This window comes from Eulemur rufifrons, chromosome 30, assembly GCF_041146395.1.
Source record: "Eulemur rufifrons isolate Redbay chromosome 30, OSU_ERuf_1, whole genome shotgun sequence".
NCBI classification, from domain to species: domain Eukaryota; kingdom Metazoa; phylum Chordata; class Mammalia; order Primates; family Lemuridae; genus Eulemur; species Eulemur rufifrons.
Window position 1 is genome coordinate 129876812 of NC_091012.1, and position 144179 is coordinate 130020990.

Here is a 144179-nt window from a genome sequence, read left to right on the forward strand (position 1 = left end):
CAGCCTGTGAGTTTTCCAAATCTGTCTGCTCTGCTTCCCTTTTAGTTATAAATTCTGTCTTCAAGTCACTTGCTCTTGCATCTCAGTGTATGCCATTAAAACTAGCCACACAGCAGCCTGAATGCTTTGCTGCTTAGATATCCTAGTTCATCACTCTTAAGTTCTGCATTCCATAAAGTCCTAGGACACGGACATGCTTCAGTAAAGGTCTTTGCAACCGTATAACAAGGATGGCCTTTACTCCAGTTTCCAGTACCTAGTTCCTCATTTCTGTCTGAGACCTCATCAGAATGGCCTTTACTATCCATATTCTACCAGGATCATGACCGCTTAAGTAATCCCTAAGAAGTTCCAGACTTTCCCTACAGTTCTTGTCTTCTGAGTCCTCACCAGAATCACCCTTAATGCTCCATTCACAGCAACACAGGCTTTTTCTAGCCTGCACTTATAAATTCTTCCAGCCTTTATCCATTACCCAGTTCCAAATCTGCTTCCACATTTTCAGGTATTTGTTATAGCAACAACCCGACTCCTAGTACCAATTTTCTGTCTTAATCCATTTTCTGTTGTTAGAATACCACAGACTGGATAATTTATAAAGGACAGAAGTTTATTTGGCTCACTGTTCTGGAAGCTGGGAAGTCGAAGAGCATGGTGCTGGCATCTGGCAAGGGTCATCCCCATGGTGGAAGGCATCACATGGCAAGGAAGCACATGTATGAGACAGAAAAAGGAGGCAGAACTCCTGTGATAACTTACCCACTCCCACGATAATGCCATTCATCCATTCATGAGGGCAGAGCCCTCATGACCTAATCACCTCTTAATACTTAATACTTCTTAATACTAAGAGCTCTCACCTCTTAATACTATTATAATGGCAATTAAATTTTCACCATGAGTTTTAGAAGGGGTATTCAAACCACAGCACTCATACTCAAGGAACTAATCATTTTATTCAGAAAGCCAAGAAACAAAAAATAAATATAACAAAACAAAACAAAACCATACAGAATTATGTATGATTATATAACATGGAAACTGGCAAAATACTCAGTCAAAACCTTATATTGATACTTCTTGTTTTAGCTCGTGGAGTATAGAATAAAGAGATCTTTACCTGTGTTTCTAAGCTGCATAGACTGTTAGATTTACTTTTTTTTTTGAGACAGAGTCTCTCTCTTTTGCCCTGGCTAGAGTGCCGTGGCGTCAGCCTAGCTCACAGCAACCTCAAACTCCTGGGCTCAAACAATCCTACTGCCTCAGCCTCCCGAGTAGCTGGGACTACAGGCGTGTGCCACCACGCCTGGCTAATTTTTTTCTATATATATTTTTAGGTGTCCAGATAATTTCTTTCTATTTTTAGTAGAGACGGGGTCTCGCTCTTGCTCAGGCTGGTCTTGAACTCCTGACCTTGAGTGATCCTCCCACCTTGGCCTCCCAGAGTGCTAGGATTACAGGCATGAGCCACTGCACTCGGCCTAGATTTACTTTTAATGCCATTTTAGTTTATGTCTGTTTAAAAATCTAATACTCAATTTTAATACTAGAGGCAGTTCTGAGATCAATATCATTTATAGCAGCGGTCTTTAACCTTGGCTACCCATCAGAATCCTGAGAGTTTTTTTTTTTTTTTTTTTTTTTTTTTTTGTTGAGACAGAGTCTCACTTTGTTGCCCAGGCTAGAGTGAGTGCCGTGGCGTCAGCTTAGCTCACAGCAACCTCAGACTCCTCGGCTTAAGCGATCCTACTGCCTCAGCCTCCCGAGTAGCTGGGACTACAGGCATGCACCACTATGCCCGGCTAATTTTTTCTATATAGATTTTTAGTTGTCCATATAATGTCTTTCTATTTTTAGTAGAGACGGGGTCTCGCTCAGGCTGGTCTCGAACTCCTGACCTTGAGCAATCCACCCGCCTCGGCCTCCCAGAGTGCTAGGATTACAGGCGTGAGCCACCGCGCCCGGCCAGAATCCTGAGAGTTTTAAAAAAATCAATGCCCAATTCCAGAGCAACAAGAATCACCTGGGGTGTTTGTTAAGCATAGATTCCCAAGCACCTGCTCTGAAGAGTCAAATTTAGTAGATTCAGAGCAAGACAGTGGACTCTGAATGACTGAGTGTGTTAAGTGATTCTTATGATTAAGCCAGTCTAGGAAACACTGACTTTGACCAGTGCTTCTCAAACTTTAATGTGCACACAAATAGGTATTCACTTGTTAAGCAAATGGAATTATACATTGAAATGAAGATTCTGATTCTGTAAGTTTGGTGGAGGGCCTGAGATTCTGCCTTTCTAACAAGCTCTCAGATGATGCCAAAGCTGTTGATCCACCCTTTGAGTAGCAAGGATTTAGAACAACTCTGTTCAATAGAACGTTCTTTGAGACTGAAATGTTCTGCACTGTCCAGGATGGCAGCCACTGGCCACATGTAGGTAGCTATATAGCACTTGAAATGAGGCAAGTATGACTGAGGGACTAAATTTTTAATTTTATTTCATTTCAATTAATCTAAATTCAAATAGCCACATGTGGCTAGTGGCTTCCATATTGGAAGCCAGATTTAGAACATCCTTTAGGATAACTTGCTGAAGAAAGTACTCTAGAATCATTTCAGGTTAGTAAGTTATGCTGGTTTCTCAAACCTTTGATTTAGAAATTAGCATTATCATATAGTAAAGACTGTGGTTATACATTATTCCTGGAAGCCTCAATAGAGTCATGTTGTTTTTATAATATGCTTTCTAGGAAATTTTTATTTATCTCAATCAACTTCTGCAATTTGGCTTCTAAAGTTTTTTTCTCATTTACAAAGTTTTCCAAAGTCATCAATATTTAAGAAAGGGAAATAGGATAACTCATTTATTGAAATATTTATTATTGAAAAATTATCCGAAAATAATCCTGAATGTTCAATTCAGAAATAGTAAAACAAATTTGGGACTGTTGGCAACTCTATTTACCAAAGATTTAAAATACTTAAGGTTGTTCACACCAAAAAACATTTGCAGTCATTTCCTTAGAGAGACCGCCAGAAAGTTGGCCCATCCTGCACTGTCAAAACATTTTATGAAAATTTAGAGCTTGCCTGTTATTTGTGGAAACTGTGCTAGCAAATGGGTAGACAACAAGGACCTGATTGTTCATGACACTAAACCTTTAATGTGTTGTTTCGTGCTTTGGAAGTTTGCAGACTTAGGCTTGGTATATTTTTCTTTCCTTCTCCTAGCCAACACTATATAATAAAAAAGGTTTGCACACTGTGAGTTTACACAAAACATCCCACAAAGCCACAGATTTCCACCTTCTTTTCTCAGGCACTGGGTTGATGGTCCCTACCACTGGAGGGGAGAAGAGAAGCCATTGAGAGTACTGTGCTATTCAAGGCCTGCTGGACCCAGGTCTTTAGACCATGTGGTTGACTGATTCCTTCTAGATGCCTAGAAGCAAGGTTTGAAAAGGCAACTTGCTGGGGATGTGTGAAGGAGAGTTTGTTAAAAAATTTCCAAAAACCAGAAGCTAAACAACTTCTTTAAGAAAAGGAGGAAAATGTTTTCTGAGTGAATTTCATGTTAGCTTGTCTAATTTCACTGTGTTCTATATTCAAAGTCTACAGTATTTTGCATGAAGGACTATTTTTATTCATTTACATAAACACATATGAGTACATTTGCTTAACAAATGAATATCTATTTGTGCCTGTAAGCAACACATGAACATCATTGATCACTTTTATCATTAAAATCGCTTATTTATTTGTTCGCTGACTATGCATTTATCACAGAACCCGGCGTGTGGTAGGCTCAGTAAATACTTCCTGCCTGAATGAGGAATGAATGTGCACAGCACATCATGCAGATGAGTTACAATGCTAGATGCTGGCTTTGGCCCAGTGGTCTGGAACAGCCCTGAGAGGGGCTTATGTCTGGTGAGGTTGTTTACCATTCACTTTAGAGTCCAGTGAACTTTGAATCAATCACAATCCCCAAAAGGGGATTAGAACCTACTTTAACCCAGGTCACCCAACTCCTTATTCTTTCTCTATTGGTCTCATGAGAGACGCTAAGTGTTCACAAACCCTTTACATTGGAAATAGAGGTACAGTACTGCTATAAAGCCCATATAGAATTTCTGAATTTCAGTTATGTCTTTCTGAATTCAAGCCTGTGAATGACAAAATGCCCAAAACATTGACTTTTATTCTTTTCATCTACTTACTCATTAAATCAACATTGCTGTTGTTCTCCATTAAAAAATCTTTCTTAAATCTTGATGAGAGATTTTATATTTTAAAGCATCCTTAACTTAAACTGTCATTTCAAAGAAATAATCTGGAATATTTTAAAATGGTAAGCCTTTGGTTCTGAGTTTCTCTGATGTGTGTTTGTCACTGCAATGGTGTGGATTCCATATTTACACCTTTTCAATTCCTCATTTAAAAAAATGTGTTTGCTTCTCTACTTGCCTGTTTTGAGCATGGCCTTAATTTATTTTGGAGGTTTTTCTTACATTATTTTGCCTAAATCCTTATGTAATGTCAGTCTTAAATATCACCACTTGGCAGCCCTTGATGAACAGCTGGGCTTCTCAAACTTTAAACTGCATCAGAATCCCCTGGGGGACTTGTTAAAATACAGATTGCTGGACCCTACCTCAGGGTTTCTTATCCAGTGGGTTTGGGGTGAGGCCCAAGAATTTTCGTTTCTGACAAGTTCCCAGGTGAGGCAGATGTAGTCTGAGGACTCCAGCTTGAGAACTGCTGACCTAACAGATTGAGGCATTAACTATCAACAGCTGCTGACATCATAAAATGAGAGACAACCAGGCATTATGTGCCTTCTGATAGAAAAACATCTAGGAAGTATTCTTGCCAAAAAAAAAAAAAAATCTTGAATCTTACCAAAGCTCTAAATTACAAATTTATAGGAAATACAGGGGATAGAGTAACATATGGGGATGCAATTAACAAAGTTCAGAACATGGGAAACCAGGGTTTTTCAAATAAATTGCAAGAAGAAAAGAGAGATGGAGGAGGAAGCTATAGATTAAAAGAGACATCAAAGGCATATCAATCAATTGCAATTATGGACCTTATTTTTTCTAAAGCTGTAAAAATGTGTATTTATGGGACAATTGGAACTTGGAATAGTGAATGGATATTTGATGATATTAAGAAATTATTTTAAATTATTTAGGTGATTTATGGTTATGTTATGTGGTAGACAGGATAAGAGCCCTACCACAAGATGTCCACATCCTAATCCCCAGACGTGTGATTATATTCCCTTGCATAGCAAAAGGCACTTTCCAGGTATGATTAAGTTAAGGGTCTTGTATGGGGAGATTATCCTTGATTATCCAGGTGTGCCCAATGTAATCATAGGGTCCTTATGAGGGAAAGAGGTGGGTAGGAGAGTTGGAGTGAGAGAAGGAGATATGATGATGGAAGCAGAGGTCAGAGAGAAAAAGAAAGAGGGATTTGAAGATGCTATACTGCTAGATTTGAAGATGGAGGAAGGGGCCACAAGCCAAAGAATGCAGGTGGTCTCTAGAAGTCGGAAAAGACAAGGAAGTGGATTCTCCCCTACAGCCCCCAAGAAATGCAGCCCTGTTGACCCATTCTGGGCTTCTGACCTCCAGAACTATAAGATAAACTTTTGTTGTTTTAAACCACTAAGTTTGTGGTAATTTGTGACAGCAGCAATAGAAAGCTAATACAGTTATGTGATAAAAGAGTTATCTTTTAGAGACACATAATGAAATATTTACAAAATACATCATATGGTATCTAGGATTTGTTTCAAAATAATATGGGAATAGGGAGATTGGAGAGAGGTATGCATAGGCAGGATTGGCTATAATTATTGGGGCTAAGTGATGTCATAGGGGTTTATTCATTATTTTACTTTTGTGTATTTTAAAAATTAAACACATACACACACAGAAAAAAATAGTTAAGTCTAAGTGTTATAACCTAGAAGACTTCCAAAGACCTAGGTTGGGGCTCATCTAGGAGTGGTTAACACAGCCAGAGTGAAAGTATTATCAGGACTGAAGTGAGAAGGACCATTCTTCAAGCTGGCACTGGGACAGGAAAAGACCTAAGGGGCATAGCCCAGGAAAGACAGGAGCTGTAAGGGAAACAAATGATGTGAGGCCCTAGGAAAGTGGAAGGGTTAAATCAGCAAAGACATCAATATGCACAAAGAAGAGAAAGACACAGGACTGGACCAGTCAAGGAGCAAAAAATATGCCATGCTTTATAAAAAGTGCCCTTTGTCATCTGTTAGGCTCTCTGTCACTTTGGTGTCTAGACAGGTGTCTAGATATTGGCCTAGGCAAAGAATTTATGAAGAAGACCCCAATGGCAATCATGGCAACAACAAAAATAAATAAATGGGACTTGATTAAATTAAAAAAGCTTCTGCACAGCCAAGGAAATAATCAACAGAGCACATAGATAACCTACAGAATGGGAGAAAATATTCACAAGCTATACATCTGATAAAGGGTCAATAACCAGAATCTACAAAGAATTCAAATCAGCAAGAAAAAATCAACCCCATTAAAAAGTGGGCAAAAGACAAGAACAGAACCCTCTAAAAACAAGATAGACAAATGGCCAATAAACATATGAAAAAATGCTCAATGTCACTAAACATCAGGGAAATGCAAATCAAAACCATAATGAGATATCACCTTACCCCAGTTAGAATGGTTTTTCTTAAAAAGTCCAAAAACAATAGATGCTGGCATGGATGCAGAGAGAAAGGAACGCTTATACACTATTGGTTGGGCTTCAAATTAGTACAACCTCTATGGAAAACAGTATGGAGATTCCTCAACAAACTAAAAGTAGGCTGGGTGCGGTGGCTCACACCTGTAATCCTAGCACTCTGGGAGGCCAAGGCAGGCAGATCATTTGAGCTCAGGAGTTCAAGACCAGCCTGAGCAAGAGTGAGACCCCATCTCTACTAAAAATAGAAAGAAATTAGCTGGACAGCTAAAAATATATATAGAAAAAATTAACCGGGCATGGTGGCGCATGCCTGTAGTCCCAGCTACTCAGGAGGCTGAGGCAGAAGGATTGTTTGAGCCCAGGAGTTTGAGGTTGCTGTGAGCTAGGCTGATGCCACGGCACTCACTCTAGCCCAGGCAACAGAGCGAGACTCTGTCTCAAAAAAAAAAAAAAAAAAAAGAACTAAAAGTAGACCAACCATTTGATTCATCAATCCCACTAATGGGTATTTACCCAAAGAAAAAGAAGTAATTTTATTCAAAAGGACACCTGTACTCGAATGTTTATTGCAGCACAATTCACAATTGCAAAGATGTGGAACCAACCCAGTGTCCATCAATTCATGAATGGATTAACAAATGTATGTGTATACCATGGAATACTACTCAGCCACGAGGAAGGATGACCTAATGCCTTTTGCAACAATTTGGGTGGAACTGGAGACTATTATCTTAAGTGAAGTATCTAAAGAATGGAAAGAAACCCACCACATGTACTCACTATTAAATTAGGACTAACTGATGAGTACGCATGTGCATAGAGGAAAGTAAAACTCAATGGAAATCAAGCAGGATGGAGTGGGGAGGAGGGGATGGGTGAAAACCTACCTAACAAGTACAATGAACACTATCTGGGTGATAGGCACACTTTTAACCCTGATTCAAGCATTACAAAAATGATCCATGTAACCAAAAATATTTGTACCCTGCAATACTTTGAAATAAAAATAAAGGAGTAGACAGGTGACCACTTCTATCTACCATTTTGCTTCCTTTTGCCCTCTTTCCTAGTTCTCCTGAACCCACGCTCCCCTAATCACACCCTTCCTATAGTCAGAGGTTGCCTCCTATTTCCATTGTTGCTGTTTGTTTGACTTTTTGCCTTTCCAATCAATTTCTCTTGGTTGTTTGCTTTATTTTTTGCAAGACAGAGACAAACAACCAACAAAACAAAAACACTCAAATTGGTGGAGTAAGTGGAATGCAAAGGGCCTCTATATGTGTTTGCCTTCCCAACCACCATGTTGGTTTACAAATCTGTATTTAGACACAGGACTCTAAGAGGAAGAAGAGTCAATAGTTTTACCTACACAGTACCCCACACAGGCGTGAAGTGAAACCTTCTCTTACTATGAATAAAGCAAAGCTTTCATTATTAAGATAACCAAGGTTTAATATAACTGGAGGACTTAATTAAAGAAAAATCATTGTAAGAAGGAGAAAATAATTGAAAGACAAAGTACAATAACTTTAATCAAAAAGAAAAGCTCATAGGAAGGAGGGAGCACAGCAAAGCTGTCTGTAACACTTGCTAAGAATGAGGGTGATGCTTTACCAACAGGGAAGAGTCTCAGGGACATAATGTAAAGTGAAGAAGCCAGACACAAAAGGGGACATACTGTATAAGTCTACTGATAAGATATCCAAAAACAGGCAAAACTAATCTATAGAAATCATTGATAGAAATCGGAATCATGGTGACTTGAAGTGGGGGGAGTTCTGACTGGGAAGCATCATGAGGGGATTTTCTGGGGCACTAGAAATCTTTATACCTTGATATCAGTATGAGTACATGGGTATGTACACATGTAAAAATTAATTGAGCTGTACATTTATAATTTGTGCACTTTATTGTGTGTAGGTTCAACCTCAATTGAAAGGAAAACAAACAAACAAAAGCATGAGACCACATTTGAAGTGGCCTTGTGGAATTGTTGATCTAGCTGGCCCACTGTCTTCTCTGGTCCTTGTCACTCTCCCTGTAAACATTAAACCCTAACTTCTCTGACTGCTCCCAGCCTCTGCCCACTCCAGCTGGCACTCTCCAGGGCTGCTGCTGGAGAACCAGTGGCCTCCTGTCAGCTCTTGTCCCATCTCAGGCTGCTCTCAGAGGTCACACTTCCATTAGGAAAGGTGATCAGAGCCCTTGGAGCTGTAGCAGCAGCTAGAGGAGTTGTGGGATCTACAAATCTTTCTACAGCTTTTCTGCTTAATAACCTTCAATGGCTCCCCACTGTCCACAGAATGAAATTCAGACACCTTAGCACAGCACTCCAAGACCTGACTAAATTGACCCCTTCTTATTTTGTTTGGCACAAGGAAGCTTTCACTGGTCAAAGACCCTGCAGTGAGTGACTTTTCATTACTTTGTGCACATGCTGTTCCCAATGAGCTTCTGTGTCTGTTTGGCAAACTGTATTCTTTCCCTCTCAACTCAAATGTCACTTCTTTTACCCTCTTAAGAAATAGGCACATGAGGAACTAGTAATTGTGGTATGGAGTGTTTATTATCAATCAGATAGCATTTAGGTGCTTTTCATACATTATCTTCTTTAACCTTCACTCTAAGACACTTTCTCCAGGTTAATTTTATCTACTCTTAGCTCACAATATTCCAGTGACTTACATATGACAGGCTATGAAACCCTTGGGTGCTATAGACACAGTGCCTCAGGTCTAGAAGTTCTCAAAGACCTTACAAAAACATTTGAGGCCTTTATCCCCACAGTTGGTTGGCTTGAAATATGAAAAGAAAACTGTTTCAATAATAGTCCCAGCAGGACAGAAGGTAGTCATAGTGATTTTGAAGAGAATTTAGTGAATTATTTATAGAGGTGTGGGTAGGTTTAAGGGAACCAATAAGGGATGCTGAAGGAGCTAGGGACTGGGAGATGCTTCTCCAGATGTACCTGCTTCTCCCCTCCTCCCCAACCATACTCACTCACCTTCCTGAAGATCCAGTGAGAACCAAAGCTGTGGAGGAGCCCCTGCCAGGAACCGTCATTGTAGAGCCACTGCCACTGCTACTGCCAGAACTGAGGTCCTAGAAGAAAGGGGTGCAGGGTGACTCAAATGGAGAATAACCAGCACAAAAGTATAAAATCAAAATTAATAAGTGTTTTAACTAAATGCCCAAAGGGCCAGTTGTCAGCTGGTCAACTGCAATTCCATTTATCCAGTTATACAATATTATATGTGACATGGGTACATCTAAAAGTGTTTGATGTGATGAAGGGTGTGATAATAGATCCTAGTTCTCCTGAAGATCTTAAAACATATATCTGTCTGTCTGTCTGTCTCTCCTCTTTGGACTGGTTGTAAACTCCTGGAGTATTCAAATTGTCTTAGTCATCTTGGTATCCTCACTTCTAGCAGAGCGGCACACAACAAGCATTCACTAAATCACTGAATGAAAGGTGAAGTGCAGTGTGGTAGAGTGCTCATTGAGGTTATGCCAGTTTTCACAGCATATAAAATACTTGACTTGGCCAAACTCAGCTTAGATGTCATACACTTTGTTGGCAAAAGACTAATGTAATGTTTTGTTTTTTTTTTGTAAAGTGTGGGGATCTGTTAAGTAAAGACCATGTGGTTTTCTGATGCATTTAAATAGTACTTTCCCATCTGTGAAATAAGTGTAGCAGATTTTATTACCCTCATTTTAAAAATGAAAACAATTCTAAAGAAATATAGTTAGTTGATGATAGACTCGAGATTCCAGACCAGAGCTCAGGTCTACTGTCGTAGCCACATCCTTTCACTACAACACACTGGCTGCCTTCCCGTTAGACCAGCTTCTCTGTTCTCCTATCACAGACTTCACTTTCAGATATTTTTCCAGGGAAGTTACTATTTTGAAGTTAGGAAAAGAAGCTTACTGTAACCAAAAATAACAATACTAAAACCAACTTATATCTTACTGATATGTGCTCTTGGTTTAATGGGGAAAAAAGGGCAATTTGTTAGAAACAAGGATTTAAAGATGTTTGTAAACTCAGAAACTATTTTAATTAGTTATTTAATACCCACTATATGGATTTTTTCACTGAGGTGAAAATATGAATAGTGAGTTTACTATAAATAGTTACACCTTGGATCTCTAGTTTCTGCCAGACTAAGTTAGGCTTCTGTGTTTTATGGAGAAAGAAGTGAAAAAATTAGGAGTCTTCCCTAATCATCCTAAGATATTAACTTCATGTACACACATAATATTGTTTCAATACAAGGGTGTGTATTGATGAAAATCTAGATTAAACTTGCTTATCTAGGAAAGAAGATTATCTTTTCATTCTGTTTGTCTACTATTAAACTCTGAAGAAAGGTACAAAAGGAAGTAATCAAACACACTTGAGATACAGGAATATTGAGCACTGGACTTGCACTGTGTGGGGTGATGTATCTCCTCTAAGGTTGTCACAGATTTTGGGCGAGGTCAGAACTGTAGGAGCAAATCCACAGGAGCAAATTTGAGGCTTGAAAAATAAATCATTAAAACTTGGATTTCACCAGCCTTAGCTCTTACTCTTTCAGTTTAAAAGTCTCCCATTTTCACATTTTCTAGGCAAAATTAATTGAACATCATAATAGTAGGTATCCATTCATCCATTCACTCATTCAACAAATATTTACTAAATTCCTGCTATGTGAAAGACACTTCTACATAATGTCAAAAAAAAAAAAAAAAAAAAACAAAACCCAATGATGTTCCAACCTATGTTAACATGATTAAAAAAGCAGTCAAATTTATTTTGGCAAATGGGGAAAACGCAGTAAATAAATAAGTAAATAAAATAATTATTATTGAAGGTTTATAAACATAGTATATGATAAAAGCATGATTGATGACAAGAGTGGAAGGAATAGTTAGAAAATATTTGAATATATGTTCAGAAGCTAATTGCCGCTTATTTGCTCTGTAATATCCATTTTCCTCATCTGTAAAATGGGAATAAGAGCTCCAAAATATTAGAGAGTACACCTACCTCATAGGAAAGTTGCGAGGGAACACTGCAAATATTGGAAATTTGTCTCTAACCAGACTAGCATGATTCTCAGCACATAGTAGGTGCTCAATAAATGGTAGCCATTTTATTATCAATAACATTTAATATAACAAAGAGTCACACTTCTATAAATCCACTGATAAACATAGTAGTTGAGAATATGTTCTAATATAGATAGTGTAAATTACATTATTAGAGTAAGGGCTTCAGTAATTTGTTAAAAACAGAAATATGGGAAGTTGCATCAGTGAGGCATCAGTGAGACAGGCAATTTAGCAATCAGATTGGTATTCCTATAATTTAATAAAGGGTCCATAGATATAAAACAGGTATAAATGATAAGTCAAATCTTTCATATATAGAATGTAGAGATGAATTTCAAATATTTCCATTGCATCAGGATTAGAAAGACAGTGGCCACTAATTAAGAATTTAAGTCCCCCACCTCTGCTGTTGCCCATATTAAGGGTGTGTTTAGATTAAACCTCTAATTTCTTTCCATTGAAGATATCTAACTTTTAAAAACATTTTTGAACCTTCATCTTAGACCATTTCAACATTCTCTATGTGATATATATTATATACAATTGATATGACCAAGTCTCTCTTGAATATTTGTATACCATTGGCCTCGTCTATTTGCCTTAAAGTTTACTTGAATTTTGCATTAACATTTATTTTTTCCATTTTTGAAGGATTCAAGAACAACCAGAGCAATTTGGTTTTGTGCCATTCACCAGTGTTTAGATACAATAAAAACACTTTAATTTGGCTTTTGTTTGATGCTGCAAAAGTTGTGAATGAAAATAATTTTATTCTACATTATTCTGTAGAAAATGGATATATTCCACAGATTTTTTTTGTTTGGTCGTTTTTGTTTTTAGTTTCAGGCTCTGATTTCCAAATTATGATTTTAAAAGTGCCCTATACACTAAGTTAAGGCGATCATGGATGCAAAACCTACACCCAGCTTTGGAAAAGAGTTGTAGAGAGAGAAGGCCTACCAATGGTTTACTTTTAGCTAACATAGCACATTGTATTATTTTTATTTTTATTTATTTTTATTTTTAAACCAAAAGTTTGAAATTAGTTTATACCTAACCTTACGAGGAACGGATGTTTTTCTCTGGCTTTCTGCTTGCTGCATTTTGTGTTGAGATTGGAGGGCTGTTTTAAGGCAATTTTTACACCCCCTTGGGTGCAACCTCCACCTGCGCTATGGGCTCCTCCCGGGGACGAGGGGGAGCCGGCAGATGGGACCTCAAAATGCACTGGCGGGGATGCTCCCGAGTCAGTCAGCAGATGATTTCCTCTGCAGGTTAATCTAGGTCCCGTTAGCTCAAGCCTGGGTTTAGAGAAACTGCTAAATCCAGAAAGTAGAGTTGGGAGGGAAGGGAATGCGTGGCAAAAACTCATGGAAAAAAAAAAAAAAACCGGTTGCAAGGAATATGCTGCAACCCGCGAAGGAGTGGCTTTGCTCAAGCTGCTGCAACGAGCTGCTTTTTCCCCGCTCCTCGAACTTGCTTGAGTTCCTAGGGAAGCGCCTGCTTTTTGGGTGCATGGCCAGGGTGGGTGGTGGCTAGTAGTCGAAGGCGATGGCGAAAGCGAGCAAGTTCCCGGAATGGAACTTGACGCGGACCTGTCAAGGGTCCTACTTAGGAGCTCTCCACGGCCTTGGGTGCATGGGCTACGACTGGCTTGTTTTTGGCATGGAATTGGGGGGACGAGGGAAAACTGTCAAAGACTTTCCCGGGCTCGCAGTGTCTCACCGTCGGCCACTGCGGGCGCTCGCGCTCGTGCAGGCAGTCTGCCAAGCCCCCGGCTCGGGCCCCGCACGCGGCGGCGGTCATAGGGCGTGCACGCGGCAACCGCAGGGCACGCGGACCGGGGGGGCGGGGCGGCGGTGGCGGTTGCGGGGCATGCGCGGCTCCGCGCGCGGCTTCTCAAACATGGCGGCGGCGGTGTGAAGCTCGGTGCCGGCTCGCGGGACCAGCGTGACAGAATTTCGTTGCTTTCGCCTACAAGACCCGAGGTGCGTGGTGACTGCGGGACCCGTAAGGAGCGGGGAGACGGAGCTGTGGCATCCGGGCCCTGACCGTTGTCCGTGGGCGGGCAGGCGGGGAGGAAACCCTTGGCGGCGCGTCCCTCGCGAGGAACGCCCCCTCACCGCCCAGCCGGGTCCCGCCTCAGGTCGGCCCCGCACCCTCGTCGCCCATCTCCGGCGACCTCACCCTTGAGGCCACGGATTTTTCCCCGCAAGTAGCGCCCTCCGCGGACTCCCCTCAGTCCCTCTCGCGCCTCCCCTCACGCTCCCCCGGGGCCCCTTCGTCGGCCGCGGGCCCATGCCGCCCGCGGCGTTCCGGCGCCGGCCGCGGTCCTCTAACCGTTACCTCACGGGCAGTGCGGACAGCGCCCTGTCCTCCCGGGGAGTTCCCCGCGTGGGTAGGGCTAGCCTGGGGCCCGGGGGCGTTGCGGGTGGGCGGCGGGACTGAGGAACAGGGATGACTTTGCGTGGTCTGGGTTGAGACGGGCCCGGGCGTCTTCCGGGGACTTGTGAGGTAACTTTTGGAGTTTGGGAGGGAAACGGCAGCCCGGAAGGATGCGCCTGTGGCGGGACGGCGGGCGCGGGTCCCGGTACCAGGTGCGCTCCGCGGGCCTCCTAGCGGGGGCTGAGGGCGCCGGTGGCTAGCCCTCGGGGCGAACCGGGACCGGAGGGCGCGGCGAGGGGGGGGGCAGGGGGCTCCAAGTCTCCAGAGGGGCCAGGAGGCAGCTGCAGTCGCTGCGCCCTCGAGGCCTGAGTCTCCGGACCATTGCTGCCTTCATTTAGAAACAGCCCCGAAATGGTTCCTTATCTTTCTGGCTTTTTTCACCTGGATAGTGCTTGCGCTCTATCCAAGTGTGAAGAGCCAGAGGGAGAACGCGTGTAGGCGAATTCCATTGATTTTGCGCCTTGAGGTTACACATAGCTTCGGGCGGAACTGTAATTCGCCTTCTTCCCGCCGGCCCCCGCCCCCGCCCCCGCCCCCAGTGTTTGAGCAGCTCAGGTATTTGCTTACCAGGTTGCCATTTAAGACTAGTGATTTCTTGAAAAACGTTGTTAAACATTTGTTATCACAAAGTGTAATTACAGCTAAAATTTGCCTCTTATTTAAAGAATGTGAAGGTTAACGTTTATGACTTGACTGTGGGGTGACTTTAGAACATCTCTAGAGAACGTGAATGGATTGGTTAGTAGGGGGAAACTGAGGCAGGGAACGTCAGTAACTTGCTTATGATCATATGATTTACAAATTTATTAGAGATTTTTTTTTTCCTGAAGCAAGTGCAGATGTTGCTGCATTTTTAATGCCCTCCAGAGCTATTATACTTCTGTTTTGAGGGAAGAGTATTTTAAGATGTACATTTATGGAGTATAACTTCCTATGATAAGCAATTGTATTATAACAGTAGTTCATAAATGCATATTCTTTTCAATAACAGTACTTGGGAATGTTTTTCGATAATGACTATTTTGTCTTCCTTGCCATTTTTTTCTTAATTACTCATTAAATAATGTATTTCCAATGGTGAATATTCTTTCAGGCTGTTTGTGGTTTTGTATATTTAATGGGAGGAATGTAAAAGTATGCTTTTGGAAATGAGTCCAATTGGGATTTTGAGAAAGGAGTTTATAAATACTCACCTAATGCCTTGTGTTTGTTCTGCTATAGCTTTATCCATAACTTTTAAAACAGTTTGATAGGATTTAAAAAAAATTTGGTCAAACACCATTTAAAATGTCTTTGAAGTTTTTTGAATACACTTTATATCATGCAACCTTATGAGCTTTTTCGGGGTGTATACCTGTTTCCCAGAGAACCTGATTTGTTTTGGAATTGATAGTTTGGAAAAAAAAGATTAATATAACTACTGCATTATGCATGAGGATGCTTTGAAGTTGATTGTATCATGATATGTACAAAGAACATTGGAGTCAATCTTAAAGAGGTGTTATTAGTTTTTCTCTTGAGACTGTTGGTCCTTTGGATTTATGGTTCAATTAACACATCTTTATTAAGCACCTGTGCTATCTTTAGTATGGAGTTCAGTGTACGTTTATTCAGAGCCTACTATGTGTGCTAGTTTCTGGATGTTTAAGACTTCCCACCAGTAGTTTATTCCTGGAAATTTCAAGGTTATAGCTAAGATAATCAATGTGAATGTAGAACAAGTATTCCTTTTATTTAAAGGGCAAATTCAAGGAATATTTTTGTCATAATTCTCTAAACAAAATTCTGGGTTGTAACTGCAAATTATTTCTGACTTATGGGATATTAACTTTGTGTCTTTTTTGTTATGATTATGTAAAACTCTACATTATTATGAGATTATTTTCTGGGTCAATAGATAACATACTGGTTAGTCTTGAGGGGAAAAAATGAGTTGCTGGTATAAACTGAAATCAGTATGTGCTCTGGAGATTGGGTATTTTTTAATGCTAAGCAACTTCTATGACCAAGTAGTTTAGACTGTAATTAGATTTAAACTGACATTTTAAAGCACTTTCTTTTTTCAAAATATTTCAGAAATTTCTCTGAGCTCAAAAATAACAAGGGTTATGATGGTCAGCTATAAGCCAGATGTGACTCTCATTTTCTTTTGGGCTTGTTCCTTTTTAGCTGCCTGCCTGTTCCTCCCAGATGCTTCCTATCACCCCTCTTCCTGCCCCTGTTCCCTTTGCTGTTGGTGTCTGTTTCCGCATCAGTAAAATGGTCAGGGTAATCTTCACTGTCTCACTGAGAAATAATTGATGATGGTAAAGTGCTTTGAAAAGGCTGAGTAACTACTGAGTCTTCTGAATGAAAATGATGTAGCCTCTTGTTCCATTTAAAGAAGATCCAAATCCCAATTTTAGTTTGAGTTCTTGGGGGTGGGAGAGGAAATTTTCACTTGAATATTTTACTACCCCTCTCTTTGGGTTAATAGAAATGAGTGTTTTAACTATAGTAACTGGAACACTGGGAGATGCAAAGGATCCTCTGCTATTTTAGTTATTAGTCACCTCTAGTCCTTTTTTTTTTTTGCCAGGTTACTTTGCCGTCTTTTTCCCCTTTATGCCAGCTTTGTTCTCATTCCAGTTGTGAATGGAAATCTGAGGTCATCTTCTCTATTAGCTTTCCTCCCTGGGGGTATCTCACTGTCTTCTAATAGTCATATTCCTGGTTTTTAGGATATACAAGATAAGAAAAAAGTGAGCTTTAGAGCTGTGAGGTGAAGATTGGTCTGCATTGCCAGAATGTGTTTTGTGATTTGGAGTGGGCAAATCAAGCACCCCTAAGAATTTTAGAACTATTATTAATATCTGAGAATTACTATGTAATTATTTTAAAATTTGAAGTGATCGCTGATTCCAGGAATAAAAAACTTGGAAATTTTGAAAGTGACAAATATTGGTGATTTTGAAAGAAAGAGTTTTTACCCTTCGTTGGTTTTGGGGCTTAATATTCATGATCCCTTTGTCTTGGGGAAATAGAGGAAAGAAACCACTGCTGCTTATCTTAGGTTAAAATGGTATAATTAATTTATACCATTATATAAATACTGGTATAATTTAGTGGTAAGTATGTTTTCCAGGCTTTAACTGGCTTAGGCTTTGGTTACTCTAAGCACAGAAATGGCTTTACTGTCTATAGTGGTAACATCTCATTCATTAAAAGATAGCAGAAGTGGTGGTTCTTAAAGTGGGATAACTTGAGAAAATTTCAGAAACCATCTAAGCTTTGAAATGTGCATATGTTCTTTGGTTTTTGTGAGTAAGGCATTTTTGCTTATTTTGTCTTTATGTTGTCTAATAAAAGTACACCTTGGCAACCTTAGAAATAATAATACTGCTGGTTTTTATGCTAAGTGACTTCTACTAAACATAAGTTCCTAAACCTTTCTCTTAATTTCACTTTTTGTGCATGTGATGGAAAGTTTTTAACTTAAGAAATGGGGGATATCTTATTGCGTGAAAAGTAAAATATTGAAGCTCCTATGGTAGTTTATATGATAGTAGTGTTCTTAAATTTCATGATAATCTGACCTAGACTAGATGAATTGCTTATTTAAAGAGTTAAAAAAAATAGAATAGGCTTATTGGGTCTTTGTGTGAGTAAAGACCTGGGAAACATTTGGAGATAGCATTTGACTACCTACTACTTGTGACCTGCGTTTATGGCTGTGGCTCTGCCCCTTCCTAAGTTTATAGGAGCAAATTGTTGTAAGAGCCGGAAAGAGAGTGCCCACCTTTTGTGGTAATGTGCCATTGTAAACTTCAGAAGAGACAGATATATTGCAATTCTAGGGCATACCTTGATGATGCTTTCTTTCCTCCGGGAAAAGTTGGTGAGGCTCTCTTTGCTTGTCTTTGGAATACATACTCAATTTTTCTCAACCTGTTTCTCGTAAGGATTAACCAGTGCTGAATTCCAGACATAAACAGCTCCATTTGTTTGGTATGTACCATGTAGCCTTGACAGTTTTTTTAAGTTACATATTGACAAAGTCCTTTTTTTTTGGTTAACATTTGGTCACTTTTCCTACCTTTCATCAGTTTTAGCTGGTTTACGATTTGCTTATATATATTTCAAACTAAACACTGATTCAGATGTGTTTCTTCTCTTCATTTCTACATGTGCCCCTTTGCTGTGAAACTGGTGTCTATTTTTTTTTGAAAGATTTGAAAAAGTATTATTTGGAACATTTTTGATAAGCTTTAATGTTATTTTAAAAGTAATATAATCAGTATTAATTTTTAACTAACTTGGAAGAGTTTTGTAAATCTGTTCAAATGAAATGCAGCATCTTAGGTCATTAAAAGAATTAAGATATAATACTCAGTAATGATAAGTACATTTACTATGTTGCTTGGTTTTAGATTACTTTAGAAACTGATTTGAGGTTTTTTTGTGTTGAAATTCTGAGAAGTTGTAGAAATATTTAAATGGCTAATTTGCTGACACCTGCTTCACGTTTGAAGTATTCTCAGGGATGTTTAGTTTTCTGGTCACTTCAGACTGTGGTTTATTACATGCTTTTCTGCAGTCTGTTGTCTAGTGGGGATTGTTGTCATCATTTCCATTATTTCTTGTAGGGCCAGTGTTAGAAACCATAAATCTAGACTGTGGTGATAATAGGAACAGGCTGTAACCTGATCCAGTTCTTTTGTCAAAATGTCGCACCATGAGCTGCCTCTAGTAAATTGACATGCCCTGCCATTAACTCTAGTCCTCCACAAATGTCAGTGGGCAGCAGGTCTTTGGGCAATTAGCCTGTGGCTATTCTTTAAAACCTTAGGACTTTACAACTATAAACTGGGATTTTTGGCAACCCTTGATTTGTCTTTCATTTATCTGTTTTCTGACTAACATACTTTTTAACTAAATACATAGGTTTTGCATAATTAAAATAGCAAGTGATTATTTTAACTTGTAGGTTATGACTTTTTAGCTAACTTAAAAATTCTTGAAAATACTTAAGTCTTCTTGGGTTTGCTTTGACACAGAAAAAGATTAATTTCTAATTTGTTGGAGTAGGTTTTACTAAAGCATAATGAAAATCGCTCTTCTGGAAACCTTAATTTCCTCCAGAAGACTTCATTTGATGAATCCTTGCTACCAGAAATGTTCTTTTTTTTTAATAGATCCCAGAAATGTGAAATATTCTTTCTTAATATTGATTAGTCATAATTCAGAGATGGAATTTTAAATGTAATTACAACATTAGCATGTAGTTTTTTTCTGATTACTTTTATAAATATGTCAGAAAATGGGATGTTTTATTATTTACTTGAGCAGATTGAGTAGATACTTGTGAAATCTTAAAGTGATGTATCAGGTCCAGTTCAACAAGTTGTATATGATACAGTGGATATGTACTTTTTCTATCCTGTATTAGGGTAATCACCATTACCAGAAGCAAAATCTTAGTTAAAAGAGGGAGTTTTTTTCTCTCTGTCAAAGAAAAACAATAACTACAGTCTATTTTAATTAAATCAATATGTTTTTGCATTTAGGCATAAATGTGAAGTATTTCTTGAAACCAGAAAAAATTATTTTTAAGTCAAAATGAAAAATTTAAAGATGTTGTGTTACGCAGTTAGCTCAGACCTTCCCTGTTACATATTGACTGGACAGTAAAGAAGGGCTTTTTTGTTTGTTGTTCAAGTCTTAAAACAGTGTCTTTATAACAAGATAGATCAAAAAAGGAAAGAAAAACCCTTTCTACCTGTGCTATTTCATTAATCTCTGGTTAATTGTATGTATAACTTCCATCACTTATTTCAACATTTTCTTTAAAATACCAGCAAACATATTTGTGAACCTCTCTTAGCCTTGAAACTTCTTATGCTCTTGATATATTTAAAGGGATGTGATGAAACATTTTTGTAATAGATTATTTTGTGAGTACTGACTGTATCTTTCCCCCCTTTTTTTTTTGTGAATATTGGTCTAAAACATGCGTTTTAGTTCTACCTGTTATGTAATTGGAATTTATAAACTGAATTCTGGTACAGCATATAAATCCTAGTAGTTCCTCTCCCTGAAAAAAAATACCTATAATAGTACCCCATTTATACTGGGGCCTGTCTTTTTGAGACCTCAAACATCCTGGAAAGAGATCAAATTCAGAGTAAAAAAATAAATGTCAATCAGCTGTTGGGAAGGAGGGAGATAGTGGGGGTGGGGGATTGTCTCAGATCTCACAGAATTTTCTCCTTGGCGCATTGACTTAGACTTGTGTGTAAATTAAGATAGCACATTTCATATTGCAAGAAGGATCAGACTCATCAAAATTTTTTTAAAAACCACAATGTTCTGGTACTATATGCTTTAAATATAAGTAGCCTATAGCACAACAGATTTTGTTTACCATTCAGCAAACATTTCGGGGACCCTAGTATGTGATAGACCCTATAGTTATTCTGGGGGATACAAAGATGAACCGGACGAGATACTGCCCCCAGGAGCTTATTGTGTAGCAGGGGAGAAAAGGCATGCACACAGGTAAAACACAACAGAGGCAATTTTAGCATAATGGATAAGCATTAACAGACCTAGGTTCAAATCTAGCTAGGTGATCTTGGGCAGGTCTTTGAGCCTCAATATCCTTAACTTTCAAATGGGCATTAATAATAGTATCTACCCTACAGGCTTGTAATAGGCTTTAGATAAGAAAATAGGTATATAAAGGCCTTAGTAGGGTACCAGACTTTTAGCAAGAACTCAGTGAGTGAGAGCTCTTAGTATTAATATTGCCACTGGCAACACCACCATCCTTAGATCTCTAGGACCATAACTTTTATTTTCCACTGCCCTCATGGATCCATCCTGTCTAGGGTGCCTGGTGTATTACAATATCTCCTTATTTCTCCCTTTCAAAGAATGCACAGTGTATTGGAGCCTTGTCTTTCGGTGTCTGACAAGCCTTGGCTTAAATCATTTTTCTTTCACTACCAGATTTCTGATACTGAGGAATCAACAGAACTTGGTAACTGATAAGATGTTGGACAGCCAGGTACGGTGGCACATACCTTTAGTCCCAGCTACTTGGGAGGCTGAGGCTGATGTGGGAGGATCACTTAAGCCCAGGAGTTCTAGGTTAGCCTGGGCAACACAGTGAGACCCCATCTTTTTTTTTTTTAAAAAAAAGGTTTTTGGATAAAGGAAGAGGGGAGTCAAAGATGACTTCTGACTGAGAAAGATGGGAGTTTGAAATGCCTATTAAAATAGGAAACAGAGAAACAGGAGCCCATTTTAGATGGTAAAAGTTTGGCTTTCAAAATATACAGTATTTGAGGTGGTTGTGAAGCATTCAGACTGATGTTCAGTTGGCTAGACTAGAAATTTTGGAGAGAGGTTGGCTCTAGGGATGCTAATGTAGCAGTCATCTGCATAGGGGCATTGCATCAACCATGGACTAGAATGAGATTCTAGAATCTAGAGAAAGAGACTGAGTAAGGGATGATCATGGCTAGGACAGAAGGACAACCAGGAAATAACACATACCTTAGGTTGAGAGAGGAGAGGTATCTGGAATGAGGGGTGACCTTTCACAAAGGGCTCCTGAAGTGTCAAGGAAAGTGACGATTGAAACACTGAAATAGGGTTTAATGTCTGGAAGGTAATTGGGACCTTGGAAAGCAGTTACAGGAGAAGAGGAAAGATAGCAGTAAGTGCGGTATGCCAGCAACTCTTTTCTCCATATTATGGATGTTATCATTGATATTACTATAACCTTGGTCATCAGGAAAAGTTTAGTCAGTCTGGCAAACATATAATATAGGTGAGAATCTTTAATATACTGACAAAAATTTGGATGTTGTCACTATTTAAGGTCAAATTCCTTTATAAGCACAATACTCTTCTAAAAAATGTGGATTTTAATAGCTCCCAAATGGGAAGTTCAGTGAACAAATCTAATGATACTATAAATGCTCAAGTTTGGACATTACTCCCTCCTTAGGAGTTGTGTCTGCGAAATATGGCAGCAAACCTTGTTGTTGGTATGGGAACAGATTTATTTTTTTTCAGCATAACATCTTTATTTTATTGATTCTTATGCTCTCTGAAGTTGAAATTCTATGATTGCGTTCATTTTATAACATCTGACCAATGGCTTAAAGTTGAAAAGGGCCCGGGGAGATTTCTTGCTGTCAGACTTGTTTAGTTCCTATTCTTTTTTTTTTTTTTTGAGACAGAGTCTCACTCTGTTGCCCAGGCTAGAGTGAGTGCCGTGGCGTCAGCCTAGCTCACAGCAACCTCAAACTCCTGAGCTCAAGCGATCCTCCTGTCTCAGCCTCCCGAGTAGCTGGGACTACAGGCATGCGCCACCATGCCCGGCTAATTTTTTCTATATATATTTTTAGCTGTCCATATAATTTCTTTCTATTTTTAGTAGAGGTGGGGTCTCGCTCTTGCTCAGGCTGGTCTCGAACTCCTGAGCTCAAACGATCCGCCCACCTCGGCCTCCCAGAGTGCTAGGATTACAGGCGTGAGCCACCACGCCCGGCCTAGTTCCTATTCTTGTCAAAATGTTTACCTTTATTGACTCTTCAGGTAGTGGTCCCTAATTAGAAACTCAAGTTGTAACTTACCGTATCTTAAAAACAAAACAAAGCAAAGCAAAAAGAGGAAGGGAAAAAGAAAAAGAAGGAAAAGGAAAAAAACCTCCAGCTAAACAAATAAAAAACCCAGAAAACAAATGAATAATGGAAGGGCCCTATAATCTTATAATTGTAGACCCATTAATTTGCTAAATATTCCTTTAAAACTATTTTCTCAGCAAATTGTAGAATTTTCCTCAGAATTAGATAAGAACAATGGGAGTTTTAGGCTTAATAATTCTATTAATCACTGTTTACATTATTTAATCATTGAGAAAATGGTTTAAAGCAAGTAAGACTTTTCAAAGCCTTTATTGCTCTATCAGCTCTTAATTCTGCAACAAAATACAATCTGCAAAACAAATCTTTTGTAAAAGATTTCAGATTGTCCATGCTTGTTTAATGCTTTTAGATAAAAGTGCTAGGTTTAGTGTAACTGTAGTATTTTGGTAAAGGAAATCTCAATGTCAAACACTATAAGATAGTACTAACCTTTTTCTTTTTTGGCTGACTTATATTTGAATATGTTTTTTCATGCAGTGGAGTTGCTCCTAATATGCATTTAGTGAAGCAACTTCTTTATGCTGGCCAAAAAACAAAAAAAAGTTTTTAATTTTTTTTTTACACCAAAATTTTCTCTCCCATGTAACACACCAAAAAGGAAACCCCATTAGCCTGTGCCCATTAGCAGTCACTCCTTATTCCCTCCTCCCCCAGCCCCAGGTAACTACTAATCTTATTTTTATTCATGGCAAGGTTATTGAAATGATCTGATCCTATAACTGATTTCTAAAGACTACTATCTTTCAGAAATGTATTATGCTAAAAGGAGATATTAATTGATTTTTCTCCTTGTAGGAAAGAACATCAGAAAGGGATACCATGGGACGAACAGTGAATGAAGGTAAGATTTACTTGCCTAAAGGTGATAATGTTTTTAGTTATTTGTCTGGAATGAACATCTTCTGGTACAGTGAACTTATAAAGCCTTTTGAAAAATAAAGTTATAGGAAATTCTATGTGCTTAGAATTGGAATTTTAGAACTGAATAACTACTAAAGGTAGTCTTATTGTTCCTTCCTAGTTTTATAAATGAGAAAACAAACTCAGGGAGATTAAATGAACAGGTCATACAACAATCTGTGACAAAGCCAAGATTAGAATCCAAATCTAACTCTAATATAAGTGATTAAAAAAATGCTTCATCCTGTCTTGCTCTAGAAGTCTGCTCACTGTCCCACGACTATGCCACACTCACTTGCACTTGGCTTCATATTGTATTTTCCTCCCCATAATACATTCTTCACACATTTACCTTCCTAAATCCTGCTCCTCCTTCAACTCCTGTATTTTTCATGACTTCTCCTCTGGCTGAATGCTGTCTTCTGTTCTCTAATTTTGTTAAGTATATTAGTTTAGTATAGTCTCTATAACTAGACTCTTAGCTTCTCTAGAATCTAAGTAAGCGTGCCTTTACAGTTTCACTTTATTTCCTATTAGAAGATCTTACTGTAGAACTATTTAGTAAATATAAATGTATACTTTCTTTATACCACCTGCATCATTTAAATAGAAAGCAGCTCATATATCCCTCTCAAGTGTTCACATATCTTGAAGAGTTATTCAGTCATAAATAGTAGGTAGATCTGTTACTTTGAATGGCATTATTCTTAGATCCTTCTTTAAGAAGCTTGTCACCTGACAATTAAAGCTTCAATAAGGACAAAACAGCAATGGATGGAAACATACCAAGTATGTTTAAATCCATGAGTTCTTAATGATACTAAAAACCAAAACAAAACTTATTTGTCATATGTGGAGAAGGCTAGAGATCCAACTCATCATCTTGAAAACCAGAAAATAAAGGAAAAGAATAAAGCATTGATTGTGACATTCCTGTGTGATCTGTACCTTGGGCTAACTGAATGGTCAAAGAGGGGAGATTTCTCTCTATAGAAGTTTTCTAGTTAATAAAGATTGATGGAATTAGAATACCTCCATCTTGCAATCACTAATAAACTAATGGATCTAGGAAATAGCCATCATGACTGTTCACATCACAAAAAGAGAGATAAATATTAGGAGCTTCCTGTGAGAAATACACAAAACCGCTTATGAAGTCATCTTATCCTCTCCCCTCCCCCCAAAAGCCAAACTTGAATCTGATTAAACTCTTCTGGATTTAAATACTAATGCCAATTTAGAGAAAATATAAGAGCCAGAGGAACCCAGTACTATGGGAAGAGTCACCAAAATCCAGACTAGAAAATTCTAAAAGGACTAACTAACTGATATTATCAGCAAAAATATTGTAAGGGGAAGGAAAAAAAAAATAGGAGGAGGGCGAGGAGCCTATAGATTAAAAGAGACATAAGAGACTGGGTGCAGTGGCTCACGCCTGTCCAGCACTTTGGGAGGCTGAGGTGCGAGGATCGCCTGAGGCCAAGAGTTCAAGACCAACCTGAGCAACATAGGGAGACCCCATATCTACAAAAAATAGTAAAGTTAGCCAGGTGTGCTAGCACGCTTCTTTAGTCCCAGCTACTTGGGAGGCTGAGGCAGGAGGATCGCTTGAGCCCAAGAGTTTGAGGTTGTAGTGAGCTATGATGATGCTACTGCATACTAGCCTAGGCAACAGAGCGAGACCCTGTCTCGAAAAAAAAGAGACATAAGGGACATATCAACCATTGCTATGTGTAGAATTTATTTGGGTCCTGATTCAGACAGACACATTTAAAATAATTAAGACAAATGGGAAACTATGAACATTGGTTATTTGATGATACTAAGGAATTATAGTTAATTTTTAGATGTAATAAAAGTATTATGCTTAATTTTCAAAAAAACAAGTCCATTTAGGCCGGGCGCAGTGGCTTACGCCTGTAATCCTAGCACTCTGGGAGGCCGAGGCGGGTGGATCGCTCGAGGTCAGGAGTTCAAGACCAGCCTGAGCAAGAGTGAGACCCCGTCTCTACTAAAAATAGAAAGAAATTATATGGACAACTAAAATATATATATACAAAAAATTAGCCGGGCATGGTGGCGCATGCCTGTAGTCCCAGCTACTCGGGAGGCTGAGGCAGTAGGATCGCTTAAGCCCAGGAGTTTGAGGTTGCTGTGAGCTAGACTGACGCCACGGCACTCACTCTAGCCCGGGCAACAGAGTGAGACTCTGTCTCAAAAAAAAAAAAAAAAAAAAAAAAACAAGTCCATTTAGAGATACATACAGTGATATATGTGGATTTAGATTTGGTGAGGTCACAAGGTCCTCTGTTATTTAAACTCTTTAGCACCAAGAAAAAACTCTGCCTGGCCCATTGAATTACATTGTATTCTAGCTTCCTTGTTATGTTTGGAACTCTAAAAAGCATCTATTTTATTTCTAGGACATATCAATTTAAACATCATAAATATCAGCTCATTTTGGTTTATTGATGTATTCATTTAACAAATGCTTGAGGGTGTTCTGCATGCCAGGTGCTATACTAAGCACTTGAGAATACAGCAGTAAGCAAGACAGACTAAATAAATAAATCCCTACCCTTTTGGAGATTTCTTTTAACTAGAATGAGATATATGATAAATAAAATAAATGAGCAAATTATGAAGTCCATAGTATATTAGAAACTGAGTCCTAGATAGAAAATAAGGATATTATAAAATTAAAACTGGCTCCTGTTAAAAATAGCTTTAGTTTATAGTTTTTCAAAGTACTCTTTCATGCTATTGCTGTGGCATCCCAATATTGCTATTTTCTTTTTTATTAGGTTCAATGAATGTCAAGAAGGAGAATCAAGCGAAAACTCCTCATTCAAGCACATCTTCTGTGAAAAAGGGTAGGTTTTAAAGTAGTTTGATACAACATAGTTTTCTTTCTCACTCAGTGTTAAAATGAACTCTTTTCTTACTGTCTTTGATACAGTCTATGTACAGTAAACTGTACGTATAAAATCTAAATAATAAGAAAGGTCAAAAAATTGTGTTTTATTTTGAAAAATTTACTTTGGTTTTACTTAGAGATAAATTGGTATGGATTAAGTAAAAAGATAACTTTGTGGATTTCAGTGCAAATTTTGCCAAATTATAGGTCTCTAGTTATTAGTTACCATGTATTACCAATTTAAAATAATTTAATTATTATTAAAAACCCTTTTAACATTAGAGTCAATGTGAAAGTCCTTTTTTTCATGGTCAAAAGACAGTTCAGTGGTAACAAGCTTAGGCATTGGGGGTTCTGATAGATCTGTTCTAGAATTCTGGCCTCACTTCTTACTGGCTGTGTGACCTTGGGCAAATTACTCAATGTCTCTCAGACTCTTTTTTTTCTTCTCTGTAGCACAGGGATAATAATAGTACTTACCTCGTGGTACTATTGGAATTAAATAAAGAAAATGAATGTGAATCACCTTATATAATGCCTAGGCATATAGCAAATGTTCAGTAAATGTTAACTTTATTAACCCTGAATTATTATTCATGTTTAAGTTCCTTATTGTGAACAGCATGTATAGAACATTGCATTAGAGACACTTCGGAGATAGAGTCTGACACATTGGCCTGCTTTTAAGGAAAATGAGAAAAGTCATATGTACACAAAAGGCATGAAAAAAATACCACAGCAAACTTTTGTTTTACCAGCAATTTCCAGCGATTTCTTGTCCCTTGTCTTTCTCTTGTACCAGCCCTGCCAGCCCCAATCCTGGAGCAGTTCACCCCGTGAATTTATGTTCCTATAGAGGTAATCCCCATGAAATTGTTGCTTCTCACTGTAGCTGGGTCCATAGTGCTCCCTTAGTTAGCTCCCTTTCCCACTGGCCTTATTTGTTCTTCACCTCTTCCCTCCAATCCCCCAAACCCTCTGAAGAATTAGAAGCTATTAAGTTAGAATGTTCTTTCTCATCCTCACAAATTCTTCTCCATCTGTTTTTTTTAAATATAAAAGGTTTACTGAGATGTAATTCACTTATCATACAATTCACCCAATTAAAGTGTACAATTCGGTGGTTTTCAGTATGTTCAGAGAGTTGGGCAACCATCACCCCAATCAATTTTAGGACATTTTCATCCCCCTAAAAAGAAACCCTGTACCTATTAGCAGTCACTCCTCATTTCCCCCCCAAAACCTCCCCTCCCCCAGCTTTAGGTGACCACTGATCTACTTTCTGTCTGTCTCTATAGATTTGCCTATTCTGGATATTTCATATAAATAAGTTAAAGTATATACTTAAAGGTAAAAACTAGTAACTTTTCAAAATTCTCAAAACCTTTGATTAAAAAAATGAGATTACTTAATCAAATTGACAGCTATCCGCAGATGTTTCTCAGGGCCTGGAACCTAACATCTCATCTTAGAAATCAGTGAGTAACTACTAGAAGAGAAGCTCCAAGACAGCCAGGATTTTTTAATCTATTTTATTAACTGATACAGTACCTAGGAGAGTGCCTGGCACATACTGACGACCTACTATAGGAATCCAGTCATGAACATGACAAACATGATTCCTGCCCTCTTTAAGCTTAGGTGGCAAGATAGACATTAAAGTAATGCCTAATTATAGTTGTGTTAAATACTGTGAAGTAGGCCGGGTGGGGTGGCTTGCGCCTGTAGTCCTAGCACTCTGTGAGGCCGAGGTGAGGATCACTTAAGCTCAGGAGTTCGAGACCAGCCCGAGCAAGAGCGAGACCCCATCTCTATTAAAAATAGAAAAAATTAGCCAGCTGTGGTGGTACGTGCCCGTAGTCCCAGCTACTAGGGAGGCTGAGGCAGGAGAATCACTTGAGCCCATGAGTTTGAGGTTTGTAGTGAGTTACGATGACACCACTGCACTCTAGCCGGGGCAACAGAACAAGACTGTCTCCAAAATATATATATACACACACACTTCGAAGTAGTGGCTATTGATCATTCAGCTGAGAAGCTTCAGATATTTTGCCCATCTTCACATAGCTTATGAACCCAAGCCTAGCACTGGTGGAAGACGATTCTGATTTACTCTGGAGAAGTCCAGGGAGGCTCATATAGATTATATCTAGTGCTAAAAGGTGTTGGAGCTAATGTGTAGAATAGAGTACAACTCAAACAAGAAGAGGGACCATGGGCATGTGCGAACAACAGTGAGATCACAAGGTTATGTATTTACACCTGGGCCTCTTTTCTGAGCGAGAGAATACCCTCTCCCCGAATCTGTCAGTGAGGATATGATGCAGAGGCAGACTGGGACCTCAGGCTTAGCTAAAACTTTCCGACTACTTTGGCTTTGGTTGGACGTTCCACCCGTGGTATTGATATAGATGTTTCAAATCTAAATTAGTAAAGCCTGGAGCTATGTGTGTTTCCCCTATGTTATTGATAGGGTCTCAGCACATGGGCAGCTAAGATCAGTTTTATCGAGGCAAACTAAAAATTTTGCCTTATGAAAAAACAAAAAAATTAAAGCTCCAAATGGCAAATGTTACATATGGCCATTAGCAATTTGATAGAAAATGATCATACTACAGAGCACTAGTAATAAGGATTTGTTAACTCAAATTATAGCTCATTCAGATAGAAATGGTGATATAATATTTTAAAAAATTTGTGTTAGGGAGATGGATTAAGTATTTTCAATATCATTGAAAAGTTTTACAGATGTCACTGGTTTAAGGAAGAGTGTTGTTCTTTGGGGTATAAATGTGAAATGGTTTTAGTTTCCCATGGTTTTCAGCTTACAGTCCTTTCCTCTGGGGTGTCAGCTCCTTAATGACAATCCTAGTCAGATTTTTTTTTCCCCATTCGTGTTTTGTTCTGTTCTTTTGTAATGCTCTCTAAGATCATATGGTGGTAGAGCTTCATTCAGTTAGAACCTTGGGTCTCCTGATTGTCAGGTTGGTGCTGAGAGGGGTGGTCACTGAAACATCTGTTCAGTTTAATTTTGGAGCCATGGATCTCAGTTTTTCACTTTTGACAAAGCTATCCAGTATTCATAGATTTAGGTAAAACTATAACGTTTAGTTTTATAATACATCATTTATTGAGTGACTTACATATATTCTATTTTAGTTAATTCTCAGAATACTTAGTGCCATATATATTACTTTTCCCATTTTATAGATGAAGGAACTGAGGCTGAAAAAGTGAAATGACTTGCTCAGGGTCACAGAGCTAATAAGAAGTAGGGCCACACTAGAAATGAGACAAGCAGGTCTGACTCCAAAGCCCATATTCTTGGCATTCTGATGCATGACTTTCAACACTGTGGGTAGTGCTTGCTTCAGATCATCTAGAAGCAGAATCAAATCTAGTATTTTTTTAACGAAACAATCTCTTGTATTTATTGTTAAGTTAAAAAAAAACCAAGATGCAGAATATTATGTAAGACATGTTTAATACCGTATATAACATGTATACATAAACATATAAATACTTACATACTTAATGGTGGTACACTGAAGCTGGTTCAGATCAGCTTAGGACAGCCAATTGTGCCTATTTCTTCCTAACTTCGTGGTTGATGGCTTCACCTTGCAGTCAGCTGTGGTGGTAGTATTTACACCACAGAAATCTGTAAACACTATCACTCAGGTTTTTTGTTGTATTTTCCAGAAAGCTAGTTGTTAAATATTTATCAGCACTCTAGTTTTTTTGAGTGGAGGGAGTTTATTTGTAAATGTAAGAGTAATATCCTTTGAAGGATATAAGAAGCTGGTAATGTAGATTAACCCCAAGATGAGAACTGTCAACCCCAATATTTTTATAGGGAGAAAACTTAACAAATATGTAGAAAAACCTCATGGTTGATGAGAATAAATTTCATATGAATTAATGGTACCTTCAGTACTACTGTCAAGTCTTTTTCTCAGTGTCTTGACAAGGCTGGCTGGCAGAGTGAATTGAAGTGTTCAGACCAAGCAATGTACTCCACTTTCTGATCTTCTCCTTTAGCATTATAATATATCATGAAGACTAAGTGAGAAAGGACAATAAGAGTTTGTAGAAAATGTAGATCACTAAAATAATTTGTATCAGTGACTGTACTGACAACTGGTTAATGGCTTTGTTCCACCACCGTCTTCTTGACACTCTGAATGTAGATCTCATAGCCCATTGAGAAACTACTCTGGTTCTCAGATTTTTTATTTCCGTAGAGCAGCGCAGGAGTGAAGTGCTATTTAGACCATAACACCTAAATACCTTTAGCTCCCCATGAAAAACAAAGAAGCACTTTCACATAAATGGGATGAAATGGTGAAAACACATTTCTTGAGTAAATTTATATTAGAGACAGATAAACAGACTCTGCTATTACTTTATAAAAATTCTTTTAGTTATTTCTAGCATCCACATTTTTAGAATCAATAAGCTGTAGTCCTCATTACACTGAGAGGCTCTGGATTGTAATTTATATCAGAGCCATTATTATCAGGAAGTTGTCTTATTTTGTATTTTCATGCTGATAATCAAATGTAGATTGGGAAGTTTGAATCTGCTCTTTAGTAAGTATTTTTTTTAAGAGATATGGAACTAAGACCCATTTTATTGTTGAAAGGTAGTATTTGTATATACTAAAAAAACCCGCCTATTTTGTACATGTGCTTTTTCCAGATGATTTCCACTGGGACAGGTATTTGAAAGACACTGGATCTTTAAGTGCTCCTTCAGAGTACTTCAGACAGGTATGCCAAAATTCTGTACATGTACATATTAATGTAAACTGTTAACTTGTTGGAGAGTGTGTGATTGTTAGGTTCTGGCAGTGTGAGGAGATAGTGAGATTGCGGTAGTGCCACTTAGGAGCCAGATGGTCTCTTTGTGTTCATTCATTAAGAACTTACTCTGTGTCAGGTGTTCTAAGCCTTTATGATTGCCCATCTAAGGGAAAGACAGACATGTAAAGAAATAAATATAGAAGCATGATAACTCTATACTGGGAGGGCTCGTAGAAGAGGTACTATATGAGATAGTTGGAATGAGGGGAAGGATATTCCAGGCAGAGAGAACATCCAAAGCCAAGGCACATGGATGTGAAAGAATCTTGAGTGTTGAGGGATGGCACAAGGGGGCTAGAGCACAAAGTGGATAGAGGCAATGATGTGGGAATGAGGTTAAAGGTGAGGGGGCATTTCAACTGTGCAGAGGAGTTGGACTGTCTCATAGGTAGTGGTGAGCTGCTGGTTGACTTATTTCAAAGGGAATGGCCTAATCAGATTCTTATTTAGAAAGCCACTCAGGATGCATTTTAAAGGCTGTATTTGGGTTGCCTGGAAGTGGACAGATGAATGAGACCAGCAGTGGACAGTGTTTTTATGCCACATGTCAAGCCAAGGAGAGAGTTTGAAGAAGATGTTTTCCTTGATCCTTATGGCTCTGACCTCGCTCATCATCTGCTGTGACTGTTACTTAAAATGTTCCTCAGGTATTCTGTTAACATAACTGACCATGTGTTTTTTCCTATAGTTGATACATTTTAACAAAATTTTATTTATATATATATATATATAGTCTAAGATTCCACCAGCTAATGACTTCAAAGTTGGTATGAAATTGGAAGCCCATGACCCTCGCAATATGACTTCAATATGTATTGCTACGGTTATTGGAATTACTGGGGCCAGATTACGTTTACGGCTGGATGGTAGTGACAACAGAAATGATTTTTGGAGGCTTGTTGATTCCCCGGATATACAGCCTGTTGGGACATGCGAAAAGGAAGGAGACTTACTTCAACCTCCACTGGGTAAGAATAAACAGTTTTTTAAATAATGTACAATAGAAACAGTTTTAGGTGGCCTTTAAAAATCTCTTAGGCATTCTTGCAAATAGTAGATGGTCAGGTAGTTACTGTGGAGAATGTATGATGAGTGAGGAACTCAGTACCATCTGTTGTGGAGTTGTGCTTAAGTACATGTTTGGCATATGTGTGCTGAAGGTTCCCCACTGCAGGGCAAGACTCACGCTAAGTCTTCAAACTTAAAGTGTCAGAAACAGCTCTATTAGATCACACATACAGATTCAGAAATCCTGCTGGGGAAGAAGTTTGTAGCATTTGGTATGAGTCACATCCTCTCTTGGTATTGTCCACTGAGCTGTTCAGCATTTTTGGTATGAGGGTGAACATTAGGGGAAGGGTGTGATTCCACATTCAGGTTCCACTTTCAAACTTGGGAATTTCATCCTACCTGCAGTGGGAAGGAACTAGAGTGAGTAGATAGGAGTCAGTACTTTAGGTCTTTGAAGAGGAGAAGAAAATGGAAAGAAAATATGTAGCACTCAATTTTGGCCAAGTTTTTAAAAGGTAAAAAGGGTGTGACTCTAATTTTGGGCAAAATTTTTCTTTTTAAAATTTAAGTGTACCATGATACTTTGTAGAAAATAAGTTATTTAGTTTACTTGATCACTATTGTACATTTTGAGTGAATGGTGGATATTGGTTTTTATTTGGTTCTTTTTTATGATGCTGAAAATGAAAATTCCTTATTGTAAAGTGCAATGAAAGAGTGGATTTTTTTGTCTCCTATTAGTGAAAAATTCCCTGAGAACCAAAAATCTCAGGTATTAGCAATAACTGTTCTTTTAGCAATATCTTTATATACTGTCCTTGTTCTAATTGTTAATTAATGTGTTTTAAAATACTTTTTAAAACAAGTTGGAGATATGTTATTCGAAGAAGATGGTTTAGGGCATGTTTGTTTTTTTCTTTTTGCCACCTTTTCTTTCTACATATCATTTACAGTTTTTGTTCTGTTTGTTATTTATAATATTAAATTATGCAGAATTCTGTATGAGATATAAGTGAAAACCTGAGGCTTAGTACATCCCTGTTTGGAGTTTATTTCTCTGTTTGCAATATGATAATATGTTTTTGCATTTTGTTTTAAGAAAATGTGGCTATGTAATTGCCAGCATTTCAAGCATATCACTACATTTATGGTCATTCTTTCTTTTTGAATTACTTTTTAGAGTTTGTTTTAGTTAAAAAATATGAAATGGATAGCAGCACATGCTGATTAGTATCTTTTCTGGCAGAATATATAAAAATACAGAATTCATGCCAATTTGCTTTTTAGGTGCTTTTATAAATAGTTTAATTTTCACTTTAACATAATATAACTTATTTAGTTTTCCTTTTTAAAAGATTTATTTATTTAAACCTTAAAGGTTATTTAAAACATTTTTAAAAGTTTTAACATACAAACTGAAAAGTGTACAAATCATAAGTGTATGGCTTATAAATGAACACACCTGTATAACTGCCACCCAAATCCAGAAATAGAACATTATCAGCATCCCAGAAGGCCCACTTCTGCTGATCCCCATCCATAACCTCTCCCTTCCCAAAGGCAATGCCATCTAAACTTCCTAACACTAGAGATTAGTTTTATCCGTTTTTGCACTTTTTATATGTACCTTAATCTATTTTTAGTCTTTTAATCTATGTTTAACTTTAGGTAATTATGGGATTAAGAAAAATGTTACATTCAGAAAAATCTTGGTGCATAATGGAACAGGATAAGTTGGAGGTTAATAGAAAGGCATAAGGACCAGAGAATGGTTCTTATGCAATATTCTCCAGGGAATGCTGGAGATATCTAATAAGTAGTAGAAAACTAGATATCAATAATAATGTTGATTTATTATAAGGGAATATATAACAAATCACCCCCACCCCTGTTTTTTTCTAGCAACAATTGTTTAGTCATATTAAGGGAGTTTTGGTACAAGATTATTAGAGGTTGACTTTTTATCTTACCTTATTTTCATGTTTTGTCTTATTGATGGAGAATGGGACAAAATATGCACCTGTTGCCAGTCATTCATGTGCCTCCCTATCTTAATGCATGTATCCATCAGGGGTGTATGCCAAGTTCTTTGCAATTCTAGCATTGAGGCAGGCAGGTGTTGCATGAAACAGATTACCTCCAGGAAGCAATAAAACTAGTAGACCCCTGCTCCCTGCTGCATGTGCAGGATGTTGTGATACCATTAGTTGGTGAGATCTCTAGAAAAGATACCTGTTGAGTCTATTGATAGCATCTGATACAAATTCTAGAAGAAGATCATGTTTAGTATGTATAAAGATCACTAAAGTGAGAGCTGTCTTTTTCCCTAACACTCCATGGAAAATCTCAAACATATAAAGATGATGAAAGACTTTTGCAGTGAATACTCACATACCTACTATCTAGATTCTATTATCATTTTACTATACTTGCTTTATCACTTACCTATCCATCTATCTGCCCTTCTTTAGGTTCATCAATCTATTTTATTTTTAAATGTATTTCAAAGTAAGTTATTGACATCAGTGTACTTTCTCTACATACTTTAGCCATGTATATTGTTAACTGGAGCAAGTATTTATAGTTTTTGTCTTTTGAGGTAAAATTACATACAATGAAATGCACAGTTGTATGTGCACATTGGCTGAGTTTGACAGAAAACTGTCTTTCTGAGATAAAAGAAGCCTGGGGCTCTGAAGAAAAGGGAGCTAGAAGTCTTTTGCAACTTTTGCCCCTGCTTATGTGTCGTTGGTGGGTTGGAAGCTCTCTTGGGCTCTGGCTTGGATCACCCCTAGTATATTGGCCCATTCCCAACATATACATGTTTGTTGGTGAATCTTAGCTAGTGGCTTCTCTTAAAATGAGAGTTTCTACCTTGCTGTAGCATTGTTGCCAGACAGTACACTGGGGGCAGTAGCAATGAGAGGAAGGTGCATCTGTTCCTCTTGCCCATGTCCCAATTTCTTAGATAAGAAAGTCATTCTCTCGAGAAGAATGGTGAATAAAACCTATTTTTATACCAATTTGCTATGTGGTATTGTAGGGAAGCTTTTTCATGATATCTAATTTATTTTATAAAATAGGGTACCAAATGAGTACATCATCTTGGCCAATGTTTCTCTTACGAACACTAAATGGATCAGAAATGGCACCCGCAGCATTCTTCAAAAAGGTAAGAATGGTGTTATAAAAAGCTTCCATCAGCTGGGCCATGATTTTACTGTTTTAATGGGAATGCTTAAATGCTTTGTCTTCTCTGACATGGAAAAGCAAAAATGTTTTTTAAATTACTGGATTGGCAAGTGTATTAGTTTGCTAGGGTTACCATAACAAAGTACCACAGATTGGGTGGCTTAAACAATGGAAATTTATTTTCTCGTGGTTCTGGAGGCTAGAAGTCCAAGATCAAGGTGCCCTCACAGTTGGTTTCTGGTGAGGCTTCTCAACTTGGCTTGTAGATGGCCACCTATTTGCTGTGTCCTCACATAGTCTTTTCTCTGTCCATGCATATCCCTGGTATCTCTTCCTCTTCTTATAAGGACACCAGTCCTATTGGATTAGGGCCCCACCTGTATGACCTCACTTAACCTTTATTTCTTAAAGGCCCTATTTCCAAATATATGTTGGAGGTTAGTGCTTCAACAGAAGAATTTGGGGAGGACACAGGTCAGTCCATAACAGTAGCTTAAACAACAGAAATTTATTCCTCACAGTTGTGAAGACTAGAAATCTGAGATCAAGGTGAGAGCAGGGTTGGTTTCTTTTGAGGACTCTCTCCTTTGCTTGTAGATGTCTTGTCTTCTCCCTGTGTTTTCACACGGTCTATGTGTCTGTGTCCCAATTTCCTCCTCATATTGGATTAGGGCCCACCCTAAGGACTTCATTTTAACTTAATTACCTCTTTAAAGATCCCATGTCCAAATACAGTCACATTCTGAGATACTGGGGGGTTAGGGCATCACCATATGAATTTTGGGGATGACAGAATTCAACCCATAACAGCAAATCATTAAAAAGTCTCAATTATAATCATTCACTAGTCCAATTGAATTAGTACCTTCCTTCTTGACTTTAGATATGAAAGGGGTACTCTACTGGAAGCAAATATTCATTGCTATATTTTACTTACCTTTAGAAGTGAAGCTTCCCTTCATTTGACTGTATTAGTCATCCCTTTGATATTGGAGAAAATTATGGTAGGCCAGAAAACTATTTGAAAGTTACTTGGAGAGATTTGGTTTCAGAAATAAAGAATGTTAAAAGCAGTCATCAGAAAGAATTTGTTATAAGGAAATACTTGTTATGTAAAAAAAAGAGGAAAAATTCCAAAAATAGTTTATATTCTTGAGAATATGTTGAAAAGAGTTAAGAAATAATGATTTAAAGCCATGTTTTAGTTAAATTATAGGTTAAAATATTTCTTTCTCACTCTCTCTCTTGATTGTTTTATCAGTTACTTAAATTTTATTATAACTATTCATACTGGGAATGGTAATAATTGATGATAGTTTTTAAAAACTTTGGAAGATTGAAGACAGGGATGTGAAACATCAAGTAGTAGTATGGATTATCAGAATTGATTTACCCCCTCCCCAAGGATGGATGATTAGTTTGTCTTCATATTCTTGTTATATGTATGCGTTTTACAGTGAGCATTCTTATATAGAGCTTTGTACAAAAGTGTGAATGGCTATGTGCTTAGAACTAGAATTGCTGGTTCAAAGAGATGTATGTTTTAAGTGTTGATATATACCGTTAAATTACATCCTGAAAGGGTGTTCCAAGCTGTGCTCCATCATTAGTGTATAGACATGTTTGTATTCCCACATCTTCACTAACATTGAATATTATCCATCTTTTAAAATTCTGTCAATCTTTTGGGGGATGGTGAAGATTGGGGTGGTATCCCATTGTTTTAATTTGCATTGCACTGATTGCTAGTGAAATTGAGCTTTTTATATTTGTTTTATAGCATCTTGTTTTTCTGTGAATTGCCTTTGCCTGTTTTTCGATTGGATTTATTTTCTTCTTCGGAATGATTTGTGTGTGTGTTTCAACCAACTTGAAACTTGGCCAGGAACCATCTTAAATCCTCACTCCTTCTTAACTCTGGCCTCTGTATAGCCAGTTAATTAGGAAGAGCCACCCACTTAGCTCCCTAATTATTTCTTCTGTCTTTTCTTTCTAACCTTACCATCACTGCCCCTCATGGAGGCTGTCAACCTAAAATAACAACAGAAAAAGAGACTCTCCAAAAAAACAAAAAATGAGTTTGTTTGGGAATGACTGACAGGGGATTTGCAATCTGGGATGTTGGAGCTGTGATGGATCATAGGCATATCCGGGGAGGTTAAGGCAAGGGGGGAAGCTTTTAAAAGCAAAATGAGGAAGGTTCCATAAGTTATATTGAAATAATTGTCCTCGGGTATAAGGATCAATAACAAGAGTAGTGTCCAGGGTTGAACAGGTGGTTGCTGGACAGAAGTCTTCGCAGAGGATTCTTTGTGTAAGGTTACGGTGGCCTATGTGCAAGGTCATGGTTTTCAGAGAGTTCTTGTAATAGTCTTTATCATAGGCTTGTATGCATTAGAGTCCCTCCTTTATGGTTACCTGACTCCATTTTCTTAGGGTTTGGCATAAGTGATTCCATTTTGATTCTGTCAACTTTCACAAGGCTTTTTCCTCTTGCCCAGACTATTACACTAGTCTTTTAACTGCCTCTAAACTTCATTCTTCCACACAACTGCTAGAAATGTATATCTGACAAAAAGAAAAAAAAACCTTACCACATCATTCTGCTTAAAACTCTTTTAACATTCCTCACACTCGGGATGAAGTGTAAGTTTCTGTTTTTTTTTTTTTGAGACAGAGTCTCACTTTGTTGCCCAGGCTAGAGTGAGTGCCGAGGCATCAGCCTAGCTCACAGCAACCTCAAACTCCTGGGCTCAAGCGATCCTCCTGCCTCAGCGTCCCGAGTATCTGGGACTACAGGCATGCGCCACCATGCCCGGCTAATATTTTCTATATATTTTTAGTTGTCCAGCTAATTTCTTCTATTTTTAGTAGAGACGGGGTCTTGCTCTTGCTCAGGCTGGTCTCGAACTCCTGACCTCAAGCAGTCCTCCCGCCTTGGCCTCCCAGAATGCTAAGATTATAGGCATGAGCCACCGCACGCCTGGCCTGTAAGTTTCTTAATATGGCCTGTTAGGTCCTGTGTGATCTGGTTTACAGCTGCCACTCCTTGCTTTAGATTTTATGTTCTAAATTGCTTATAAGAGATTGTAGATATCCTGTTCCTTTTTAGAGCTGTGCTTTGACTCATGCTGGTTTTTCCCTGGCTGACTCCTACTTTTTAAAGATTCAGGTCAGGCATTAAATCCTCCAAGATACCCATGCCTAATTCCCCCTCTCCATTCTTACACTTCTGTAGCTCCTTGTGCATATCTCAATGTTTGTATGTATTCGATTATATTGTTATTTTCACTGTCTCTCTTGCTTCCTAGACTGAAAGTTCCTTTTGAGCAGTTAACATATCTTTGTATTTTCAGTGCCCGTCTTAGTTCCTGGGCACATACTTATTTGTTAAATGAATGAAGAAAGGATAGATAAGGGAGTACAGGAAGATGGCTACATATGGAGGGAGCAGATGGGTTTTGTTTTGGACATATTGAGGTGAGGTGCCTCTGGGAAATTGAGTAGGGATGACTACTAGTCTGTTGCAAGTAAAGGGTTTAGAACTTAGAAACAAAGTTTGTCTTGGGCATGTGGATTTGGAAGTTTTTAGCATAAATAGTAGTGATGGAAGACTTGAGCACGAATGAGCTAGTCCAGAGAATGTATAGAAGAAAAGGAGAGGAGTGTCAAGGTTCAAGCCTTGAGAAATACCTATCTACATTTATGGGGTGGGTAAAGGGATAGGAACAGCCATAGAAGTAGAGGGAGGAGGAAAACCAGAATTAACTGGTGTTATTGAACGCGGTGGAACAAAGAGTTGCAAGGATTGGGGAGTGGTTAACAGTTGCAAGTACAACTCAGAATTGTACAGTGCCTGGCCCATATCATGTACTTAAGAGAGCTCAGTTAAGAGGAAAGCTGATTCTTGACTATATGGTAGATAGACAGTCTTCAGTTACATTAGCAAGAGCTAAAGTCCAGATGAAAAGTGTCCTCAGAGCTAAATTTGTAATTTGGGGGGTAGAATATTGATAGAGTTCATTCCTAATGGCCTCAATTTACTGTTTCTGTAAATAGACCTCAAATTCGTATTTCTGTGAAAGACTGGAGTGGGAGTCATACATAGATTGAATATATACTATGTTCCAATACTTAGGCAGTAAGCTTAATCACTAGTTGGGGAGAAAGTTGACAAAATAATAATATAATGAGGATACATCATTGTTTTTAAGGAGAATGGTAAAGGTTTGGAGCAGCTTCTGTATGGGATGAGAGAGGGAATGTCTAGGGACAGAGGACAGTATTTTAGAGGGCTCAGCTAAGGATGAAGAGTAAAAATGTTTGGTACCACATGTCATAAGCACGTGGGACTTTGGTCCAGCAGGGCTTACCAGCTAATTATAAGTAGGTGAAATGGATGGTGATATTGAACTAAGGTTTGGTAATGAAAAGGGAATAAAATTGCTTTTGCGTTCTGAGAAGAAAGTAATGAAATGCTGCTCTGTAACCTGGATGTGAAAGAGCATGATAAAATGTTGGAGTGTTTTGGTCCTTTTCTTTATTTATGTCAGTGGTTCTCAACCAGGGGTGGGCAGTTTGCCCCCCCACCCTCCAGGGACATTTGAAAGTGTCTGGAGACATGTGTGTTTGTTATAACTGTGTGTGTGTGGGGGGGTGCTACTGACATCTAGTGGGTAGAGACCAGGGTGCTGCTAAACATCCTACAGTACAGAACAGCCCCCCACAACAAAAAATGTTCTGGCCCCAAGTGTCAATAGTGCCAAGGCTGAGAAATCCTAATCTATATCAATTCCTTGGTGATCTCATCTAGTTTTCTGATTTTAAATACAGTTTACATGCAGATGACTTTCAAATTTGTATTTTCCAATCCAGACCTTTTACTCCCAAATCAGGTTTGTATATGTAGCTACCTACTCAACATCTCCACTTGGATGTCTAATGGACATCTCAAATTGCTCCACTTACAACCTCCCCATCTCAGGGTCAGGCAGCTGTCCTTCAGTTGCTCAGGTTACAAACCTTGGTGATTATTTCTTTCATACCCTACACCCAATCCATAAGGAAATCCTATTAACTCTTCCTTCAAAATACAGTCAGCCCACCATATCCTCAGGTTGTTCATCCACAGGTTCAACCAACCAACCTTAGATTGAAAATATTAAAAAAACCAATATAACAAAAAGTATAAATTTTAAAAATACAGGATAACAACTATTTACATAGCATTTGTATTGTATTAGGTATTATAAGTGATCTAGAGATGATTTAAAATATATGAGAGGATATGCGTAGGTTGTATGCAAATATTATGCCATTTTATATAAGGAACTTGAGCATCCTCAGATTTTGGTATCCTCAGGGGATCCTGGAACCAGTTCCCTGTGGATACTGAGGAATGACTGTATATCCAAAATTCAGCCACTTTTTATCATCTCTGTTGCCATCGCTGTAGTGTAAGCTGCCTTTATCTCTCACTTGGATTACTGCAGTAGCTTCCTCACTGGTCTCTGTATAATAGTATTCGATAGTATAGCAGAGAAATTATAGTTAACAATAATTTATTATTTATTTCAAAATAGCTAGAATTGTAATGTTCCCAACACAAATATTTGAGGTGATTGATATCCCAATTACCCTGATTTGATCATTACACATTGTATATTAATACATATATCAAAATATCACATGTACCCCCAAAATATGTACAAGTATTTATTTTATATAAAAAAATTTTTTTAAATATTTAAAAGCAATTTTGTATCAGTACCTTTTGTGGACAGCAGAGGGAACCATTTTGCCAATTAACCTAAATCTGAAGGTAGCTTGTTTTAAGATAAATCTCTTTCATTTACTGTGTTTGGGCAAAAATAGTTCCTTTGATTTTTTTAAAAAATAAAAATTAGTTTCTCCCACAGCTCTGTTTATTTGTATGACTATACTAATGTAAGTAAAGTTGATAGACTATTCATGGAATTTAGAAGAATTAATAAACAGTATGAAAATCTTCAGAGAATAAATTTCATTTTGTATGTAATCATTTTCTAGTTTTTGTCACTTGCCAGCTAATAGTGGTATTGACAACATAATCACATTGGGATATCTTTTTAGGTTATATATTTGACTCTTATCTTTCTTTTTGCTCTTTCCTGTCTTTTAATTCTGTTTTGTAACAAACAGAAAATATATATTGCCATTTGAACTTAGTCTGTTATATGACAGTGTAAGGTCCTGGGATCCTATATGTGCCTTGAACATTTTCTGCATTCTGTGAGTGTCCAGGACAAATTTGTCAACTGCCATCGTTATTCTTTGTTAAATCCTCCTTCCCTTTTTTCTTCTTCTCATATGTAGTGACAATTGACCTTTAGCCCCTTCATGTACTTCTGCTTCTTACTACCAGCTATTTATTTATCAAATACTTTGATCTTTGATAAAGCTAACTTTTGACGTGCCAACTTTCAGGGTGTTTTTTTAAGAATCAAATTAAGAATATATAATTAAAAGGACTTTGAAAGCTAATAATTTAGGAACTTTCAGATTGCAGTGGTGTAAAGGGTAACAACAGAAAAGTAAAGGATGACTTTTTCAAATGCCCCCTTAAAACCCATCTCATCATCCTAAGAGGGCATTTGAAAAAGGAGCCAACCTACTAGATATATTTTAAAAATTGTCTTGGTGAAAGAATTGGGAATTTGTTTACTGTTCTCAGGTGATCCTTTAGTTCTTTCATTTAAAAAAATGCTTGATGTTGGGTACTGTGCTAGAAATAATAATATGAATAAGATATCATACCTACTTTTAAGATTTCTTAGTCTCATGGAAGAGTGAATACATTTTAAGAGTGGTATCACAATTTCAAGAGTGGCTGTGTTTGAGGTGGGCCTAGGAGTGGGCTGGGGTTGGTCAGGGAAGCATTCAAAGAGGCTAGGAGAGCTGTACTTTAAACTGCGTGATTTGGAGTTGGCCAGGTAGATGATGGAGTGATGGTGTTCCAAGGAGGTGGCACCAAGACAGACTGCCTAGGTTTAAAATCCAGGTCTGATTGGCAGGTAGCAGTTTTTGACTGGATTGTGGGTAAGTGAAAGGAATGAGTCTAGGGCAGTGGTTCTCAGCATATTAGACTCACCTGGGGGAATTAAAAATGTGCTGAGACCTGTGCCCACCTTAAACCAGTTCAATCAGTATTGCTGGTGGTGTGGCCACACGTAATTCTAATGTTCAGTAGGCCTGAGAACTACCGGTTCATGACTGTATTTCCAGGCTTTTGGCTTGGGTGGCTGGGTTGCTGTGATGGTGCTTTACTAGGATGAAAAAAGCAGATTGAAAGAAAAGATGTTGGTTGCTTTTAACCATAGCACTTAGGCTTTCTAAGAATCCTGTTAGCATTTACATGCTTTAACTTTTTATGCCTAAGGAATACTTTTTTTTTTTTTTGGAGACAGAGTCTTGCTCTTTTGCCCTGGCTAGAGTGCCGTGGCGTCAGCCTAGCTCACAGCAACCTCAAACTCCTGGGCTCAAGCAATCCTTCTGCCTCAGCCTCCAAGTAGCTGGGACTACAGGCATGCGCCACCATGCCCGGCTAATTTTTTCTATATATTTTTAGTTGTCCAGATAATTTCTTTCTATTCTTTTAGTAGAGACAGGGGTCTTGCTCTTGCTCAGGCTGGTCTCGAACTCCTGACCTTGAGCCATCCTCCTGCCTCGGCCTCCCAGAATTAAGGAATACTTTTAAAATAATGGTTTCTGGATTGGATATAGTAAAAGACCCCAGGCTATATGACTTTCATATTCTTGTGTCTGCATTTTATACTTTGAGTGTCTTTTAGGATATTATCTGCTGCTCTCCTTTTTCTTTGGACTTCTCACCTTTCAACGTACCCTATAATTTACATATTTATTAGGTTTGTCTGACTGTCTCTTCTAAAATTTCTTGTTAATAGCTCTCGCCTTCCCCTAATCATTACCACCACCACTAGAATGTAAGCTCCACCAGAACAGGGATCTTTGATATTTTTTTTCACCATTGAATCTTACATTCCTGGTACTGGTAGATAACACATATTTCTTAAATGAATGAATGAATCAATCAATCAGGCTGGTTTTGTTTCTTTCCAGGTTCTTGGCTCTGCTCCAGAATAAAAGTGAGATGTTGGAGAGCAGAGTTTCAGATCTGTGAGAACTGTTTTCTTCCTATATTAATTGATAATTAAACGTAGAACTTAATTTTTGGTTGCTAAGGATTGTTAAAGAGTACACTTGAGCAAATGGTTCTAATATGTCTTAATGAATTTTTTTTAATGTTTTGGTAGGAACCACCAAAGCCACCCATAAATAATTTTAAAGTGGGGATGAAACTCGAAGCTATAGACAAAAAGAATCCTTATCTGATCTGCCCTGCAACTATTGGAAATGTTAAAGGAGATGAAGTTCACATCACATTTGATGGCTGGAGTGGAGGTTTTGATTACTGGTGCAAGTATGATTCTCGAGATATTTTCCCAGTTGGGTGGTGTAGCCTGACAGGAGATGTGTTACAACCACCAGGAACTAATGGTAAGATAATAATTAACTACACGTTCTTTTATTTTATTGAAGTTAGACTGTTGCTGGTAGCATTGTGGTTAGCACTGATAATATTAGGACTTCATGCCCAACTGGAGTGCAGAACAGCAAGAGTACTGTCCAGGCTGGAGACTTGGAGGTAAAGGAAGCCTATGATCAGAATTCTTGAGGGCCACCCCAGCATCATAGTCTGAGTTCCAGTTTGTACTGAAGAATATGGGCAAAGCTAAAAGTCACATTTGGACCATTGAAGCCTTGTTGCTGTAAGCATTGTTTGAGGGGGTGGAGCTCAGCTACCTTTATAGTTAACGTTCAATTAAAAGTTACACATGGTATTCCATTGTTCATATCTCAAAGGTATTTTTTAAAAGATTGGGCATAACAACTGTTAAAAACATGTTTTACATGATTTTGCTCCTAGTCTTAAGTAAAATCTACATGTCAGTGAAAACTTTGACTCTATGGAAGCCATCATAGATTAATGTGTTATTTTAGTTATGGTAGTGTTTATCAGTTGTAACACTGTTTCCTAAGTTGAATACTATGATCATCTAGGTATTTTCTTTCAGAGAAAAGTCATCAAAATGTTGAAGTTTCTTGGTGACTGTTCCAGGGGCTTAGATATGCCTAACTTGGTCTTTTATGGTGGAATAACTGCTGAGACTTAAGTGGGGTCCAAGTATAGAACCCAATCATTGGCCTAAGTTTAGTATAAACTTATCAGTGGGATTGAATGTAAACATACTTAAAATTTACCCCACTAAATGTTTTTATTTTTATGAGAAAAAAAGAATAGATATAGAAAATAAATAGCTAAGTTGTGTGGAGGAGGGCAGTGGCGAGGTAAGAGCTTTGAGCCATATTCTTGCAACTGCTATTAGAATCTTCTGTAATTTGGGACTTTAATACATCCCATTATACTACAATACTACATAACACAATGTCCTTTTTATTAGGTACTTCTTTTATCAGTTTCCTGCTGCCATAATTCTAGGAAGTAGATATTAATAGTTGATTTTGTAAAATTTAGTATGACATATACCTACGTGCATATGATGCTAAGATAAATAAAACATAGTCTCTGCCCTGAAGAAGTTTACCTTCTAGTGGAAGAGGGATGAATTGGAGGGATAGATTTGTTTAAAACAAAAAGATAGAGTTAGCAATGCCAAAATATAGATGTATGCTAGATATGGAGGTGGCTCAAAGACTTCCAGTCTGGATTAGAGAGAAAGGTGGTTGGGTAAAGGAAAGCTTCACAAAAAGATGCATGATGTGAGAATAAGTGAGGAGAAAGAATTTGCCAGACAGAATGGACATAAAAGTAGGGTGGACACATCACAAAGATGTAAAATTGTATGGTTTATCCTGAAAGCTGACGAGTTCAGCTTGGGACACAGTGAACTTGGAATGTGTAGTTGAGAATACTGTTGTCCTCCAATATCTCTTCTCCTTTTTTTTCTTAGTAATACAATTTGGCTGTCTAACATAAAGACTACATTTCCAGCCTCCTAGCAGTATGGTATGGCCACGAGACTAAGTCCTGGTCAATGGGATAAAAGTAGAGATAGCATGTTCTATCTCCAGAAAGTGTATTATAGAAAGATGAGCATGTCCTTCTCTTCTTCCTGTTATATCCTGCTGCTAGGAATGTGGTTTTGGCCGGAGCTCCGTTTTGGTGCATAAGATAGGGACCATATCCTAGGCACTGTGGAATGATTGGAAAGCAGGAAGGAGCCAGAGTCCCTGAGAACTTCATGGAGCAGAACTTTCATACTAGCTCATATTGTCTGTTTCCAGACTGTTATTTGTGAGAGACAAACTTTTATGTTATGGAAGCCACTATTCTTTTAGGGTTTTCTGTTTTTAGTTGAACTTAATCCTGACTGATTCAGAATAACTTTGGATATCCAGGTGCACATGTACATTGGATAGCTGCACATGCAGATCTGGAGCCATAAAAAGATAGGTCTTGGTTGATAAAGCAGGTTTGAGAGTCATCATGTTCACTCAAACAAATATTCTTTGTGCCAGGCAGAATTATAGGTGCTGGGGGTGCTGATGGGCAGTTTACACATTTTGTTGATAGCAGCAGGTGGTGGAAGTTTTGGGTGTAGTTTGAATTGTGTATGTGTGACAGGTGAAGGTAGAAGAGGACCAAGACAGAACCTCATGGGTCAACATTTAAGACAGTAATTCTCACACTTGAATCACCTGGGATAGCTTGTTAAAAGGCAGTTCCCTAGAACTCGACATCCAGGAGTTCTGAATCAGTAGGTCTGGAATAGGGCTCAATTGTTTTCAGTGCACATGATTTGAGGCACGAACTTTGAGGAGCATAAAAATAAGGAATAGGTAGAAGATAGAAGTCAATCTAGGACACTGAGAAAAAAGTATACATAAATGTAGGAGAGTTGCTAGGTTAGTTTCTCAAACAATAGGAGAGGAAAGATTTTAGGAGAAAATATTCAACATTATCAAATACAGCATAAAAGTCAAGCAAGAGGAGAGCTCATTCCTGGTTTTAGTAAAACTATGGTTACTGGACTTCTTTTAAAAACCCAGATTTAGAGAGTCAAGTAGTAAATAGGAAATGCAAAGTGTTAAAAAAAAATGTGGCTTCCCAATACTTTGTGAGATACTCCTCTGTCTTTACTGCAGTAGACATTTTCCCACTTCAGGTGAAATTTAGAAATTTTACCTCACTTTACATTCCTTTATCCTACACTATTTATAATTTTCTTCAATATTTCCTTCAATACCGAGAACTATATTAGACAATATTATAATTTTTTGCTTCAACCATCAAACATAATTTAGAAAACTCGAGAAGAAGTTAAGTCTATCTATTATATTTACCTACATTTTTGCCCTTTCAGTTCCTCTTTCTTCCTTCCTAATTTTCAAGATTCTTTTATCATTTTCTTCATGTTTAGACAACTTCCCCTAGCCATTCTTTTAGGTTAGGGTGATGAAAAATTCTTAGTTTTTCTTATCTGAGAATGTCTTTATTTCCCCTTCGTTCTTAAAGGATAGTTGCTAGATACAGAATTCTAGGTTAACAGTTTGTATCTCTCAGCACTTGAAAAGTGTTCTGCAATTTTCTTCTGGCTTCCATGGTTTCTGATAAGAAATTTGCTGTTATTCAAATTGTTTTTCCCTTGTAGGTTCAATTATAATTATGGATCTGTTTTTTTTCTTGTAGTCATTTTAGTGTTTGCTTTATGCTTTATGTATTTTGTGGCTGTATTAGCAGATATGTGTAAATTTTGAGTTGTCATAACTTCCTGGTCAATTGAACCTTCTACAGTAACCCTCTTTATCTATGGTAACTTTTTTTTTTAAGTCTATTTTGTCTGATTATCAGACTTTGTGTGGATGGAGTTTCAGTTGTCTCTTTCTCTAATGTTCAACCTTTATCCTTATTTTTCAGATGCATTTCCTATAAATAGCTAGATTTCATTTTTTTGGCCAGCCAACTTATTTTTTAATTGGAGCTTTTAATCTATTTATATTTATTATAGTTACAGATATATTTGGCTTGCAGTATGCCACTTTATTTTGTGATTTATTTGTCCTGATTTTCCCATATTTCTTTTATTTTCCTGTTCTTTTTTATTTTATTTTTTTTATTTCAGGAAATTATGGAGGATTATTTTTTCTCATTCCATTTTTCTTCTTTGTTTAGAAGTTACATACTATATATTCTGTTCTTTTAGTGCTCTAGAAATTTTAACATCCTTCCTAACTTAATAGTATTAAGCCTGAGATTCATTTATATCTTTATACTAATACTGTAAAAGGAACTTAGAATACTCTATTTATCCCTCTCAACTTCATGTTGTTACTGTTTTTTTATTGATACATTTGTATATTTTTATGGGATACATAGAGTATTTTGTTAAATGCATAGAATGTGTAATGATCAAGTCAGGGCATTTAGGGTATTCATCACCTATCATTTCTATGTGTTGGGGACATTTCAAGTCCTCTATTCTAGATACTTTGAAATATGCAATATATTGTTGTTAACTATAGTCACCCTACTCTGCTATTGAACATTGGAACTTATTCCTTCTATTTAAGTGTATGTTTGTACCCATTAACCAACCTCTCTTTACCACCCCACTATACACACCCTTCCCAACCTCTGGTAACTGTCATTCTACTGTCTACTTCATGAGAGCAGCTTATTTAGCTCCCACATATGAGTGAGAACATGTGATATTTGTCTTTCTGAGCCTTGTTTATTTCACTTAATGACCTCAAGTTCCATCTGTATTACTGCAAATGATAGCATTTCATCCTTTTTTGTGGCTGAGTAGCATTTCTTTATCCATTCATCTGTTGATGGACACTTAGGTTGATTCCATATTTTTGCTACTGTGAATAATGCTGCAGTAAACTTAGGGATACAGGTTTTTGTTTGATATAATGATTTCCTTTCCTTTGGATAAATACCCAGTAGTGGGATTACTGGATCATATAGTAGGTCTATTTTTAGTTTTTTGTGAAATCTCCGTACTGTATTCCATAATGACTGTATTAATTTACATTTCCAGCAACAGTGTATGAGTTCCCTTTTCTCCATATCCTCGCCAGCATCTGTTGTTTGTCGTCTTTTTAGCAATAGCCATTCTAGCTGGGGTAAGATGATATCATTGTGGTTTTGATTTGCATTTCCTTGATGATTAGTGATATTGACCATTTTTTCGTGTACCTGTTGGCCATTTGTATGTCTGCTTTGAGAAATGTCTATTCATGTCTGTTGCCCACTTTCTAATGGGCTTATTATTTTTTTTTTCTGTTGAGTTGTTTTGAGTTCCTTGTGTATTCTGGATGTTAGTTCCTTATCAGATGAATAGTTTGCAAATATTTTCTCCTATACTATAGATTGTCTCTTCACTTTGTTGATTGTTTCCTTTGTTGTGCAGAAGCTTTTTAGTTTAATATGATCCCATTTGTCTTTTTTTTTTCTTTTTCTGAGATGGGGTCTCACTCTGTCACCCGGACTAGAGTGCAGTGATGTCATCATAACTTACCGCAACCTCAAACTCCTGGGCTCAAGCGATCCTCCTGCCTCAGCTTCCCAAGTAGCTGGGACTACAGGCATGCAAATCTTTTGTAGAGACAAGGTCTCTTGCTATGCTGCCCATGCTCCATTTGTCTATTTTTGGGTTTTTTTTGTCTGTGCTTTTGAGGCTTAGCCATAAAAATATTTGCTGAAACCAGTGTCCTGAAATATTTCCTCAATGTTTTCTTTTAGTAGTTTTACAGTTTCACATCTTAGATTTCAGTCTTTATTTAGAGTTGATTTTTGTATATGGTGAAAGATAGGGGTCTAGTTTCATATTTCTGCATATGATTATCCACTTTTCCCAGCACCATTTATTGAAGAGGGTATCCGTTCCCCAGTGTATGTTTTTGGCAACTTTGTCAAAAATTAGGGCTGTAAATACGTGGATTTATTTCTCAGTTCTCTGTTCTGTTGCATTGGTTTATTTTTCTTGTCTTAATACCTGTAGCATGTTGTTTTGATTGCTATAGCCTTGTAATATATTTTGAGGTCAGGTAGTGTGATGCTTCTAACTTTGTTCTTTTTGCTCAGGATTGTTTTGGCTATTTGGGCTCTTTTTTGGTTCTATACACATTTTAAGATTGTTTTTTCTATTTCTGTTAAGAATGTCATTGGTATTTTGATAGGGATTACATTGAATCTGTAGATTCCTTTGGGTAGTATGGTGATTTTAGCAATATTAATTCTTATGATTCATGAGCATGGGATGTCTTTCCATTTGTGTCCTCTTCAATTTCTTTCATCAGTGTTTTGTAGTTTTGTTTGTGGAGGTATTTTACCTCTTTGGTTAAATTTATTCCTAGGTATCTTGGGGTTTTTTTTTCGTAGTTATTGTAAATGGGATTGCCTTCTTAATTTCTTTTTCAGCTATTTCATTATTGGTGTATAGAATGCTGATTTTTGTATGTTGATTTTGTATTCTGCAGCTTCACTGAATTTATTAGATCTAAGAGGTTTTTGATGGAGTTTTTAGGCTTTTCTAAATATAAGATCATGTTATCCACAAAGAGGAAAAATTCGACTTCTTGTTTTCCACTTTAGATGCCTTTTATTTCTCTTGTCTAATTGCTCTGGCTAGGACTTCCAATACTGTACTCAATAGGAGTGGTAAAAATGGGCATCCTTGTCTTGCTTCAGTTCTTAGAGGAAAGATTTCGGCTTTTCCCCATTCAGTATGATGTTAGCTGTGGATTTGTCCTATGTTATATACTCTTTATCATATTGAGGTATGCTTCTTCTATGTCTAGTTTGTTGAGAGTTTTTATCATGAAGAAATGTTGGATTTTATCAAATGCTTTTTCAGCATCTGTTGAGATGATCATGTAGTTTCTGTCCTTCATTCTTGTGGATGTGATGTATCGTGTTTACTGATTTGTGTTTGTTGAACCATCCTTGCATCCTGGAATAAATCCCACTTGATCATGGCACATTATCTTTTTGATGTGCTGGAGGATTCGGTTTGCTAGTATTTTGCTGAGGATTTCTACATCTATGTTCATCGGGGATATTGGCTTGTAGTTTTCTTTATTTGTTGTGTCTGTCCTTGTCTGGTTTTGGTATCAAGGTAATGCTGGCCTTGTAGAATGAATTAGAAAGAATTCCCTCCTCTTCAATTTTTTGCAATAGTTTGAGGAGAATTGGTGTTATATCTTCCTTATAAGTTTGGTAGAATTCAGCAGTGAAGCCATATGGTCCTAGGCTTTTCTTTGTTGGGAGACTTTATATTACTGATTCAATCTTGTTGCTTATTGGTCTGTTCAGGTTATTTCTTCTCGATTCCATCTTGGTAGGTTGTATGTGTCCAGAAATTTGTGTACTTCCTCCAGGGGTGGGGAACCTGCAGCCTTAAAGCCACATGTGGCCTTCTAGGTCTTTAAGTGCAGCCTTTTGACTGAATCCAAATCTTACAGAACAAATCCTTTTATTAAAAGGGGTGGGGCCGGGCGCGGTGGCTCACGCCTGTAATCCTAGCACTCTGGGAGGCCGAGGCGGGTGGATCGCTCGAGGTCAGGAGTTCGAGACCAGCCTGAGCAAGAGTGAGACCCTGTCTCTACTAAAAATAGAAAGAAATTATCTGGCCAACTAAAATATATATAGAAAAAATTAGCCGGGCATGGTGGCGCATGCCTGTATTCCCAGCTACTTGGGAGGCTGAGGCAGGAGGATCGCTTAAGCCCAGGAGTTTGAGGTTGCTGTGAGCTAGGCTGACGCCACGGCACTCACTCTAGCCAGGGCAACAAAGTAACACTTTGTCTCAAAAAAATAAAAAAAATAAAAGGGGTGTAGCAGAGAAAGATGAAGCTTTTCTTGACCCCCTTGGTGCTTATAAAAGAACAATCTTGAAATCAGAAGGCCACAGGTTCCCCACCCCTGCTTGGTATAAGTTGTCATGTTCCTTTTTTCATTTCTGATTTTGTTTATGTAGGTCTTCTCTCTTTTTTTCCTTGGTGAGTCTAGCTAGCAGTTTATTGATTTTGTTTTTCTTTCCAAAAAACCAGCTTTTCATTTCATTGATCCTTTGTATTTTTTTAAAGTCTCTATTTTGTTTAGTTTTGCTCTGATCTTTATTATTTCTTTCCTTCTACTAATTTTGGGTTTGGTTCTTTTCTAGTTCTTTGAGATGCATTGTTAGATTGTTTATTTGAAATCTTTGTACTTTTTCAATGTAGATAATTACTGCTTTAACTCCTTCTTAGCACTGTTTTTGGTGTATCCCGTAGGTTTAGGTATGTTTTGTTGCCTTTTCATTTCTTTCAAGACATTTTTAAATTTTCTTCTTCATTTCTTCATTGACCCAGTGGTCATTCAGGAGCATATTGCTTAATTGCCCTGTGTTTGTACTGTTTCCAGAGTTCTGTTTGTTATTGATTTCTAATTTTATTCCATTATGAGGTATAATTTGAATTTTTAAAAATTTGTTCAGACTTGTTTTGTGGCCTAACATGTCTGTTGTGGAAACTGTCCCATGTGCTGATGAGAAGAAGTGTATTCTGCAGCTGTTGGGTAAAATGTTCTGTAGATGTTTGTTAGGTCCGTTTGGTCTAAAGTTTAGTTTAAATCCAATATTTCTTTGTTAATTTTCTGTCTAGATGATCTGTCTAATGCTGAGAGTGGGGTCCTGAAGTCCTCAACTATTATCGTATCAGAGTCTATCTCTCCCTTTAGATCTAATAATATTTTCTTTATATGTCTGGGTGCTGTCTATATATGTAGAATTGTTCTATCCTCCTGCTGAATTTTGCCTTCATAATTAAAAGAGACCTTCTTTGTCTCTTTTTACTGTTTTTGACTTAAAGTCTCTTTTGTCTGTTATGAGAATAGCTACTCCTCCTCGCTTTTGGTTTCTCTTTGCGTGGAATATTTTTTTCCATCCCATTACTTTCAGTCTACATGTGTCTATAGGTGACGTGAGTTTCTTATAGACAGCTTATAGCTGGGTTATTTTTAGAAAATCCATTCACCCAGTCTGTATCTTTTAAGTGGAAAATTTCATTTGTTTATATTTAAGGTTATTATTGGCATGTGAGGACTTACTCCTGTCATTTTGTTATTTGTTTTCTGGTAGTTTTGTATATCCTTTGTTCCTTTCTTTCTCTCTTGTTGTTTATCATTGTGGTTTAGTGAGTTTTGGTAGTAGTAACATTTGAGTCCTTTCTCTTCCTCATTTGTGTGCTTGCTCTTCTATTAGTGAGTATTATACTTTTATTTGTTTTCCTGATGATAGATATCATCCTTTTGCTTCGAGGCGTAGGACTCCCTTAAGCATTTCTTGTAGGGCTAGTATAGTAGTGGTGAATTCTCTCAGTTTTTCCTTCTCTGGGAAAGACTTTATTTCTTCTTCATCTGTGAAGGATAAGTTTGCTGAATATAGTATTCTTGGCCAGCAGGGTTTTCTTTTCTTTTTTTTTTTCTTTCATTCAGCACTTTGAATATATCATCTCATTCTCTCCTGGCCTGTAAGGTTTCTGATGAGAAGTCTGCTATTAGTCTGATAAGGGTTCTGTTATATGTGACTAGGTGCTTTTCTCTTGCTGTTTTTAGAAATCTCTCTCTGACTTTTGATAGTTTGACTATAATGTGGTACACAAACCTTTTTTGGTTGTATCTTCTTGGTGATTGCTGAGTTTCCTGTATCTGGATATCTAAATCTCTTCCTAGACTTGGAAAGTTTTCAGCTGTTATTTCATATAGGTGTTCTGTGCCTTTGAGCTTTGAGCTTTTCTTCACCTTCTGGAACACTCGAAATTCATGTATTTGTTTGCCTCATGGTGTCTGTCCCATATGTCTTGTAGGCTTTGTTCACTCTTTTTAATTTTTTTCCTTTTTTTTGGTATGACTGGGTTATTTGAAAAGACCTGTCTTCAAGTTCTGAGACTTTTCCTTCTGCTTCTTCTAGTTTATTGTTGAAACTCTCAGAAGATTTTTTATTTTGTTCATTGAATTCTACAGTTCTAGGATTTCTGCTTATTTCTCTTTTATGATACCTAATCTCTGGTGAATTTCTCATTCATATTCTCAATTGTTTTTCTGATTTCTTTGTACCATTTATCTGTATTCTCTTGTATTTAACTGAGCTGCTTTTATATCATTGTTTTGAATTTTTTTAGGCATTTCATAATTTTTTCTTCATTGCAATCTGTTGCTGGACAATTATGTTTCTTTGGAAGTGTCATATATCTTGTTTTTTGTTTTTTGTTTTTTTTTTTCATATTTCTTGAGTCCTTACATTGATATATGTGCATCTGGTGTAACAATGGCTTCTTTTAATTTTTTGGATTGGCCTTTGGAGGGGAAGACTTTTTCCTGAAGATGTATCTATGGTGTTGGTTGGGTAGGACACTTTAGCTTTGATCTGGATGTGTGCAGTAGTGTAGTTTCAGTATGATTTCTTCAGCTGTAAACAGTGTCAGTGGTGTTTGTGATTTCCACAGTAACTTAGGCTAAAGTTGTTAGTGGAGGCTGTGGTGAGGTTTTGCTTGGGTTGGGGATGCCAGGTGAGCCAGTCCTCAGGCTCCAGTGATGGCAACAGTGGGCTGAGTGTACCTGTCCTTGGGCCCATGTTGATGTATGCAGACACCAGTGTTACCTGATTTAAATGGGTCAATTCTTGGGCCTCCCCATGGCTTGCTCAGGTGCCAGCAGTGGAAGCAGTGGGCCGGGCAAGTGGGTTGGTCTTCGGTTCTCTGGGTAGCATGTTTGGCATGGGTAATGGCAGTAGCAGTGCCAGGATAACCCTTGGGCTCTGAAGCAGCACATAGTGGTGCCAGCAGTGCCTGCAACAGGCTGGGCAGGCCAGTCCCTAGGCCAAGTAGCTCGTGTAGGTGAGTGCCAGCTATGGCTGTAGTGGCAGGCTAGGTGTGCCTTAGGCCCCTGGGAGGAGTACACAGATGCCAGCAGTGGTAGACAGGGCAGGGCAATCCCCAAGGTCCTGGGAGTTGTACTCATGCACTGGGGTGATGGTGTCAGGCTGGGTGGGCCTGCCCTCAGGCCCCCTGGTAACACACTTGGGTGCTGGCTATTGTGGGCAGGGTGATCCCCACACTCCCAGGCAGAGTGCTCAGGTGGATGCAGCAGCAGCAGCAGCATTGGTGAGTGGGGGGAGCCTGTCCTTAGAGCATGTGCAAGTGCACTGTGGCCTTGCTGCTGGAGGGAGCTGCAACCACAGTCAGGGAGTTCTCATACTCTGGGGGAGGGGGGGTCACATGCTTTGGTGTCAGTGGTGGCAGCAAGAGGGTAAACCAGGGCATGTGCAAGTGCACACAGGCAGCCTTGCTGCTGAGGGAGGTGGGGTTGCTGCCAGTGGCGCACACTCACACCCCCAGCAGCAGCAGTGGCAGCTGCATTGGGTGGTATTAGAGCTTGTCTTCAGGGCACCCTGCTGTGTGGGTGGGGGAGTGTTGCTGTTTGCATGAGCCCTCCCACATAGGCACTTCTCAGGCTCTAAGGAACACATGCCCTTTGTCCCAGGGCGGCCTCCCTGGTGCACTGCACCTCCCATTCCCTGGGGTATAGGGCACTGTTATGCTAGAGTGCTGGGGACTTTGCCATTTTGCTGAGTCTGACCATTGTTGCACTGCTACAGCCCTCCTGGTGGACACAGGGTGTAGGGGGTGTTAGTGGGGCTCCAGGGATATGGATATGCAGGGGATGTTGGGCCCCAGGGCAGTATGCATTGTGGGAGCTGGGCTCTCAAAATGGCATGGTGCTGCAGCTGTTTAGTACTTGGAGGGTGTGTGGGACTCGATGGATGTGAGCTCCCTCTTTGAAGCAATGTCATTGTGTGGTCTCCAGGCAGGTCACTATGCTATTCTCTGGGCTCACGATGGGTTCTCCCATGGCTGGGTTTGCAGGAGGTCCTGGTGAGACTGTGGACCACTGGGGATCTCTCACTTACCCTTTCCCTGCACTTGGGAACCTCTCCAGAGTCTCAGCTGAGCTGGCTGCCTCGCTTCCCTCTCCTGTGACTCTGGTGTTCCCTGTCACTTCTCTGCTGAATTCTAGTGCTCTCTCTTGGATGCTCATTTGAAGTGTGATTATCTGATTGCTAGTTTGGTTCTTCTTTGTGGAGTATGCAAGTGTTGGATGCCTCTAGTCAGCCATCTTGAAGTGATTTACCTGTTGTATGTTTTGGTTATTTTTTTTTTTTTTTGTAATCCCATAGGCCATTATCATTGTTTATATACTCAATATTTGTTGAGATTTACCCACATATTTAACATGTTCTTTGCTCTTTACTCCTTCTTGGCATCTCATACCTTTCATCTGGGATTAATTTTCTTCTGTCTGATGTAGATCCTTTAGAATTTCCTTTACTGCAGTTTCTGCTAGTGGCATTCTCTCTTGGTTTATGTTCATTTGAATATGTCATTGTTTCAACTTCCATCCTTGAAAGACATTTTTTGTGGGTGTAGAATTTCAGGTTGACAGCTATTCTGTTTCAGCACATTGAAGATGTCATTCTTTTGCCTTTTGGTTTCCATTATTGATATTGAGAATACAGCTGTCAGTCTATTTCTCTTCTGACTGTAATCCATTTTTTAATCTGGCTACTTTAATATTTTCATGTTATCTTTGGTGTGTTGCAGTTTCACCCTGATACTTCTAGGTATGGGTTTCATTGAATCTTGATGTCTTGACAAAACCACACATACAAGTTTACTTAAATTTTAAGAAGTTTTAAATGTTTGATGTTATATTTAACTTTTATCTTTTTTTTTTTTTTTTTTTGTTGAGACAGAGTCTCACTTTGTTGCCCAGGCTAGAGTGAGTGCCGTTGCGTCAGCTTAGCTCACAGCAACCTCAAACTCCTGGGCTTAAGCGATCCTACTGCCTCAGCCTCCCGAGTAGCTGGGATTACAGGCATGCGCCACTATGCCCGGCTAATTTTTTCTATATAGATTTTTTTTTTTTTTTAGGTGTCCATATAATGTCTTTCTATTTTTAGTAGAGACAGGGTCTCGCTCAGGCTGGTCTCGAACTCCTGACCTTGAGCAATCCACCCGCCTCGGCCTCCCAGAGTGCTAGGATTACAGGCGTGAGCCACCGCGCCCGGCCTAACTTTTATCTTTATTAAGGATTTCAGATGGCACAAGTAATTTGAAGTTGTAAAGCACTTTTCATGATAGCCTTTTCAATATTGAGTACAAATAGTCCAAACCACATTAAAGTAGAATTTGGAAGCAGTTAGAGTAGAAACAAAGGTGTGTCCACTGGTACTACAATCTGTTTTGTAAAGATTCCCAGAAGTTACCAGAAGAACTTTGGGATTCTGGGGAAAGTATGGTTAAAAATTGTTAGTTGACGTTCACCTGAAGACATTGCATGTGTGATTTGTTTTGCATTGTTTCAGTCATTGCTCATTAATTATGGATAGGTTAATAGTGGTTAGTCCTATACTTAGACAAGGTTAAATATTCTTTTTGAGTCAAAAAAACATATACTTTAGCCAGTACATCATTCATTTAGATGGCAGCTATAAAATAAAAGTACTGTTTCTTAGATATAATGCAATAAATTCTTGAATGCAAAATATTTTTTCTAATTATTATTATTTTTTTTTTTTTTGAGACAGAGTCTCACTCTGTTGCCCAGGCTAGAGTGAGTGCCGTGGCGTAAGCCTAGCTCACAGCAACCTCAAACTCCTGAGCTCAAGCGATCCTCCTGTCTCAGCCTCCCGAGTAGCTGGGACTACAGGCATGCACCACCATGCCCAGCTAATTTTTTCTATATATATTTTTAGCTGTCCATATAATTTCTTTCTATTTTTAGTAGAGATGGGGTCTCGCTCTTGCTCAGGCTGGTCTCGAACTCCTGAGCTCAAATGATCCGCCCACCTCGGCCTCCCAGAGTGCTAGGATTACAGGCGTGAGCCACCGCGCCCGGCCTCTAATTATTTTTGATTATAATTTTTAATATAACAATTTTCTTCTAATAGAAAAAGTAATAAATGCTCAAAGCAAAAAATTGAGGAAAGCTTTCAGAGATAACTGTGGCAAACAGTGTGGTATTTGGCTTCATACTACTTTGTTTTTCTCTTATACATACAACTTTAGAACCATACACATACATGGTTAAATCAAGGGAGAAATGTTGAAATAAATTCTGTTGTAGTTATCCTTTAGCATAATATAGAATAATTTAGGAGAATGATGGTGTTATATTTAGAAGGAAACCTCTCCAAGACATATTAAGTAAAAAGGGTAAGTCCCCCAGACACATACAGTGTAATACCATTATGTCAAAACAACATAAATATGGTTTTTTTCCCTTCTTCTTCTTCTTCTTTTTTTTTTTTCTTTTTTTTTTTTTAGTGATGGGATTTCGCTATGTTGCCCAGGCTGGTCTCAAACTCCTGGGTTCAAGCGATCCTCCCACCTCAGCCTCCCAAGCAGTTTGGGACTACAGGCATGTGCCACCATGCCTGCCTATAAATATGTATTTCTATATGTTCCTATAGAAATATGTAGATAAATACCTAAAAAATCTGGAATACTATATATCAGATATGTAATACTGATTATTTCTGGGAAGGGAGGTTGGATGGCAAAGGAAGTGGTAATAGGGACTTTTGCTTTTATCTGTGGCTGTTTTTAAAAACAAGAATGTATTTGTATATCATATTTGTGCTTTAAATAAAATAATTTTAGTTTGAAAAGGCATTATTTTGCATATCCTACTTTCTTGCCTACTTTTTCATAATATATTGTGACAGTATTTCCATGCAAAATAAATCTCTACAGATTGTTTTTATTTCTGCATTGTATTTCATCATATGGCTATACCATAATTTACTTAACCAAATCTCTATTTTGTTAGGTATTTAGAATATTTGCAGGTTTATGTTATTAAACTAGATGATACAATGTCTTCAGTCACGTTTTTGTTAAAAAACAAAAACGAAACTAGATGATATGATGAATACCTTTATCATGTATCTTTTCATACTTCTCTGTTTCTGTAGAATAACTTTGCTGGGTTAAGGGGTATATTTTTTAGGCTGACAAATGGTCTTTGAAAAAGATACACCCATTTCTACCACCCTCAGAGGTAGATGAAAGTATTTTCTTCCTACTCTGGCCAACCTTTGGAATTCTCATTTTTGTTTTTTGCTAATTTAAAAAATGTTATTTTTCAAATTTTCATTTCTTAGATTACTAGTGAGGTTACGTATTTTTCTTTCCATGTATTCTGACCATTAGTATTCCTTTGTAATTTGCCTGCTAATCACCATTTTCCATTTTTCTCTTAGAGTGTTCCTTATTTATTTGTTCAAGTGCTTCATTTATTGCACATGTCAACCCTTTGTTAAAAGTAAAAACTTTTTTTCTGTCATTTACTTTTTAATGTTATTTATAGTCTTTTTACATAAATATTTATTGACTTGAATATTATAGAATTTAAGGGCCTTAGCATTAAATAATTTCAAAAGGCACAAATAATATTAATTTAATTGAATTTAATAAAAAGCATCTGTATTGTTTTTATTTATTTTGACTATTAGATACATTGGAAATGTTTGTTTTATATAATTCATACATAATTCCTTTTCCAAAATTTTTTTAGGATGTATCACTTAGAACTTTTTCAAATAATGACTAAAGACAATTTAATTGCAAAATTTCTCAAAAAACGTAGTGAGGCATCCTTGAATACTACTTGATTTGACTTTATGTTAAAAAACCACTTATTTAAGCTTTGCTGATTTTCTTTTTAAGAATAGTAATAAAGTTCAATTTACTTTAAGACCTTCTTTTAACAGTTTTTTAAACTGTGTAAACACTTTTGTGATCTGAAACAGCAGAATTCATATTAGGCTTATTAATCATAGAAAAATCCACCAAGAAACTTACTTGTATAGAAGTTCAGCAGGCTATGTGGCTTTTTTCCTCTATTTATTTAGGTTTTCCTTTCTTAGTTCTTGTTATGACCTGTCTTTCAAAGCCCTTAGCTTCTAGTTGGTGCTGTCACAGCTCATCAGATTTACTCACAAGACCTGTACAGGGTGTCTGGTGAGAAAGAGGAAAGAAGCATGTGTGCTGCTGTGTCCTTGGCAACTTGAAGGAGACTGAATCACATAAATGAAAATGAGCCCCATTGTAGATTTTTCTTTTTGTAGAATTTATTTGATCTTGCTGTTTTCTGTTGTCAACTTGTTCTTCCCCGCCCCCACATCTTGTATCTTAGTTCCCTCTAAAAAATGATTGAAGTTTAGGAAAGCCTGTAAGCTATTGTGGGTTTTTTCCCTTATACTGTCCTTCGCATGTCTCTGGCCTATACAGTTATAGGAGTTTATAGTTTTTCATTTCATTAAAGTCCACGTAGTTAATACATGAAGGAGTAAGATAAGACAGTCAAGCAATTTAGAATCAGAACTGGGGCTACCATTATTTTGAAAGCTATGTGAGATTTTTTTAAACCTTTTTCCTGTCCTTTTTTTGGGGAAGTTTGTGAACAAATGTATTATTATTTTGTTTTGATAATTTTATTTATGAACATAATAAATGTAGATTTTTAGTCTTTTGAGAAATTGGAGAAATTCAGAGAAGATTCTTTTTAAAAATTTGCCCCAATATTATAATTTTTTCTATTATTATGAAATACTCAGTTTTTTAGAAGTAAATTTTGCTACATTGTAAACCATTCTACCTTGCTTTAAAGGTACTTAAATGCTTTTAAGTAAACTATATAAATTCAAATTTGAACTTACATAATTTCTAAAATATTAGTGAATATGTTTTATTTAACTTTAGCTTCAGATTTATACATTGTTGATTAATGGCCCCACACTGGTGTGAAGTATCATCTTGTAGCCTGATTTTTTTAAGCAATTGTGACCTTCCAGATCAGGAAGTGGGGCAGGCAGCAAACTTCCAGATGCTTTGAGTATAAAGTTGCAGAATCCCAAGAGTATAGAGGAATTCCTCTGGTTTAAGGGGAACTTTGGAGGAAGGGAAAATCTAGAATCAGGAAGGTGTAGCCAAGCGTTCCTATCTTGTGGTACCATAGGCTTTCAGTGACCATCTAAACTCTTTTCTTGATAAAACCCTTCAGTTTATTGGGTCCCTGCCTCCCACATCTCATGGAAACAGCTTTAATTTAGAAATGGAACTCATTGGTAACATGGCATTTCCTTCACAACTTTGTAAAACATTTTTGATAATGAATATTTGATAGACCTGGCATAGTAGACTTTTTTTGTTGCTAAATCAAACATAATTGTACCACTAGAAACTTTCTTCCTAAGGTTAAAGTAAAAAAATAAAAATAAATAGATCTTAAAAGTAATTAATTATCTTGGGCAGTTTTAGCTTTTATTTTATGGGTGGACAATGTGCAAAGGAGTATGTGGTTTCTGTAACTTGTGCTTCACCACTCTAAATTTTAAAATTAAGATTTTATAGTTTTTAAGGCATGTATTTACCAACTTTCCCCTTATTTTTGTATGGCTATGTATGTTTAGTGAAAACCACATAAAGCAGCACTTTTTGTTTCACTGTGTTACAGTGAGTCAAAAGTGGCAGAGGTACATGTAAAAAGTTCAAGGTGTGTCAGTCTGACTAGAAGGCTTCTGAAGTATTCGTTTAGATTTTTGCCCTTAATGTAGTCTATAATAAAATGTGGACTAATATATTTAGTATATTCACTATTCTTGCTTGGTATAAATGAAAGGGTTAGAAATGCTGTCAACCCAAATGACTCACTCAAAAGCCATGAAATTTAAAACAGCTGATATTTTCTTTTTCATATGAACAGTTCAGAACAAATGTTTTCCTCGTGCAAATGAGATGGCTATTATGATGCAAAGAAGTATCTTGAGAAAAACAAATTTCTCTTTTTTAAGTATTCTAGCTAAATACTACAATAATTGCAAGCAGAGCCTGGAGATTTTTCCTTTTTCATTCTGTTCTATGATATATTTCAGCAAGTTCTCTTGAGACTATTAGAATGTCTTAGTTTTTAGGACATGTGGTCCAATGGGGATACTTTGTCTACAGACACAACGGGTTGGCAGTTAGATTTTGCATGTCTTCATATTTCTTTCCAGATTCTCTGACCCAGGGTAACCTTTGGTCCTTCTCTGAAGGCAGGAGTGAAGGAAGTTTGAGCAGGTGACTGATGATCACTGACTATAGCCCACAGACAATATGTGAATTACTTTAGCAGTTCCCTTAGTCTCCTCCTCCTCTTCCTCCCCGCCTTAAATCAACAAATGCAAATAGCTTCATCCCCATTTGCTAGAAATTCCGGCTTGCTCAGGCAACATGGGCTTTGTTGTTGACTTGCTTTCTCTAGAAAGGCAGTTTTATTCCTGGTAAGGAGTAAGGCTATCAGGTGAAACCTAAATCACCTTAATGATAAATACAGCAACAACTTGTTTCTCTGGAATATTTATAAAGGTAGGAATCACAGCCAAAGTTTCTTTATATTGTAGTTGAAGTGTTGTTAAAGAAATTCATTGTCTGCTTTGTTAGCTTTTGTATACTAAATATTCCAGTAATTTCTGTTATCTGAAAAATCCTCTATTTCTAAATATTACTTATGGAAATTGTTGGCACTCTTACTTGAATAGTCACTTCTAAAAATTATTTTATGGTACAGGGAGAAATCAGTCTTTGCTTATTTCCACCATAAAAATATTTTTTCTTTTTTTAAAATGCAACAGTTCCATCGTAAGTCAAATTTGATCATGTAAATCATCAGTTTGTAATGAAAGTATTGTCAATTTTTTTTATAGTTTTTAGAAATATGACAGTAAATGATATTTCACTGGTATTAGATGAGACTTATTAAAAGTATTTTTATGATATAGAAGCATGGATATTATTTTACTTAATTAAATATTATATCCATACATTTAATGTGTTTTTTGTGGAAATTGTAGCAGGACTGCTATATATTTTTCTAATAGTAGCATAACAGAAATTACTCTACAGAAATCCTTCAGAAAAAAAGATACTATGGTTTAAAAATTGATTGGCTTTTAAAAGCTCAGCTTGTTAGGTAAATTATGAATTGACCTAAAACAACTGAAATTGCTTCTTTTTGTGTTAACTTTCTTCTGAAAATATTTAAAGTTATGGGGATTGTAATTTTCTTTAATAATGTCATTGTGACCAAAATCTTGGTTTTTTTTTTTTTGAAGTAAACATATGTGAGTAGCAGTTGTGAAACAAAAGTCTGCATGGGAAGCACCCCCCAATGAGACTGAAAGGAGTAGTTTACAAAGTGTCTGTGGCAAGAAGAAAGCATATATGTTTTTAAAACAAGACTCTTAAAGCTCTTCTAAATTCTAATAGTGATTTCTAGCTTGTTTTTGCATTTTTATGATTTCCTTTCTAGGCTGAATATGTATGAGAATGTATTAATAATTATATAACAGGATAGGAAAGCCATATAAATTTTACTTAGATTTTATTTGAATTTAGCATATATGCCAACTAAAAAAGGCATTATCACTTAAGTATGGAGATGAGAACAACTTTAGTTGGGCTTTTCTATCTTGTTTAAATTAGAGAGCTATCTTTTACTCTTTCAATTGTGTTTGGAAAGTTTTTCTTAGTAACATTTTTACAAGTTTTCAGTAACTTTAAGATAGATATTCTATGCACATTAAGGTATAATGTTTTATAAGGTATACGAAGAGTTTCTTCTCCATTCTTTAATCTATTTATCTTAGATCCCCAAGCCCTGTTTTGAAATGGGGGTTGGGGGAGTCAATCAAAGCTGTAGATCCTTTAAATATATCTGGTTTTGGTTTAGGTGTCCAGACCTATTTTTTAAAAGCTGCTGGAGAAGACGTAATAGCACTTCCCAAATGGAGATGCTCTGTCAAACCCCAAAAGCAAGCTATTTTAAATGAAATCTTTACTTTTCCGAGTGAATGATGTATTCCTTTTTGTGTGAAAGTTACCTTTTATTATATGTTTAAAGTATTTTTAATACTGCAAAACAGTGGTTCTTGGTGTTGAGAGGGAAACCTACATGGATCATCGAGGAGACTCAGGAAGGATGATGGAGGAGCTAAGGCAGCAGGGCTGGGCTTGTTCTGGTCATTGGACTCTGACCATATCAGCTATTTCTACTAGGCAAATGAATGGGGAGCTGGGGTGAGCCTTCAAGTTAGAGTAGGTGCAAAGTCCAGCAAGGGTTAAAAATATGAAAAGACAGGTCCAATTTTCATAACAACTGGGACAGCGACCACTAGTAGAGACCTTGTTTTCATTTGTTGACTTCATCCTTTTTCCTTGTAGTGATTAGTTGTAAGTCAAATAGACCTTTGAAGACGAAAGGGGTGGGGGACAAAAGAGGCTTTTATGCTTGTTTTGGGCACAATAGGAAAGTGGGAGATAGAATGAAAAAGCAGAATCTTAGAGAAGTCTTTAAGTGATGATACAAGAAGAGTGATGACCTGTGGGAGGCAGGATCGAGGTGTGGGGGGGGATGTCTGACTAGGACAGAGGGTGCCCTGCTACTGTGAATGGAGTTAGACACTGTGTTTCTGACAGTCAACTACTTGGGCAGTGGAAATAGTTTTACCGTTATGTTCTGCTGAATCAGCTTCTCTGAGAAATTTCTGCCTGTGGTACTGAGGCGATCTATAATTCTGAAATTGCCGGAGACTGAGCTGCAGATTGTTGTGTTTTGTTTGTAAGGATTCTAAAGGTCACTGCTGGTATGTAGTGAGCCTACCTGGGTATTTCTAATGTTATTTTTAACATTATGTGGATTCATGTATAGTAGTCTAAAAGTATTGCTGTTTATCTAAATAGAATATTATAGTGCTTATGTTAAATAATCATTTTCTTTAGCAATATCTAAATATTTAAAATGGCTGGTTCTGTTGTTACTCAAAGAAGAATCTAAGTTGTTTACCTTTGTTGGGGCATTTTGTGTTTTTAATGACAAAATTGGTATTTATTATAGAACATTTAAAAAAGATAAGTGATAAAATCTAAAATTTTTTTGTATTCCTGCCATCTGGTGATAATCACTGTTAACATTTTAATTAATAAGCCTTAGGACATTTCAATTAAAAATTAATTGCCAGTAGTCATTGAGACCAACTGAGGACATCTTTAAAAGCATATGTTGTATTCTGTTCCATGCACACAGAATTGTATTGGTTTGGTCCCATTTACTTAGTCTTACACTGTTCTTCTAGTAATTAATAGACTTAAATGTGATCTGATTGTAAATATTCAAATTAGAGAAATTCCACAGGAAAATTTAAAGAGTCAAGAAAGACTATCAGAAGGTACTCCTCCAATATTTGGTACAATTTTTTTCTTAGAGGTGTATTTAACCTAAATAATTGAAAAAAACTCAATTACTTTGAGTTTTATTCAAAGTAATTACTTTGAGGTATAATAAAAAAAACTTTATTATACCTCAGTAAAGCTGAGGAAAAAAAGAAAACAACCAAAACATCTAAACACTGAATTATTAAGGACATGTTGATATTTGTTTTCCGTACTACTTTAAATTATTTTCTTTGTGGTTTACATGTAAGCTCTCTCAAATCTGAACCTGAAAAAAATTTAACCAAGTCATTTAATTCTGTATTGTAAGTTTATAGAAGAAAATATTTTGATTAAAATTTCTTTTATTTTCATTATTTCCCTCATTAATTAAAGATAATACCCAGTTTAAGCAAAAAGCGTGGACTTTTGGGTGAGACAGTCCTGAATTTGAATTCCAGTTCTATCATTTCTAGACTGGATGTATGATACTGGGTTGGATAGTTATACTTATCTTGCTGAGCCTCTATTTATTCATATCTAAAATGGAGATTATAATAATACTTTCTTTACAAAGTTATAAAGACAAATTTTAATAATATATGCAAAGTCTCTGGCACATTTGAGATATGCAAATTTTTCTTCCTTCCTTTTTTTCTTTAACCCTCCAGTCGTTTTTTTTTTTAATGAGGTGAAATTCACATAACATAGAATTTACTATTTTAAAATGAACAAATCAGGGGCATTTATTACATTCACTATGCTGTGCAACCACTACCTCTATCTAATTCCAAAACACTTCATCCCCCTGAAAGGAAACCCTATACCTATTAAACAGTTGTTCCCTATTCCTTTCTCCCCCTTTCCCCTATTAACCACCAGTCTATATTCTGTCTCTGTAGATTTACCTATTCTAGATAGTTCATGTAAATGGAATCATATGATATGTGACCTTTTGTGTCTGGCTTCTTTCACTTAGCATAATGTCTTCAAGGTTCATCTGTGCTGTAGCATGTATCAGTACTTCATTTCTTTTTATGGCTGAATAATCCATTTTATGGATATCTCACAGTTTGCTTATCCGCTTATCCATTGATGGACATTTGGGCTCCTTCCACCTTTTGGCTACTGTGAGTAGTGCCGCTGTGAACATGTGTATAAATATTTGAATACCTGTTTTCAGTTTTTGGGGTATGTACCTAGGAGTGGAATTAGTGGGTCATATGGTAATTCTATTTGTAACTTTTTTGAGAAACTGCCCAACTTTTCCACAGCAGCTGTACCACTTTACATTCCCGTTAGCAGTGTGTAAGGGTTCCAATTTTTCCACATCCTTGCCAGCAGTTTTCTATGTTTTTTTTTTTAATTATGGCTATTCTATGAGTATGAAGTGGTCCTAACTGTGGACTTGATTTGCAGTTCTTCCTTCCTTTTTGAATGGAATATATTCTAGAAATTGACTTTTAAGTTGATTGATTAGTATTTGGAGCATATTTTTACTAAGAAAACTATGATCAAGTCATAGTATCCTATTTAATGCATAAACTCCCTGAACTGTTTCTATGAGACTAGAAGACCAGAGACAAAACTTTAATATTAAATAGTCATTAGTTCAGCAAACATATATTGGATATACACTGCGTGGTGGGCCCTAGACCAGGTGTTGGAGATATAACAATGGAGCTTAACATGGTTTCTTCTAAGGGAAGTCACAAGGTGATTGGACAGATAGATATGTAAGTAAAGATAAGATACTATAAGGTTGGGCCGCTGTGGTGGCTAGGTGTAATCCTAGCACTTTGGGAGGCCCAGGTGCGAGGATCGCTCAAGGTCAGGAGTCCGAGACCAGCCTGAGCAAGAGCAAGACCTCGTCTCTACTAAAAAAAAAAAAAAAAAAAAGAGAGAGAGAGAAATTAGCTGGACAACTAAAAAAAAAAAAAAAGTGTGTGTATGTGTGTATTAGCCGGGCATGGTGGCACATGCCTGTAGTCCCAGCTACTTGGGAGGCTAAGGCAGAAGGATTGCTTTAAGCCAAGAAGTTTGAGGTTGCTGTGAGCTAGGCTGACGCCATGGCACTCTAGCCCAGGCAACAGAGCGAGACTCTGTCTCTAAAAAAAAAAAAAAAAAGATACTATAAGGTCTATGCCAGTAGAGATAAACACAGTATATGTGATGGCGTGAGCATCAGGGTCCTATGTTTGCTTGGGAAGCTTAGAGTTAGAATTTTACAGAGCTGGTAATTGAGCATAATTTCAAAGAATCGGACAAGGGAGGGAGGGAAGGCCTTTCCTGGGAGAAGGATCAGTCTCTGCGAAGGCAGAAAGGGTCAGAATGTTTGGGGGCCTGAAGCAGATGATTGTGGCTGAATCTATAATGATAGTTAGGGAGGAGTTGAGGCTGTGAAGATATGCAGAGGGCAGATAGTAGAGGGCCTTGGGCAGTAGGCCAAGGAGTTCAAATTTTAGCACATAGGTGATGTGGCATCACTGAAGGTTTTTAAGTGCAAAACTGATACACAATTTGTATTTTAGAAAGATCATGCTTATATACTATAAAGTATGGATTGGAAAGGACAACCAGGAATGGCAACTAAGAGGCTAATGTTGTAGCTTACGTGAGAGGTCAAGAGGTCCTGAATCAAGCCATCGACAGGCATGAAGAACACATCTGGGAAATATTTGGGAGATAGGCTTGGCTAGATATATGGAGGGAAGAAGAGTACAAGGATGATCTCAGGATTTCTTTTTTTTTTTTTTTTTTTTTTTTTTTTTTTTGTTGAGACAGAGTCTCACTTTGTTGCCCAGGCTAGAGTGAGTGCCGTGGCGTCAGCTTAGCTCACAGCAACCTCAGACTCCTCGGCTTAAGCGATCCTACTGCCTCAGCCTCCCGAGTAGCTGGGACTACAGGCATGCGCCACTATGCCCGGCTAATTTTTTCTATATAGATTTTTTTTTTAGTTGTCCATATAATGTCTTTCTATTTTTAGTAGAGACGGGGTCTCGCTCAGGCTGGTCTCGAACTCCTGACCTTGAGCAATCCACCCGCCTCGGCCTCCCAGAGTGCTAGGATTACAGGCGTGAGCCACCGCGCCCGGCCCCAGGATTTCTGCCATCAGATAATTGGGTGAAAAAAGGTAATATCATTCATCAAGATAGAGTATATAGGATAAGCACAATGAATTCTGCTCTTGGAAATGTTGAGTTTGAGATGATTATTTAGATATCTAGCTGGCTATTGAAAACACATCTCTGGAACTTGTGAGGCCTATGCTAGAAAGAGGGAGAGAGAGAGCATGTGATTTTATGTGCACAACATGCATGTGCACTTGAGCAAGCAAGAGAACATGAGAGCGAGTGATTTGGGAATCATTCTTATAGATAGGCAGTAGCTGAAATCATGGGACTGAACTAGAGCACTCAAAACTGAGGTGGAGGGGAGTAGAAGGTGGCCAGTCCTTGGGAAATAACACAGGAAAAGTGACAGAGGTAGGAGGAGAATCAGGAGGGAATGACTATGTGAGACCCCAGAAGGAGTTTTAAAAGAAGGCATTGTCACAAATATCTAATGCTGGAAGTCAAATAAGATCAGGAGGAGGTATCCCTTGTCAATGGCTGTTAGGAGATTGTTGGTGACATTAGCATCCAAAGGTTCCCTAAAAAGTGGTATCTGTGGAAGTATAATTGCAGAGGGTTGGAAATGAGAAAATGGTAATAATAGTGAACATGGAGTTTTTTAAGAAGTTTGATCTTAAAAGGAAGGAGTGAAGGTATTAGCTAGAGAGAATGTAGATAAATAGGAGTTCCTTCTTTGGAGGAAACTTTTTTCCCTTCCATTTGTTAGATATTGACCACAAGGTTTCCCAATCTCTAATCTACTGATAGAAGAGGGCAAGGAGTACCCTCAGGGCCTGGGAAGGGAGGGTGAGAATGCAGACCATAATGGTGATAGTAGTGGTGCTGCTATCGATAAAATGTGCCACAGGCAGAATTTAAACAATTTGCCCCGAATCTCATAAGTATTGTGTGACAAAGCTGGAATTGAACCTAATTAATCTGGAACCAGTGTTCCTGCACCTAGATAGTGAGAAGAATGGGAAGAAATAGTTGTAAATAACAGTTGGTACCAGAACCCCGTGTCCATCTGATCTAACCTTACCTCTTCTGAAAAAATCCTGTATCTTCATCTGGCTTCTGACTTCCAAATGCCTGGTATGATAACTACAAGGAACATGCGTCCTGGTTTCCATTTCCACTAATAACAACTACCCCCTTATGGTTTCCTTCAAGAGTTTTTCTCGGACTTTGAGTTATTCTAAAAGGACTTTTTATTGCTGAAAATAAGGAAATAAACATGCATTTAAAACATTCCTACTATGCTTATAGAAAGGTAAAGTTGGCCGGGTGCGGCAGCTCACGCCTGTAATCCTAGCACTCTGGGAGGCCGAGGCAGGCAGATCGTTTGAGCTCAGGAGTTCGAGACCAGCCTGAGCAAGAATGAGACCCCATCTCTACTAAAAAAAAAAAAAAAAAAAAAACCAAACAGAAAGATAGTAGCTGGACAACTAAAAATGCATATATAAGAAATTAGCTGGGCATGGTGACACATGCCTGTAGTCCCAGCTACTAGGGAGGCTTGAGGCAGTAGGATCACTTAAGCCCAGGAGTTTGAGGTTGCTGTGAGCTAGGCTGATGCCACAGCACTCTAGCCCAGGCAACAGAGTGAGACTCTGTCTCAAAAAAAAAAAAAAAAGAAAGAAAGAAAGATGAAGTCACTCTTATCTGACAATAATAGTCCTTGGGTATTCAAGAGGCTATTTTTAGAGGCAAAGTAGACTTCGGCTGTTATGAACATTTAATTCCTGAAGCAAGGTTGGGCTTCTGGTATGGGTTGGGTGGCTCCTCTGATACAGGTAGTGGGAAGGGAAATAAGAAATGGAGCAGTGGGCTGGACGCAGAAAAAAAAATAAAAAAAGAGCAGTGTCTGAAGATACCAGTCAAGGAAGCAAGTGCTATGGTATGGAATGGCAGCAAGAATGAATGAAGGGAACTCAGAGATTGACACCTGACCCACCTCCCCTTTGCTCTTATTGCTGCCCATGACCAATCAGTTTATGGCAACCCGGGGCTCTATGGGATAGGGAGCAAAGTTCCAAGCAGAGGCATTGGGCAGCACAGCTAAGTTTATGTGAACACCAGGCCTCCTTTAAGTGAAAAGGTGAAAGTTCTTGACTTAGTAAGGAAAGAAAAAAAAAATCCTATGCTGAGGTTGCTAAGATCTCTGCTAAGAACACATCTATCTGTGAAATTACAAAAGAGGAAAAAGAAATTTGTGCATAGTATACATAGGGTTCAATACTATTTGTGATTTCAGCTATCCACTGAGGGTCTTGGAATGTATCCCTCATGGATGAGGAGGTACTACTGTACTTGTTAATGTTTTTTCTTTATAAATATGCTTCCACAGCTGGGTTTGAAAAAAAAACGGCTTCCTATCAGAGGGCAGCTATTGACTATATAGTGAAACAGCACATAGGAGTTCACAAGGTTGTCCTTTAGGCTTTTTTTTTTTTTTTTTAAACACGTGCCTCTTGACTCAGGGGAGTGAATTTGATGATAGCCTTTTTTTGTTGTTAGAGAATAGAAAGCAGAGTGGCATATTGTAGAAAGCATGTACTTAGTCTTAACCAAATGGGTGCTCTCAGCTAAGTTACCTAACCTTACACAGCCTAAATTTCCTCATGTATAAAGTAGGGAAGCAATACCTACCTCATAGGATATTTGGGAGGATTGTGTGCAATAACGGATATTATAGTGCCTAGCATGTAATGGGTATCCAGTAAATACTGGCATCTATCTCCTTTCTTTCTCGAGTTCCCCCTGTGCCAGGCTTCAAGGCCTCCTCTTGGTTTTATTCCTTGCCTTCTGGATTGTTTCCCAAGATTTTTAAATTTCTTTTCATTTCCACAATTCATTAATTCTCATTTCTTGGACATTTTCCTTACTCGAATGTTTTCTGTTCTGTCTGAACATAAGCTGAAGGACCAGATAAGATTTGTATTAGGTGTTTATATAAAATTTTTATTAAAGATGAGTAGCATATCCTTCTCTATATTTCATATAATTTTTTAAAAAAAGTTTTTGCTCATTTTGTGACCACTGTGAATACACGGTTATAGTGCTATATATAGTTTTAACCTTATCACTTAAGTCCATTTTCTATTTCAAGTAGTTTAATACTGAATAGAGTTTTAACGTGGTGTGTGTATATATGTTATATGATTGCTCTTTGGCGTTTAATTTTGATGTCATATATTGAATGGTTACTCTTTCTTTTTTAGTTAAATTAGTTTGAAAAGTATTTTATTCTAGGTGTTGGGTATATAGCAATAAGCAAAATTGAGTCATTGACTTTGAAAAGCTTGCTTTCTAAAATGAAAAAATTTTTTCATACATAAAATTTTTTATACTTTTTTTACTTTGCTCATACATGTATATATGCCATACATTGAGGAGTTTTTATAACAGAATATTATATTTTAGGGGAATATTTGAAGTTAAAGCTTCAATTTTCACAATTCTTGGATCAAATATTGATTTCATTACATTTGCCATGTTCTACAAAGTTACTATTTTATTTGCTACAACTTAATTACCTATTTCTTTTTTTTTCTTTTTTTTTCAACTAAACATTTATTTGCAAATATATAGATTTTTGCTTCACATTTTTCTTTAACGTTCTTAACTAAATATTTGACATTTTATACACGTGCCCATGTGCTATAAGTGATTCTGTTTGTTTGCTATTTGGTTATAGTTTTTTTTTGTTATTAAGGAATAATATACATGGATAAATTACATAAATCTTTTTTTTTTTTATTTTATCTTATTGTTATGGGGGATACAGAATTGCAGGTTACATACGTTACCCATGTACCGCCTTTCTCCCTAAGTCTACATGATGGGTGCAACGCGCACTATCTGGGGAACAGACACGCCTTAATTACCTATTTCATATAGAATATACTAGTTTTAGACGTATAGCATTGACTTGCAGGTTGAAAATATCTTTCATTTCTTCAGTAAATATTTTTTGAGGATCTCCTATACTCCTAGGTTCTGTCTTAAACCAACCTGCCACAGGAATTTGAACCCAGTTCCTAGAGCCCAATATATTCCTGTTCTTCATGGTATTCAGAGTAGGGGACCAGAACTATAGAGATCAATAGACTGGTCAAGAGAATCAGTATTTATTTGGATTTAGTATCTAGGAAGGGGTCATTAGTGACCTTGGAAAAGAATTTCTTTGAAATATGTTTGGGAGAAGAAAAGCTTATTACAGGGGCTAAGGAAACAGAGTCATAAGCAAATTGAAGTGTCAAGTATAGGTGATTCTTTGTGGTATTTTGGTAGTGAGCAGGAGGAGGGAATTCACTCAAGCACTTGAAAGTATACCAGAAACGGAGGTAATTTCAAAATAAGGGATATATGAAGGTTGTAAGAGAGAGCAAGGAATTGGGGATCAAGTGATTAAATACCTTGAAGAGAGAAGAGATAATGGAAACCATAATATCCCATAGGAACCAAAGAAGATAGTTGTTAAGGCATAAGTAAAAGAGAATTAGAAAAGTAGAGAGAAAACTTTTTGACACAAAAGCAAACGATGAGAATGATTGAAAATAAAATTATTTTAAGATGTAGAAATGGGATTATTAAGGTCACTCCCAAAAGATAACCATTTATCTTCTCATAAAATAGAAGTGATTTGCTGAATGGAGTAGAGAGAGGGAGATGGAAACTTAAATAAGGAAAAGCGTTCTGCCATGGAAACGTACTGGAAATCAGTAGTTGCAGCAGTGACTCTCCAGTTGAAGTTAGCATGGATTTTGTAGAGACCAATAGCATCCTCATGTTCTAAAGCAGGAGGAGTTGGCAAACTATAGCCTGAGGGCTACATCCAGCCCATGTAACCTGTGAGCTAAGAATGATTTTTATATTCTTAATTGGTTATAGAAAAAAAAAAATAAAAGAATATGTGACAGAGACCTTAGATGGCCTTCAAAGCCTGAGGTATTTACTCTCTGGCCCTTTATTGAAAAAGATTTCTAACCCTTGTTCTGTAGCTCAGGACAAGAGAAAGTAGATGATAGTGTGACTCAGGTGGGAACTGACATGCTGGACATGATCAAAGATCAAGGGGTGGTAAAGGAAGGGGATACTAGTTAGAGGTTTGTTGGTGGAGGTGAACAGTTGGGTGCAGGTTGAGTAGGGAATAAAGCAAAGCCAGAAGAAAGCCAATGGATTGGATGAAAATGGAAGGAGCTTGTGGCTAGATGTCATAATGAGAATGTAAAGCATGGTCAGTTGGTTTGAAGCAAAGATGACAGGAAGTTGGAGGTTGAGAAAGGGGACACGATTGGTCATCTTGGAGATAAAAGAGTTCCAGAAATTGCCACGTATAACCATTTCAGGGAGTAGCTGAAATCTCCAATAAGGTCAGGATGATGAAGCATGATGGTCATTCCTTAAGATGATGACAGGGAGACTGTGTACAAAGAAATAATGTGAGTTAGATTACTGGAGTTTATGAAAAAAGTAGAAGTGAGCCTGGAATGTAAGGTAGATGATGGTAATGAGGTAAAAAGAGGCTGGTGTAAGTAGGTAAACTACTTACAAATGAGGGGGAGGATAGTGGTGGCAGTGAAGTGGTCCTCTGTTTGCTCTAGCAGCTGAGGGTAGGCTATGCCTTCCTCTTGGTTTGGTAAGTGTTAGAAGGTAGGTAAAAAGGCTGCAGTAAAGATGTGCTATTCTCTATCACAGGTCAGATTTACACATACATAGTCTTTAGAATATGGGAGGAGCAAAGCAGTAGATTGGTTTCAGGTTGTAAAATGAAGTAGTTAATTTTTGCATAGATGTATAAATGTACATACTCCTTATAAAGAATTTTTGTTTGGCATTAGCACTTAAGTTTTACTATGCAAGATTCATTTTTTATATTGAGATCATTAAAGAATTAATACTAAAAATATCTCTTTTTACTTAAGTCTGAACACAGACAAAAGTAACTTGGCAGGTAACCCTCATTCAAAATATTAAAACTGGATTGGGCTACTGTAACTAGTGGCTACAAATCACTTGGGCCTGATAGTGTCCTTTCCATGACAACATTATGTATGGTCTATATGGTAGTATATGAAACTTTATTATTAGACATATATATAGGGACATAAGATATTTTAGCCTTAAATACATAATTTTAATTTGGCAGTTATACCTCAATAAAGCTGAAAGAAAAAAATCAAGAGCAAGGGAGTCTCCTGCCCTCTCAAAGTTGAAACAGGAGCCCTAGGCAGTTGCTTTGCTATGTTTTTCTATATTGATGTGCAAGATGATTCCTGTATATGGCATAATTGGATAGTATTTTCTGAAGGAACGACTCTTTTCTGTGTTAAGGACTAAAAATCTGGGAAGCAGCCAAAAGGCAAATTGCTAGAAATTTTCACTATGCTCAAAGTTACTGGTTCCTCTTATAAAAGCCTCTTTATTTTTTCTGGAGAATTAAACTGGTTTATTTTCTGATAACATGAAATCTTAAAATACCTAAAACTTCATTTTAAATAGTATATTTTAGGTGGTTTCCAATGAATAATCCTTGTGAATAGTTTTAAAGGTCAAGTAAAACTTAGTTTTGAGTCTTAAGAAGACAATGCCTTAATTGTGTCATTTACTTTAATATTTTTTTGTTGTGTTTTTTTTCTCAGTTCCTATTGTAAAGAAAATAGCAAAACCACAGTCTTCTCCTTCCAAAGTGACCCAGCGTCCAATGCAGTCTCTACAGAAAACTGCTCTAGTATTACCAACACAGCAGATCAAGAAAGCAGGTCGAGCTAAACCAGCTGGACCTACTTCAGTTTCCAAAAAGGGCAATTCTGTTAAAACTACCACACCAAGGAAAAAAGGGGCAAACTCAGGAAAAAAGGTTAGTTGTATCTCCTGCTAATTTGTATGGTAGGTCTTTGTAGTGCCTTAGTATTTATAATATACAGTTTAGGAATTTACTAAGAGTATGATGAGGGACTTTAGTAATGTACTAAGAGTATATAGGCTCTTTTAAGGTCTCATATAGCTATTGAGAGATTGATATTTCTTTGGGTAAATTTAAAACTTTTTATGGTGTTCTACTTCTTTAAAAGTACATTGAAAAAACCGCATGGGTGATTTATGTTCAGGCTAGTTAATTTAAAACTCAGTATCCTTTAAAAATCAATGTGAAGTGAATTTTACTGTATGTAAATTATACTTCAATAAACTGGTGTTTGGGGGGGGTTAGGAATCAATTTGATACATTCAGTAATGTTGGAGTCACATCCTGTCTACCTTCAGCTACCTGAAGACACTAAAGAGTGAATGGAAGCAGACAGATTCTGGTGGCAGGGGGAGTATATGCTAGGAGAAGGGGTGTTATACAAAGTGAGTTTCCATTTTTGTGGTTTTTAGCCTTGGATCAAGTGCACTTTGTGTGGCATATGAGGCAGCAGGGGTATAGTAGAAAACATTCTGAGGAATGTTTCAAATAATGTTTCAAATAATCTAAAAAAAGACAGGAAAGGAAGAAAAGAATAACAAAACACAGAGGAGACAAATAGAAAGCAAATAATAAAATGGCAGACCCAGACCCAAACACTTTAATAATTGTGTTAAAAGTTAGTAGACTAAACTCTCCAATTAAAAGTCAGATTGTCAAAATGGATTTTTCAAAAGACCCGAGTATATCCTGTCTACAAGAGATATACTCTAAATATAAGGACAGAATCTTCTCAGATCTGTTGGAGCTGACCGAATTAAATTTCAGCAGTATTACCTTAATAAACATTCCTGAGTTCAGCCATATGATATCAGTATCTACAACATTTCTGTTTTGCTTCAACTAATGTTTGCTGTACGGAACAAAATAATACCATTTTGATTTTAAAATATATTGATACTGGTATTTTTATTTAAACACATTTAAAATTTATAAAATAAAAATCAAAAGTCAAAACTATATATTTCAGACATGTAGTTATAAACATTAAAAAATCAAGCAGATTATTCCAATATAAATCATAGATGAAATTTTTAAATAAAATTAAAAAGTTAATAGTGAAATTTAAAGTGAAATAATATTTTTAAATGCGTTTTAAAAATTACCATGCATGTGTATTTTACAGCTGCTGAAAAATTCTTTGTGATTAGTTGGTATAATGGTGAAGCTATAACTCCAAATAGTTTCTTTTGGCCCCTTTATTTTCTGATTCCAATGCTAATTTGATAATTTTGAAGAAATCTTGAAAACATTATGTAGTGGTGGGGAGGGAGAAAGGGACAGGTGTTACAATCTTTTTCATAATAAACTGTATTTTTTTGTTTCAAAGGCAGCATTTCAGTTCACTTTCGTCATCTTTAGCTTCATTATTTCTTCATGAAAAGATGAAGATTTTCATGCAGTTACCTATATCACTGTTTCAGTATTTGTATGTTCATAGTTTAGTTATTCAGAGTCTTTAGAGTAAAAAAAGATTCTTGCCACAGACTCATTCCTTGTCAGCTGTCATTTTCTTTCTCCCCTTAAGGATTCTAGAAGTATAGAAGCACATTTTCTAAATAAATGTCCCTTTGTTCAGTTTGCAGTGTTACTACAAACATACTATCTTGGTATATCTCAAGTGAAAGAATTCAGATTTAAGATTTTTAAAATAGTGAAATAATGAGATTATCAACACAATAATTGGATTTCAGTACTTAAAAATAGTATCATTTACTAGAATGCTGTGAACTCAAATGACAACAATTGATTTAAGCAAATAAATTCCAATAATATTGAATGCTTTCCTATTTTTTACTCCTTTGTCCTGCCTTTTAAATGTCCTCTATTAATACCTTTTCTAGGCACAAGAGTCCATTTTCTGATATTGGAGAGTCATGTTTGAAGGTAGCTCCTAGAAAACCCCAAGAGTTGATATAAAATAAACAAAACATTAGTGATGTCTAACAATGCCCAGAAGACATTTGGTTCTTGTATACAGTAAGCATAATTTTGTATAGACTTCAGCAAGCCACTTATAATTTTGCCAAAATTATTTTATGTAATATGGAGAAATGCAGGCTAGACATAGTGAAGACTAAGTGAGCAACTGCTTTCTAAAGACAAGCTCTGTCTTTCACCTTGCTGGGATTTTTTTTTTCTCTATTGGATATATTGCTCTGGGTTAGAGATTTAAAGACTTTTCTTTAGCAGTGTGAAAAAACTTGTCTTACAGGGAACCTCAAAAAAAAAAAAAAAAAAAGTTTTACAGAGTAAGGTGTTATCAGTTGGAGCAAGGGATAGGGTAGAGAATCCTAGCCTTTTGGTCTCTTCCTCCCCTGCCTGGACAGCTTGTGGGCCTCTGAGGAGATCAATTTGGGAAGTACTGCAGTTTATGATACGCAGGACTTTCCAACCTTCAGGACTTCTGATAACTGATAATTTTGTAAACCAATGATGGTTTATAATTTTCTGACTTTATCATCTAAGAATATTTTAATAGATGATGTATACTTGTGTTCTTTTTTCCCTTCTTTTTTAAAAACAGGAGAAATTTCTTCCTGTGATGTGTTCTACATCTTCAACTTCTCTACATTCGCTGATCAGAAAACGTGGCGTTTCATATGATGAGAGTGCCTTTGCTGGGTCATCAAAAATAATAATGTCTACAGGTATTAGTATTTTTAAAAGAGCATAAAATTACTAATCTTTTATTCTGTATTATTTTCAGTGTCTTTGAAGTCCTGGAAATAAGAGCAAAAAAAAAAAAAGATGATAATAGTAAACATTTCTTTTTTAAAATTTATTTCAAAATATTAAGAGGGTACAGATGTTTCTGATACATGGCTTGAGTCAGGGCTATAAGTGTGCCCATCACCCGAATACTGTTCATTGTACCTGTTAGGTGTGTTTTTGCCCTTCTCCTTCCCCCCCTCCCTGCTGCTTGATTTCCAATGACTTTTACTTTCCTCTGTGTACTTGTGTGCCTATCAGTTCCTATTTATTAGAGAGTACATGTGGTGTTTGTTTTTCCATTCTTGAGATACTCCACTTAGGATAATGGTGTCCAGTTCCTTCCAGATTGCTGCAAAAGGCGTTAATTCATCCTTTTTTTATGGCTGAGTAGTACTCCATGGTATGGTATACCACATTTTTGTTAATCCAATCATGAATTGATGGGCGCTTGGGTTAATTCCACATCTTTGCAATTGTGAATTGTGCTGCAATAAACATTCAAGTGCCGGTGTCTTCTTGATAAAATGACTTTTTTTCCTTTGAGTAAATACCCAGTAGTGGGATTGCTGGATTGAATGGTAGGTCTACTTTAAGTTCTTTGAGAAATCTCCATACTGTTTTCCGTAGAGGTTGTACTAATTTGCAGTCCCACCAACAGTGTATAAGCATTCCTTTCTCACTGCATCCATGCCAGCGTCTATTGTTTTTGGACTTTTTATTAATAATAAAAGCCATTCTTTGTTTTATATATCTGGGAGTTCCTGTGTTAGGTGCATATACATTTAGGATTGTTATGTCTTCTCATTGAATTGCTCCCTTTACCATTATATAATGACCACCTTTGTATTTCTTTACCATTGTTGATTTAAAGTCAATTTTGTCTGATATGAAAATGGCTACTCCTGCTCTCTTTTGGTTTCCATTTGCATGAAATATTTTTTTTTATCCTTTCACTTTGAGCTTGTTTGCATCCTTGTGATTTAGATGTGTCTCCTGGAGGCAGCAGATACTTGGGTTGTGTTTTTTCATCCATTCAGTCAGCCTTTGTCTTTTGAGTGGTGCATTCAAACATTAATGTTAAGAGATAGAATTGATATATGTCATGCTGTTCTGTTCATCATAATTGGTAGTACCTTGTTGCTTTTTTTTTTTCTTGTGCTGTTGTTTTTATAGGAGTTGTGAGCTTTGGCTATTTTGGGTGATTTTATACTGATGGGTATCTATGGTGCTGATTCATGTATAACGGAGTTCTGATTATTTCCTGCAGGGCAGGTCTGATCATGACAAATTCCCTCAATGTTTGCTTGTCTGGAAAAGGCTTAATTTCTCCATCAATTGTGAAACTTAGTTTTGCAGGATACAAAATTGTAGGCTGGCAGTTTTTCTGTTTAAGAAGATTGAAGATGGGGGCCCACTCCTTTCTGGCTTGTAAGGTTTCTGCTGAGAAGTCTGCATTTAGCCTGATGGGTTTTCTCTTGTAGTCAGTTGTTGCTTACATCTAGCTGCTTATAGAATTCTCTCTTTCATTTTGACTTTGGCCAGGTTGATTACTGTGTGTCTTGGAGATGTCCTGTTTGCTATGAATCTTCCCGGTATTTGATGGCCATCTTGAATCTGGATGTCTGGATCTCTCCGATACCAGGGAATTTGTCCTCAATAATTCCCTTGAATAGAGCTTCTGTGTTTTTATCTGTGTCTTCTTGTCCCTCTGGGATAGCTATAATTTGTATGTTAGTTCACTTCGCGTAGTCCTGTATCTCCCTAAGTGATTGCTCTGCCTTTTTTGTTCTCTTCTCAGCCTCTTTAAATGACTGGGTTAGCTCGAGAGCCTTGTCTTCAAGCTCTAAGATTCTTTCTTCTCCTTGGTTTACTCTGTTGCTGAAACTTTCTGCTGTGTTTTGAAATTTCCTAAATGACTCTTTTATTTCTTTAAGTTCTATTATATCCTTCCTTATTTTGTCTAGTTGTTTAGTGACTTTTTCATTAATTTATTGAAATATTTTGTTGATTTCTTTTTGTTGTTTCAGCTTTCTCTTCAATTCCACTCATCTTATTTGCCATCCATATTCTGAATTCCATTTTTGTCATTTTGACAATGTCCTTGTAGTTGGAGTTCACTGCTGTAGCTCCATTTATGATCCTTTTGAGGGTGTCAGTCTGTTTTGATTTTTTATGTTGCCTGGGTTCTTTTGCTGGTTTCTTCTCATCTGAAACCTCTTTTCTCTCACCTCAGGGCTAATAGATTTGTAGGGCAACTGTTCCTGACTGGGAACTCCTGCTTGATTTGAAGAAGGGGAAGTCCCTAGATGGCACTGTTTCCCCCCCTACTCTGGAATGTTGACGTGGCAGAGGAGGGGCGTGTGCACTAGAAGTCTCTAATGCAGCTGTGCTGATGTGTTCTGCTCGCTTTTGATTGCCTCTGCTCAAACCTGTGCTGAATGCTGTTTGTGTTGGGTGTTGGGTCGTCCACCAGATAGTTGTAGGATGTTCGAGTTGGGAGCTGGGCAAGACCCTCCTCACTGAGGCTTGTGTTATGGGGATTGCTCTACCCAGGGTCTCTCCGCAGGGTTGATAGTAACAGCTAGGTGAAGCTATCTAGGCAGTCATTGTGGGTTCCCGGGCTGTGGGTGTTCACTCAAACCAGGTTGCAGTGTACTGGCAGCTCGAGTCTGGAGGTCCTTGGCTGGGGGCACTGGACTTTGGAACAGTTCCTCCAGCCTTGCGGTAGTGGGGGAGGCTCTGGATTGGGGTCTTGGGGTCCAGGTGCAGTGCCAGAGTCTTGGGGATGGTGTCTCATCTCAGGCCTGGCAGGAGCTTTGGAGGTACAGAGGCAGAGCCTTGGGCTCTGGTGTGAGCGCCTCAGAGCCAGGACTGGGGAAGAGCCCAAAGCAGGGCTTCTGAGCAGGGCCTCAGAGCCAGGAGCAGAGCCATGTAGGTGGCAGGGCTGACCCGACTTGGAGGGTGGGGTCAGGGCCAAGCAGGCAGGAGGCAGTTGGGGCCTGGAGGGCGGAGTCAGGGCCAAGCAAGTGACAGGCTGTTCCACAGGCTCAGGGACCACCTGGATGCCAAGTCACATGGGCAGAGGTTGGTTCCAGCTGCCCAGGGACCGCGGAGTTCTCCCCACCCTCCCCAGGACCTGCTGAAGCAGTCCAAAGCCTCTCAGGTCAGAGCCTGCTGTGCCCTAGTCAGTTCCCATGCTCAGATCCCATTGCCCTGTAGGGGAGAAGTGCTTGGCTCCTAGTCATAGGGTGCAGATCAGGGAAACCTCCCATTAGTCCACTCCCTCCCCAGCCCAGTGCCAACATGGCACTGTGCACCCAAGAGCTCAGGATGGCTTTAGCTGCTGCCTGATCTCCACCGTGCCTGTTGTCTGGTGCTATGACTCTACACAGACTCCAGGCAAGTCCCTGGTCTGTCCAGACAGAGATAGCCTTCTCACAACTTGCACAGTGCCAGCAGGGTGAGCGCAGTGCCCCAATACTCTATCCTCCTATTCTTCCCTGCATGCTCTTTGATCTTGTTATATATATTGCCCCATCATTTTTTTCTCCACACTGAGTGTCCTACATTGCTTTTCTGTGGTTTCACAATGTTGCTTCAGAGAAGAGGTATCTGAACGTAGGCAGCTGACTGCATTTTTCACTTCTTTCCTTGGGAGCAGCATTGTGGCAGGTTGCTTCTAGTCTGCCACTTTTTTCCATCAGTGTACATTTCTTTTAGCATTTTTTATATTAAAGTATTTTGAAATTCTGATTGTTCAATTTGATGTTAAGGAAACACATTCTGTTTAAATACATGAGTCACTTGAAAATTCAGTGATCCTTAAAGAATTTTATGCATTTAAGTAAGAAAATTTACATCATTGTCAAATCTATTCTTGGCCGGGCACGGTGGCTCACGCCTGTAATCCTAGCACTCTGGGAGGCCAAGGCGGGTGGATCGCTCAGGGTCAGGAGTTCGAGACCAGCCTGAGCAAGAGCGAGACCCCGTCTCTACTAAAAATAGAAAGAAATTATCTGGCCAACTAAAATATATATAGAAAAAAAAAATTAGCCGGGCATGGTGGTGCATGCCTGTAGTCCCAGCTACTCGGGAGGCTGAGGCAGTAGGATCGCTTAAGCCCAGGAGTCTGAGGTTGCTGTGAGCTAGGCTGACGCCACGGCACTCACTCTAGCCCGGGCAACAAAGCAAGACTCTGTCTCAACCAAAAAAAAAAAAACAAAATCTATTCTTGTTTTCTCTTTATCTTATTTCAAAATTTATTTTCTCTTTTTGTATTATGTATATTTTCAAAGCTACCTCAAACCTTGTTTTAATGTCTTTTCAAAATACTTTTTCTTGACAAGTCCTTGTTTGTCAAGGGGCATAGTGACTTTAAATTATTCTTTACTACATGAAGAGTTTGAAATGACACAGACCCAGACAAATCCATCCCTTTTATTTATCACTTGTATATTCTCTTACTCTTTTCCTGTTTTTCAAAAGCATGTTCTATTGATTCCTCTTAGATCCTTAATTATCTCTCTTATATTCTTGTATCCTCTGGACATTTTTTCCCCAAGTTTTTCTTTCCTGACCAAAAAGAAATTATAATTTAGTTTTTTTGAAATAGAAATCATTTTAAAAATGATTATTGTAACATATCTCATTTTTTCAGTTCATTATTTCTGCTTTATCCATTAGCAGGAAGAGACTAGCTAAATGAATGTAACACAGAGGAGATAAAACATTGAAGTCCTTGTTTAGGTTCATTTGTGTTTAGTACAGTTTGTCTATGCCATAAGCACCATGGGTTGAGTTTTTAACAGCTGTTTTATTTCTGTGACAGTCTACCCTTCCTCTGGCTGTTACCACAAAGTTGAATTATCATATATTTCAACATAGCAAAATTGAGATTAATAGGTTTTTATTATACTAAATATAGACTATACATTTGAAATTTTTGCAGTATTAGTTAAGTAATGGATTAAAAATAATGTGCTTCTTGATTTAGGGGGACAGTATATTTTTTGTTTGGTAATGATGTACCCTCATTTTTACAGTGTATATTGATTTGCATTTGTTGATTCTCAGTAAAGAAAAATTATTGAAACTCAACATTTGTGTGATTGTAGATGAATTACTTCTTTATCATATGCTTTTATTATCCTAAGGAAAAAGTTTATTTTGAAATTTTCTTTGGTGAACCTTGGTATATATACTTAGAAGGAACATTTTTATTTTCTTAAAATTAATGAAATTAATTTCTCTGTCATTAGAACTTACTGTGATATATATCTTTTTGGTTACTTTAGAAAATAAAATTGAGGTGCAATATTGGTGATTTAAAACAAATTCAGTCCAAAAACAAGTATACCAATATGACAAGTTTTGAAAGGAAATTCTTGTTCATGTATCTTTGTGTCATTTTACATAATGTGGGAATGTATGAAGAACTGTTTTGTGATGCTCCTAAACCTTATATACTTTTTATATAATCAGTTTGGACAAAATTCTAAAAAATTGAATAAACACTTTGATTATTTCTTTGTAGGTTTAACATCTTTACACAAATGTGCAAATACACTTACCTATATATTTTTAGGTAGCAGAAATGATTATTATAGTGACTATATTTAGGTTCTTTATGTAAAGTGATTAGTGGGATATAGTAATTAATTATGTATTGTTTTCACAAAATTCCTTTTATCAGTCTCATTATTTGTTATGTGTGTATATCCATTTTTCTTCAAGTCTGTGTCTATATAAACAAATATGGAAACTGTGGCCCTCACCTGGATCCAAAGAAAATCCAGCAGCTGCCTGACCACTATGGCCCAGGCCCGGTGAATGTGGTGCTCCGCCGGACCGTGCAGGCCTGTGTGGATTGTGCCTTTCAGAGTAAGACTGTTTTTGGATTGCTTAAGCCAGATCATCGTGGAGGAGAAGTGATAACTGGTATACTCATCCTTTATTCAGCTTCTTTTCCCAATTTGAGTTAGGCTTCAAGAAGGCTAGGGTTTTATTTTATTTTTTAACTAATCCCATGACAGATTAAGAAGGCCAGAATTTTATAATATATAGACTATAGTTTTATATTCTATTAACTATAATATTGTAATATTATATTGGCTTATAATAGTTATAATACATATTTATAGACTTTTAGCCCTGATTTAGAAAGTTTACCTTCAAAATAGACAAATGATGTCAAAGTAATACCATAAATTGAGGTAAAAGGTACAGACTTTTCCTTTAACATGCTGTGTTAAACTCACTATAGACAGAGTATCTTAATTGATATTTTAATGTTTATAGAAAATAGACTGATTTATAAGAAGTTGTAAATAAAAATGTGACGCAAGAAGTCATTAAGAGATAAGATACAGCTGGGTGTCTTCTATGATTATCTGCTCAGATACCACATTTGTACCCATGGAATGTTTGGAATAGAATCAAGTATTATTATAGATCAGTGGGTTTCTATTCTATTTCTATTTTTGTTTACTTTATGAATATTTTTAAATGAGAATGTTTTTACTAATACAGGCTATTGTGTTTGAATGAGAGGAACTTTTATAATTTAAGATTATTCATTTATGAATTACAAAAACCACAAATTAGACTTATAATACATTTCCTAAATTCATGGGATTTTTTTGTTAGTGTTGTATTTCTCATCTTTGTGAGATGACTCTGACATCTTTCTTTTCCCCCTCATAGCCTCTTTTGATGGGGAAACTCATTCCATCCAGCTCCCTCCAGTGAATAGTGCATCATTTGCTCTTCGCTTTCTTGAGACCCTTTGCCATAGCATGGAGTGTGATAACTTTTTGAGCAGCAAGCCTTTTAGCTCTCACAAGGGTAATACTCACAGCCCTGCAGAGAGAAATAAACCAGGTGAGAGAAAATGTAAATTTTTATATTATACTTTTATTTAACATGAGAATATTGTATAATTCAGAGTTTTTCCTTACCTCCTCCTCAAAGTAAACATTTTAGCCATAATGAACTAATGAGAAATGTATAATATATAGGTTTTCCCACTCCTTCAAAGTGGGAAAGTAATTTCTTACTGTATTCATAATAAGCTTGAGCATCAAAGCCAGTGGTTATGTTTGGCTTCTTTGTGACTAGCTCACAGAGTTGCACATTTTCTATTAGTCTGAAATGTGGCTTTAAAGTTATTGACCTTTATAATCTTAAAAAGTCAGCAAAGCATGTTAAGCCCATTGGCTATAAAGATGAAGATTCTGTTACAGGCATTGAGAGATGTGACAAATGAGTGATGTGCTCGAATTTAATGTTTGAGCCATGGTTGCCTCTATTCCATGAGAACCCCAAACTGATGCCTGAATGAGAGGGTGGGTGTAGGGTAGTCCTATAGAACCAAAAGCAGTTTTCTTGCTTCTGATCCATAAAGCTAGAGAGCTCTTTGAGTTTAAATGTTCTTTGTTATTTGGGAAGGATCTGTCCCTTTTTCATCTGACTCATGAAAGCTAACCATGTTCTACTTATCATGGCAGGATTGTATGTGGGTCTTTAAGAGTAGCTGAAGTTCTCAGGTATTACATCCCCATGGTTTTCTGGCCAGATGCTGGTGATTCTGGAAATACAGAGTACCATCACAGAATCTCTGTTTAAGGATTCTAATTTACATTCCACTCAAATGTAAACCTTGGGTACCATCTCTAGTTCCTCCTCTTTTTCTGGTCCTCCCAGTTACCCACATCTTTCCTCATATTCAGTGAGGTCTCTCATATCCATCCTCATCTTGCCATTTTCTTGTCACTACCTGCTTCAGAACCCTGTTAAAGCATTCTCTGATTTAGTAAAGAAGTCTCCTAACTGGAAACCTCTTTCCAGTTTCTCCCATCTGGTGTAGCTGCCCAGTGAGTCCTTCTGAAATAAAGGTATAATACTGTGGCATCTGTGTAAAAGTACACACGGGTAGGCAGTGGAATAGAAGGAGCACAGATGTTGGAGTTTGTCAGACCTGGACTCCAGTGCTGACCTTATAATCTGTATGCTGAAAGGGCATAAAGTCTGACAGGCCTGAATTTTAATCCAATTCCTGCTGTTAACTAGCTGTGCGCCCATAGACAAAATACTGACTCTCTGAGTCTCAATTTCCTTATCTGCAAAGTGGATACCTCTTGAGTTGTGAGACTAAAAGAAAGTATACTTGTGTAAACTCTTAGCTTGCTTTATGCGGGGCACGAAATAGAAGCAATAAAAGGTAGCTGCCAGATGATTCCCTGATCTCTCCTCCTTCCAGCTGCTGGAAAACATTAATCTACTTTCTGTCTTTATGAATTTACCTATTCTGCACACTTTATATTAATGGAATCATATGATAGATAGCCTTTTGTGTGTGGCTTTTATTTAACATGTTTTCAAGGCTCATCCGTGTGGTAGCATGTATCAGTACTTCATTCCTTTTTATGGCTAAATATTCTATTATATGGATATATCACAATTTGTTCATTCATTCATCAATTGATGGATTTTTGGACTGTTTCCACTTTTTGGCTGTTAAGAATACTGCTGCAATGAACATTTGTATACAAATATTTGTGTGGATACATATTCCCTGTTCTCTTGGGTATAAACCTAGGAGTAGAATTTCTGGGTCATATAGTTAACTCACTATTTAACTTGTCGAGGAACTGACAGACTTTCCCAAAGGGGCTGTGCTATTTTACATCCTGTCAGCAGTGTATGAGGGTTCCAGTTTGTCCACATCCTTGTCAACACTTGTTATTGTCCATCTTTTTTTATTATAGCCATCCTAGTGGGTGTGAAATGGTATCTCATTATGGTTTGATTTGCATTTCCCTAATGGCTGATGTTGAGCATCTTTTCTTGTACTTACTGGCCATCTGTATATCTTCTTTGAAGAAATGTCTGTTCAAGTCCTTTTTGCCCAGTCTATGGCCATACTACCTTGAATATGCCTGATCTCAGAAGCTAAGCAGGGTTGGGCATGGTTAGTACTTGGATGGCCAACCACCTGAGAATACTAGATGCTTGTAGGCTTAAAATACAATCCTTTGACCATTTTTAATTTGGTTCTTTGTCTTTTTATTATTGAGTTTAAGAGTTTTTTATATATTCTAGACACAAGTCCCATATCAGATACATGCCTTGAATATATGTCTTTTCACTTTCTTAATGATGTCCTTTGAAGCACAAAAGTTTTTAATTTTGATGAAGTTTAATTTATCTATTTTTTTCTTTTGGTATTTGTACTGTTGGTGTCATATCTAAGCAACCATTGCCTAAGCCAAATTCACAAAGATTTGCTCCTATGTTTTCTCCTAAGAATTTTATAATTTAACTTTTACATTTAGGTCATTGATCCATTTTGAGTTAATTTTTGTGTATGTTGTGAAGTAGGGTCCAATTTCATAAAAGAATGTGTGAATATCCAGTTGTCCCAGCACCGTTTATTGACAGACTACTCTTTCCCTATTGACTTGTTTTGGCATTCTTCTTAAAAACCAATTGACTATAAATATGAGTTTATTTATGGACTTTCGGTTGTACTTTATTGATCTATATGTATATCTTCATAGGTGTGATTACTGTAGCATTTTGTGTAGTATGTTTTGTCATTGGGAAGTCTGAGTCCTCCAACTTTGTTATAGTTTTTCAAGATTGTTTTGGCTATTTTGGGTCCCCTGTATTTCCATATGAATTTTAGGGTCAGCTGATCAATTTCTGTAAAGAAGCCAGCTTGGATTTTAATAGGGATTGTGCTGAATCCATAGATTGGTTTGGGAAGTATTGCCAGCTTAACAATATTAAGTCTTCCAGTCTATGAACAAGGGTCGTTTTTCCATTTATTTAGGTCTTTAATTTATTTCAACCATGTCTTAAAGTTTTCAGAGAACACATCTTACACTTTTTTCAGTAAATTTGTCCCCAAACATTTTATTCCTTTTCGTACTCTTAAAAATGGAATTATTTTCTTAATTTCAATTTTGGATTATTCATTGCAAGTATATAGAAATATGGTTGGTTTTTTTAATATTGATTTTATATTCTGCAATCTTGCTGAATTCATTTATTCTCATAAATGAGAACTATTTTTTTTGTGTGTGTATTCCTTAGGATTTTCTAAATATAAATTCATGTCATCTGTGAATAGAAATGGTTTTTCCCTTTCCAGTCTGGATGCCTTTTATTTCTTTTTCTTGCCAGTTACCCTGTCTAGAACCTCTAGTACAATGTTGAGTAGAAGTGATGAGAGTGGACATCCTCGTCTTGTTCCTGATCTTAGTTAGGGGGGAGGTTTTTAATCTTTCACCATTAAGTATGATATTAGCTGTTGAGTTTTTCATATATGACCTTTATCAGGCCTGTTCTAGCATGTCTATTGAGATGATCATGTGGTTTTGGTCCTTTATTAATATGGCATATTATATTAATTACTGCCTTCTTTTGTATTAGTTTCTTATAAATCATTTTATTTCTTCTGAAGTTCCTTTTACTACATTTTTCAAATTATTTTCTTAGTTGCCTTGGGGATTGCAGTTAACATCTTAATCTAGTTTGGATTATAACCAACTTAATTTTAATATTATGCAAAAATTTTGCTTCAGTATAGCTCTGTTCCCTCCCCCTTCTTTGTGCTATTGTCACACAAATTAGATCTTTATACATTATAAACCTGTCAACACAGTTTTATAATTATTTCTTTATGTAGTTGTATTTTAAATGAGAAAGGAGAAGAAAAGGGTCACAAAGAAAAATACGTTTACTGGTGGTCTTTATTTTTGTCATACAGATTTGAATTACTGTCTAGTGTCCTTCCATTTCAGCCTGAGGGATCTCTTTGGTATTTCTTTTTTTTTTTTTTTTTTGAGACAGAGTCTTACTCTGTTGCCCGGGCTAGAGTGAGTGCCGTGGCGTCAGCCTAGCTCACAGCAACCTCAAACTCCTGGGCTCAAGCGATCCTCCTGTCTCAGCCTCCCGAGTAGCTGGGACTACAGGCATGCGCCACCATGCCCGGCTAATTTTTTCTATATATATTTTTAGCTGTCCATATAATTTCTTTCTATTTTTAGTAGAGGTGGGGTCTCGCTCTTGCTCAGGCTGGTCTCGAACTCCTGAGCTCAAACGATCCGCCCACCTCGGCCTCCCAGAGTGCTAGGATTACAGGCGTGAGCCACCACGCCCGGCCTGGTATTTCTTATAGGATAGCTCTGCTAGTGAGGAATTCTGTTTCTGTTTATCTGGGAATTTCTTATTTTTGCCTTCACTTTTGAAGGTTATCTTTGCTGGATATAGAACTCTTCATTGACGGTCTTTTTGTTTCAGTGCTTTCAATGTTAGCCCACTTCCTTTTGACCTCTGTGGTTTCTGATGAGCAGTCAGCTGCTAATCGTATTGAGAATCCCTTGTATGTGATGATTTGCTTTTTTCTTGCTGATTTCAGGATTCTCTGTTTTTTGCTTTTGACAGTTTGTTGGTTTTTAGGTGTGAATCCCTTTATGTTTATCCTAGTTGGGAAATTGTTGAGCTTTTTGGATGTGCAGATTAATGTTTTCCATCAAATTTGGGGAACTTTTGGCCATTTCTTCAAATATTCTTTCTGTCCCTTTCGTTCTCTCCTCTTCTGAGATTCTCTCATTTTGTGTATTTTGATATGCTTGATGGTGTCCCACAGGTCTCTGAGGGTATATTTATTTTTCCCCATTCTTTTTTCTCTGTGATCCTCAGACTGTATAATCTCAGTTGACTTTTCTTTAAGTTTGTTGATTCTTTTTCTGCCAGTTCAAATCCGCTGTGGAGATCCTCTAGTGAATTTTTTATTTCATTTATTGTATTTTCAACTATTAAATTTCTAATTAGTTCTGTTTTATAGTTTCTCTCTATTTTCTCTATTTGGTGAGACATTGTTCTTATACTTTCCTTTAGTTCTTCAGACATGATTTTTTTTTAAGTTCTTTGAACATATTTATAATAGCTGATTTAAAGTCTTTGTCTAGTAAGGTCACTGTCTAATCTTCCTCAGGGACAGTTTCTATTGACTAATATTTTTTCCTGTGTATGGGCATACTTTCCTGTTTCTTTGCATGTCCTGTATTTTTTCGTTGTTAAAAACTGAACATTCTTAAATCATATAATGTGGCAGATCTGGAAATCAGATTCCTTCTTCCTTCTTAGGATCTGTTGTTGTTGCTGGTGCTGTCTGTTTAGTGACTTTCCTGGACTAATTCTATAAAGTCTGTATTTTTTGTCATATGTGACCATTGAAGTCTGCTTGGTTAGTTTAGTGTGGTCTGCTAATGATTTGATAGGAATTTCCTTAAATTCCTAGAACCAGTACGTCTCCCAGCCTTGGCTAAGGGATTCTCTGTGTGTACTGGGACATAACTCCAACACTTCAAACTTTAAGGCAGTGTTTAAGTTTGCTTTGCACAGAGCCTTCTCAGGTCTTTCCTGGACATGTATACATATAGCCCTGCACATGCATGTGACTTTTTTTAGATTCCTAGGAATTACATCAGTACTTTTCAAACTCCCCTAATTGGACATCTTGTTACTTAGTTTATCCTGGTAAGCTCTCTGATCAGCCTCTTGTTAGCCCCAACTGGTAATGCTGTCTCAGACAGCTATGAAGTTAAACAGTTGCCACCATTTTTCCCCCTCAAATGTCCTGGAGATGGAATTGTACACAAACAGCAAGCTCTGATTCAGGTCAAATAAAGACAAGCCCTGAGAAGGAGCTTTTCTGTGAACTGCAAGACTGGTCAAATAGTGGCAATTCTCTGAGGATAGGGCTTTTGGAGAGCTCTAAACCCATTGTGCACCCCCCTCCAGGGACCACTAGGCGGCTGATTTTCACACCTACTGTAGTTGTGAAGCTATTGGTTTTCAAGGCTGCTGTGAAAATCTAATGGGGGCAGGTCATATGAGGGCAAGTTAAAATGTCACAGAATTTGCTATTATTTCTGAGATTCAGCCATTTTTCTTGATTAAATGCTGTTTGGATTGTGGCAAGCTTTTAATTAATTTCCAGAGTTTTGAAAAAGTTAATTTTGACAGGTTTTGCCAGTATTTTCAATGTTTCTGTGAAGGAGTGGATTTTCAGAGGTCTTTAATCAATCATCCTGGAAGTGCCCCTCTATGATGACTTTTAAAGTATTTTGTAAATTATCTAGCTTTTCTTAGTTACCTCTGTAGAAACACTTTCCTGCCTTAGCTTACTACAATACCCAGAAGCAGAAGTCAAGAGTCAATTTTGTTTATTTCAGCCCCAGATAATAGACCATACACCAGTGTCATAAACGTCATAAAGAAAGCATTAGTATATTAAAAATAAAAGATAAGTAAAGACTTTTTCTAATCTTGCTAAGATTCTGAAGAAACAAATATCTATGGAAAACTATACTGTAGCACTAGAATTTTCCATATCATTAAATAGGTATGACAAAAGCCAGTTTCTTTCCTTAGACTTTAAATGTCTCAATTAATTATAGAAATATTTGTCAGGCACTATGTTTTGCCTGTTGGTTTTATAGCCTGTGATTAAAAATAAAACTCAAGTGGTAAGAGGTCTCCTGTACTCATTCGTATTTAGTCAGAAACTAGATTGTTAAAGGTTGCTCATCATATGATTTTGATGTCCCCAACCAAAACTTTGAGCCAGATGAAGTTTGCCTTTGGTACTTCCTCATTGCAATCTCTCTTCTCTTTTGAGGTCTATTATCAGACTTTTTAGATTTCTATTATACCTTATTTTTCCTTTTAGTTGGAGGTTAAACCAAAATATTGGTTGATACTTAGAGTATAATTGATAATTAAAGCTGTCTTTACTTTCATAATCATGCTTTAAAGAGTGATCCTTTAGGCAGAAGTGCATTTAGTTGAATGATAAGTAAGCAATAGAGTTGTAAGGGTAGCCCTAAGGCCAGGATTGTTGTCAACAAAATGGGGTATCCATTGTACCATATCTTCTCTTTAACTTTTGTATTGTTAAGTCTTAACTCCTCTAGCTCATGGGAATAATTTTTCCAGGCCATTTTAGACACATAATGGGTTGTCTCACTGCCTTCCGAGGTATTTAGAGAGATCTGATGACCCTAGAATAAAGAAGCCTAGACATACTCCTTCTGGAAATGCTTTTAACTGTTGAATGTTATTTCAGTTGGAATATTTAACAGGATGAAATAAACATACTTTGTGTACAAATAATTGACAAATTATTGTTTAAGTTATGATAGGCAGATGATTTAGAAACAGAAGTGTTTCATACTGATATGAAAATGCTTGAGTATATAACTCATTATAACAGAACCTTTATTTTTTTTTTAAAAAAAGCAATAAAAGAAGAGATATTAGAAAAGAAAAGCACCAAACGATCTCCTGAAAAACCTCTACCTTCTGTTGTTCCTCTCTCTCCTAAGTTACCCAAAACAAAGGTGTATGCATGTAAAGGTAAATGGCATTTCCATGGCCCAGGATTGGGAAGAAAAATTCCTCTACTGCCACGTAACATATACTCTTGGGGTGGTGGTATTAGGGGTAGGGAGAGGTGTATTTGCTGGCGATTAGGCTACTCCTTTGGCAGCTTTGTTGAGCACTTCATTCCTTTGAGAAGTACACAGCTGTAATTTCTCCTTAGATATAAAGCAGTAATTATAATAACCTTTTCCATTCAGTCTTGTATTTCTAGAAACTGGTAGAAAGAGGAATAGAAAAACCTAGCACCTTTCTCTAGTGAAAGTGCTAACTGCCCAAGTGGTAAGCAACGTTAGAAACTAACTGTATGATCATATTATAACATAGTCATGAAGAACTGCCTTCCTAAAAATGAATGCTTTAGTGAGTTGTTCACAGCTTTGGTGGCAAGACTGACAAGGGATAGTAAGTTACCATGGAAAATATAAGAGATATCATAGAATAAATGTGTCCATTGTTATAAATGCCAAGGAGGGGTTGGCCATGTACTTAGAGGTTTGTGGTTCCGTATAGTATCAGTTAAGTGAATTGTTGTTGGGGATGAGATTTTTGACCTTTTAATAGTATCTGAGCTGTAAGTCTATTGAAGATAACTTTCTTTGTTTCTTTCCCTGTAGGAGAAACAGTATCTACTGAGGGAACTGGCATGCCCAAAGAGGAAAAGCTTCCTGAAGATTCTGAGAATTTGTCACTAAATTCAGGAAGTTCTTTGAATCCTGCCTGTAGAAATCTTATGTATGCTCATTCTTCAATCTCAAGAAGTTTTTCTCAAAATATGCCAGGCACCTTAAGTTCAGCACCAGCCACCAAGAGCAGTTGCCATGAAGTTAAATTCCAAGTGCAGAGGAAAAATGAAGGTATATTCAAAACCAGTGATTCTCAACCAATGTTTATCTTTCCCCTTGAGGTTTCCATGCCCAACAGTATCCCCTGAGAGTGTATCACGTTGGAGAAAGTGCCCAAATTGGGGAGAACAAGTCCTGCCTTTCACATCACTGTCAGGGTCAAACCATTATGGATGCCTCAGTCGTCATGGCATCACAGAACTGTCTCTGGGGATCTGGATCATCAACCATTTCACTCTCTCTCTGTTAGAGACTTCTCAGATTAGTGGTTCTTGAACAGTTGTAATTTATCATTTCTTTGGGTACTGTCTGGACTCAAAAACCTCCCATGACTCTGGGGACTAGAAAGACATACTCCCTCTCCCTATTTCTCGTGTACTCTCTTCTTTCACTTCTCTTGAGACCTTTCCTGGCCCCAGCCTGTGTGTGGTTCCTGGATCTGGGCTGTGGCATCCTATTGCTGCAGCCGCACCATTTTCACATTGTCCACATCCTCCCTCAGACCCAGCAGGAAGACATGACATGTATAAACAGGGCAGTATCCTGTTGCCACTTGGAAAGAGGCAGAATAGCCTTCCATGTACAAAGAGAGTTAATACCCTGTACCCTTTTAAGGATTAAGGGTGAAGGCTAGTAAGGGTGGGAATAAGTATTTTGTCCTTTTTCTCCAAGTAGGCAAAGTCGAGGAGTGAAGGAAGTGGGAACCAGGTAACTCCCTTGCCTTTCATCACGGATGTTATCTGTGGGCAACCACACTGTGCACATGCTGTGACACAGTGTTATCACCCTCATCCCTCACCCCTCTCTGGAGATTGTCTCTACTTTTTTTTTTTTTTTTTTTTTTTTTTTTTGAGACAGAGTCTCACTCTGTTGCCCAGGCTAGAGTGAGTGCCGTGGCGTCAGCCTAGCTCACAGCAACCTCAAACGCCTGAGCTCAAGCGATCCTACTGTCTCAGCCTCCCGAGTAGCTGGGACTACAGGCATGCACCACCATGCCCGGCTAATTTTTTTTTTTTTCTATATATATTTTTAGCTGTCCATATAATTTCTTTCTATTTTTAGTAGAGATGGGGTCTCGCTCTTGCTCAGGCTGTGTCTCTACTTTTATAATGACATGGTTTGCAGAGAGTCTAAAGATAGATGCTTATTCAATAAGGGGTAGTATACCCTGAATTCTTTTTTTTTTTATTTCTTATTATCTCTTCATTTCTTTAATTTGTTAGATTCTTTTATTTCAGCATATTACGGGGGTACAAATGTTTAGGTTACATATATTGGCTTTGCCCCACCTGAGTCAGAGCTTCAAGCATATGACCTTTTGAAGACAGGCCTTCTCAGTAAAAGGCTCTACAAAGTTATTTCTAATGCTGAACATCTTCCAGATATTTGCCTAATCACTATTGTGCCAAAGTAGCCTGGATTTGGGCTTCAGAAGGCTAGCCTCTGGTCTTCCTAGGAATGGAAAGACTAAGAGTAATAACATTACTTGCTGGTAATTTACTTAATGGTAATAGAAATGATAATTTACTTAACGGTACCAATGGTGTTAAATGGTAATAGAAATCCTCATCATCTTCATTACTATCTGACATTATATGCCAGGCACATAATATTTTATGTGGCCTCATGCGTTATATCATTACAACAATTCCTTGAAATGTGGGTGCTGGTAAACATTTTCAGGTGAGAAATCTGAAGTCATTTGGCTAAGGTCCCTCAGCTAGAAAGTGGCTGGGCCAGTCCTTGAACCCAGACACTCTGGCTCCAGGGCCACACTCTTAACTCCTGTGCTGCCTGCATCTGCAGAGAATAGGTAAGCATTTCACTGGAAACTGTCTAGAGATATTTTTACTAGTATTTTCTTTAAGGCATTGGAACTGTTACTTAAAGCCGAACCTACCCCTGACAGCCAGTGATGGCTCACACAACATTCATTATTTGAATGAAGAAAAACTGCTGACCTTTTATTATAGGAAAGAAATCTAATAACATTTTTGGGTGGGGGAGGAATCACTTTCATTATATTTATTTCAGAAATATTTATTGATATCCCAATATATATAAGACAGAGCCATTCAGGAGAAAAGCATGACTAGACTTTATTTTCCACATGATTAGTTTGTTTCATATAATTATTCTAATAATAGTAATGTAATGGTTACAGACTTCTCTGATTGTTTTGAAGCTACAAGCCCAATTAAATTATTCTTCAATAATATACTATAAAAAGAAAATCTTACAGTTGTTTTATTTTTAGTGTAAAAATAGTTGTATACCAGAAATCATATCTTTACATATAGTTTATCTGTAGTAATCTGTAAAACTAGTTACGTGTTATTCAAGACATAAATATACCAGATTCCGATGACAGAAACCAGAAATCCTACAAAAATGAAAGTTAATTTAGAGAGGTGATTAGCCTTGCCAATAATTTTTTAATGTTAAATTACATCTTTGTTGAGTTAAAGGAGATGGTGTTTCTGTCTAAATTATCAGAATGCCTTAGGCATGGCATGGTCTATACCATCATCATTTGTACTTGGGTTGATACAGCCCCGCAGAATTTCTTGGTAGATAGGACCAACATGTTTTTTTCTGACAAGTGGAAAGGAGGATATATTTTGGTACAGAGTTTTTATTTCACATTATAGTTGTGATATTGGAAAGAGAAGAAATAAAATTCATAGTCACACACACAAAATAACCATTGTGAGTTCTTTTATCTTCTGTTTTTCTTTACCCTTCCCTTGGGTAAAATGCTCCTAAAAATGGCCAAAGTCCAGATGATAGGAAAGCAGCGTTATGCCTTTGGCTAATTCACACGCAAACTGCCCCCCCCCCCCATCAAATTTGTGTGTTGCCGGTCCTTGCTTGGAGAAACAAGGCTAAGTACAAAACCCACTTCAGTTATCACACACTTACTTTAGGGAGTTGAGAGCTCTGGTTGAGTAAATGAATACTCGTCAGGACACAGATTTCATCACAATTTAGTGAAGAACACAGCTAAAACCGTTTGAGGTATGATCACTTAAATTGTTTCATGTTTGTTTTTTAAACATATAAACCTTTAACCAGAATATCTATTACTATGTAATTAAACATGGAAGAGGAATTAAATGTTAAAGTTACTTCTTACCGAGCTCAGTAGAAAATAATTTTATTTTCTTCAAAATTCAGATTAGCATTTAGGCCATGAGAGATGAGAATCTAATGAGAAAAGTGATGTTAAAAATATCCTTATTGAGTACATGGGAGAGATACTGTAAAAGAACTGATTTGGTGCAGATGTCTTACTTTTGTACCTCCATCATAAGCTGAAATAAAAAGAATTAAGAAAAGAACTAATTTGGTTGTTAAAGATAATGGGATCATTGAAATTTGTTGATTAAAGTGAACACATTTAAATAATCATAAAACTGTAAATTTGGAGAATTTCCACTCTACTTAGCTAATAAAATAAACCTGATCTATTCATATCAAGAGAGAGAGTGAGAGAAATTCATTGAAATACTTAAAGTAAGAGAGTCCTAGGTTAGGTTAAATTAACCTAATTTTACTCAAGTAACAGATCTTTTGCTATGTTTGGCTGTGGCCAAAGAAGCCTTGGATTGCTCAATCTGTTTTATGGTCTTTGAAGCTTTGAGATAACTTCTGAACCTGCTTTTGTTGTTTGGGGGAGGTCAGATGGGACGCTCTGTGTAGCCATCCTCACATCATCTTTTTATAGGCTTTCACTAGATTTTTACAGTTGGAGTCTTGAGTACTTGCTGGGGTACTTAACAGAACGTTCCAGGAATGAGACCATTACTCCCTACCTAACATCTCTTCTTTCAGGATAATGATCAGGTCAAGTATGATTTGTCTTTTTTCCATTGAAGCTCCAAGTTATATAGCTGTACCTGACCCCAGTGTCCTGAAACAAAGCTTCTCTAAGGACCCTTCAACCTGGTCTGTGGATGAAGTGATACAGTTTATGAAACATACAGATCCTCAGATATCAGGCCCCCTCGCCGACCTCTTCAGGCTACATGTAATGTATCTTTTGATCCGGTTTTCCTGCCGTAATGCCTTTGAATGACCTCTGTGCAGGCCCTTCAGATGGATACTGTGTGGATGGTGGGGGAACCCTATCAACTGATTTTTCCATGTGTGAAAAAGGTTCTTTTTCCCAAGGTTAGATCCTAAATGGTAGCTTCATGGTCTGTTCCTTAAATGGATGTTCAAGTGCCTAATACACAAACGCCGACCACAAATTCTCAAGAGATGATGATTGAGCATCACCACTCTCAGGTGTACCTACCCTTTGTAATGACAGATACAAGGCTCCTCCCCCCACCCCCCACTCCCAGCTCAGCCGTAGAACCATGAGTAGGAGGGGGTGACCGCAAGCTATAACAGGGTGCCCTTCTTGTGATGATACCCAGTGAATCCAGCAACTACTTAAGTGCAGCTTTATTTTAAACAGGAACTCATGAATACCAAATATGCTTTTATGCCATAAATTGGTTAACTAAGGTGATAAAGAATTTTAGGAGGATGCCTTGTGACTATCAAGTAATATTTTCAGTGTTTTGTAATAAATTAATGATCCAATATCTGAGGTGTCCTTTTCAATATTCTAAGAAAATCGGTAATTAGTTTTAGCATCTAACCAGCTTCAGATAACTAACTGATGAACTTTCAACATAAAGATAGCACTATATAGCACATTTACAGTTTGCATTGATGCTGACATATTCCCAGCCCTTCTCAGAAAGTTAAGGACCATCTGAAATTCGTTTCTACCGTTTATAGATTTTGATCCTTTGTCATAGATATGTGTAGTATTTTATTCAATACCCAGTATTTAAAATCAGATAGTTTGATGCTTATGACATTTTTTGAAAATACAAGGTTAAATTTCCTTTTTCTTAAAATTTGAGGTAAATTTACAAATTATCCAATGCTTCATTCTACAAATTATATTTTTAATAGTTTTCAGGACATAAATGCATATTCAGAGACTATCTGGAATGTACGGCTGCTCTTTTTTACATGTCCTTATGTATAAATAACTTGACAAATATGAAACCATTATTAATTATGATAATTTCCATCTCTCTGCAGGAAATTGATGGGAAGGCTCTGCTACTACTGAAGAGTGATACGATAATGAAGTATATGGGTCTGAAGCTGGGGCCAGCATTAAAGTTATGTTACTACATTGAAAAACTTAAAGAAGGAAAATATAATTAAAGATAGGTATAAGTTTAGATTGGACATAATTCTCAGGTGTACTGATAGTTTTAATTTAAAAGTATTGTTCTTCTCTCAGAAGTTTTTGTTTTATAGAAGGTTCCTATAAAAATATTTTATAAGAATTATAGCACTAAGTTAACAATTCAGTCTACTTCTTTAAAAACCATTTAACATGTTTGTATTAGCACATTCAAATTGGAAGTTTGTTCTTTTTCTTTTCATTATTTCATTGCACAGTTTACAAATACACGTCATGGAGTAAACATAGAAGAACCATTGATTTTGGTTAATCTTTAGAACCAAAACAGCTAAATCCCAAAGGGGAAAGTATCAGGGATTGACAACATCTATAATTAAATCCATGAGAATTTTTCCTCAGCAGAGAATTTAAAGGTGTACCTATAGGTATCATCTCTTTCTTAAATATTTTATCTGTCTGATACTCTTCAGTAATCTGTGTTCTTCCAGTTTCCAGAAAAGGGCATAGCCATATAAATTATTTTTTTTTCTTTTATTATTTCTCTGTTGTATTTGTTCATATTTAAAGGGGAAAAAAAGCTTATAAGCTTTCACAAAGTGTTCTTATCAGTTTTTGATGATTTTTTTTAAACCTATAGGTTTAGATAGAATGATAATTTTATGCAGGAAATATTTATACTGCAAGGGTGGTTTGGATGGAGTCTGTTTAAAATTTTTTCAATGAAATGCCTATTATTTTAAAACTTTCCATATTTTCGCTAAGCTTGGATATATAACTAGGCATTCATTTCTCACATCTCTATATGAAGATACCTGTGTCCAAATTTTTAAAAGATATATTTTATTGTATGTGTTTACTCTTCATATGATACTTTACCATATTTATATATGCTATACCTATAGGTATACACACAAGTAAATCTTTTCTTTTTGAATATGGCACTTTGCACTGCCACGGAGGTAATGATGAACTACGTATAGAGTTAGACGTTTTTATTTTGTTAAAAAAATATATGTGCATTGTTTGTATCACCAGTACCTCTCAGCTTACTCTTCAGGGGATAAGAAACAATCTGTAGATTGGTTTTCATACAGGGAAGTTCTCTGTCCTATGCAATGTTTCTAATTAATTTCTAATGTTTCCAATTAATTTGCTTAGCTCTGAGCCATGTTTTCTGCTACACTTTGAAAGATACGTTAGTTCTGACTTAAGTGTTTGAGGCTTTATTTTATAAGTTAGAACCTTCAAGAGGAAATGGTGCTATATGTTTGTTGTTATTACTTTGTATAACGTTGGTGTAATGTTTATAAGCTATGAGAATGAGTTATAAAAGTTAGCCATTTGTTGTAAATCCCAATAAAATGTTCACCAGGGGCAAGAATATACATTTTGTTTTTAGAAAACCAAATGTTCTTTAGACATGAATGCAACTATTTAAAAAATGGCTGCATATATGTTATTCCTTATATGTTATACAAGATTTGTACTTAAAAACTTGGTCTTCTTTCAAATTGTTTGTATGAAGATGCTGTGCCCAGTTGAGCAGTCCTCAGGTGTTTATGTAACTACTATGTTTTGTAATTTCCATATTTTAAAATACAATAAAGTTAAATAACTGCAACAATTAATGTCAAAGCCTCCGGTTTGATTTTACTTACTTTGGCTGCATTACATTAACATATGAATTTGTTAGAATTGAAAAAGAGCCACTCTAGTAACTAGTTTTTGGCTTTATATCTCCAAATACTTGAATTTTTAAATCTGCCCTGATTCTACCGGTAAACAGATGCCTAGGAGCAAAGAGCTGATTTCTTATCGGGGTCTTAAATGAGACCCAGGGGACCTGTAAGAAGTTACATCAACGAGCTTTATCTCTGCTCATACTACTATGGATAATGCGAGCATGCTAGAAAATGCCAGTGCCCCTTAGCTATCTCATCCCATCTGAGTTCACACACCTGGCTGGCAACTCTGGTGGCTCTTTTACCACTGGGTGCCAGAGGCCATCTCCTGGATGCCCCTGCTGTTGGCCCTCTGCCTTCAGATGGCCCAGCATACGGGATACCCTGGGAGGATCAGGGATACAGCTGAGTAGCCTTAAGTATCCGCCCTCCACCCCTACTCCAGGAGCCGCTGCTCCATGCCGAGGGCCCCAGAAACTCTTAGTGCTGTTGCTGCTCAGCGGCGTGTCCTGTGGTTCACTGAAGACAATGGGGCCCTGGCTGAGGCTCCAGGGATGATCAGCGGGCTGGAACGGGCGTGCCAACTTGAGTGGTCTGAGACTTGGGTAATTCGGTGCCCCTTTTTTTCCCTATCTGGTTTGTAAATTTTTAGTTCAGAGACTATCGTGCCATACTACCCATCACGTGCATTTTCAAGGCTTTTCAAATGATCTTTCCTCATGCTTTGCCTCTCAGGCCATCCTTTGACCCTCCATCGCCAGCGGAATTCTGTACCTTGAGCTCTAAGACCTTCCGGGCACACCTAACATTGTGTTGGTCTTTCGTCTGTGTGATTTCTCACCGTTGGAATGTCTTATAGTACGTGTTCTAGAGTGGGATTGGCCACACTGTTAAACCTAGGCGTCCTATGGCCATAAAAATGCCATGCCCTTGTGTAATATTTGAAATTAAAACGTAAATATCGTGTCTAGTAACAGTGTCATGAGAAAAGGCACTGCTTTTTCATGCTACAGAAAGGATTGTACTCACAGTTGGCTGAGTAAATGAAATAGGTTTAAATTTCTGGGGCCTCTTTCTACAGCTTGGTGCTGGGACTTGTGTACAAAGTCCTCTGATGCTGATCCAGGCGGAGAGGGAGAGCTCTAGGCTAGAGAGGACGTACAGACGGGCGCAGCATTGCAGTGCGCGGCCGACAGTTTTCCTTCCTCTACCTCGCTGCTGTTTGCCCCGTTTTGTCCATTGGGTTGATGAAATTGAACCTTGAGAGCAACTCCCCATAGTAAGCACATACTCGGGCTGAGCTTGGCCACTCTCGCTGCCGAACTAGAGGCAGCTCTGATGTTACAGCGTTGCCGTCTCTGGCTTTAGGGGCACTATCAGCACTGAGGGGAGATCCTTAAGAAATAAGGGACCTGACTCCTAGGACCCCTTGAGCTGCCTAGAACATAATTGAGATGAACCAACATTCACGAAAAGGAGAACCTCAAAGACACTCGTGATAGAGCATGTGAGTCAGCCCCACGTGACAATAAGTGGTGTGTCACAATGCTTCAGTAGTTGTGTGTGCCATTCTTCAGCCAAAGAACCAAAGCACTTAAGCACCTTTATTAGTGGAAATAATCCCTCAGGGGCAAGGGGCGGCCAGGGCAGGCTTATGGCCTCTGCGAGGCCCACTCCACCTTTGGCCTCACCCCTCCACCTGCTTGGGCTGGCCCGGGATGCTCAAGTCCACAGATGTCAGGGGCAGGGTGGGGTGTGCACACTCCGTGGGGGTAGAAGTCAATTCAGTGGGAGCAGGACACATACATTACACCTTCCTTTTGTATTCCCGTACGAGGAGAGAGATGAAGCTTCTCCGCAGTCAACATATGTCTTCACCAGTGTAGAGTGTTTGAAAGTGCTGGACGTTGTTGGTACTTGCCACCATCCCAGTTCTCAGCTCCTCCCGGTCATTAGAGGCATAAGCCCTGGAAGCGACACTTCCACACTCATTTGCCAGTAGAGTTGGATTCTTAGATTCACACTCTGTCATGATTTTGGAAGGAGGAAGGTAAGCAGAAGCCATTTCCCTCTGGTGGCTGCACAGGCCAGGCCTTTGAGTGTCAGTGGCAGATGGGTTTGCCAAGGGCCTTTGGCTGTCATCTCGGGATTCACTCCCTTCAGTTGAGGCCATTGGGGAAGATTCCCTGCAGCCCTTGCACGCCTGGATTTCTAGAGACTTCCTCACCTTGGACCCTGCCTTCCAACAGCTGTATAAGCTGATTATGTATTAAACCACCTCCATTCTGAAGACTGAGAATGGCTTGTGTGTTCCTGGTCGAAGCCTGACTCATTCACCTCCCTCAGCATGTCTGTCCTGTAGAGGTGGCCCACTGTTCAGAGAGGTTCCACAGAGAGGGGCCTTTATGTTAATATTACTTAGTTTAAATAAACTAGTATATTTCATCAAATCTGAGACTCCTTTGATTGTAAGATGTGCCATTGTTTAACGGACCAAATAGGGAAGGAAAATGCTGTCTATTAAATAATCGCTCACCATTGACTATAATATGTAAACCAATTTCATAGATGTTAAAATGTGGAAAAAATGGCTGGCTTAAGACGTATAAAATGTTAACTCTCCAAAGCTGAACAGGTGGTTGTAAAAGGTTAATGCAAAGAAACTGCATTAACTGAATTGAAGGTGAATAATGTAAGCCCAAGGGAACAGCGAGAAACGGGCAGAGCTCATCTGAGCTTTGCCATGATCACAGTACAAATTAAAACAAAAGCAATCTAATCAGATCTGCCCAAACTCACAACTACAAAGGAGACTTTGAAATGTGAAATTATATCCATTGTCATAAGCAAAAAACCTTATCATAAACGTATGTTTTCCCTTTAGGCATTAGCTAATACTAGGATGATGCCATCACATTTTATTTTTTTTTTTACATTAAGCATTTTATTGAATGCAATGGTTACATAGCTCATTCCGTGTATTTTGTCTGCTTACTTTCAAGACTATTAACAAAAGATACATCATTTGAAATATATTATGGAAATGTTCTTTATAAATTTAAAAATAACACATGATTTGTCCTTCAAATTCATATTGGTTTTTTTTTTATTTCCTCTTATTGTTATGGGGGATACAGAATTGCAGGTTACATACGTTGTCCATGTACCGCCTTTCCCCCCAAGTCAGAGCTCCAGGCGTGTCTGATCCCCAGATAGTGCGCATTGCACCCATCATGTAGGTATATATCCCTCCCTTCCCCACCCCCCTTCCCGAGTCAGCACCTTCAAGTGTTACCATTCCCCAAACGGTGCGCAATGCACTCATTGTGTAGGCATACCCCCATCCCCTCCCCCACCCCCCACCTCAGTCTGGTATCCGATTGGTGTCGTTCCCAGATGTGTATTTAGGTGATGTTCAGGGAAACCAATTTTCTGGTGAGTGCATGTGATGCTTGTTTGCATACTACACATCAGATAAAGGACTGATAACAAAAATCTATTTAGAACTCAGGAAAATCAGCAAGAAAAAATCAAACAACCCTATCAAAAAGTGGGCAAATGACATGAATAGAAACTTCTCAAAAGAAGATATAAGAATGGCTAACAAACATATGAAAAAATGCATCACATTTTAGCAAGACATTTAACAAATGCAATCCAGCAAGGGAAAAAAAGAGGAAGCTACAATGATTATAGGATACATGGCAACCACACGCAATGCCCGGACCTTGTTTAGGTCCTAATGAAAAGAACCAACAGTGAAAAGGCATGTATGAGACACTCCAGGAAAAAGTGATGTTAGATGACACTAAAGCGTTACTATTCATTTTGAACAATGGTGCTAATGGTATTATCATTATATTTTGAAAGAGTAGTGCCCTTATTGCTTAGAAATACATTATAAAAGTTTGCGAATTAAATGAGATGCTATTTGGGATTGCTTTGAAAGACTTCAACGGGGAAGGAGGTGTAGATGAAACAGGAGGGGGTTTATGTTGATCGTGGTTGAGGCCATACATGGGAATCCATTATACAAATCTCTAGTATGATGCATGTTTGAAAATTTCTATAATAAAAAGCTTAAGAAAAGTATTCAGAATATGAAGACAAATTGCTCTGTGTTTTTCAGAAATGTCTAGAGACAAGCAAAATTCAGTGTACCGAGAATTTCAGTAAATTAATGATAAATATTTAGACTCCTTCCTTGACGTTTCTTAATATTAGCCCAAAACAGGCCACTTACAACTAAGAAACACCTGTTCTTCCTGATGTCGTTAAAAAGGAAACAAAGTTGAAATAATAGGTGTAAAACAATAGGGTGCAAAGCGTCAACTCTCCTTTGTCCACAAATATTATCGGGAGGCATGTAGAAAACATCAGGAAGAACTGAAGACACAAATCTAGGATAAATCGCAGCGTGGCAGGTGTGCCATTCTGTTGCATGAAAATCCAGATGTTTCTGAAACTCGTCAGCTTACGGTGGGATCTGAGGGTGCTTTTCTGGAAGAAGCGATGATCGGAAAGGGAAGGCCTTCGGCCCTTCACCCCTCCCCCTCCACACTCTGGCCTCTCACAAGGTGCCTCCACCTCTCGCACCTTCTGGTGAATCCCCAAAGTATTGATACAAAGCTTGATCGTTGCGAAGTTGCTAGCATTCTCTCGGTTCGTTTCTTCCGGTTATCTCTCTAATTATATTTGCTTTTCAGACAAAGGGATTAATTTCCCTTTCCAGTCTCTTCTGCCATATGTACTTCTCTTACATATTCCTGGAAAAGCCCTCGTGACTCATATTTGCCAGTATACCCTGTTCCCCCAGCAGAGTCCACCCAAGTCCACATCATTGTAAACTATGTCACTACCAGGTGGCTTTCCGTATAGCATAAAATCCCTGCTTTCGCCCTGCTAGTTTACACTCTTAGAGCAGCCCTGGACACGTCGTCAGCAGTTGGCATCACTGTCACATGATAAGCTAGCCTGGGTGTTGGCATCGGGAATTCTGAGCAATCACCCCACTTTACCCCCAGATTTCCTCTTGTTAAAGTTCAGAGGCCAGGAAGTGTGGTCGTTAGTGGCTTGGCCGTGCTTCACCTCTTGCTTCTTTCCTTGAGGTTATGGCAATTCCCCAACACCCAGCACACCCCAGCCAAGGAGGCAGAGGAGACTGGTCCGATGCTTGGAGGTGGAGCGTGGGGGTCGAGCATGTGACCCCACGGGCACAGTGCTGCAGGCGGGAGCCGAGGCAAGAAGAGCCCCGACAGGAGCACTTGCTGCGCGTTGTATTTTTCTAAAACCTACTGTGAAAGAAGCTGGAAGTGGGTAGGAGAAAACGCCCCGTAAAGGTGCTAAGTACTGACAGGCAGCTCGGCACAGGAGCGTGAACACCACGGGCAGGGTGCTGGACCTCAGGCAGGTTACGGTCTGTCTGGGAAGACAGCGTTACAAAACACAAACACCGAGGTAATTTGTAAGTGTGCAAACTGTGGCAAAGGTGAGGTAGCCCTGAGAGATACCCCAGGCGACCTTCACCTGGTGGAGAAGAATGAGGACGTGCCATTTCTGCCAAGCCCTGAAGGGTGACGGGGGCAGGGGTGGGGGGAGGTGTGTGCTGAAGGCCAAGGACACCGGGGAGAGTGAGCTTCTGTCCATACGCGCCGGTCTCCCTTCTAGTGGGCGTGCGGGTTTCTTCCTAAGACGTCACTGATACAATGGTGACCATTTTAGGGATCGCCTTTATCTTCTCCCCCATGGCAAAACAATCATTCCCATAGCACATGTACTGAATGATCCGTCTCTGCCCAATGGTGACATTTTCACCTTTGTCATCTATTCAATCCTTATAAAATGTTTTCAAAATATAATGTATTTGTTATTTGTGTGGAACAAAATTACCTCCAAACTTAGCAGCTTAAGACAATCAACATTTACGATCTCGCACAGTTTCTGATGGTCAGAGATCTGGGAGCCTGTCTTCAAAACAGTGTGGAGAAAAAAACAATCTGGGAGCTACTTGGCGCAGGGCGTGGGGGCGATGGTTCTGGCTCAGGGGGTTACAAGAGGTCACACCCAGGAGGCCAGCCAGCAGTGTAGGCATCTGAAGGCTTGACCAGGACTGCGGGACCTGCTTCCAAGATGGCTCACTCACGTGTAGGTGACCAACTCATCCCGGTTTGCCTGCGACTTCCCTGGTGTTAGCACTGCAAGTCTTGTGTCCCGGCTAATGCTCAGTCCCGGGACGGTCGGCCACCCCACTCGCATGGCATGCACGCGCACTGGAACCCCCAGCCCCGCTCTGGCTGTTGGCAGCGGGCCCCAGTTCTTCTCACAGGGCTGCCCTCGGCAGGGAGCTGGTTCCCTCCAGGACAAGCCATCTGAGGCCGAGGCAGGAGAGTCAGAAGTGACCCAAGAGAGAGGCAAAGGCGTCCGTGCACCTTTCACAAAGCTGAGCACATGGTAAGCTACAAAGAACAAAGAACACGTGAATGACACAAAACAAAAACTATCTTTTGTAGCCTAGTGTCAGAGGTGACAGATGATGGCTTCTGCGGTTTCTATCGGTCCTGCAGATCATCCCTGACACGCTGGGACAGCGCGTTGCACGGGAGTGGGAGCACCAGGAGGCGGGGAGTGTTGGGGTCATCCCGGAGGCTGACACCGCCCGTGAAAAATGTTGAACTTAACCAGTCATTGAAGAAATACGAAGTAAAACAGGATGTATGTGATTCTCCAGCTTTTACAACTTTAGCAAAGGTCAAAACCGATATCAAATACACATACTAATGGGACATAAATTCGGTGTAACGTGTCCAGAAGGACACACAAAAAGCCTGAAAAATGCTCATGCCCATTGACTTAGTAATTTCACTACTTCAAATTTATCCTGCAGAAGTAACCATCTGCTCAAAGATAAAGATTTTAACAAGCCTATTCATCACAATCTCGTTAGTAATAGCAAAGAGTTAGTAAACGAATCCACAATAGGGCGACTGTTTAAATTATGTTACCCCCATTCAATGGGATACATTGCAGGCATTCACAATTCTACAGGGAAAGTTATTTGTTCACATGCAGAGCTAGTCACATGACATGTCCAGCAAAGCAGGCCACAGACAGGGATTGGTAGCCTTGCTTCTCTAGGGGATTCTATTGTGTGTTTATGTACAGATGTGTTTACATGTCTAGAAGACATTTTGGAAGATACACACCAATCTGTTTATAGTGGGAGTCTCGGGATGGGTGGGATTCTGGGTATGTTTCACTCCATTTGCTTATCTTCACTTCCTGATGTCTCTGCAGTGTATCGCTTTTACAATAATTGTTTAATTACAAGAACACAGGCCACATCATGTCCGAATCACTGTGGAAGAGAAATGGAAATAAAACATTGCCATTTAGCAGGCGGCAGAAACAACAAAAATATAAGGAAAAAAGCATAACTTATGTCAGAAGACCAACTTAATTTAATGACTATATATAAATAAACACTCACATTAAAAAGATTCAAGGATTGGTTTTTAAAACAATTATGTGCTTTTACCTACCTTGTCATTTGCCTGAAACATTAAAAATAAAGGGCTGGACAAAAAATCGATCAGCAAGAAAACAAAAAGTAGGCCACAGTGACAATAGTGACCCAGGCGGGGTAGAATTACAGGCAAAAAGCAGTCAACCAATCAGGACTCGCTACATGTGACAGGTTCAACGACAGGTCATGATCTTGTGTATGATCAATTACCCAGACTCGGCCGGGCGCGGTGGCTCACGCCTGTAATCCTAGCACTCTGGGAGGCCGAGGTGGGCGGATCGTTTGAGCTCAGGAGTTCGAGACCAGCCTGAGCAAGAGCGAGACCCCACCTCTACTAAAAATAGAAAGAAATTATATGGACAGCTAAAAATATATATAGAAAAAAAATTAGCCGGGCATGGTGGCGCATGCCTGTAGTCCCAGCTACTCGGGAGGCTGAGACAGGAAGATCGCTTGAGCTCAGGAGTTTGAGGTTGCTGTGAGCTAGGCTGATGCCACGGCACTCACTCTAGCCTGGGCAACAGAGTGAGACTCTGTCTCAAAAAAAAAAAAAAAAAAAAAAAAAAAAAAAAATTACCCAGACTCAGAAAGTAGAAAGCAAAACCCCATAGACCGTACGGATAATTTAGCAGAAACGCAGCGGAAATGAAAGACTTTATCTTTCAGCCTTTGGCAGATGTAAGTGAAATTAAATGGCAGATATTGAAGTAACTGAAAAGGCATTGTCAACAGACATCAAATTCCAAACGAGAATACATTCTTTTCAGGAATCCATAGAACTTTCACAAAATTGAGTACCTGCTCCGCTACAAAGAACGCAGTGCAGTCTCGGACATTAAGTTGGAAGTTAATGAGACTCTGAGACACAAACAACAAAATCAACCATCCCCACCACTACCTTTCTAGCCACAGCTTCTTTCCGGAACATTCTCCTTGAGTTCCTGGCCTATGTAGACAACTGTTGACTAATGTCTCCACCTCCAAGCCCACGGGCATCTCCTGCTCAGCATACCTGAGTTTCCCCCCGTCTTCTTTTTGCCAGGCTTCCCCTCTCCAGTCCCTGCTTTGTTAGCAGCACCCTCGGGGAGGAGTCTTGTCATGAGTGTGCGTTTGCCACCCCTGCTGCCTGCGGTGCACCTCCAGATCATCCCTCAGGACACCTGTCTGAGCCCTGAGTGCCTGTGTTAACCCTCCCGCTTTCTCAGTGGCCTTGGACGCTAAAACATCCCTTGAAGGGCAGGGGTGGGGAGGAGAGGAAAGCACAGAGTGGTGAAACACCCACCTCCTCCTTCCTTCAGTTGTTATTGAAGCAGTTAGGACAGTACTTGGCTACTTTAACGGAGCCCAAATCCCAGGAGCTTCCAAAAGATAGAAACCTATTTCTCTTTCCTCTTCATGTTGGCTGCCAGAAGATGCTACACTTATATCAGGGATCCAGACCCCTCTCATCTTTTTGTTCTGCCCTCCTCAGTTATGTGGCTTCGATCACATGGCCAAACGTGGTTGCTGCAGCTCCTGCCATCACATCCACATCGCCATTCAGCCACTTCTAGCCTCTGGGGAGTGTTGTAACAAGGTGGTCACAAGCCCAGCCCAAAGGCTTTTAATCCAAAAAGAGGAGAACTGAATTAGTGGCCAACCAGCCTTCTCTGCCTCACCCATATATTTAGTTATCATCCTTGTATAGGTGACAGCTGAAGCTTAACTGATGCGATTAAAGCTGTAAGGTAGAAAACGTGGCAAGGACGAGGTTGATCAGCGAGTTGTTTGCAGCATGGGAGGCTGTGGGGACATGTGGGGAGTGGATGCTGGAGAGGACGGGGATTTGAGAGGAAATACTAGGAACTGAGACTTTGTGTCCCCTTCAATGACAATGTAGAGACAAGCAATTGTTAGAATTTGTTTTCAGTTATTTTTGGTATGGAACTGTTTCTTTGAAAGCCTCCCCAGGTTAACACTGGACATACTTCTGCGCTATAAACTAGAATGAGAGGGGCAGAGTGACAGAGAGCAAATCTTGGGGGAATTTTGAGAATCTAAGAGTGGCTCTAGCAAAGGTGTCAGTGGAGTACAGAAGACATAAGAAACACATCAGAGTCACGACATCACATCTTTCTACCATCTCCTGTGCTGCCAAGGCATTCGATCAACAGTCACCGGTGCCCTGGACAATGACAACCCCCCACAAACACAATGGTCTCCTGCTTTCGTTCCTGCCCCCTGCACCCCAGCATCCATAAACTAGCCCAAAGGATATTTTTTAAAAATAAATTTTCTTCTTAATTTTTTTTTCTTAATTTTTTTTTTTTTTTTTTTTGAGACAGAGTCTCACTTTGTTGCCCGGGCTAGAGTGAGTGCCGTGGCATCAGCCTAGCTCACAGCAACCTCAAACTCCTGGGCTCAAGCAATCCTCCTGCCTCAGCCTCCTGAGTAGCTGGGAGTACAGGCATGCGCCACCATGCCTGGCTAATTTTTCTATATGTATTTTTAGATGTTCATATAATTTCTTTCTATTTTTAGTAGAGACGGGGGTCTCACTCTTGCTCAGGCTGGTCTCGAACTCCTGACCTCGAGCGATCCAGCCGCCTCGGCCTCCCAGAGTGCTAGGATTACAGGTGTGAGCCACCGCACCCGGCCAATAAATTTTCATTTTACTACTCTGCCTACCACTAGCTTCACACTGTGTTTTGAGTAAAATCCCAAATACTTCTTAATGGCCTATAATAACCTACATGATCTGGTACTTCACATCACATTCTGACTTGCTATGATCCGTACCCACACATGATCTGGCTCTGTCAACTCCTCTTTTGCTGTAATTCTTACCCACATATAATCTGGACCATGACCCATCTCTTTCTTTCTTCCTGTGATCCATACTCACACGAGTTCTGGCTGTGCCCCTTCCTTTCTGTCTTCCTGTGTTCAATATCCAGAAAAGATCTGGTCTCTGCCACTCTCTGTCTTCATATGGTCCATACTCACACAGTTAGGTCCTTGTGTCTCTCCTTTAAAATTACTGATCCATACCCAAACAGGACCTTGTCCCTGCCCATTTCTGTCGATCTTCCTATGGTCCATACCCACTCACAATCTGACCCTGCCATCTCTTTCTGACTGTGATCCATACACAGATGGGATCTGATCTAACCTTACCCATCTATTTCTCTCTACCTGTGATCCATACCCACACGTGCTCTGGCCCTACCCATCTATTTCTGTCTCATTGTGATACATGCCCGCACGTGCACTGGTTCTGACCATCTCCTTTATCTTCCTGTGACCCATACTTACACACAATAGCATCCCTGTTCCTCTCTTTCTAACAGGGATCCGTGCACACCTGTGATGTGGTCTAACTCTACCCACCCTTTTCTTTCTTACTGGAATCCATACCCACATATAATCTATACTTCTTTCTGTCCTGCTGTGATCCATACCTACATGTGGTATCATCCCAGCCCCTATCTTTCTGTTTGACTCTAATATATACCTACCCAAGTACTGCTCACGGCCCATTATTTTCTGTTTTACTGTAATTCATTCCCACATGTGATCTGATGATATCATGGCTGCTCATATCTTTCTGAGTGCAATCCACACCCATCCATGAACTGACCCCTACCCATCTCTTTTGGTCTAAATGTGATCCAACCATTTGGCCTAAACGTGCATATCCATTTCAGTCTTCCTGTGGTCCACATCCACATGTACTATGGCTCTGCCCATCTCATTCTGTCTTCCTGTAATGCATACCTACACGTGGTATCATCTCTGCCCATCTCTTTCTTACTATGAGCCATACCCAGGCATTATTGTGTCTCTGCCCTTCTCTTTCAGTCTTTCTGTGATCCTCACCCAGAAATGATCTGGTCTCTGCTACTTTCTCTCTGTCTTCCTATTTCCCGTACCCACATAAGGTCTGTCCCTGCCATTCTCCTTCTAAATTACTGTGATTCCTACCAACATACGACCTCGTCCCTGTTCATCTCTATTTTTCTAATCCATACCCACACATGATCTGGCTCTGCCAGTATCTTTCTGTCTCACTATAATCAATTTCCACCTATGATTTGGAATCTGCAGCATCTCTTTCTTTCTTACTGCGATCCATACCCACAGAAGATATGGTTCTGTCCATTTCTTTCTGCCTTCCTGTGAGCCATATCCAGAAATGATCTGTTTTCTGCCACTTTTCTCTTGCGATCCACACCCACACATGGTCGGGTAAACTTGCCCTCTCCTAAATCACTGTGATCCATACCAACACATGATCTGGACCCTGCATCATCTCATTCTGTCTTCCTGTGATCCATATCCACACATGAAATGCCTCTTCCAGTCTCTTTCTGTCTTCCTGAGATCCATACCCACACACGATACCATCCCTACCCATCTCTTTCTGTCTTACTGTGATTCATACCCACCCATATATTAATAATTGCCCATAACCTACTCACTTAATATAATCCGTACCAACCTATGATCTTGCCTTGCCCATAACTTTCTGTCTAACAGTGATTAATACATACACGTGGTCTGCTCTAAACCTATCCATCTCTTTCTTTCTTACCTTGATCCATACTCACACGTGACCTTGCTCTGTTCACATCTTTTGTATTACTATCATCCATCCCTACACATAAGCTGGAACTGCCCCATCTCTTTCTTCTTACTGAGATCCATAGCACGTGATCTGGCTCTGTGCATGTGTTTCTGTCTTCCTGAGATCCATTCCCACACGTGTACTAGCCACAAGCCTATGTTTCTTTCTAACTATGATCCACATCCACATCTAATTTTTGTTTTAGTAGAGATGGGGTCTTGCTTTTGCTCAGGCTGGTCTCAAACCCCTGAGCTCAAATGATCCACCTGCCTCAGCCTCCCAGAGTGCTAGGATTACAGGCGTGAGGCACTGTGCCCGGCCCTCAGTAAGTCTTCATTAAACGAATAAGTGAATCCGGAGTGATTCCACAGCCAGGCAAGAGTGGTGACTAGCATTAAAATACACGGAGAGAACGAGGAAGAAGAAAACTGAGAGTAGCCAGGGAAGCTGGAACTGAGAAAGCCATCAGCTAGCGACGGGCAAACTGTCCCAGGAGAATGGAGGAGGTGGAAGGTGCTGGCAGACGAAAAGGAGGGACTCGGTGGGGCGTTCAGGGAGGAAAAGAGACTTGAGAATTTGGGCGGCCAAAGAAGAAAAAATGTAGCCTCAAGGGCTTTGCTTTCCTTTGGGGAGGGCTGGCCCTGCGCTCGTGTTCCTGGGGTCCCCGGGGGGCAGACGGAGGGCTTGGCTCCAGGCGCCAGGAGCCCCGTGTTCACACAGACAGGAGGGAGGAGCGGTGGGCGGGATGAAGGTGTCCGAGGGCAACAGGCCCAGAGGGAGACTCAGAGGCGGGAGGCCGGGCTCGGCGGAGTTCACGTGGGAGGGCCTCGGGCTCAGTGAAAGTGTTGGGGGCTTGATGTGCTCCTGGTGCAGCCGTGGGAACGAGAGACCACCAGACACGGAGACCGTTGGAAACAGCCACTGGGCCCGGCAGGGCGCGTGTCTCATCGCAGGTAGCCTCTTTTTGTGGTGGGAGAAGTCGTGGAGTTGAAGGGATGGCCCAGAGGCTTCTCAAGCCATCCTCGGAGGGCACAGGGGTGACAGGGCAGCAGAGAGTGGGGGCGCAGCCCTGGAAGTCATGGGGGCGAGAGTCCAGGACCGGGGTGCCCCCTGGGGAAGGGCAATAAGTGGGCTCGCGCTCCAGCGTGTGCACGTTACAAAGTCAACATAAAGCCAGAAATTCTAGTAGAAGCAGACGTTCTCCAGTGTTCCTCTACACCCCTGGGGGATTCTCCGGGACCCCACCGTGGAGGGCCCTGCTAATGGGGTGAGTGGAGGTGACGTACTGGGGCCACCTGTCCTCAGGGCCGGCTCCTGCTGGCTTTCCCCTGACGACAAAAGGCCCCTCCGTAGAGTTTCCCTTGTCTCTCCTTTGGAGCATGTCCTCCGTCCAAGAGCACCAGAGTCTTTGCGGGTATGTTCCAAAGAGGTTTGAACGGCAAAGACCCACCCAAGGTACCCGGGGTTGGGCCCCACTGCTCGGCCATCTTCTGTCTGTGTGGCTTTGGTCACATCACTTACACAATCTGAGTCTGTTTTCTCCTTGGCACAATGAGGATCGCCCCTCCCCCCCAGGGTCGTGACAGTTCAGGGAGATCAAGAAGGGGAAGTGTCTTGTCACAAAGGGGCTCAAACTGTCTGTCCCTGTCTTCCCGCATCCCTGCTCCCCTGGCCCCACTCCCTTTTCTATGTCCTGTCCACAGCTCGCCCCTAATTGCACCGGAGCCCCAGGAAAGCAGCTGCGTGGCCTTGACAGCAAAGAAGACTTTAAATTCCTTCCCAGAGAAATTTGAGCAAGGTGTTGGAGATCAGGGCCTGGAACAGGAGGGACCCTGGGTCAGCTTTGGGTGGGATCCCAAGAGCTGTGGGAAGCAATGAAAGGATTATAACTGGGGTGGTCACACGCTCAGGTCTGCATTCTAGACAGATCATTCTGGCAGCCCTTGGGGGAGAGGGTGGGAGCTCTCACAAGCGGGAACTGACCATTCCCTATGTGCAGCACCTGGGTGTGCATCCCATCCATGTATTTTCCTTGGGGTCAAGTCCAGCGATTTCATCCTGCCTTTTTGGGCTTTTCTCAGGAATGAGGTGTCCCTCTGAGTGTAGCCCAAGTTTTTGGGTTAATTACAGTGAGCAAACGGTTAAGCACAGCTAGCTTTTTCTTTGAAGTGATAGAAGAAATTACTTTATCCTATTTCAAAAAAAAAAAAAAAGAACCACAGTGGCTCACACTTGTCTATAATCCTAGCACTTTGGGAGGCTGAGGTGGGAGGATCACTTGAGGCCAGGAGTTTGAGACCAACCTGGGCAATATAGAGAGACCCTGTCTCTACCAAAAAAAGCTTTAAAAAAACAGCTGAATGTGGTTGCGTGTACTTGTAGTCCTAGCTACTCAGGAGGCTGAGGCAGGAGGATCCTTTGAGTCCAGGGGGTTTGAGGTTACCTTAAGGTATGATCGGGTCGCTGCACTCCAGCCTGGGCAACAGAGCAAAACTCTGTCTGTAAAATAGAAAAAACTAAAAATAGAAAAAAGATATTACTTTAAAGCTTGCCTTACGTCGGAGAAATTAGCTTTTCGCAGTGGTCTTAGTGGAACTTTTGACTAGAGCCTTTTAATGACTGCCTTGCCCATTTGCTTTCTCAGAATTGAAATGTCAGGATTACAAATTGAGAAAGGCAACCAGGAACCTTGACCGTGTGTGATCTGGATTCGAGGCTGCAGACTCCCTGTTGAGGCCTCAGGAACCAAAAGTTCTAGGCCAGGCGGGAGGGCAGAGTGTGCTGTGGCTCACCCTCCTGGGGACATGAAAGGGCAGAATGATGTGGACTGTCCCCCCACTCAACTGCTGGCAACCAAGGAGGACACACGAGCAATCAGAAAGTGACGTGGGATTTGCTTCACCACCAGGAAGGAGGCAAGTGAGATGTGGGTCCTGGAGTATTGCACCTGGTGGTGATCAGGTGGCCTGGCAGTGTCAGAGGAGGTGACAGCCAAGGTTGCCCCTCACTAGGGGGCCTCCTCCAGCTGGATGCTGCTGCCACCTCCTGCTACCCCAGGGCACACCCGGGGCACCCCGATCTCTGGACACCCCTCTCCTCCCAGGGGCCTCAGTCCTAGACTCAGCCTGGGAGACAGACTGGAGTTTTTGGGAAAATTTTACTTCACCCAGGGCTACCCTTTTGTAGGTAATACAAAAATGGGGAGGTGTCAGCCTGTCACTCTGTCCCGGGCTCATTTCTGTCCCCTTCTCAGTGTCTATCTCAGCCCCATCCATCTCTCTCTCTCTCACACACAAACACACACACACAGGCACACACCCGCACACACGCAGGCACACACAGGCACAGACACAGGCACAGACACAGGAACACACACATGCACACACATGCGCACACATGCACACGCACGCACACACGTGCACACACGTGCACACACGTGCGCGCGCACGCGCGCACACACACACACACACTCACAGGCACACGCACCTCTGTCAATGAGCCCATGGCATGCAGCTTTCACAGCCACTAGGACGCAGCCTCGCGCTGCTCCACGGCTCTTCTGGGCCTTTCCCTGTCTTTAGGAAGAAAACAGAAGTTTGTCAGACACGCCCTTGGAGCCAAAGACCCCGCTGCGCACACAGGGCAGCCAGCAAAGCCGCGGGGAGGGCCACGCAGGGGCTCAGGCCCACCCCGAGCCACCAGGGCTCCCCGCCGCGGGGGGCGACCCTCGGTGCCTTGTGAAGTCGCCCGGGTTTGGGGCAGGCGGACTGGAGCAGAACGGGAACGCCCGGTCACGGCACGTGGTGAGAGTCAATTCCGCCAGCGAGCGCTCCGTGCCCCCGCCCTGTGCCGCGGCCATTTTGTTGCCAGGAGGCTGCATTCAAGTCACTTCATCCTCTTCTTGCCAGCACCGCAGGGTCGGCCGGCGCTTCGGCTGCACCTGCACCGGGTTGACCGCGTGAACCTGCCGGGTCCGCGTGACGCACAGTGTCGCGGTCCCGTGGGGGCACCGCATGGGGCAGGGCGGTGATCTCGGCCTGGCTGTCCGTGGCGATACCCTGGAGCTTTTCAGCCCCAGCGCGGCGCCCAACCAGCCAGGTGGGACTCTCTGGGCCCAGGCTGGGCGGCAGGAGTCTCTACAGCTCCCCTGGGGACCCTGGGTGCAGCCTGGTGGAGAACCAGGCGTGTGGCAGAGTGACCAGTGCCGGGTGTGAGTAGCCTGCCCTTTCCCTGTCCCCCGAACCCTCGGCTCCAGGGCAGGGCCTGCCGGTCTTGGCCTGTGTCCCCGCCACTTGTCCCCTCTAGCTTCCCTGGGGAGCATGTGTCCCCCTCCTTTCCTCGGCCACATTCCAAGATCCCCAACAACCTTTCTCTGCTCTGTTCATCTTGTCCCCAGAGACGTTGAGGCCATCACCTCGGCTCCACACACTGCAGTGTGTGGTGTCCCCTGTTTTCACTTTAGCCTGTGACAAAGTCATAGGCCGGGGAGCCTCTCTCCCAGGCTTTGCTGCCACACCGTTTCCCATGAATGCAGGGTGAGGGGGCTCCTTTCTGAAAACTTGGACCCTCCAGGATTTGCGGTCGGGGCCCTTCCCCCACCGACGTCATTAAGATGCTGACAGAACTGGCTTCCTTCAGAGGACCGGAGTCGCTAGCCAGGTGCCTGTGCCAGCACTGCTCTGTCGGGAAGTTCCCTGTGGTTGTTCAGGGGTGGGAGGGGGTGCTGCGGAAGGCTCTGTCCCTCCCGCATAGATGTTTTTATTTCTCCTTTCTCTGCTATCTTATCTTCTCCTGTATCTTGTTATATTTCACTTTGTGCTGGATATTCTATTTAAAAATTACTTGTAAAAAATAGAAAAATAAAAATTCTTTGTAGACATAAGTTGACATTATCTTTGCAAGAGAGATTTTTTGTTTGCTTACGCCAGACGCCTGGGCGTGCTAAATCCCCAGGGGACATGAGGGTGATCTATGGACCATGTGGTTAACTGTTGGTTAATTTTGGGTCACTTTTACTCTGAAGATAAGTCTTTTTGTGGTCCCAGTCCAAGGCAGGGGGTGGTTTACCAGCTCCCCTCCCTTGGTGGGTCTCAGGTTGTGCCTTTTGTCTCTCAGTCTCACAAAGCCACCTGTAGCTCAGCCTCTTTTGGCCTTTCCTGGGTCAGTAAATGTCCAAGAGCAAAAGCAATCCTCTGAGCTTTTAATACCTCTCTAGGTTTCTGGCCTTTCCCAGATTTTAGCTGAATAATTGTTAACTTTATGATGTTCCTTAATGTCATTTTAAAATGATCTCATCCAGTTTTTTTTTTGGTTGTCTTTTAGCAGAATGGCAGCTCTGCATCCACCAGTCCACACTTACAGGCCGCAGGACTCCAGGTTGCCATGACTGGGTGTCTGTCTGTAGCCTCTGTGGTGCAGCTTGCACCTGAGAACAGGTAGATAGCATTTCCAGCATCTCGTCCCTCTTCTCCCCCTGCTGGGTGGCCTCCCTTGCCTGTAGTTCACTACTCTTCTTCCCCATTCAGGTTTATGTAGCTTAGGCAGACCAAAAAATGGAAAGCTCACCTTAGGCATGACAGAAAGGAAACTATTTCTTCCCTTCATTCCATCTCCCTCCATCTCCGCTCTTCTCAGCAGTGAGGCACATGAATGGAGAGGACTGACCGGAAATGAAACTGAAGGGGAATGTTGAGCATCTGTTGGCTATTCAGTTACATTCCATGAGCAAACCTGTGTACCTGTTGAGTAGTAGGGGCCGGAAGGGAATCCCAAAACGTGGGTGCATCAGTCTGGGTCCAATATGAAGAGAAAAACCACACAGTAATTTGAACAGGGAAAGATTAATGTAAAGAAGTATTAAGTGTAACAGAGGATTAGAGTAATGAAGGATTAGCTAGTAAGAAATAAAGAAAACTCTAAAGAATATATAAATCACAGCTATAAAGAACAGGTACTACCCTTAGGGCTGAGATAGAGTGCCCAAGACTCACTGCATGGCAGACAAGTCACTGGTGGACCTTGCTGTAAATCCATGTTCTCTGTAGCTTGCCAGAAATGCACCTTCCAAAACTTGCTGTAAATATGCCCTCTGCAAGTACTAGAAGCCTGCCCGCTAGAATTTGGCAGAAATCTCCCTCTAGGGTGCAGGGGAAAGCTGCACTTTACAACAACCTGCCCAGAGAACACATGGGAACCAGGAGGTTAAACCCTTTCTTCCTACAATCTCTCTCCAGCACCTCCTACTGAGAAAAACTTCAGTTGTGCCACAGGCAAAGGGAAAGCTATTTAAAGGGCTCCTATCCATTTTCAGAGCCAGCAAAATGGGTTGCAGTTCGAACTGGGAGGCCATACATCAATAACCAGCACAGCGTATCCGTTCCAGTCCTCAGTTTCTCTATGCATCCTCCTACATACATTTACACACTTATACAACAGCAAAACAACTCTGTACTTGTACGTAACAAGGTACACTTCTCCTTGTTACCAGTAAAGAAATTCTCACCCTTCTCCCAAATGAGGAGACGCACAGTCCCAAGAGTCACTGTATAACTGACACTGTTGGGAAATAGAGTTAAGAGACATGGGAAGTTTCAGGAGTTTTGCAGGGCTTTGCCTTGAAGGAATCTGTGGGCTTGTTAGTTCACAGACCAGAAGCTACTTAGCAACAAGGGGGGCATTTCACTGATCAGGGGCGACTACAAGGCGGCGTGGATCTCAAGGCCTGCAAGCCAGCGCCCAGAGCTTCTGTAAGGTAGAGCTCGGCATGGGGCCCAAGGCTAAGAAACTGACTGAGGGATGTCAGCCCAGCAGACAACCTGCAGCTGGAACTATCATAAACCTCAAGACTATTTCTGTTTCACTCCTGACCCCATGTCTCGGTATATAGAGAAATATATTAGATAAGTATATAGGCTCGGTGTTCCTGTTTTATATGTTTTTATTTTTAACTTGTATGCTTAGCTAGGTCTATTCGTAACTTAGGGCGTAAAATGTTTATCTTGGAAAAATTTTGTAACTGTTTACTCTTATAGATAGAATTAGGTAAGGGATCTCTTGAAAACTTTGGAGGGCCTTAAATCCTAAACGAATAATCTGGACACATAATTCTATGATCAAGGACAACTACTTGCTGTGCCAGTAAATATTGATGTGGGACTTCACTCAGGGCCTCCTGGATCATGGGAATGCTGGAGGACCCCTAACTTTCTCATCACTTTAAACTACACTTTGTCTCTGTCTCTATTATTTCCAAATCTCTTGTGACGATCCTGCCTGGGACCCATTTTGTTGGGAGAGTAGCTAACTCCCAGCATGACACAGTGAGGAAATGGCAGGGAAATCCCACGCACTGGGCTGGATGCTTTATATTTTACAACATTTAATTCTTAGAATCTTGTGAGGGAGGTGGTGTTCAAATGTAAATAAGACATGGTGCTGCTCCCCAGAAACTCAGAAGGAGAGGGGCATGTTGACCATGAGTTGTAATATCAGGTAAAGTAATTGAAGTGCTAAAAGGGAGGTGAACATTACCTGCTGTGGAATCCTAGAGGAGTGACTGACTCACTCTTACGGGGGGCTACAGGAAAGTGTCTTGGTGGAGGTATTATTAGAACAGATGTAGTACTGGAACAGGCTTCGAAGGATGTGAAGAATTTCCAGATGCAACTGAGCCAGAGGTAAAATCCCACAGTAGACGTGAGCATGTGCTATGGGGGCTGACAGGAGTGTTCAAATCCTAACTCTGCCACTAGCCTTGTGGTTTTGAGAAAAGTAAACTTTCTACATTTCAGTTTTGTCATCTTTAAAATGGGACACTAGGCCAGGCGTGGTGGCTCACGCTTGTAATCCTAGCATTTGGGAGGCTGAGGCGGGAGGATCGCTTGAGCTCAGGAGTTTGAGACCAGCCTGAGCAAGAGCGAGACCCCTCCTCTTCTAAAAAATGGAAAGAGTTAGCCGGGCGTGTTGGCGTGCGCCTGTAATCCCTGCAACTCGGGAGGCTGAGGTAGGAGGATAGCTTGAGCCCAGGAGTTTGAGGTTGCTGTTGCTAGGCAGGAGGAAGACAGGGGCCAAGCTTGGTATAGCCCCGACCACCCCTCCCCCAGAGTCGCGCACGCACGCTGGGCGCTACTGCGCAGTCGCAAAACCTTTTTTTAGGCAGTGAGTTTCACGCTCCAGCCGTTTGGGGTCTCAGTCTTCCGCAGACTCCTCGTGGCAACGGTCGTTACACGACAGCAGCCCAGACGCCGAGCCTCAGGCTCTCAGAGCCAGGCGCCTCCACCTCACGATGTCCGATGAACGGGGTAAGGGACCCTCCCCTCAGCTGCCCACTAGCTCCTGCGTCAGGCTCTGACAGAGTTCAGACAGTGCCCACTTAGACGGCCACACGGTAGACTGCTGGATTGGCTGGTCATCAGCTGGGGAGTGTCCAGTGGTGGCCTCCGGGCAGTGGCCGCCAATTGGTCAGCAAGGTTGGCCCCGATTAGTCAGCGCGTGGGAACCCCGAGTATGGCCCGGGGTCCAGGGCATACCAGGGGCTCAAGACCCTGAGCCTCGTGGAGTCCCTGCGGTTTGCGGTGTTCCAGGAGCCGGAGGCTTCTCAGGGGCTTGAGGAGACCCGAGGACTCACAGAGTCTCGGAGGCTCGCAGCGTCCCAGGGGCTCGTGGCGACTCTGGGATTCCCATCCTTCCCCGGGTTCGTGGCGTCCCTGTGGCTGTCGGTGTGTGTGTGGGGGGGATTGAGGTGACTTTGGGGCTCGCGCGGGCTCCCGGGGGCTTGAGGTGACCCTGCACCTCGTGGCGTCCCAGGGGCTCGTTGCGACTCTGGGATTCCCATCGTCCCCCGGGTTCGTGGCGTCCCTGTGGCTGTCGGTGTGGGGGGGGGGGGCTCGAGGTTACTTTGGGGGTCGCGCGGGCTCCCGGGGGCTTGAGGTGACCCTGCACCTCGTGGCGTCCCAGGGGCTCATGGCGACTCTGGGATTCCCATCCTTCCCCGGGTTTCGTGGCATCCTCTGCGGCTACTGGTGTCCCGGGGGCTTGAGGTGACTTTGGGGCTCGCGCGGGCTCCCGGGGGCTTGAGGTGACCCCGCACCTCGTGGCGTCCCAGGGGCTCGTGGCGACTCTGGGATTCCCATCCTTCCCCGGGTTCGTGGCGTCCCTGTGGCTGTCGGTGTGTGTGGGGGGGCTTGAGGTGACTTTGGGGCTTGCGCGGGCTCCCGGGGGCTTGAGGTGACCCTGCACCACGTGGCGTCCCAGGGGCTCGTGGCGACTCTGGGATTCCCATTGTCCCCCGGGTTCGTGGCGTCCCTGTGGCTCTCGGTGTTCGGGGGGGGGGGCTCGAGGTGACTTTGGGGCTCGCGAGGGCTCCCGGGGGCTTGAGGTGACCCTGCACCTCGTGGCGTCCCAGGGGCTCGTGGCGACTCTGGGATTCCCATGTCCCCGGGTTCGTGGCCTCCCTGTGGCTGTCGGTGTCTGGGGGGGGGGCTCGAGGTTACTTTGGGGGTCGCGCAGGCTCCCGGGGGCTTGAGGTGACCCGGCACCTCATGGCGTCCCAGGGGCTCGTGGCAACTCTGGGATTCCCATCCTTCCCCGGGTTCGTGGCGTCCTCTGTGGCTACTGGTGTCCCGGGGGCTTGAGGTGACTTTGGGGCTCGCGGGGGCTCCCGGGGGCTTGAGGTGACCCCGCACCTCGCGGCGCCCCTGAGGCTCGCGGCAACCCTGGGCCTCACAGAGTCCCTGGAGTTTGTGGCATCCCAGGAGCTGGAGGTGACCCCAGGGCTCGTGGCGAGTGCGCATCGAGCCGTTGGTCATGGTTTCTGGCGTGAGGGCCCGCGATTCTTACTAGAACCTCGGGCGGCGGCAAAACAGTCTCGTCAGTGGCGATCCGGGAGGCGGAGCCATTGCGAGCCGTTTCCTCGTGCCCTCCAGAGGGCGGCGTGGGGACTCTGGAGCCCGCGCTTTTTCCTTGAACTTTTTTTTTTTTTTTTTTTTTAGGGCTCGTGTGCAGCTGCTGAGCACAGCCCTGTGCGATTTGCCTTAAGGCTAGGGCTCTTCTGGGGGGACAGGATTTGTTTTGCGGGACAGAGTGAGTCTGCACTTTGCAGCCTTAGATTTCAGCCGCGCTGAGGTGAGGTGATTTGAGTGGTTCCCACGGCTCTCCTGGGATGCCAGAACGTGTGAGCTTTTGAGATTTGGCAATTTATTAGGTGCTTGGTGCTGACTTTCTGGGACGAGTTAATACTTTTTCAACCTTTCTCTTTTTGGTGGAGGCGGGTGGGAGGGCAAGGAAGGACCCAGACTCTCAGGGTTTTTTTTTTCTCTCTTCCTTATCATTTTCTTTCTTCTTTTTTTTTTTTATTTCAGCTTATGATGGGGGTACAAAAGTTCAGATTACATACATTGCCCATGTACCTCCTATCCCCCCGACTCTCAGGCTTTTACAGAGGTTTGTTTAAAGAATGGACAAACTGGCGAGTTGATTCATATAAATTCTTGTGAGATTGAGAGGTAGATTTTGAGGCTTTGATGGTAACCGGGTTTGAGCAAAGATAGACAGAGCAGCCTCGCTGTTTTATTGTAAATACATAAAGGAAGGGGAAGAAAAAAAAGATGTAGGGGTGTTGTGGAGAAGTCTCTGGGTATGGAGCCTGCTCTTTGCTTCACGAGGGCAGATGCCAGAGTCAGGAAATACTGCAAAATGTGGGGATCCCTGCAAAGCAGGGGAGCCCATTTGTTCCCAGTCGAGAGCCCAGCCCGCCGAAGTCTGGTCATTTGATAGAAAAGGCTCTACTTTAGTCTGTGGGGAATCGCTTCCCTCCCTCCTCTATCCCGCTCTGCCCCAGTTCGGACTGCTCTAAGGTTTTGTAACATGAAGTGGTAAACTGGTTTAAGGTTTACAGACAGTAATTTTCCAGGCAATTTTTCTGCATAGTGTTTTATACAGCAGAATATGAGCTAGATGCAGTTTCGAGCCTCCCTTCTCTGGCCCGCAGCAAGTGCTGGGCGATGGGATACAATTTTGGCCTCGTTATCCACCATCTGGCAAACTTTGGCATCTCTAAAGTTTAATAGGGACAACGGAAGGGCTGCCTTTGAGAGTCCTCCCAGAAGATTTAGAAAGTGGCTCGCGGTGGCTCACGCCTGTAATCCTAGCACTCTAGGAGGCCGAGGCGGGCGGATTGTTTGAGCGCAGGAGTTCGAGACCAGCCTGAGCAAGAGCGAGACCCCATCTCTACTAAAAATAGAAAGAAATTATATGGACAGCTAAAAATATATATATATAGAAAAATTAGCCGGGCATGGTGGCGCATGCCTGTAGTCCCAGCTACTCGGGAGGCTGAGACAGAAGCATTTCTTGAGCCCAGGAGTCTGAGGTTGCTGTGAGCTAGGCTGACGCCACGACACTCTAGCCTGGGCAAGAGTGAGACTCTGTCTCAAAAAAAAAAAAAAAAAAAAAAAGTGATTGGTCATTTTAAACAAAATTGGAGCGGTCCAGCTGTTGTAATCTGCACTGTTTTGCTGTGTATCCTTAAAGTGGTCCTGGGGTGAAATGCAGTTTTCAGCCTTCATCATTATCTGATAAATTGATGGCAAGTGAATGCCTTGCACCTTGGGAGCTTTGTCATCAAAAAACTAATAAATGTTATAATGTCTTTTAAAATTTGATTAAGAAGGTTATGTGTATAACTAAAAGAATTAATCAGAATTGTACACATTTACTGAGAGACCTTGGTGGAGTTGTCAGTAGCTTTACTAGCTTTAATTTGTTGATATACAAAAGCTCATCTTAATAAATTTTCGATTACCTTTGTTATTTTTTCTGATGCGATGGACTAAAGTTTATTGTAGAGAATCAACAGAAAAGTCTAATGAAGATAATTTTGCTACTCAGAGATAGCCACCTAGATAACCATTGGTTATGTTAGTTTTGTCTCTCAAAGTTAGGATTAGACTGTATTTTTCTGTTTTGAATCCTCCCCCCCCTTTAACATTATTTCACAAGCATTTCTAATATCAGTAAATTTTCTCTGAAAACATGCTTCTTCTCATTGGCTATATAGCATTTCATTTAGGTAAATACCATAATTTCTTTAACCTTTTGTTTATTTATCCCTTTTGTTTAGATAATTAGGTGCTTTCTAATGTTCTGTTTTTCTCCCGGAGAAGACTATTAAGTAGAGTTCAGAGTGACTCTTGAAACCCAACCCCATGTTTTAAGGATGAGAAAACACAGGCAAAAGAGTCAATGTATTGGCCCTAAGGTCATACCTCTGTATAACTTCAGAGCCTAAATTGGAACCTTCATCATGTGATTCCTAATTTAGTGCCATTTTCATTTTACCATGTGCCCCTTACACTAGCTAATTACTTTATTCTTATGCTTTGGTCTATTTGAAATCAATATAGTGAATCCAAGTTATGATGCAATATGAATGTGATCTGTGAGTAAATACCTCAAGCTTACAGATTTTCTTTTTCAGGCCAACTTTAAGAAATAAGAAAGCCCATTTTGATATCATTTTGCATGATGGGTTGTTTTTAATATTCATTAAAATGGTTTATGGAGTTGATATTTCACACCTAGTTTATTTGTGGTTATCTATTTCACATTTTGTGAGATTCAGTTTGTTTCATAACAACATTTACTTTTGTACTTTATTTCTGCCCTATCATTTGTCATAAATATGAATATTAATTTTTAGAGAACAAGTTTGGAAATTCATGGTCACCACAAGTGTGGCTATGTAACACCAGTTGCATCATTTAAGTTAAAAGTATATCATTGAGGCGAGGTGCGGTGGCTCATGCCTGTAATCCTGGCACTCTGGGAGGCCGAGGCGGGAGGATCGCTTGAGGTCAGGAGTTCCAGACCATCCTGAGCAAGAGAGAAACCCCATCTCTACTAAAAAATAGAAAGAAATTAACCAGACAACTAAAAATATATAGAAAAAACTAGCCGGGCATGGTGGCACAAGCCTGTAGTCCCAGCTACTTGGGAGGCTGAGGCAGTAGGATTGCTTGAGCCCAAGAGTTTTAGGTTGCTGTGAGCTAGGCTGATGCCACAGCACTCTAATCCGAGCAACAGAGTGAGACTCTGTCTCAAAAAAAAAGCCTATCATTGAACATACTGTAGGATGGGCCAGGTGGCCACGTGTCTTACATGAGAAGAAATTTATTGTTCTTACGAAATTGGAAGTACTAGAAATAATTATCTATGTGTGTGTATACATACATATATATTTCAAAGCTTCTTGCTAAGCAATTGATTTGTTAGCTAACTTGTAATGATTACAGATATCAAAATACTTAATATGATTTTTTCAGCTCAAATGCTTTTTAAACAATCCATAACTTAGTAAGGTTATGGATTCTAGAAATTTTATTTAATCTAAACTTTCTCTTTGCTTATTCTTAGATTTCGTTAGTGTAACTGTTGACGATGACAATGATGTTATCACCGATGATGATGATGATGATGTGACAGTTGATTCTGAATCAGAAGTTTCTCAGGACATACTTCCCACTGATGACATGGAGACCGTACAATCAGATGTTCCAGACAGCAGTGGTAATGGTCAGGTTCCATCCCAAATGTCATATGGTAATTTTGTTAAATTTCCTCCTGGACAAAATTTTGCTCTCTGGTCTCCATTTCCAGTCAATTGCTTAAATCTTCCTATAACCTTTTCATTAATTAGCTATTACCAGAGCACCAAGCTTTGTGGTAATGCTTCAGTGTTTACTTATGCTTGCATTTTCCCTTCCCTTAAGCTTTGCCACATCTCCTTTTCCCTTCTTGCTCTATGGGGGACAGTCTCAAAAGGCATTGGGGGGAATATATTTTCTGTCTATGAAAAATTATTTATATCCGGCAGCTGTAACTATATGGTGGCAAAGAAAAAGTGAAAAGCTAAAAACTGAACTTATAGGAAAAGCAGCTTGGGTCAAGAGTCCATGGAGCAGATGACATGATTATCTATGTAGAAAGTCTTAAAGAATCAACAGGCCGGGCGCGGTGGCTCACGCCTGTAATCCTAGCACTCTGGGAGGCCGAGGCGGGTGGATCGCTCGAGGTCAGGAGTTCGAGACCAGCCTGAGCAAGAGCGAGACCCCGTCTCTACTAAAAATAGAAAGAAATTATATGGACAACTAAAAATCTATATAGAAAAAATTAGCCGGGCATAGTGGCGCATGCCTGTAGTCCTAGCTACTCGGGAGGCTGAGGCAGTAGGATCGCTTAAGCCGAGGAGTCTGAGGTTGCTGTGAGCTAAGCTGACGCCAGGGCACTCACTCTAGCCTGGGCAACAAAGTGAGACTCTGTCTCAACAAAAAAAAAAAAAAAAAAGAATCAACAAAAATCTGGAACTAGTATGTGATGATAGCAAGGTTGCAGCATACAAGGTTAATATATGAAAGTTCATCACTTTACTACATACAAGCAATAAACAATTGGAATTTGAAATTAAAAACACAATTCTACTTACATTAGTACCCAAAAGGGTCCATGGAAAATGGAGTCCTGCAACCAGAACTGCTGTAGCTACTTGTCCTTCGAATGTTTGTTTCCCCACCACAGCATTGAAAGAAATGGGAGACTATTCATATCCCCACTTGTACAGAGAGCCTAGAGACGTTAACCACTTGGAATATTTCTTCTGTAGCTATATGACAACTTGTTCTTTACCCTTTGCTTAGAGAATTGGGTTTCCTACTCTTTAAAACATTGATATGTTACTGCTTAGGTTGGAGGTTGGCAAACGTTTTCTGTAAGGGGCCAGATAGTAAATATTTTAAGCTTTGCAGGCCTTAAGGTCTCTGTCTTAAGTATTTAACTCTGCCATTGTAGCAGGAAAGCAGCTGATATGTAAACAGGTGGTCGTGGCTGTGTTTCAGTAAAACTTTATGGATACTGAAATTTGAATTTCCTATAACTTTCCCATTTTATGAAATATTTTTTTCTGCAATAATTTAGAAATATATATATAAAAAACCCCAACATTCTTAGCTTGTGGGCTATATAAAAACAGGTGGCAGGATGGATTTGGTCCACAGTTGTGGTTTGCTGACCCTGATCTAACTGATGCCAAAAAATCATTTGATACCACTCATCTTTTCTGGTTTTAAAGCTACATGCAGGGCCAGCAGGCTACTTCCTTAATGTGTTATAGAACATCTGTCTGACTCCAGTGGCCCTCCTTAGTGCGAAAGAACTAGAGGAGAATTTTGAAATGTGGATACCAACCCATTGTTTCTACTTCTAGGAATTTGTCTCATAGAATGACTTGCAGAAGTGTAAGACTGTTTGACAGCATTCTTTGCAAGAGCAAAACTTTAGAAATAACTTGAATATCTATGAATCAGGGACTGGTTAAATAAATTATGGCTTATCTACATAACAGAAAACTACGGAGTTTTTAAGTTGACTGCAGTATATCTAAAGGCATTGGTTTGGAAAGACCAATGCATGTTTAGCAATAAAAGGAGGTTGCAGAGCAGTGCTTATAGTCTGATCTCTTTTATCTATCTAACTGGTGGAAAAAACTCAGAATAGGACATTTCAGAAAAGGTAGCCAAGTAATTATTTTTATTATGTTAAAATATACGTAACATAATATTTATCATTTTAACCATTTGTAAGTGTACAATTAAGAGGAATTAAATACGTTCAGAATGTTGTATAATGATCACCATTATCTATACCCAAAACCTTTTAATGATCCCCAACGTAAATTTTGTACCCATTTGTCGCGCCGCAGTTGCCAGCAAGTACGACACGACCAGTTGGAGTTCTTCCAGCAGTAGTTTAATGAGGCACCTACAACAGTTACATGGTGAGAGACCTCGAACAGGAAATGCAAGCTGCTTTTATAGCCCCGGATAGGTGTGTCCCACAAGCGTGTCCCACAGGGATAGGTGGAGGGCCTGACTATGCATGTCCTGGGCGGATACACTAGGAGGCCTAGACCGCTCCCCACACCCATTAAACAATAAGTCCCCTCCCCACCACTGGTAACCTCTATTCTAGTTGCTTTGTAAATTTGCCTATTTCAGGTGCCTCATGTAAGTGGATTCATACAGTATTTGTTCTTTTGTGCCTGGCTTATTTCAGTTAGCATATTGTTCTCAGGGTCCATCTGTTTTGTAGCATATATCAGAATTTCATTCCTTTTTAAAGACTGGGTAATATTTCATTGTATGTATATATGACATTTTCTTGATCAGTTCATCTGTTGATGGATATTTGGGTTGTTTCCACCTTTTGGCTACTGTGAATAATGCTGCTGTGAACATTGGTGTACAAATATCTGTTCAAGTTCCTGCTTTCATGTCTTCTGGACATATACCTAGAAATAGAATTCTGGGTCATATGATAATTCTGTTTAAGTTTTTTTAAGAACTGCCATACTGTTTTCCACAGCAGCTGTACCATTTTACATTCCATCAATTCACAAGGGTTCCAGTTTGTCCACATGTACATCAACACTTGTTATTTTCCTTTTTTTCATTATAGCTATCTTAGTAGGTGTAAAGTGGTATCTTAATATGGTTTTGATTTGCATTTCCCTAATGACTAATGATGTTCAGCATTTTTTCATATGCTTATTGGTCATTTGCGTATCTTCTTTGGAGAAATGTCTATTTGTAAAGTTCTTTACCCATTTTTGAATTGGGTTATTTGTTGTTGAGTTTTAGGAGTTCTTTATATTCTGTATATTAATTCTTTATCAGGTAGATAATTTGCAAATATTGTCTGCCATTCTGTAGATTGTCGTTTTGCTTTTTTCCTTTTGCCCTCTGATGCATAGAAGTTCTTAATGTCGATGAAGTCCAGTTTAACTATTTTTCCTTTGGCTGCCTGTGCTTTTGGTGCCCTATTCATGAAATCATTGCCAAATCCACAGTCACGAAGGTTTTCCTCAGTGTTTTCTTCTGAGAGTTTTATAGTTTTAGCTTTTTTATGTAGGTCTTTGATCCATTTTGAGTTAATTTCTATATATGATATAAAGTAGAGGTCCAACTTCATTGTTTTTTTTTTAAATAGAGACGGCATTTTGTTCTGTTGCCCAGGCTGGAGTGCAGTGGTGTGATCATAGCTCACTGTGGCCTCAAACTCCTGGGCTCAAGGGAGCCTCCTGCCTCACCTTCCCAAGTGGCTGGGACTACGGGTGCATGCCACCATGCTTGACTAATTTTTTTTAAGTTTTTTTTTTGTAGAGACAGGGTCTTGCTATGTGGCCCAGGCTGGTCTTGACCCCCTGGCCTCAAGCAATCCTCCTGCCTTGGCCTCCCAAAGTACTGGGATTATAGGTGTGAGCTCAACTTCATTCTTTTGCATGTGGATGTCTAGTTTTCCCAGCATCATTTGTTGTAAACAATACCCTTTACCCATTGAATGGTCTTGGCACCCTCATTGAAAATCAATTAAGGGTTTATTTCTGGGCTCTCTATTCCATTGATTTATATGTCTATTTTTATGCCAATACCACACTGTTTTGATTACTGTAGCTTTGTAGTAAGTTTCAAAGTCAAGAAGTGAGTCATCCAACTTTATTATTTTTTTTAAAGATTGTTTTGGCTATTCAGGGCCTCTTGCAATTCCATATAAAAATGTAAGGATTGGTTTTTCATATTCACAAAAAAAGGCTGTTGAAATATTGATAGGGGCCGGGTGCGGTGGCTCACGCCTGTAATCCTAGGACTCTGGGAGGCTGAGGCGGGAGGATCGCTAGAAGTCAGGAGTTCCAGACCAGCCTGAGCAAGAGCGAGACCCCGTCTCTACTAAAAATAGAAAGAAATGATCTGGACTGCAAAAATATATAGAAAAAATTAGCCGTGCATGGTGGCGCATGCCTGTAGTCCCAGCTACTCGGGAGGCTGAGGCAGGAGGATGGCTTGAGCCCAGGAGTTTGAGGTTGCTGTGAGCTAGGCTGATGCCACGGCACTCTAGCCTGGGCAACAGAGCCAAGCCTCTGTCTCAAAAAAAAAGAAAGAAATATTGATAGGGATTGTGTTGAATCTGTGGATTGCTTTGGGTAGTATTGACATTTTAACAGTGTTAAGTCTTCCTGTCCATGAACGTGGATTGTCTTTCCATTTCTTTAGGTCTTCTTTAATTTCTTTCAGCAATATTTTGTAGTTTGCACTATATAATTCTTAAATCTCCTTGGTTAGATTTATTCCAAACTATTTAATTCTTTTAGATGCTGTTGTAAATGGAATGGTTTTCTTAATTTCCCATTTGGATTTGCTGATATGTAGAAATACAACTGATTTTTGTGTGTTGATCTTGTACCCTGCAACTCTGCTGAATTGGTATATTAGCTCTAGTAGCTTTCTTGTGGATTCTTTGGAATTTCCTATACACGGGATCATATCATCTGTGAATAGAGATAATTTTACATCCTGCTTTCAAGGCCTTTTTGTTTCTTGTTCTTGTCTAATAGTTCTGGCTAGACCTTTTAGTACAATGCTGAATAGCAGTAGTGAAAGCAGGATCCTTGTTTTGTTCCTGATCTTAGGAGGAAAGCTTTCAGTCTTTCACCATTGAGTATGATGTTAGCTGTAGGTTTTTCATAAATACCCTTCATCAGGTTGCAGAATTTTCCCTCTATTCTATTTTTCTGAAAATTTTTATCATGAAATGTTGGATTTTGTTGAATGCCTTTTCTGCATCAATTGAGATGATGATGTATTTTTTCTTCATTCTATTAATGTGATGTATTACATTGATTGATTTTCTTATGTTGAAGCATCCTTGCACTCCTGGGATAAATCCCACTTGGTCATGATAAATGATCTTTTTAATATGCTCTTGGATTAGATTTGCTTATACTTTGATGATTTTTGCATCTATATTCATTAGGGATGTTGGTCTATAATTTTCTTTTCTTGTGATGTCTCTACCTGGCTTTGCTATGAGGGTTATTCTGGCCTCATAGAATGAGCTAGAAGTGTTCCAACCTCTGGTTTTTTGAAAGAGTTTGAGAAGGATTGGTTTTAATTCTACTTTAAATGTTTGGTAGAATCCACCAATGAAGCCATCTGTCCTGGGCTTTTCTTTGTTGGGAGTTTTGTGATTACTGACTCAACCTCGTGTTACATGTCTGTTGAGATTTTCTATTTCTTCTTGAGTCAGTTTAGCTAATTAATTTTATTAAATTATAAGAACAAATAGGTTTCTCATATACTAGCATTAAGCAATTAGAAAACGTATAGGAAAAATACTTAATTAATTATGGCTATGAAATATATTTAAAAATTCTAAGGAGTAAACAAGTAAAAATAGTAGAACCTGTATGAAAGAAAATGTGAATACTTTACTGAGGGTCATAAAATAAGGCTTCAGTAAGTGGAGAGACACAAATGATTCTTGGATGTGAAAAAACACTCTAGCTTGCAAAAAATCTTTAAAAAATTGTTTAAGGGACAGGTGGTGATTTACCATATCAAACACTAAAAACATTTTAAAGGTACAATTATTAAAATATTGTGGCACTAGATATGAAATAGGGAGCTAGATTGAATGCAATAGAAGCTCATAAGTAGAACAAAGAATTTAGAATTAACATACTATATAGTAAATTAATATGGGAAATACTGAGAATAAATTGTGCTGGGACAAATGCTTGACTATTGGGGGAAAAGTCCATTAGATTTCATGTCATATCACACGCATAAATAATTTCAAGATGGATTAAAGAGTTGACCAATACATGGAAGTATGGAAAAACAAGAAGAAAATACAGTTGAATGTTCTTTTTAATACAAGTGAAATGTGGAGTGTAAAAGCAGTTGAAGAAATCACAAAAATATTAATGAATCTGATGAAATAAAATCATCCCCTCTCTATGTCAACAACATCAGACTTGAAAATCACACCACCCCCTGAGAAATGTATTTGCTGCAATTATACATTTTCAAGGGTTATTATCCTGAAGATAGCAAAACCTCATACAAATCAGACAGGAAACATTGAAACCCCAATTGGGTAATGAGCAGGGGCCATGACAAATAACAATTCACAGAACAAGAACTATTAGTGGATAAAAAAAAATCTGAAAAGTATTCAGCTACCAAAAATAATGAGAGAAGTGCAAATTAAAATGGGATATAAGCTTTAAACTTTCATTTATCAAATTAGCAATTTTTAAAAGATAATTCACTTTAGCAATAATGGAGAAAAACCATTGCACTGCAGTTCTCCTGAAATGTAAATTAGTATAAACTTTTTGGACATTTTGGCAGCACTTCACTTATCTGGAGTCCCCCAAATGTGCGTAGGCTTTGATATAGTAATTTTTCTAGATACTCATTATAAGGGACTATTCAGAGATGTGCAAAACTATTTGCATTTTAATGTATACAAATCATTATATCAAAATAGTGCAAAATTCAAAGCCATGTAAATGATCCACAATAGAAAAGAAATAACATGACCTGTGGACATCCATAAAGATGGCAGGTATTTAAAATATTTTTAAAATTATATTTATTATTATTTTTTTGAGACAGAGTCTCACTCTGTCACCCAGGTTGAAGTGCAGTGGTGCAATCATAGCTCAATGCAGCCTTGAATTCCTGGGCTCAAGGGATACTCCTGCCTCAGCCTCCCAAGTAGCTGAGACTACAGGTGCATACCACGACACCCAGCTAATTTTTTAAAATTTTGTAAAGATAGGGTCTTGCTATGCTGCCCAGGCTGGTCTCAAACAATCCTCCTGCCTCCGCTTCCCAAAGTGTTGAGATGACAGGCATGAGCCACAGTGTGTGACCATAAAATATTTTAAAAATCATAATTGACATATAAAATTGCTCAGAATGTGTGTACAGTATGATTCAAACTATATGAAATATATATGGAGTAAGAAAAAGAGAAGGAAATATATGTAAATGTTATGATATTTATTGCTGATGGATTACGTTCTCTGTTTATTTAAGGAGCTGAAATCCTTTAGGTGAACTTTTTCTTTTTTTGGCATACTGGGTGGTTTGTAAAATAGGTTAACTTTTTACAGAAGTCTGTTATTAATAAATACAAAAATATGCACACATCATACATATACAACTTAAGTAATTTTCAAATTAATCCATGCACCCAGACCAAGAAATAGAAGGTTAAGAGCTCCCCCAGAATCCACCCCTGCTTTCAGTCACTATTCCCTTTGCAAGGTAACCACTATCCTGACTTTTCCCACCATAGGTTACTTTTCCCTGTTTTTGAGTTTTATATCAATTGAATGATATACTATATTCTCTTGTGTCTGGCTTTTTTTTTTTTTTTTGAGACAGGGTCTTGATATGTTGCCCAGGCTGGAGTGCAGTGGCTATTCACAGGAACCATCTAACACACTACGACCTCGAACTCCTGGGCTCAAGGAATCCTCCCATCTTAGCCTCAAGAGTAGCTGGGACTACCGGCGTGTGCCACTGTGTCTGGCTGGTGTCTGCACTTTTAACTTAAGGTTATGATTATGAGATTTATCCTTGCTGTGAGTAATAGTAGTTGGTTTATTCTCACTGCTGTGTAGTTCATTTATATGAATACACCACAATTTAATTAATCATAGCTTGTGTTAGTCTTATAGTCAGAAAAAAAAAAAAACCCCAAGGAGTTTAAAAATAAAATTTGGTTGAAGATAGAGCTCAAATTGGATATATTTTATGACTTAACATCTTTATATATTAGTCTGTATTAATTCTCCCATCTTCTTTATCCTCTTTTGGGCCTGTGGTCATTATATGTCCACCATAGAACGAAAGGGAAACAGGAAAGAGATGAAACCTGAGTCCCTTAATTGTGCCTCTCATTAGTGCTCTGGCTCAGGGTGGATAAAGTGAATTAACTCTTTCATTAACATGCCCCTCCCAGTAACTGTGATGCAGGTGTTCAAAGCAAATCTCTAGTACAAGATATAATCTGATATTGTAGTCAATGTATTTTTCTAGTTCCACAGTTAAATGACTCAGAGCTGTAATGGAACCTTCCTAATTCTGGATTGTTTTGCTTACATTTCACGTCCATTTATTTAGGTTTAATATGAAATTTAGCTAACAAGGCTGGGCACGGTGGCTCACACCCGTAATCCCAGCACATTGGAAAGCTGAGGCGGGAGGATGGCATAAGGCCAGGAGTTTCAGGGTGCAGTGAGCTATGATGATGCCACTGCACTCTAGCCTGGATGACAGAGTGAGACTCTGTCTCTAAAAAAACCAAACCAACACAAAACCCCTAACTAATAAGGCAATTATAACTTTGGAACTGACATGGACATTACAGATAATCTCAACTGGTTTTCACCTGGCAGATGAGGCGGTGGTGTGTATAGTGGTCTGCCCAGTCCACATAGAGATGGGACTAGATCTGGAGCAGACGCCCGGATTACATTGTGGAGGCATGCTGCCTTCCTAAGAGGCATTTTAAGCTCCTTTACAAAAATTGCCATTGTATTCTCTTGTTCATTTGTGTCCAGCATTTACTCTGTAGACTTTAAGTTACTAAGCATTCACTTTACAATTTGGAATTGGTTTGATTATTATTCCTAGTCATGGGCAATATAACCCTTCAATTTAAAAAGACTTATTCTGAATCACTAATGGAAGAATTCTTGCTTTGTCACTCTCTGAAATTGAACCAGAACTCCAATTTGAGGTGGCATTCTGAGAGCATGTCCCTATTAAGGTTGTTAAGGTAGTAAGCGTGTGAAGTAACTTTCTTATGTGTTGCTTTACAGGAGATGAAGGTCTCGTAAACTCAGATGACCAAGAAGTTCCAGAAATGAACCACACAGCAAATTTGAGAAGATATAGCTCCGACTCAGTGGTAGAGGGGTTTATCCCATTGCACAAAAAAGGACGATCATCTGCTCCGAGGGAGAATGCTATGGTTTGTATATAAAAGTGAAAATCGTTCTTTGTTCTTTCATTCTGCGATATTTATTTGTTTTAAACTGAGTTTAATTCTGTACAGTGAAATGCACAGATCTTAAGTATACAGTTCAGTGGGTTTTGATAAGTATGTATGCTTTTATCCCATGAAGGTAATGAACATCTTCATCAACCCAGAAAGTGAGCTCGGGTCTGTTCCCAGTAAGTCCCATCTCCCTCAACCTTGGGGGAAATAGCTTTCTGATGTTTTTTTCATCCTAGATTAGTTTTGCCTGTTCTAGAACTTCATATAAATATGGAAATTCATATAAATAGAATTTTACAGTATGTACTCTTTTGTGTCACAGTCTTTTTTCCTTAGAATCATGTTTTGGAGATCCATTTCATTGTATCAATATTTCTTTCCCATTTATTGCTTAGTGGTATTCTGTTATCTGAATATCCAAAATTTCTTTATCCATTCTTCTTCTGATGGACATTTGGGTTGTTTCTAACTTTGGGCTGTTATCAGTAAGGTGGCTGTGAGCATGCTTATGGAAGTGAACATATGTTTACATATAATTTGGGTAAATACCTGGGAGTGGAAACACTGGGTCATGAGGTAGATAAAAATCTATAGGAAACTGCCAGACAGTGTTCCAAAGTGGCTGTGCTGTTTTATATCACCACTATATTCTGCTGTTTTTTGATCTCTGAAGTTGAATAAAATAGATTATTAAACTATATGTAATTTGGATTAACAGAACATGCGCTTATTTACTTACATAAGGATGTGGATATTAATGCCATATTAGTAGTATAGGTAATTCTCAACTTCTATCAGTCCCAATATTTTCATCTTTGGGGATAGTGTTAATGGCCTACCAAGTGTCATGGTGTTGGACATAATTATCTGAAAACACTTTGAAAAGCATGAAGCACTGTACAAGGTAAGATGGTAATATTGTGTTTATAATTATTAATGTATAATTTCATATAATTTTGGCTGTCTAACAAGTTTGTAATGCAAGGTTAATTCAGGTAATTTCTTATATATTTTGAGACAAAGACATTGGTAACTGCTTGGTATATTTATATTCAAATTATTCTTATGGGCCATAATTCATCCTTAAAGAGTTATTATAATGAAATATAATGGTTATTTACTATCTCTTTACTATTTATACCCTGTCTTATTCTAAAAAATGTTTTAAGATGATTTGGAGATTAATTTATCAAGAAAAAGAGATGCCTAAGTGTTTCCTACCTTGTCCACAGAGTGTCACTGTTGGATTATTTGCAAATCAAAAGTCCTATAACATTTGGTTCTTTGTTCATGGTTAGAAATATTTGCTTTTAAAGCAGTTCTGGTACTAGAAGACTGGTCTTTCTACTCTGAAGTACATAAGGGGTTAAGCTTGATGGAAAATGGTGTCTTAAGTGGATCTAGGTTAAGGAGAACACAGTTCTGCAGGTACATCTTTTCATGTTGTCTTAGGATTTGCAATGGGCAAAGGCTCTTTGAGATAACAAACAGGCTTTTGGTGCTTCTTGAAAACGAAATAAAAGTCTTGAACTTTTCTTTGAGTTCTTGTTTTCATATTTCCTTTTGGCTTATTAGTAAATCTTAGACAAGAACATGAATATCTGATTGTGAAGAAGGTGGTAGTGACTTCAGACTTTGAATAATTTCTTAATATTAATTGCTCATTGCCAAATATGTTCACACTTAACCCTTACCAAGAAAATGATTTAGATTCTTTTTCAGCCTTCATAGACTGTGGACTTACTCTGAACTCAGGCTCAAGGAAATATTTCTCTCTCCTGAATTTGTATGCTTCTTTTCATTAGACAATGAGCTCTTAATCATTTTGTTTCCCTCTTTTTCTTGTGTAATAGGAAATTCATAGCATTTGTACCCATTTTCATTAACTTTTCTTATTTTTGAACTAATTTTAAGTTTACAGAAGAGTTGCAAACTATTGCAGAGAGTTCTTGTGTATATACTTCACACAGCTTCCCTTAATGTTAACTTACCTGTATAACTTAAAATTATGGTAACTATAAAACCGCAGTACAGTTACCAAAACCAGATCATTAACACTGGTGTGTGTAGTACTGTTGGCTAAACTGTAGTCCTTGTTTGAATGTTGCCATTCCTCCCCACCCCCGTGTCCTTTTTCTGTTCTAGGATCCAATCTAGTATCCCACATTGAATTTAGTTGTGTCTCCTTAGCCTCTTCTAGTCTGTGACAGCTCCTCATTCTTCCCTTGACACTTTTGATGACTACTGGTCAGTTATTTTATAAAATGTCTTAATCTTGGTGCATCTTATACTTTCTCTTGAATACATTGAGATTATGCAATTTTGGCAAGAATACCACACAGATGATGTTATCTCCTCATTGACTCATATCAGAGGGTACATTGTGTTGGTACATCTTTTTATTGGTGATGTTAGCATCGATCACTTGGTTTACATAGTGTTTTCTAGATTTTTCCATTGTAAAGTTATACTGTTGTTCCATTTGTAAGTGACAAATATCTTAAGTGGAAGGGTACTTTAAGACTATTTTAATCTCCTGTTTTTCCTCAACCCACCAAGTTGAGTTAGCATCTATCCATGGATTTTACCTGCAGTAATCATTACTGTGGCATTTCCCTTGTGGTAATGCTGTTTCCCTCATTCTTTCTATATTTATTAATTGGAATTCATTTGTAAGAAAGAGATGTCTCTTATCTTCCACTTATTTATGCAGTCATATATATTTACATCAATATGGACTCATACACATATGTTTCATTATATGAGTTATAATCTAGTATTATGGTTATTTACTTCATTGATCAAATTTTCCAGCGTTGGCTTTGGGGAACTCCTTCTAGTTGGCTCCTGTGGCCTTTTGACCTGTTGCCATCCTTTTGTGAGCACTTCCTTATTTTCTGACATCACAAGATGTTCTAGGCTCATCTGTATTTTCCCCGTCCCAGCCCTGGAATTCAACTTCTCTTGAAGGAGCCCTGGTTCCTTTAATTGGAGAATGGTATTTAGAAACCAAGATCTGGACACTAGGTGTGTTCATTGCTGCTCTCGTGTCATTGATCCCAGGCCCTCTCAGCTGACAGAGCCAGGAAATAAATGTATGCATTTTAATCTGTGCATATATATAAATTTATATTTCTGTGTCTATCTTTATATGTATTAAAAACTATATGTTCATACTGATATTCAGTAGTTTTTCTTAAACCTCCATTCTTATATAATAACTTCTTTCCTTACCGCCTTTATTAATCAACTCTTATTCTCATATGAATGTGGGTTTTGGTTTTACTTTATCTCTGCTTTATAGTAAAAGATTTCTGAAATCCTTTGGAACATGGAGAAAATGAAAACAATTAAAAAAGATAAGTATTTAAAAGTGTTATTTTTTATAGTGCTTAATTTGGCTGCTAGTGATATTAGCATTGACTACTTATTTTATAATATTAATAGATGAGCAATATGGCTGAAGTTTCCTATGATGAAAAATCATCAAAACCAACTTATGGAATTCTAGCACTATTGTGAGGTATTAGAGTTCTGTCTCTCAAATGTAGTTTTCTGAAATATTGAGCTGAATTTTTCCTTATCACATTTAATGTTACTGTACAATGAAGAGAAATTTTGCTGTGTCAAGTTCTCTATGATTGGCCGGGTGCGGTGGCTCACGCCTGTAATCCTAGCACTCTGTCAGGCTGAGGCGGGCGGATCTCTGGAGCTCAGGAGTTCGAGACCAGCCTGAGCAAGAGCAAGACCCCCATCTTGCGAGACCCCGTCTCTACTAAAAATAGAAAGACATTATATGGACAACTAAAAATCTATATAGAAAAAATTAGCCGGGCATGGTGGCGCATGCCTGTAGTCCCAGCTACTCGGGAGGCTGAGGCAGTAGGATCGCTTCAGCCGAGGAGTCTGAGGTTGCTGTGAGCTAAGCTGACGCCACGGCACTCACTCTAGCCTGGGCAACAAAGTGAGACTCTGTCTCAACAAAAACAAAAAAAACAAAAAAAAAAAAAAAAAAAAAGACCCCCATCTCTACTAAAAATAGAAAGAAATTATCTGGCCAACTAAAAATATATATAGAAAAAAGTAGCCGGGCATGGTGGCGCATGCCTGTAGTCCCGGCTACTCGGGACGCTGAGGCAGTAGGATCGCTTCAGCCCAGGAGTTTGAGGTTGCTGTGAGCTGGGCTGACGCCACGGCACTCACTCTAGCCCGGGCAACACAGCCAGACTCTGTCTCAAAAAAAAAAAAAAAAGTTCTCTATGATTATCACCCCACTCACTGTAATGCGCTTTAAAAAAAATTCTAGTTAGAATAGTTTTCCAAGGTCAAAAATTTGAAATAAATATGATTACTGTAGTTAAAAAAAAAACACAACAACAAACAGCCGATAACTGATAAAATGTATTAAGGTTGGTGCAAAAGTAATTGCAGTTTTAGCATTGTTGAAATTTGCTGTTTGCTATTGGAATATATTCTTAAATAAATGTGGTTAGGTTATACATCATTTTAATGCGCATTTCTCGCTTTATGTTTTTTTGCTAATGACTTATTACTTGCTGTTTATTTTATGTTTATGTTAGACTATGGAAATGATGTTAGACATAAAGCAAATTTGAGCGATTTTCTTATTCGAGTTCAAACTGGGTCATAAAGCAGTGGCGACAACTTGCAATATCAGCAATGCATTTGGCCCAGGAACTGCTAATGAACGTACAGTGCAGTGGTGGTTCAAGAAGTTTAAAAGACATCTGCACCCGAATGTTTATAGCAGCACAATTCACAATTGCAAAGATGTGGAAACAACCCAGGTGCCCATCAATACATGAGTATGTATACCATGGAGTATTACTCAGCTATAAGAAATAATGGAGATATAGCATCTCTGAGGTTCTCCTGGATAGAGTTGGAACCCGTTCTACTAAGTGAAATATCCCAAGAATGGAAAAATAAGCACCACATGTACTCACCATCAAATTGGTTTCACTGATCATCCCCTAAGAGCACATTCAGTAATAACATTAATCGAGTGTCCGGTCGATGGGGGGGGGGAAGGGGATGTGTGTATACATACATAATGAGTGCGATGTGCACTGTCTAGGGGGTGGACACGTTTGAAGCTCTGACTCAGGGGTTGGGGGGCAAGGGCAACATATGTAACCTAAACTTTTGTACCCCCACAATATGCTGAAATGATAATAAAAAAATAAATAAAATAAAAAAAAAGTTTTGCAAAGGAGCCGAGAGCCTTGAAGATGAGGAGCACAGTGGCCGGCCATTGGAAGTTGACAACGACCAATTGAGAGCACTCATTGAAGCTGATCCTCTTACAATTACATGAGAAGTTGCCGAAGAACTCAACATCGACTATTCTATGGGTTGTTTGGCATTTGAAGCAAATTGGAAAGGTGAAAAAGCTCTATAAGTGGGTGCCTCATGAGCTGACCAAAAATCAAAAATAAATCGTCGTTTTGAAGTGTCATCTTCTCTTCTTGTGCACAACAGTGAACTATTTCTCGATTGGATTGTGACATGTGACAAAAGGTGGATGTTGTACTACAACTGCCGATGACCAGCTCAGTGGTTGGACTGAGAAGAAGCTCCAAAGCACTTCCCAAAGCCAAATTTGCACCAAAAAAAGGTCATGGTCACTGGTGGTCTACTGCCGGTCTGATCCACTACAGCTTTCTGAATCCTGGCGAAACCATTCCATCTGAGAAGTATGTTCAGCAAATCAATGAGATGCACTGAAAACTACAGCACCTGCAGCTGGCATCGGTCAACAGAAAGGGCCCGATTCTTCTCCATGACACTGCCTGGCCTCATGACGCACAACCAACGCTTCAAAAGTTGAACGAATTGGGCTACGAAGTTTGGCCTCATCTGCCATATTGACCTGACCTCTCACCAACCGACTACCATCTCTCCAAGCATCTCAACAACTTTTTGCAGGGAAAACGCTTCCACAACCAGCAGGATGCAGAAAATGCTTTCCAAGAGTTCGTCAAATCCCGAAGCATGGATTTTTACGCTACAGGAATAAACAACTTATTTCTTGTTGGCAAAAATGCGTTGATTGGAATGGTTCCTATTTTGATTAATAAAGATGTGTTTGAGCCTAGTTATAATGATTTAAAATTAACGGTCCAAAACTGCAATTACTTTTGCAACAACCTAATAGCTAAGCCTCTTTCACCTGAGTGTTTGATATTTAATTTCTCTAACATAATCTTTTAGGAAATCAACTGGATGAAATGTAGTATGTGCCTAAAAGCATATCAAGATACCTCAATTGAAAAAAAGTGGCAGCCCATCAGTGTTTTGTAAAGAGTATATCTTGTGTTTCATGGGGATTTCGTAAAAATTAGCATATTGGTAGCAATAGACAGAGGTATGTGATTACCAGGAATTTTGTGAGCTGCATACCCCAGAGGTGATGAAAGTTTTTTTAAAAAATGAATAAATGTTTCTTAACGTATAAAGTTTCTTGAATGAAATGAGCCAACACACTTTGAAAAGTGAGTGCTTGTCTGGGTCTTTATCATTAGCAAGGACACAAGTGGAATGTTTCCAAGGGACATGTGCAGCTGGCCAGATGGAGGGGAAGGAGGGCCCAGGTGGGCAGGAGAGGGAGGAGCGGGCTCTCCTGCCTGCCTTACCCCCTGCCTGAGGGTCCTCTGTGGGTGGCCTAGGTCTGCTCAGCACAGGTGAGAGCTGGGCTGGGAGGTGCCCAGGGCCAGAGCCACAGCCTGAAATGGCCCGAGTGCTCCTCTCCATCGCCTCCAAGGGTGGGCTCTTTCCTTCCTCCACCTCTCCCTTCCCGTTCTAGATGCTTCGACCTGCTCTTCTTTCCTCCCATTTCCTCCACTGAGCCCCTTGTCCTTGCCCAGCACCTCTTCTGTCCACCCCTCCTCCATTCAGGCTGGGAGCAGAGGAGGACACCCTCCGCTGGCCGGCCCTACCCGGTCACCCTTCCCCAGCCCCAGGGAGCCCCTGGTCGCCTCACCTTCCAGGTGCTGCCACTTCTCTCCTGTAGCAGTCCTCCCCTCCACGTCCTGGTTCCTGTCCCCACAGCCCACCAGCCAGCCCGACCCCATCCTTCTCACCCACTTCACGCCTACTGCCATGGAAAGGTGTCTCCCACTGTCAGGACTGACACCTGCTCTGGTTTCTGCATCTGGCCCTCTCCCCTGTGCTCAGACACCGCCCTCCATCAGCCTCCACCCTTCTCCAGCTCCAGCCCTGTCTTTTTTTTTTTTTTTGAGACAGAGTCTCGCTCTGTTGCCCGGGCTAGAGTGAGTGCCGTGGCGTCAGTCTAGCTCACAGCAACCTCAAACTCCTGGGCTTAAGCGATCCTACTGCCTCAGCCTCCCGAGTAGCTGGGACTACAGGCATGCGCCACCATGCCCGGCTAATTTTTTGTATATATATATTTTAGTTGTCCATATAATTTCTTTCTATTTTTGGTAGAGACGGGATCTCGCTCTTGCTCAGGCTGGTCTCGAAATCCTGACCTCGAGCGATCCACCCGCCTCGGCCTCCCAGAGTGCTAGGATTACAGGCGTGAGCCACCGCGCCCGGCCTCCAGCCCTGTCTTTGTCACACCTTCCCCTTCCCACAGCTTTGAAAAGCCACTTCTCTTGCCTCCCATCCCTCATTTGTTGTCACTTCACTCTCTTACCTGTCATGACAGCCCAGCTCCTGCTATGTCATTCATAGTCACTGTCCATGTAATCTGGTTTCCTGGTTTTCTTTCTGAGTATTTTAGAACATGCTGTTCCTCCTGTCCGGTTTGCCTGGCCATGCATCTTCCCCTGGCGAACACCTTCTCGTCTTTTCATTCTCAACCCTGACATCACCTTCTCTGCAAAGCCTCCCATGACTGCCAGCCTGGGTTAGGCCCTGCTCTTCTGTGCTCGCTTAGCCTCCTGTTCTTACCTGTGTCATGGCACTGGTAATAGCAGTAAAAATAGTAACATGATTATAGCATTGAGCACTGTCGGACCAGGCATCACATAGTATTGTCATCGTTAGTATTATATTAACATGATGCTGTAGCAAGCTTCCTGTCCTCAAAAGAACATTAAGAGATATTTTTATCCGATATGCTACATAAAGAAATTGAAGCACAGGGACGTTAAGTAACTTGCCCAAGGTCACACAGCTGATAAGCGGCAGAAGTCTAGTATTTGACCCCAACAGCGTTCCCCTAGAGCCTGTGCTGTTTACCTCAGAGTCGCAGGCCAGTGGTTCTCACACTTGAGTGAGCTTCAGAATCACCTTCTCACTCTCAGAGTTCCCGACTTAGTAGGTCTCATGTGGAGCCCAAGGTTTTGCATTTCTCACAAGCTCGCAGGTGATGACGCTGTCGCTCCACAGACCACGCTTTGGGAACTAATGATCCAGGCCGTTAATCACTTAGTGTTTGTTGGAATTGTCTCTTTACTTGTCTCTCTTCTCAGCTGAGATGGGAGTTCCTCTAGGACGGGAGCTTTTTTCTAAGTCCATGTTCCTAGCACCTAGGAAAGTAGTTCTGACAGGTGGTAGGCCGTCAATAATGCTTATTTGAACGAATGAGGAAATGTTTCTGGCCTTTTGTTTAAGTATTTTTTGCCTGAAATTTCTGTGTATTTCAAGAAGAATCTTCAGATTTTAATCAGTCACATAACTGATTGGTATATAGGGATATGTACTCAATGGTTTTTTTATAGTTAATTGTTGACTGGATGATTTTAAAATACTTTGAAGGCAAAAATCATATCTGTTATACTTGGCTCAATGTTCTTTCCGAAGTGGAACACTCACTGTCTATATATAGACTTCTATATACACATATGTATATAATGCACATATATGTTATATATGAACACGATAATGACTTATGTTCATGAGTCATTATATAG

At 39.5% G+C, this 144179-nt stretch overlaps 1 protein-coding gene across 1 annotated transcript; it reads left to right on the forward strand.

Moving 5' to 3' along the window:
• The first annotated feature begins 13763 nt into the window (after positions 1–13763).
• On the forward strand, positions 13764–98581 carry SCML2 (Scm polycomb group protein like 2). The gene is made up of 15 exons (XM_069463463.1): positions 13764–13832; positions 23784–23829; positions 26693–26761; positions 31507–31577; positions 32404–32638; positions 35765–35853; positions 44186–44429; positions 75013–75230; positions 77863–77986; positions 83784–83987; positions 84753–84941; positions 92361–92477; positions 93119–93358; positions 97225–97376; positions 98453–98581. Exons 2-15 carry the CDS (start codon positions 23808–23810, stop codon positions 98579–98581), a joined length of 2103 nt encoding a protein of 700 aa, XP_069319564.1. The 5' UTR covers positions 13764–13832; positions 23784–23807.
• The last annotated feature ends 45598 nt before the right edge of the window (positions 98582–144179 follow it).

Excerpts from the sequence above, each read along its gene's own strand:
- SCML2 (XM_069463463.1), top strand. The coding sequence starts at position 23,808 with ATGGGACGAACAGTGAATGAAG. Across the intron at positions 23,830-26,692 it reads GGGACGAACAGTGAATGAAG|GTTCAATGAATGTCAAGAAG; the intron begins GTAAGATTTACT and ends CTTTTTTATTAG. Across the intron at positions 93,359-97,224 it reads AGTGCAGAGGAAAAATGAAG|CTCCAAGTTATATAGCTGTA; the intron begins GTATATTCAAAA and ends TTTCCATTGAAG.